Source organism: Akebia trifoliata, chromosome 5 (assembly GCF_017979445.1).
Source record: "Akebia trifoliata isolate Shusen 1 chromosome 5, ASM1797944v1, whole genome shotgun sequence".
NCBI lineage: Eukaryota > Viridiplantae > Streptophyta > Magnoliopsida > Ranunculales > Lardizabalaceae > Akebia > Akebia trifoliata.
The window spans coordinates 20205938-20350116 of record NC_141379.1 but is presented as its reverse complement, the minus strand read 5'-3'; the positions used below and the strand labels follow the sequence as shown (position 1 = coordinate 20350116).

Sequence of the window (144179 nt, the reverse complement as noted above, 5' to 3'; positions counted from 1 at the left end):
ATACCTTGTTGCTTGCGACCTAGGCCCATATCAAGGAAAAATCTCATTTTTTTTAACATATTGGCTTCGATACTGTTTACAATCCCACAATCTTGGCATCTCTATGGAGAGTAATTACTAGTCCATCTTTGATAAATTTAACTTTCTGATGTAGTGTGGAAGGTATGACTTTGATCTGGTGTAATCATGGTCTCCCTAACAGTAAATTGAAAGATGAATGGATATCAATAACTTGAAATTCCATAAGAAATTTAGCTATGCCTGTGAACAATCGAAGGTGCAAAATTTCCAATACATCCCTCTTGGTGTTATCATAGGCCCTAACACCTTGATTAGTGGGCTTGAGATCTTCAACCTTAAATCCAAGGTAGGTAGCCGTCTTTAAAGGGCAAACATTCAGTGCACTCCCATTATCAATCAAAACCAAAGGTACCCTTATCCCGTTACAATCGATTGTGATTTACAAAGACTTAGTGTGGCTTGCTCCTTCTTTTGGGAGATCTGAGTCCGAGAAGGATAGGATATTTTCTACGTAAGTTGCCCCTACTATATTAGCCAGCTGATCTGGAGAAGTACCAAGGAAGACTTGGGCTGTACTTAATGCTTTAAGAACGGCTTCTCTGTGAGCAGTGGAAGCCATGAGTAAACCCCAAACTGAGATGTTGACTCCTGATTTCTTCAACTGCTAGATCACGAAGTTATCTTCTTCAATATTTTCTTTGATAGGATTTTCTTTTTCTTTTCTTGTCAAGGCCGCAGGGTTATCAACACAGAGCTCTTGTGGCTTAAAAACTCTATCCCCTCGAATCATATGTCTAACTTCATCACAAGAGAGGGAGAAATGCTCATCTTCTTCAGTCAACGAGTATAGATCTTCATCTGTCAAGGAGACAAGACTCTCTGGGTTCATTTGAGCCAAAAGATAACTGGTGAATGTGGGGCTACTATAATGAGGTGGGGATAGATAGTACGTATCATCCGGGGTTAGATCAAATGGTTCATAGTTTGTGGTGAAAACCTCATCAATAAAAGTTATCCCAGCAATGGGGTAACTAGGCGATTTGACTTAAATTGGACAAATGAGAGAGACGGGATCAAATAGTAATTGGGTGTGGGAAACCATGCTCAGGATTGGTGGAGGTTGATAGGTTGGTAGTGGATTAGTGGTGACAATTGACGATGTTGAGCTGGGGATTATGACCTTTTTGTTGTCAATAAGATTTTGAATGGTATGACGAAGAGTGATACATCGATCAGTGTAATGGCCAGAGTTTTGATGAAACTCGTAGAACAAATTAGGGTTGTGTCCAGCTGGTAGGGGATTTGGTAAAGGTCGAGGTTGAATCGGGGTAAGCAATCATTTTTCAATAATTTTTGCAAAACTACGGTAAGGGTCATCCCTAAATTAGTAAATTGGCACGGAGTTCGGGGTTGACTTGGGTGGCCTTGATTATTGGTCCGGGCTAGTAGTTGAACTGAAGTGTTGGCTATGTAAGCATGGTTGATGCTGGATTTGGGAACATAAGGTTTCTTGGACTTGTTATCTGAGGGGTTAGAAAGAACCTCAGAGGCAAATGCATCCTCGAGTTGGCTTCCGACTTGTAATAGGGATTTAAAGGTAGGAAGATATTGAGCAACCAAGTGCTGAGTATATCCTTGTGTAAGTTTTTTTAGGATAATGGCTACTTGTTCATTTTTCGATGGCTTATCCCACATTTGGGCTGCTTTGGCCCTCCAACGACCAATGAAGTCAGTAAAAGTTTCTCCATTTTTCTGCTTAGTTGACTCCAGATCCCTTCTTGAAGTCTCAATCTCAATACTGTACTTATATTGATGCCAGAAAGCCTATGACATGCTCTCCCAGGTACCCACAATAACTGGATCTTAAGACATCAGCCAACGTAATGCTGATCCTGATAGAGTTCTCTGAAACAATAACATTATATGTTCGTCGTTGAACCCCATAATGCGCATGTTAGTAACATACACCTTAATATGTGTCTTTGCACACCCTATCCCACTGAATTTGTCCATTTCAGGCATCACGAACTTTTCTGGCAAATGAATTCTAGGGATACGGTTCAGAGCTTCAATGCCTGTTACAATTTCATCGATTCCCTTTATACTTTTCAAAGCTGATTCCAACTGAGACATCATATTGGCTAATACCGGGTTTTCATCGGTATATTATTCATCTCCGTCGAGTTCAAAAACTTCAGGTGGACGTTTCTCTTATATCTTTTTTTCCCTTTGGGTTGTCGAAAGTATTGCCCGTTGATTCCGAGATCTGTTCTAACACTTCCACTTTGCCTTTTATACTGTTGATATAATTGGCAAAGGTTTCCAAAATCTTACGGATCTCTGTAAGCTCAAACTATGAAGCCATTTCTGCCTATTGACCTGGTATTGACGTTCGTTCTATCCGACTAGACTTACGACTCCAACTAGGAGGTGGACGCTTGAGTTTGGGCGTAATGATAATCCTATATGACCCCATCACAGATAGATTTAATCAATTTCAATATTACCCCCTTGATAATATTTTAATGAGTCATTTTATTGAAGTTTGTGCACCAATCCATTAAATAATCCATTCACGCAATGATCATTCAAAAGGGAAATATATGTTTATTCAAAAGAAAAATAGCTTTATTGAAAATGATTGACAAATAAATATTCTCCTTAACATCTTTTAACAAATCTGATTTAAACTATTCTTTACATGGACGCTTGACTTTGTCTTGGTGGTCATCAGGATTGCTACCAGGCTTGATCCTTTTAGCTCTAACAACTAGCTCTTTGAATTCTGCTAGTCCGGCTGGATATCCTAAGGTGCGTTTGTTCCAAGCCTTCTCAATGAGATGCACTAACTTTTCAGTCAATGGCTCGGGAAGGAAGAACGCTTTGTGTTGAGGTAAAGATAATTCTATGGGTACGTCGTACTGTTCTGGGATCAATGCAGGTTGGTAGAAAGACGTTTCTTCTAAACCGATCAGGTGGACATAGTAGGATCTTTTGGTTCCTAGAACAAAGGGATCAATCATCCACCAAGGACATCTTAAACCGATATGACGAGCAAGGAGAGAGTCTAACCATTCGTTCCAAGCCTTGACTGAGTTTTGATGTACTAACAGATTTCTTTTGGAAAAGTGTTCTGGCCCATACTCGAGATTTAACGGAACATCTACAATTTTGAGACGATTACATAGCCACATATAAAGTAAGTGGGGACTTCCTTTGAAGTTTTCCCGCTCACTATTCTTTATGGCATTTAGACCCGAGAAAGTTTCTGCTAGGATAAGAGGTACATGGTTGGCTTTCATTGAGAGTTGAGAGGCTATATCTATGAAGGACTCAGGGATAGTTTGGCCATCACTTTTGGAGGTCAACATGTATTGGGTTAGGACTCCTAGGCACAATCGATAGTCTCTAGTGGCTCGTCAGGCTTCAAGTTTTACATTAACGAGATGACTGTGGGAGCGGTACGGGCCTAGTAAAAGTATTAAATCCAATCTCCCGTTATGGATTAGGGCCTTGGCTTCTTCTTTGGAAATGTTCAGCCCTGTGGCGAGGTCACCAGAATATCCTGTCTTCAATGAGGGTCTGACTAGAGGTCCTGAAGTGGATATCCCCATAATTTCACAATAATCCTCATGAGTGGGGCACAAGTGCATATACCTAATATGGAATATGTGAATGTAGGGGTTCCAACGCTTAGCCATAGTGCGTAAGAGATTCTAGTCTATTTCAAACTTGTGGAAGTAAAGAGCACTTCTCAACATGAATCTCCCAAAATTGATCTTATCTACAGGGTGCATCCCTGTAGACACCCCAATTTGCACTAACCCATTAGGAAAATCCAAATTTCCTTGAATGGATTCCGAGTTAGACTTAAGCTTCTCAATGCACCCGCATTGCCACTTGGCATCATTATTCATGCATACATGCATACTTATTGCATCTCATATCATTGCATGCCCATACCTTGTCCCTAATCCACCATATCCACCACTCATACCCTATCCCAAACCCAAAACCAAGTCCATGTCTTAACCCAAACCCAAGTTCATATCTTAACCCAAACCCAAGCCCACTCCAAGTCCATTCTCTCACCCCCTTCAAAAGATGACACATGTTGATCTCTCATAAGCCTTCAATACCCAATGCATTATCTAATTGGAGGGTCAACTCGCCCTTTGTGAAAATTCAAGAATGTCCTTCCCAAAAAGGTTGGTCAAACCAAAAAGGTTCTTGGGTCTTTGGTAATAATTTATAAAGTTAAGAGAACTTCCAATCATACCCTCAAAAGGTGAAAATCTTTAAGTACATACAAGGAGTTCTCCCATTAGTCCATTTCAAAATTATACTTCCACCCTTGCTTTATTTGTTATTTACAAATGAACCAAGATCTACTTTTTACCTACCACTCCACCTTTATACATGTCATTCTCCTACTCACCCTCCTAAAAGTACTTGTGTTCTCCCATTGGTCCATTTCAAAAATATACTTCCACCCTTGCTTTATTTGTTATTTACAAATGAACCAAGATCTACTTTTTACCTACCACTCCACCTTTACACATGTCACTCCCTTATTCACCCTCCCAAAAGTATTTTTGTTCTCTCACCTCTATTTACCAAAAAACCAAAGATCAAATAATACTTTTAGGGTTTTTTCACAAATGTCATCTTTACCCTCAAACAAATGGAAAATCCCAAAGAAACAACCTAAATCTCATGTCCATTTTCTTTATTTTTAGGGTTGGACCACTTTATCCCCAAAAGTCCTCCAAAAACTCTATAAATACCCTCATTTTCTAAGAACAATTCATGCTCTCAAGCCCCCATCTTTCAACCTAAAACTCTACTCAAATTTCTACTCACTCTCTCATCTTCTAAACTTCAACTCAACCCTCAACCATCTCATTCATCTCTCAAGCCTACTCTTCAAGGTTCAAGTTCACTAAGGGACAAGGGTGGGGTTAAGATGTAGTTATTTATTTTAAAGCTTGCATCTTCTTATTCTAATCCTCTACTTTATTTTCTCTTTTAGAAATCTTTTAGGATGTAATGCACACCCTCTCCAATCCCCGGTAGATTGGACCAAGGTTCGATCGAAAGGATGGGAGTTGAAACCCTTTTAACCTTAGTTTCATGCATCATATTGTACACAATACACCCACCCACTCATACATGGCAATGATGGAGAAATGTGTCACCCTCTTAATGGGGTGAAACACAAAGTTTCTAGCCATGCATACATGCATCAAGGTTGTGACTTCAAGGGAACTCCATTATAGAGTCTCTCTAAGAGTTCAAACCAACATTTATTTCATAAATTTAATGTGATTATATGGGTCATTCTCTTCCATAGAATGCCCTTAATGTCACTTTGAAATCAAAACCCTTTTGAAAAAGGGGACATTTCACTTTAATGCACACATCACCATTGTCATACATTCTCATGCATCTCTAATATTTGTTTTCTCAAGTTTTACAAAATAAAATGGCCAAGCAAAGTAACCACCATTCGTGGAGAGGATGGGGTGCCTAACACCTTCCCCATCCTCTAACCGGACCTCCTTACTTAGATCTTAGGTAGACCCTGCCTTTCCAACATATGAGAGTCACTACAATGTCATAAAAAATGGTTTTCAAAAAATCGATCCGGGTATCCATTCACACCCATTTCCAAAAAAGAATGGTGGCGACTCCAAACAATGTAGCATTGAGGTTCATTGTGAATATTTCATGTCTACAATCCCTATGACGGTTGTTTTGACTAACTGGTCGATCGGGTTATTGCCTGTGGCTAGCATCCTGGTTTGACACAAAAGGGTATTTTAATACACTTCCAAGATCCATGTAAAATATCAATTACTTTTTCTTTTGAAAAATCTTGTTCTTATGAAAAATATTTTCTTGAAAACACTTTTTCTTGGAAAACATTTGTTTTGAAAAATACTTTCTTTTTATAAATAATTTTTCTTTTTTGAAAATAAATTGAAACCCGAATTTAGAAAAGAATTTGATTTCCTTTTTAATTTAAATGGTCCGACCCATCATGATTGTTGGGTCGAGATGGACTGGGTCATTATGAATTATTGCAACAAATGGATTCTTTATTGGGTCGGTGCACCCATTTTAATCAGGTAAAAAAAACTTTAATCTTTAAGGACAATCATACGTTCTGATCTCATCATTCACATACATTTTGATCTCATCATTCACATACATTCATCAATCACAAGGTCTTATTCAATAAACAACTCGGGAACACCCACGATAAGTTCGAGTCGTGACCTACAGAGGAGATTTCTAGACTCTAAGCTTACTACGTGCAATGCATTTTTATCTGGCCACCCTTGCCCAAGTACACCTATATACCTCTCGAGCGTACTCAATCAGACGGTACGTGGTGACTTGGTTTGATATACCGTATAGGTGATAGGTGATAAGCCAAAAACAACTAGTTTAATCTTCGGATCAGAGGTGGCACGCGATGCTTGAGAAAGGGCACTCTTAAATCACCTCTTTTCTAGAATAGACGTAGTCTATCCTCCTAGTACCGTAGTACATCGGAGCAGGATCTCGCTTAGGCACTGGTTTTAACCAAGAAGTGCAATTGGTGTACTTGGATCATTTTTAATATACCTATGGGTACGGGTCAAGAGTTGTAGCTTTCATAAATGGTTTGGCATCCCACGAGGGGACCGATCACGTACTAGTACTACGTTCGCAAACGGGACATGTGACTGTGTGGCTTACAATAGGTCAAAGGCTCAGGTCGCTCCAGCTTGGGTGCATCGATATACCTTTCAGAGTCACCTGATCAAACGGTATTGATGCCCCAGTTTTATATACCCTAAGGTACGTGACTGAAGTTGTGATTTTCATGAATAACGTCGCATCTCCAAAGAGATCGGACCACGCACTAGTGCCACGTTGGCTATATGGGACGTGCAAGCGTGCAAAACAGTAAACGTGCATGTGATGCGTGCAAAACAGGGTGGGGTGTGCCCGGGGCCTTTTTCAAACAAATAGGCCCATGGGTCCAATTAAACCATACAAGCAAAGGTATACATTGATCAAGAAAGATTATAACGTATCCATATGGTTCAATTTAAAATTAAAGTATGCAAATCTCAGGCATATATCAATGGTAAATTAATCAATGAATATAACATGGAATAATTGATCCAAACCAATATTAAAACAAGCACACAATTTTTTTTATTTTTACTTTTATTTTATTATTATTTTTTTTATCCAAATCAAATGGATTTCTTTTTTTCCTATAGTCCAATCAAAGGTTATTTTGGGGTGACCCTAACAAAATTGATATTTCTAAAGATATTGAGATAAATATAGAATGATAATTGTTGGAACAAGAGGCTATGATCATCTTAGAGAAAAAAAAATTTTTAAAGAATTGATTTTTGTTTTTGCTAAGTAAAAAAAAACTTTCTTTTTCATGTTACTGCATAGGTTTCCTTTAAAAATAATCCACGTAACTTAATAAAATAAAAAAACTGCACCCATCCGATGTTATGTAAGCAACCATTGGTGTGGCACTAATAGTTCTCACAAAAGAAAGATCAGAAATTGTTCTCTCCTTACTATCAGTGCAAAAGGCTGCCCATGACCCCCAGAACATATCTGATTTCTTTATATATGGGTTTGCAAAGCTTCCAACCCATGGCGCGATTGTTTGTCACAAAAATTTGATTTATTCAAGAGTTTTTTTTAGAAACCTTCTGATTTCATTTTCCTTTTTTTTTTTAAAAAAGAAAAAACTCCTTGATCACCCTGGAAAAGATTTCAATAATTAAAAACCATTTAATTTTCGTGGATTCAATCACACCAAACCCTCCTCACGATTCTCCAACGCATCTTCCCAATTAATCATCCTCTTCGTTTGTTTACCCAAACTTTGGTCTTTCCAAAATAACAGAAGATTATCAAAGAAGAGATTGTTTTAGATTCGTCTCCCTCCAAGAAACGCAACACTGAAACAAAGAAACACATGGTTCAAAAAAAAATCTAGTTGAGATTTCACCCTCTCACTTCAAATCAAAGTTTCTCCATCGATCAAAAACCTCAGAAGTTCTTTGACAAACGAAAAAGAAAGAAAAAAAAACAATCTGAATAAATCGTCAACCTCGAACTGGTTAACGATTTCTAGCTTCCAAACAAAGAATCAGCCATTCTCTTTGGGGGAGTAAGATCGTAAAACGATTACGATGAAGGGTTTAAGACGATCGACTTTGAGAGACCAAACCGATCAGTCTTCCATTTAAATCAGCTGATCCCAGTTGGAGACGACAGAATCGATTGAGAGAGAAGAAGTAATCAAATAAAATTTGATTTAAAAACACAAGCGTTTGAAAATTAAAAAACCATTTTTACTTGGCACACACCACCCTAACAATTAAAGGCGATGGGTGGTTCCTCACAGAACCTCAAAAAAATTATTATTATTTTTTACTTTTTTCTTTGTTGTCAATGGACAGCATGACTTGCCAAAAACAAAAAATTAAAAATATATATATCAACCAACAAATCAAACGCACACCAAAATAAAAAACAAAAAAAACAAAAAAAAATTATCGTCCAACTATCATTATCCCCTCCACAATAAAACCATCCATCTTGAAATATCGCATTATTTAGGGTCATTCCGAATGATCTTAAATTTAACCATAAAAAGTGGGCCAAACAAAAGATTCAACATAACGATCAATAATAGAGTCAAAAGAAGGATAAGCCATAAAAATAACTAGATAAACTAAAGTAATAAATAATAAAATAAAAAGGTCTCTACTGGCAACGCTTCCCATACTTGGGATTTTTCAAGTCTGATCCTCAAAGTCCCTAGTGGAGTCGTCACTGAAAGCGCCCTCGATCCGCGGGGTGTGCAAATCCGCTTTTGACCTTTGAGGTTTGGGAGTCGCCACCTAGTTATTGTAGTCTAGGAATCGAACATCGACTCTAAATGGATAAAAATAATTAATCTACTTAAAAAATAACTGAGTTCGGGGATCACATTACGGGGTTGGAAGGTGTTAGGCACCAACCCCGCCCGGCAAACGTCGATCTCTACTAATTCCCAAATAGAACTACATTGCTAAAAAGACCTAATCAATAAAAAAAATTAATCTTTACCTTTACGAAGACAACGGTCATGTTTCCTCAGATCTAGTAAATAGTTCTTCGTACAGCACTCCTCGCTTCATTCTATCACCGGGTTCGTTTCGAATCTCCAAAATAAAGTATCTCCTTCTAAATTTTTCTAATTTTTTATGGATTTCTGGGGTGTTTTAGAAGGGTTTCTAGGTGTTGTTTTGAGCTAAAATTGGGGTATGGATGTTAGGTAAGGAGTTGGGACTTCAAAATCAAGGTTTATGGGAGGTTAGGGAAACTTTTTGACCTACTTTTTCTAGGGTTTATTTTTTGATACGAAAATAGGTTGTAAGGACCCCTATTTATAGATTTTTTTAAGTGTTTATTTAGATAGAGTTAGTGTTTAATTATAATTCTTTTAGAAAGAGTTTTTGTTTAATTATAATTGTTTTAGGTAGAGTTATATTTTAATTAGAATTGTTTTAAATAGAATTATTATTTAATTAGAATTCTATTAAGGTTTTGAATTTTAGTCTCACTTGATTGACTTTAAGATTTTGTCTTTAGTCTTACTTGATTGACTTTAAAATCTTGACTTTAGTCTTACTTGATTAACTTTAAGATCTTGACTTTAGTCTTACTTGATTGACTTTAGTCTTACTTGATTGACTTTAAGATTTTGACTTTAGTCCTACTTGATTAACTTTAATTTTAATTAGGATTTCACTTTACATTAATTAATGTTTTAATTATTAATTTCAAAATTTTTAATTATTAAAATTGTAAAATTATCGTTTTGCCCTCGGAGATGACTTTTTACGTTTTAAGTCGATTTTTGATGTTTTAGGATGTTTTGGAATCGATTTTTCGTAAGGAATTCAAGGGAAATATTGGTTTGTGTCATTTATGAAAAAAAAATTGTGCAAAATGGTCGTGAACCTTATGAAGGGCATTTTCATAATTTTATCAAAAATTGACGAATTATTTATTTGGTTTCGACTTGTTGTTTTATGTATTTGAAAGGATTTTCCTAAGCATAATGTAAGCTCTAGAGATGTTTTGATGTTAGGGGTATTTTGGTAATTTGATAATTTTTTAGTGATTTTTACCATGAAGCTTCTTTTTGTCTGTAAGATGATAATTTCTATGTTTTTGGAGTTATATTTTCCTAGTGTAGCGTGATTTCTAAGGTTTTGTTAGTTTGAGATACCTCATCTGAATTTCTGAAACATATCTAGTAACAAAATAAAGCATTAGAATAATCATCCATCATTGGGAACCGTTGCAATCGAGTTAACGAGTTGATTAATCAGGCAAGTGCAAAAATGGGGTGTCTACAAATAGGCATGACAATGAGGGCATTGGGGTTATTTTTAATTTTGATTTATAAAAGAAGACCAAAGTTAAGGGACAAATCATTAGTTTGGAATAATAAGAGGGTAACTCAAGTAAATGTAGAAGGGCATGTCATTATGTTGAAAAGATAAAAGAGACAAGTGTCAACTAAATCGGTGGGTTCCTTCAAAATTTTAAAAGCATAGCAGCTTCAAAGTTAGATTTGTGTTACACATTATAATTTACAAGTTTACACTTAACAACATACAACACGCTACAATTATGTTTTTTTTATCAAATTTTATTTTAAAAAATCGTAAAAATATGTCTTATTTTTTTATTATTATTTAAATATGCAAATTACTCGAAATAATTCAATAATCCGGATGAAAAATACTTACTTTGAAATGAAAAAAAAAATCACCAATTTTTTACAATTAAAGAGGAGATTGCTTATAAGGCTCTACACAAGGGATTTCAATCATCTTTGATGAATAGGCTGTCATCTTTGACAGTGTTTGATGATGAGGTGTGAGAAGGGAACAAGTTTTTCTAAAATTTTAGCCATTTCTTGTCCTCAATTAAAGCAATAAACTTAAATCTGACTTTCATCCCCAAATCCAAATACATTTCAATCCTAAAAATCAACCTCACTCTTTCTAACATTGCAACTTGCACATAGTCTTCAAATTCCTCTAATTTTTCAATATTGATCGACCAAAGGATTGAGTAGAATTAGCATTTAGGGAGAAAGATAAAAAAGTAAAGAGAAAAACAAAAGAGACCATAGGAGGGGGAAGTGTGTGTGAGAGAGAGATAAAGTAGGGGCTGCAATATTTTTTGTTTTGCTAAGCTGTAGGGCTGCAACTTGGGCGGGCTGAGCCAAGCTCTACCTGACTAATGGATGAACTTGGGCTGAACTGTGTAGGACATGAATCAAATCTGGGTTAGAATAATTCAACCCTATTTTAATTCTGGCTGAGGGTTCAGGCAACTCAGCTAGGCCCAAATTTGAGGCTATTTAATAATATATAATATTTGTATATTAATTATATATATTTAATTATTTTTTATTTATATTAATTGTATGAACCGTGCTACTGGCGCCCACCATATACCCTCTCCGTTCCACTTAAGTAGAATCTTTAAAAAGAAAAAACAGATAAAAGGATAAATTACACATATACCCTTATCAAATTGCTCTTGGCATCAACCATCATCTCCATCTATTCTATTGGACATCCATTTTCTCCTTCTCCATCATTCACCTCTCTCTCTTCTTCTTCTTCTTCTTCTTCTTCTTCTTCTCACCTAAAAAAGATTGAACAAGAGTTTAAGTTTCAATAAGAACGAGACTTTTAAGTTTCAATGAGGGTGTTCTCCTTTAGTGATCTTACATTTTATTTTTATTTTAACACCTCAAAAATCAATCAACACAAAGTCATTCATATAAGAAAATTTTTCTGTGAAATCTCTGGTTCAGTAAATCAGTACTGAATCATTATTGCAAGGTTCGTTAGGTATCTATTGTTCCTATAGACAAATATTCTACTCTAGCATACCCAAGAAGATATTTACACGAGAAAATTATGTTTAGTAAGTACTTGTTGAATATGTTTTGTAATGACCAACCAATAGGTACCTACCGAAGAAAACTATCTCATGAAAATCTGTGTTTGCCAATACATACCCAATTCGTTTTGTAATGTTTAGTAGATACCTACTGAAACAGCTAAAGCAAATTCAATTTGAACCTATAGATGCTTGTTCAATGACTTTTAAGAATTTTAGACATAAATAGTATTATGAAAAATTACGTGGACACGAGTAGCACGGCTCTAATTCTATTTCTTTTTTATTGATTATATTAATTGTATTTCTTATTTAAGATATAAATTCATTTTGCCGATCAAAACAAAATTAGACTTGTTCAAGGAGTTGAATCCACACAACTTCTTAACTCGGGCTAACCCAAGCTCCTCAAACTTGTTTAGAAGCTCAAGCTTGGGTGGATAAGCTCGGACTCAATGCCCACTTAGGTTATGTTCAGCTCAGGTTCAATGCTCTGATTGAGGTATCAGAGCATAGGTCTACGCTCCTTGCACGCCTAGTAGGAAGGTGGAGAGCATAACCAAGGGAGCAGGGAGAGATATGCCTTGGGTGAATAAATTATCAAATTTTCCCCTTCTAATGACATGGTCACTGAACTCTTAATTGGCACACCCTCAATCGATGATAAAGGGCTAAAGTAGAAACTCGCTACCACGAATAATTGTGAAAATACCTAATTCTGTCGTCCCAAACAATCAGTTGCAACGTACAACTGCAAATGGGCCTGGGATTTTTTAAAAATTTTGAATGGTATCAAAAACATGTACCTAGCTATATATGCCAAGTCAAATTCAGCTTAAAACCTCTCGTGTTGAAAAGTAGAAATAGAAAACAAGGTTGCTCACTCCAGGGGATAATTACATTGAAGCATATATTTCGATGAGAAATAATAATAGGGATGCATGCATTAATAAAAGTTATTGAAAACCCATTGGGCAGAGGCTTTGCATTGTCGATTAATAATGTTTGGTCGAGTTGTTATACTGCCGTCATCAAAGCTCTGGTTAACATGTTTTAAAAAAAATATATATATATATTAAGGGAAGCAGGTTTATGAGATTTGGAATGTGGATCCTGGTTAACATGTTTAGCAAATTAAGGTGAAATTCATCACCAAAACCATTTTCCAATTGAAGTATCCTAGGATAAATACTAAAACTAAAAGCATTTGATATCTTCCCTAAATATGTAAAAACAAACAGAAAAAGTACCTACAATCAAGGATTAATCAAATTAAGGAAAATGGAAAAATGGAGACATAAGTCTTCCACTTTGTTTTCTTTCCATTTCTAGAACCCAAAACCAAAGATAATTGCTCAGCAATTGCAACGAGATGGCCTCCAGCCTTACCAAATTACTCTTGAATCAAACCCTCTACACCATACACATCAGGAGAAACAATGATGACTTCAAAATAAACCTACACCCACCAACTGTGCCACAAACCAAGGGTTTGTAATGAGATAAACCAAACTGTGAAGCCAGAGCTGATTTGATCAAGGATGAGAGAGACAAAAAGATATATGATCAAAGAAATTGCTGAAGGTGGAGAGAGTTCAAGTGGGGACTGTTGGAAAAATACTACAGATTGGTTAAAAAACTTCCTCTCTTATACATGTATTTTATTACTTTGTCATTTATGAAAACTTCAAGTGATAATTAAAAAACAAGCACATTCGATATCTTTTGAAAGCCCAACATATACCAAACCAACTTTCAATAAACACGTCATATTTGAATAAACTAACTAGAGATGAGATGCATGGAAACTTGGGGCAAGAAAAGTGCCCCTCCCCCACAAAGTCAGTCAGAGACAATGCCCAAGTATCATCGTAACATTTACATGATTCTCCAAAGCTAGTGTTACCTGAAACTGTTAAAACCATATGGAGATGGGATGTGGAAAATCCACTAACATTTGTTCGCCCATGAAACATTAATCTTCAACCTAATTATGATAATTTAGTTTACACATGCTGTAAGTTCTCGTAGTACATCTAGCTTTACCTCCGCAAGCCCCCCAAGGATCATCCATTTCAACAATGGAATTGAATTTTGAAATATTTTCATAAAACATAGGGTAAATTACGCTTTCACCCCCTGTGGTTTTATACAATTATATGCCGACCCCTTAATATTTTGACAATTGCACTTACCTCCCATATAACTTTCTAATGGGCTTACTTAGCCCCTTCTATCTACTTGGGATCGATCAAATAGTTGAAACAAGATTTTTTTTTTTTACCTGTTATAAAGAACATTTTACCCATTTGAAAATGTTTTTCTTTTCTATGAACAAAAATATATATATATATTCCTGTGAAAAAATGGATTCACCCATAATAGTAAATTCTTAGATAGGAACATTTTTACCATTTAAAACTTTTTTTTTTTTTAAATAAAATGAGAAGTTAAAATAGTAAAAGAACATCTGAACTTTAACACCATCTATGAAAGAGGAGGTAAATGTAATGGTCAAAATGTTAGGGGGTCAACATGGAATTATGTCAAACCATAGGGGGACAAAGTGTAATTTACCCTAAAACATATAAGAAAAATATTTTTCATTCCACGGAGATCAATGTGAAACAATACTAACATTTTTCATTTACATAATTGTTTAAATTTTTATCCAGTTTCTTTTTCTTGGGAACAAAGGTATCCAGGCCTCTTATAGAACCCAACTAATCCTCGGGGCATGTGCAGTCCCCTTCCCCCACACGCAGCAGCTAATTTCTAGGATAAATCCTTGAGGGTGGCCCCTAAGGTGGGATTCAAAATCAAGAACTCCACTTCCTGAGGCATGGCCTTGGCCATCTCACCCACCCTTAGATGGTTAAACTTTTACAAAGTTCCATAAAAATTATAGAAAATAATATACTAATAGTAAATAAGAAGCAATGCCAAACCTATTACATATAAATTATACAAAGATTACTTCAAATGAACTCCAAGGAGCTAACCGCATATATTATATGTTCTTTATAATTATCGGCATAGTTCCATTTTGCTCAAATATGATGTTGAAGGAATGAGTTACCATAGATTATGTTTTCAAACATTGAGTGAATTAAGTATATATCTGACCTTGTTTCTTGCAAAAAGGATCTTGTAAACAGAAAGATTCAATTTGACAATTGTTGAAAGGTTCATATGTGACTAAAATCTCAGAGCTGCAAAACATGCCTAGTTTTCATATAAATTAAACACTTGGCAAGAATGGGCGAAGAGGTTTTCCTAAACAAGATTGAAAGAAAAGTGCTATATATTTCATTATATACTTTGACATTTTGAACAACCTGCATATATGTATATTATGTATGTATGTACTTTAATAATATCAAAATTTCAAGAATTACCTTGACAATGATTTACATTTTTCTCCACAAGTTGATGAAGCCATCTGCAAAGGACCTCAAATTTCCCCATACAGTTGATCTCTTTGACAATTGGTGATCTTTGTTCTCCTTTCTAGAGATGTCTTTGTTCTCCTTTCTAGGAATGTCTTATATTAGCAATTTTTCTGAACATTGGCTATTGTAATAAAAATAAAGAAAAAGAAGTTTACCTTTCAAACATATCTAAATCAGGGGCTTCTTGACCAGTTGCCTGCACAAGTTCTCGAGTTCCACCATTAATATCCAGAGAAACTTCACAAGTAGCTTCCACTTTTTCACTTCCCTCTGGTGTTTCACTATGTGGATGTCGTAATACTTCCTTGCTTTCTAGTTTCATCTGATGACTATTTTTTTCAATGGAATTAGAAAGATCCCCCTGTAATATCTGTTAGGAGTAATAAGTTATTATTAGTAGGGGTGGTATTGTCTTTTTCTTCCTTTTGTTATTTGGTTATGACATATAAATTGTGCAGCTAGGGTTAGAGTCAATTTCTACTCTTCCCAAGTTTCTCCAATCTCTTCTACTCTCCTTCTCAAACTCTTAATCAACATAAATGGTAACCCAAATGAGAAAAATGAGCAAACCCTGCCCACTCAAATTTATATATATATGGGGTAGTTCAAGGGACAATAATTGTGACAAAATCTATCACAATGATATTTTGTAAACCACTTTTGATGGAGTTAGAAGTTCTGGAATGGGCTGATTTTTGGTGAGGATGATCTCTATAGTGTGGAGATCACCCTCCCCAAAAGTCAGCCCATTTCGAAACTTCTATCCCCAATTTACAATTTGAAAAATCATGGACCGTCAATTTTTTGGTAAACCACTTTTGGTGGGGTTAGAAGTTTCGGAATGAGCTGATTTTTGGAGAGGATGATCTCTATGGTGAGGAGATCATCCTCACCAAAAATCAGCCCATTCCAAAACTTGCAACCCATATAAGACAAAAACCATTACCCTAGATTTTGTCACAATTATTGTCCCATGAATCGTCCCCTATATTATACATGGATATTCTAAATAGAGATTATCATCACAAAAAGTCAGCTCAATCCAAAACTTCTAACCTATATTTTGAAAAATGATTGCTTTTACTTATGTCCCTTGAACGCTCCCCATATATATAAATAAAAAAGAATAGAATCGAATTCCAGTTGGACTACGAACTAAATGGAATAGCGATACTTGTGTCAGAAAAGAAAAGTGGGAAGAAATTACCCTAACTGTCTATGCTACACATGCAGCACATATACAAGAGGGTTTTAGGATACAACAATTTTTAGAGGGTCCCACAAAGAAGAGACCTCTGCAAATAAAACCCATTGTAGAATCTTAGCCCTCCATGGATGTGCACCACATCTAAGTTTCCCATCCTTCCAGCTCAATTTGAGTATTCTTTCTTAATGAAAATTATATCTAGATGAAGTAATAATATAAAAGACTCGTGCATGTTTCAGGCTTACTGTTGCTGTGTGTCTGGGCACGTAAGAAGTCAAATGCACTGTTTTGCTTAGCTTGAGACCTCTTTAATAACTTTGGCCGAAGATTGACATTCTTCGTTAGGTACTTCCAATAGAGTGGCATCTGTCTTGCTTGTAGAGGATATTTTGGATCTGTAAACTAGTTCCTGAAGGATCTGCCTAACAACATAGTAAGAGCCCCCCACTTGTTTCCGAGCTGCAGACGGCGTAGGAAACTTTCCAGCATTTGAGGCCTTGTATCTGCAAAGAGACTACACCAATTATTTAATTAAAAAAACTTAATATACACTTACCACAAACTCCCAAATGGAAAGAAATTATACTAGCCAGTCTACTCTAACAACTCCAAATAAAATGAATTACCTCTTGTATTATGTCTTTCCATCATTTTTTTTTTAATTCAATCCATGCTTGAAAAACTATATCATACTCAGAGACCTTGATAAAGGAAAGCTCAATCAATTTACTCGACCAAGTTTGGGCCTTTGTTAAGTGCTACTTGAGTTTTAAACCATTAAACACAAACACCACTGATAAAAAATGGACTTAAAAGGAGGTAAGAAAGCAAATAATCAGCCAACATACAGTCAGAAGAACTTGGTATATGGGGATGAGTGGGATTAAATTGCTAACTAGGGAATTTTTTTTTTTTTTTTTGCATCTAAAATATAACTTCGTATGTTTTCAACACTAAACAAAGAAGTCATCTCTTACATTTGCGTTGGCAAGTGACCAACACATGTTAGATCAATATAGACGGACCGTTCAAGCTATACTGAACAAAACTTTTTCTGGACTGAAATATAATAGGTCAGGGTCAATCCTCAAATTTCCAATTGTATCCTAATAAAATTCAAGATTAGAAGAATATTGAGAGATCAAATCATACAGACTGCTAACAAGTAGTCAATTGTGCCCCATCAATATTTTGAAACTCTTTCACCAATTGTTCATGTTCACGAAACAAAAATGCCTTGGATATTGACTTTCTATAATATCTTAGACACACAATTCCCCAAAAGGGGTTAAGGACCAAATACGCAAAGTTAGTTCCCTGGCTACTTCATTCAAGAAGGTAGAGAAAAAAAATACTTGTCAACAAATGATTCCAAAATAGCCCTTCGTTCATCTTTTGATATCATTTTCTGGCCTTTCTGGGGTTTAGATGAGTCGGAAGGAACCGATGCAGCAAAAGAGCTCCCACGCCACTGTATATTTGATCCATGTACTGCATTTGAGATGTCCCCAAACACTGTTAAAATATAAAGATCAGGCAAGATTGTATGGCTTCACTCCAAAAAGTAAATGAAATAAATTCTTAGAATATAGAAAGAGAAATGGAAACAAATTCAAAAAAAAATTAAGTCAAACGCAAGATAAAAATAAAAATAAAAAATCAAATTGAAAATCTAAAATAAGAAATAGTTGAAAAATATCTTCTAAACCAGTACACGTCCAGATCCAGACAACATAAACCCCAAATATCTCCCTCAGCATTTAAATCAGATGTGAGTGGGTGATCTATTTGTCAGCCGTGTGATAACTCCCGAGGCTAATATATTCCTTCTCCTTCTTTCTTCAATACTCTAGTGAGTAATTTATTTCCCAGTCAAGTCCAATATATACTATTAGGTTAGAAGGCCAATATACTCTTTATAAGTGGATTATTATTGTACACTATTCTTACACAAGGGAAACTAAAGAAATTATCATTTAATTGCAATTATGGTTTTAAAAGTCAATTTAGGTCACCGTGATCAATCTAACTCAATTCCACTTACTAGACAAAGTGAAGTTTACTCTGAATTAAACAAAATATATAAAAATTGGTAGAACTCGTCAATTTGAATCCCCAAAATTTAGTAAAATTCACAGAACTTCAATATTATACAAAATATTTGACTTTTCAACATAAAGTATCAAAAATTCCAATGAAGGTTTGGAATAATTTTGCAATACATTGAGTGATGTTCAGAATCCGTGAACCATGGATACCCTGAGTGTAAATCCTGAAAATCCTGAAGCACCTTGTAATTCATCTAATAACTTGAATATAATCAGAATTGGAGAGCTGTGCTTCACGATTATTTTATTGAGAGCTCGATAATCATGCATATCCTTGATGATCTATCCTTGCGTACAAATAAAACTGGAGAAGAACAAGGACTCATAATAGTTTGTGCAATGCCAACTTCAAGCATCTCACGAACCAAACACTCGATTTCATGTTCTTGAAAATAAGTGAAGGGATAAGGTTGAACATTTGGTTGGTACATTCTCTAGTAAAAGAAATCCAATGGTCATGTTCACGGTGTGGAGGAAGCCCCTTGGGTTCATTAAACACATAAGAAAATCATTAAAGTAAATCTTCAATGGCTAATGGTAAAGAAAATACATTTAGCGATCCCAAAGAAGCCAACAATTGCACAAGAAAACTTGACAGGCCTGCAATACAAATTTATGATTCCCAACATGATCAGCTGTAGTAATCATAGCGAAGCCATTCTTCACCATCGCATCTCTTCCCATCAATACTAAATTACGTTGCTAGTTCAGCAAAGTCCCTAGTGATTCCACCTAAAGAGTGGAGCCATTGAACTCCCAAGACAATATCACAACCTTTAATAGGTAGAAGAAAAATATTGTAGAGAATAAACATCGTTGATGATTTAACGAAACACTGGATCATTTATCATGAAATTGTAAAAATCTTAATCTCCCATTAGCAATCATAACCCAAAAAGAATCAGTCTCTTGAGTTGGACAAACACCATGCTCGGCAAGAAAAGGATGGGGAAGTTATGTGTCGACCTAGAATCCATGAAAATAGTGACGAATTGCATTTGAAAGGAGACCCGTCATACGATTAGCCAAGCGTTCAAACTGCATTTGAAACTGTGCTAATTTTTCAAAGCTTGGAAAAAGCGCCTTCTGGATAAACATATTCATATGAATCGAAACACGTAACAACGGAGAGACAAAATTGAAGCCAACTCACGATTCCAGTAGATCGGGTCATCCAACAATAAATGGTGTCTCCTGTGAGATGAATGAAAGTCAATCTGAAAGACCTCTATCCTCCTGGATCCTCGTCCTCAAACTTCAAAAAGTCAATCCAAAGAGGACATCGTTGTACGACTAGCCCACCATATATGCAACATTTGGAAACGTCTTAGTGGGTTGATTTTGAGGTGTAGCACAGTCGAATGAGAGGAAGTAGTGTGTCCATTCATCGATGCTTGCAACAATTATATTGCCTCTAAGAGTTCACGCATTTCCTCACCCAACTTGTTAATCCATTCTAGTTGAGGAATGATCAAAACCATATGAACTCCTTGACTATCACCATGGCTCTGATACTAGTTGATAGAATTTTGTGATTCTAATGATGTTGGATTCACTCCAAGGGGACTCATTCCTCTAAACAAAACATAATTTTATTGATCAATCCTCTTTTATGTTCCATACATCCCTTATTTAATAGCAACCAGACTCTTAGAATTTGACAACTCTTTCTAACCAGATTCCAAATCAAAATCATCATCTAACACAAAATAATAAGGAAATCCTATCTAAATACCACGTGGCATATACGTGACAAGGGTCCTAACAAAAGGTCTATTAATAAGAGGTGAGATCGTAATGGTGGATTATACATCTCTGGAAAGGATGAAGAAAAACTAAAAAGTACTATATTAAAACAAAAAAGAGAAAAGTAATGCAGAAAACTTGAAATATCTGAGGTATTGAAAATGAAAGAGGGTTTAATTTACCCCATTTTGAATGGGAAATTCAAACAGCAGTAGATATTTTAGACGGGTAAGTGATTCCTCTTACAAACCGCATAACGGGAAGAAGATCTATAGATGGAAAATCAAAACTCAATCCATCGATCGTAAGATAGAGAACAGCAGAGCAGCAGTGCAACGAATCTCAGATCATGATCTTTAGGTGTTTAACTCCTTCGAAATGTTAGGGTTTAGATTGTACATTCGATTTAGAGGGGTTTTAGAGTAATGGTCTACGCAGATCGTATTCGTTTATTTCGGACTTCGAACTGGTGAACGAGTTCTTCAACGAAACCTTTCAAGACTACGGCATAAAATGGATCGGATTTTATCCGAAAATTGAATGATTCGAATCCGAATTAAGCGGGTTTGGTTCCTTTGCGTATATCCTAAAAACAAAAATGGATCAGATAGGGGTTGATGTTCCTTGACCCAAGTTAGATCCGGGTCGGATATGGATCCATCTATGGTTTTAAAACTCGTTTTCACATCTCCTCCATGGACGAGACCAAGTCATCTCGAACGAGTTTTTTGATACATTTGAATCATCTTATTCAACAATGAGACAAACGAACCATGGTTTTAAATCTCATCTAATATGTTTGACTTGTCTATTCGTCTCATTGTAAGACAATGCCAAGACATATCAGACAAGTCATCTTGATCTCGGAGGAGATTTAAAATCATGGATCCATCCTATATCCACCTAAATTTGAATGATATATTACTTTGAAAATTATATTTTATATATTTCATGATAAAAAAATTTCAACCAACGAGGATTTTCCTTACAAAAATTACCCAGTACGTGTGAGGGGTTTGAAATTATCCAACCCAATCCACCCGAATCAATTAATTTGGTTGGGTCGGCTTCAGATACGATTAGCTAATAAGATCTAAGTTAGATTCGAAACCAGATCTTTATCTGGATTTAAAAAATCAGATATATAATAAGTTCCTAAATGTTCACTTTTATTCATGTATTTTGTAAGTATCTATCTATTTTTTATCTGCATAACTTAAGGTTGTATATGAAAAATTATGTTTGAGCTCAATTATGTACAAATTATTTTGTAGGTGTCTTAAAGCAAATTCAATCCATCTAGAGACCCAACACAACAAATTAGGAACACCATTACACTCAATGCATTATAAGAGATCAACCATCTGACGATAAGCAAAAACCAAGGCTAAAGCACCTTGTTATGGCCTTGTTTCTAGGTGGCGCGGCTGGTAAATCAAGTTAGGTCATGTTGCTTCCCATGATTGCTTCCTACGTGTTGATGATCAAACCGAATGAGCTCACCTGTGTACAAGTCTCAAATGTTCTACAAAAGCTTATAAATAAACCCTTTGGACCTCAGTTTCAAAGATCTCACACTTGTAACTATTTTGTACATTAGAGTAGGATAGATTAGGTCTTCTTCTTCCCCAATTCTCTGTAATTAGTTGTAACTCTTGGGAGAGAATAGTGTACTTGATGTTGCAACATCAATGAATAGCCCTTTCTTTATTGTCTTTATTTGCTTAACTTTTTTATCTTGCTATGGCAAATAGCTAGTTCCTTCCATTAGAGAGGTTGTTAAAGTCATGAGCAAGAATGCTTATATAGTTTAATTTCAATTTACTTCAATTCCTTTTTATGGTTTTAAATTAATGTTTTTCTTTTGTTTACTTGATCTTTCCTTAATAGTTATGTTTAACCTAAATGGATTAATCTTAGATAAGTTCAAGTTAATCCATGTTTAACCTAGTTATCTAGTTATCTAGTTATTGAGAATTAAGTGATCTAAGGGAGAATTCATGGCTTTTGTTCTTCTTTAGTTGTTCCTCAATGATCTATCTCTTTGATCCATGTGCATTTGCTTGTTAATTTGATTGAAATAAGAGAGGAATTGGAGTGAATTGGGGTTAACTACTTAGATTCAATAGTTCTTGGTTGATTTATCTTCTCTAATTTTTTAAACCTTGTTTTTCCAATTCATTTAAATTCTGTGTTTTCTTGTTTGAAACCTCAAATCAAATTTTTAATTCATTAGAAACTATTCTCTGATCACTCTTGCACTTTTAGAGTTTTACACACCGTCTATGTGGATTTGACCCCTTACTTGCAAGCACGTAAGGTAACTTTTATTTGTTATTCCTTTCTAATCCATCAACATCAACTATCACTGGCATTGTTGCCAAGGATGGTGTCTTAAAGCTCAAATTGAAGGAATTTTCAATTTCTAGTTTCTGTTATGTTTTTTGAAATCTATAGTACATTATACTCTAGAGGTTCACGAAAACCTTAGGAGAAAAGTTGAGGTTTATTGTTCACTGACAGACAGCCCCACCACTATTTATGCCAATGGCACAACTGATGTCATCACTCAAAAATTAATATGATGTTTATAACTTTCCTTAACTTGTGGGGCAAGTAAGGGATCGAACCTAAAAGAAAGGGAGTTATTACCAGGTTAAGGTAAAATGAAGTTAATCTAAGTCACTATTTAAAAATATGTTTTTGTGTTTTGTGTAACAAAAAAGAAATTAAATGTTATTGAAAAGTAAAGCAATAGAAATGAAGATAAAACTAAAAAGCAAGAGAAGAATACCATTAGTGATCGTGACGCTTCGGATGCTGAAAGTGTGATGACTAATCAAACTTCCCGAATCCACATTTTGGAGGAACGCCTTGACTCCTTTTTTATTTATTATCATGATGTTTGACAGGCTGCGTGTTGTATTCCAATTTTTTTTGTATTTTCTTAACATTATTTGAATGTATGCAAGAATGCTAAAAGACTTAATGCATAGAAAATAGGTTTTGTACTTACTTGGCCTCGAGTGTATATATTGTTCTTGAAAACGCAAAGTTTTGTTTAATAAGTCCTAAATTTGTCATCATTGGCCAAAATAGTAGTTTTTATTTGAAATTTTATAAAATGTCTTTATCAAATGAGTACGACGGATTCAAAGTTTGTAAAATCTTAGTCGTGACGATCTTGGTGGTTTTGCCAACTACAAGGGATCTAAAAATCAATTATTCTTTTGATTCCTTTAGAGTCATCCCCAGTGCCCTGGTATTGGAAGACTATTTTTTGGTCTAGCCTCAAGATTTTTTGGAAAGATTTTGTCGTTCACAGTTTATGCTCTTGTGGGCCAGGAGTTCTCTTTTTTTGTTATCTTTCCTTTATTGCCCTTGGTGCCAGTTACGATTTTCACCAGACCCGATTTTCATATTTTGCACATCAACATCATTTTGGGATTTTCATCGTGCCGGTGGTTTTGATCTTGTCATAGTCTAATTCTTTTACTTATAACGCATTTTTGGGCTTTTACTATACCCTTTCAGATTATGCTTGTATTTTTTTTTTTTTTGGTTTTTATATTATAATTCTTATTCAGAGTCTCTGTGTCTTTGTGGCTTGGTGACCCAAGTTGAGCTGCGAGATCGGCAACTCTACTCTTATAGTGGCGCTCTTTCTTGAGTGATTGATCAAGATTCTCATCTCGAGTTTTTTGACGACTTATCGCGTCTGAATACTCAAGTTGAGTCGCGATATCAGCTATTGTACGCTTCGAGATACTTTTTTTTCAAATATCCGACCTGGATTCTCCTCTCGAGTCTTCCAACGACTAACAAGACTTTGAGATCTAGATCAAGTCGCAAGATCGTTGGTGCTGCCATCGTCATTGTGTTGCCCTAAAACATTTCCTCATCCGAAAGGACTTTTAGTGGGATGAAACATTGGCTTAGGTTAAGGATAGTGGAAAGATACAAAAAGGTCAAGGTTTTGGTCTATCTAAAGTGGGCTAGTCAAAGGGTTCGTCTATTTTTGTTTTGAAAATGCGATCTATGTCTCCTCCCAGCTTCTCTCGAACTTATTTAAGCTGGAGATTTAGGTCAAGCTCAAGATCAAGTGTCCGAGTTTTTTTATTTTTTTGATTTTTTTTGTATTTCTAGCCATTCACAATTTATCCTCATGCGGACAAGGAGTAGTTTGATGAATTCTTTTGATTGTTTGATTTTTTTTCTTTCTTATTTATTTCTTCTTGTAATTGTTGACTTGCCCCAATCTTAGGTTAATAAATGAACGTGATGGCTTAAAATGATTGACCAGTGTTGATAGTTAGTTTAGGATAACAAAGATGGTCTTTTGTCATCTCAGGATTAGTTTTTAAGTGTAGTATTTCTTGACAGTGTCAGCATTGATCGGTTGATGGAAGATTTGTCTGTCCATTTCTATAAGGATTAAAGCTCCTCATGTTATTATCTTCTGCACGATAAATGATTTTCATAGTTTAGTTGAAACTTTCCTCAAGTGTCTTTTTGGATTAGCATGATTTTCTTCAAGACAAGATCTTTTGGTGAGAAATCTCTAAGTTTGATTTTTTTTTTGTAAATAGGAGCTATTTATTGCTAATAGATATGTCCATGGCAAATGGCTGCATAACGTTTTTCTTCAACCAGATTTAATTGATCGAACCGAGCTTGAATCCATTCAGTTTCATCCAACTCTACTTCTTTCAAGATTTGGAGGGAGGGAATCTGACTTTTATGGGCAAGACTACTTCCATTCCATATACTAGTGAGTAACGCGTTACCCCGGTCGAAGTCCTAAACGAGGTTTGATAGGCGTGAAGCATAAAAGGTAACATGTCGTGCCAATCTTTGTATGTAACAGCCATTTTTTTGATAATTCTCTTAATATTCTTGTTGGCCACCTCAATGGCTCTGTTCATCTTGGGTCTGTAGGGTACCGAATTGTGATGAGTGATCTGGAAGTCTTCGCACATCTTGTTCATATCCTTGTTCTTGAAGTTCTTTGCATTGTTAGTTACTAATCTGTTGGGAAGCCCTTACCGACAAATGATGTTCTTCTTGACAAACTTCAAGACGTTTTTCGTGACATTGGCATAGGATGCTACTTCTACCCACTTAGTAAAGTAATCGATAGCAACTAAGATAAAGCAGTGTCCGTTTGCCATTTTCGACAAGATCTGCCTGATGACATCGATGCCCCAGAATGATAAGGGCCAAGGGGTGGTCATATTATGTAATTCTAAGGTGGAGCATTGATCTTATTGGCGTCAATCTAATATATATGGCATTTGAGGACATGCTGATAGCAGTCACTTTCCATTATCAATCAATAATATCATATCAGCATTATCTTCTTGGCCAGCATATGATCGTTCATGTGAGGTCCGTAGACTTTACCGTGTACAGTCTCAATCAATCATCTTGTTTCTACTTCTACCACGCATCGAAGCAGGACCTCGTGATGTGATTTCTTGTACAGAATATCATTGCTTAGGAAGAATTGGCTTGCTAATTTCTGAATGGTCCTTTGATCATTTGGCATCGCATCTGATAGAAGGGTTCGATCTTCGAGGTATGCCTTAATATCCAAGTACCATGCTTATCTTCGAGTTCTTCTACTTCAATGGGTAGACAATAGACCAGCTCATCTTGAATTTTGATCTTAATGAGATCGATGACTAAGTCTTCTGAAATACTAATCATGGAAATGAGTGTTGTTAATGCATCTGCAAATTGATTCTTAGCTCTCGGCATATACGTGAATGAAATCCTGTCGAAATTTGAGTTTAATTCTTCGAGATACTCGTGGTAAGGGATCAATTTCTGTTATCGAGTCTTTCTTTCTCTAGTCATCTGATAAACCACTAGGCTTGAATCTCTGAATACGTCATTTTCATCTACTTCGAGATCTTAAGCTACTTTCAACCTTACTATGCATGCTTCGTATTCCGCCCCGTTGTAAGAACATTGAAACTTCAATCTAATGGAAATTGGCATGTGGGACCCATGCAGTTTGATCAAGATTGCCCCTATTCCATTTTCTTTTTGATTAGATGCTTCGTCAAATTACATTTTCCAACCTGGTTCTTCGTTATCGTTCTCAATCTCAGTAAGTAATATAGCTTCGTCAGGAAAGTTCATTTTTAATGGCTTGTAGTCAGGCAACGGGTGCCCGGCTAAGTGATTGGAGATGACTTGCCCTTTGATGGCTTTTGAGTGACATAGGTGATGTCGAACTCAAATGACAATAGTTGTCATTTCGCAGTGCGGCCTGTTAGCGTTGGTTTCTCGAAGAGGTATTTCAGGGGGTCCATTTTGGCATGAGCATAGTTGAGTAATTGAGTAGATAATGGCGAAGCCTCTGAGATGCCCATACTAATGCACAACAAATCTTCTCAAGTGTTGAATATTTTGCTTCATACTCGATAACTTTCTTGTTGAGATAGTAGATGGTTTGTTCTTTTCACCATGATTCATCATGTTGTCCTAGTACACACCCCATTGATGTCTCTTTCACCGAGATATAAATCAACAGAGGTCACCCTAAAGTAGGATGGACCAAGACTAGTGGGTTGAACAGATACTGCTTAATTTTATTAAAGGCTTCTTGACAATCCTTGTTCCACTTCTTCGACGTATCTTTTCTAAGTAACTTGAAGACTGGATCACAGATAGGCGTGGGTTAAGCAATAAACTGGTTAATATACTGTATTCTTCCCAAAAATGCCCGAACATCTCGATGATATATTTGATTTTTGTTAGATATATCTCGATGCCTCTTCTACTGACAATGAACCCAAGTAGCTTGCCCAATGTTGTCATGAATACACATTTTGCCAGGTTGAGCCTCAAACTATATTTCCTTAGTCGGTCGAACAACTTCTAAAGATTTACCATATGGTTTTCTTCTATGTCCAACTTATTGATCATGTCGTCTACGTAAACCTCCATTTTCATATGAATCATGTCAAAGAATAAAACGGTCATTGCCCGTTAATAAGTTGCCCCTGCATTTTTAACTCGAATGGCATGACTTTGTAATTGAAAGTACCCTAGGGTGTGATAAATACAGTCTTTTCCTGGTCTTCTTCTGTCATTTTTATCTAGTTATAGCCTGAGAACCCATCCATGAAAGAGAACATGCCATGCCCTGTTGTACTGTTGACTAGAGTGTCGATGCGTGGTAGTGGAAAATTATCCTTAGGATTAGCTTTGTTCAGGTTTTGATAATCAACACACATGCATACTTTTCCATCTTTTTTGGGTACTGGGATGACGTTAGCTAGCCACTTGGGGTACGTTGAGACTGCAAAGAATCTTGCTTGGAATTGCTTCATGACCTTATCTTTGACCTTGAGGGTCCATTCTGACTTTAACATTCTCAATTTATGCTTGATCGACTTGCTTCCGAGAGCAATTGGTAGTTTGTGGACGACAAGATCTATGTTTAACCCAAGCATATCTCTATATGATCATACAAAGACATCTTGATAATCATGTAAGAATTCAATCATTTCTTCCTTTTGTTGTTGTGTCAATAAGACTCTGATCTTGACGATTCATGGGTCTTCTTCGGTATCAAGATTGATTGAATATGTATCTTCAATGTTTGGTTGAACACCTTTCTCATGACATTCTACTAAGTCTTTGATTTCTTTGGGTGGGTATTCCATTTCATCCACAGACTCTTCTTTGATCCCCATGAGGTCAAAGTCGAGTTCAAGATCAAAATCATACTCGTCCTTTTCAAACTCTGTTCTATCTGGGTACTCATTTGATCGAGACAAATCCCTTGAAAACTCTTTTTTACAATTTTGAAAGGTTTTTTTTTTATTTTTTTGACTTTTGAGATGTTTTTTATTTTTTTGATTTTTGAGACATATTTGATTTTTTGTTGCTTTTTGGATATTTGAAATAAGAAAAATAATCATGCAAATTCATTAGTAAAAATAAAAAACCCTCAAAACAATCTTTGCCCAAGGACGAGGGCTCGTTATGGTCTTTGGGCAAATTAGATTTGTCTAACGGCATTTTTTTAGGTCTTAGTAACCTCAAGAGTTAATGGGAATTCCTCCCAATTGTCCAAGACCTTCCCTTCTTTGGCGGGACGGATAAGGTGAGAAGGTGGTTCCGTTGGAGGTTCGGAGATGACCATTATCTTTGGCTAATTGTTGTCGGAGTTGGGCATAGTCCCTCCCAAGCTTGGTGGGATGATGATTGATGCCCAATCGATGCTGATGGGGAAAGGCGATTCATTCTTTCTACTTAAAGTGGATTCGATGCTTGCATGTTCTCCCGTTGTTTCTTGTAGACTTTTGTTGGAATCCCCATTGAACAGGATGTTAATGCCTTCCAAGAGGGATAGTTGGGACTCAACAGTTGAGTTTTCTTGAATGTGCTGGGGTTTGAAACTTATCGTTCTCGACTTTCTAGCTGGTTTTGTTGGCAATTGTTCTGATAAGTTGTCGGGTCTAACTTGTGATTTTGGAAAGTTGACACTAATGTGTGAAACCTTACCCAAATTCCAAACGTTTGGTTCACGATTTTGCTTTCTTGCTAGTCGAAGTTCTCTCTTTTTGTCGTTCATATCTGATATATCATTTTTTGTAGGTCTGAACCCCAAACCGAAATAAGGAGTGTGTTTCTTCACTTCGACTAGCATGACTTTTCCTTTTCTTCCCGGCCTTAATCCAAGTATGGGTCGAAACAAGGAGTGTGTTTCATCAGATTTGCCCTTAATAGTTCAACTTTTACCTTCTCTTTTCTCTTTTCTCTTTTCTCTTTTCTCTTTTCGACATGATTAACGGTAACAAATTGGTAGGAATGGTACAGTTCATTGTCCTTCGTCATTTCTATGTCTATGAAAGGAACGTTCGGAGCTCTCCTAGTCAAGATCAGATTTTCTGCTAAGATAGATATCATCCTCTGTCCCTTGATAAACTTGACTTTTTAGTACACAGATGAAGGTACTGCCCTAGTAATATGGATCCATGGCTTGCCCAGTAGCAAATTGAATGTCGTCGGTATTTTCATGACCTCAAACGTTACCTCAAATGTACAAAGGCCTATTATTATTGGTAAATACACCTCTCCCAGGGAGTCCTTTCTTGAACTATCAAAACCTTGGACAACTTTATTGTTGGGTTTGACATGCGACCAGTCAGCATTGAGTTTTCAAAAGATTTTGAAATGTCGAGCATTGAAGGCTGAGTCATTATCGATTAACACCCTGACAACTATCATGCCATTACACATGACCATGATATTTAATGGCTCGACATGTCCTTGCCCCTTTGGCACAAATTCACTCTCTATGAAGATAATGGGATTGGGGGCCATGATTTGACCCACTATTGGTTTCAACTATGCCGGCGAAGTAGTTGTAGGTACATGCGATTTTCCTAGAACCTTCAGTAGTATTTATTGGTGTTTCTCTAATTTTTGTAGGAGGCCCAAAATACTGATCTGACCCAATTGTTTGTTCAGTTGGTCCACTATATTATGCTCAATCCTGCAAATAAGCTTAATGAAGTCTGTCGGCTTCTTTATCCGATATTTTCACCTTTTCCTCGTTGTTATCTTTTTCGTCTACTTTGTTTTTTCTTTTTGTTTTCCTCTTCTCATCATCCACTGTCTACGTTGTTGTTTCTTTCTCTTCGATTTTTATTCCTTTCACTAGCACCCTTTGGCATCTCCCTACATTCGTCATGTAACCAATGTCAACCACCATTGCCTTTTTCATTATATCGACCCCTATCGATGTGATAATGGTTGTCGCGTAGTTCCATAAGACTGTTTGGTTAAAGCTATATGGAAATGATTTAGGTGAGCGTATGGTTATTGGAGGTGGATCGAGTTTTACATTGAGGATAAGGGGTGGTAGTTACAATTTGGATGTTGTGGTGGTGGGAGGAGCTACTTGAGGAGTTGATGGAGTACAAAGAATGACAAATGGTGGTCGTGAGGATGAAGTGTGAGGTATATGAAGGGGAGTCAAGTCATATTTCGAGGATTTGGTGATGTATAGGGTATAATGAGAGGTGGTCGGGTAGCAGTGTTGGGGATTTGGTGAGTAAGATGGATAGTGAAATCAACAATTCTGAGTAGTAGTTGCGAGTTTTGAGATGCGTTCGTTGTATATTGGAAAATAACGTTAACTATTGATATTTTTGCTTCCTTTGTTAGGTGGACCCTAATCTTTGATCCAATAGGGGCTATTATGATTGATGGACTAACTTCCAATTCTTATCCTAGAATGATGTTTACCGCTCGACCATTTCTTCATCTGTTGTGGGTGGGTAGGGGGTTTTGGTTAATGTTCTGTTACTGATCCAGATTCGTTGATCTGTCTAGTATGAAAGCCTTTTTGTCTACCAGGTTCTGTACTTGATGTTTAAGCTACCAGTACTAATCTATAGAGTGCCTCGGTGCACCCATATGGAATTCACAAAATAAGTTATGATTGTACCCTCGTCCTTTCGCAGCTTCTGGATTTGGTAGTCGTTTCGTGAGATACTCTCCCCTGAGTAAGATAGAGAGTAATCCTGATAGTGTTATGGGCAACCTAGTGAACACCATGTTTACCCAGTTGGGTTGTGCTTGTTGGTTCTGCTCATATTGTGGTGCCTGTTGTGCGACTAGTGGAAGGTTTGCTTGGAATGGGTTCGAGGTGCGGGGGTCCAGGTTGGTGGAGGCGTCAGAGCCCATGAGGTTGATGGAGCTTATGGTCTCAGTACTGGTGTCGGGATGAAGAGGGGTCGATTTGGTTGTACATTGTTAACTTGTGTTTCTTCCTTCTTCCTTCCAAATGGTACCGACTTTTTCTGTGGAAGTATCTCTACTACTGCCCCTAGGCTTGTAAAATCAAATATCAGACCGGTTCGGATCCCATCCTCGACCAGATTTGAGAAGGTGCCTGCAGTATGTCCTACTAGACGAGTATAAAAAACGTATCCTGGTGTTGAGATAAACGTGGTGTTCATTTCTTATTCAATTATCGCAGGCCTCACTTGTGAAGCAGACTTTCGCCAATTTTGGGCGTACTCTTTCATTGTTACCCTTTGCTTTCGTGTCATCTTAGACATGTCATTCCGATCCAAACCCACATCCGTATTAAATCGATAATTGTGCTAGAACATCTCAGCTAGGTCCTGTCAATTATTGATAAGTGTATGGTTCAGTCTTAAGAACCATTTGAAGGTCGGCTCTGTTAGGCTTCTCTGGAACAACTGCACTAGCAATCTATCATCCTCACCGTATTGACACATTGACCTACAATACAACTTCAGGTGTGACAGAGGATACCCTACCCCATTGTACTTCTTGAACTTCGGATACTTGAACTTGGCCGGCAGTTGTGCGTTAGGATAAAAGTAGAGGACCTTAAATAGAGTTTCATTCATGGTATTGAGGCCTTTGATTCTCCTCATTCCCTCATGAAGAGACTCGATTTGTTAGGCCATTTTTTTCGTTTGTCATGTTTTTGGCCTATGTGACCCTATACTCATACTTGTCATCAAGAATAACCACAGGGGGTGGTCGATTCTACGGAATGTAAAGCGGGAGCCCCTAGTATCTCAACATTGTGGGTTGCAGGGTGGTCTATGGCCCTTGTGAAGGTTGTTTGGCTAGATCCTAGTTTGACCCTAATGCATAGTGTTGTACTGTTTAGGCCTGTATAAAGTTGGCATTGGTTGATATGACGCTTAACATCTTTTCTTACCACTCAGTAGTTTTCAATTATGTGATCCTTGCATCAATATCTAGCGTTTCGGTCGCTACGGGCTATGATGCTTTGAAGGTACTCATAGTGGTGGTTAAGGATTTGAGGAAATATGGAGGCTCCCCTGACTATTTATATTTCTTTTGTTTGGCCACCTGTGGGTACAAAAAACTAAGCGTTACTATCTTATTTACAAAAAAGAAAATGCATAATATTTTATTAGGTTAAGTAAAGTTATTTATTTTTAAAGTAAGTGAATTTTTTAAAGAAAAAGGTTTTTCAGCACGGGGCTGACATCAACATGGAGTTGAAATAATTTTGAAAAAGAGGATTACATCAACACGGAATTGGCATCGAAACAGAGTTGGTAAAATATTTTTAAAAAAAAGATTACATCAGCACGGAGTTGGTATCATTTGAGAAAACAGAATTACATCAGTACAGAATTGGCATCAACACGGAATTGGTACAATTTTTGAAAAATAGGATGACATCAGCACGGACCTTACATTGACACAGAGTTGGTATAATATTTTGAAAAAGAAGATTACATCAGCACAGAGCTGGCATCGACATAGAGTCGGTATAATTTTTGAAAAAAAAGATTACATCAGCACGGAGTTGGATCGACTCGGAGTCGATATAATATTTTGAAAAAGAAGATTACATCCACACAAAGTTAGCATCGACGCGAAGTCGGTATCATTTTAGAAAAAAAAAAATTACATCAGCTCGGAGCTAGCATCAACACAGAGTTGCATTAACATTTTATAAAATCAGATTTTTGCGAGCAAATCAAGTTGGAATAACCCATATTTTTTGTTTTATTTTATTAACTTCCAATTTAGTTCTTTGAACTCAAGATCAACCAGTCAGATCCCCTAGGAAAAATATGGCACACAATGTTTTAGTAAAAGCACTCTTAAATCACCTCATTTCCTTGAATAGACGTAGTCTATTCCCCTCGTTCTTAGGCATCGACTTTGATTAAGAAATGCAATTGACGCCTTTAAAATTTTTTTTTGAAAACATATTTTATTGAAAAAAGATTGAATTCATTTGAGTTAATCGATCGGTTGTCGACTTTGTAGGAACACATGTGGATCATGAACTCGGTTTAGGTCAAAATTGGATTGTGGACCTGGTCTGAAGTGGATACAGGTCAAAGACCCAATCTGTATTGTATATGGGTCAAGGATCTGATTCGAAATGGATATAAGTCACAAATCCGATTCGAAATGGATATGGGTTGGGAACCCATATTCGAAGTGGATATGGGTCGTAGATCCGACCGGATTGGATAGGGGTCGTGGACCCTATTTAATGGATACTGGTCGTGAACCCGGTTTGAGATGGACACGGGTCATGTATCTAATTTGGATGGATAAGGGTCGTGGATACGGTTTGGACAAATACGGGTCGTGGACCTAGTTGGAGTGGATATGGGTTGTAGACCCGGTTTAGATGGATACGGGTCGTGGACCCAGTTTAGATGGATATTGGTTATAAACCATTTGAGATGGATATGGGTAGGACTACAAGGTCGGTTTGATTTTGACAAATTCCACATTTTATTTTTTTTGAAAATAGTTGGTAGGAGTCTTGAGGGTATTAAATCGCACTTGTCCTCGGATCTCGGGGCCAACTTGATTGGTCAAATAACCCCTCATGGTTGCACAAGGTGCCATGGACCCGCCCAAGGTCTTAAATTTGTTTTGATTAGGCTCATTGAAGAAAATCCCCTTTGCTTAGCTTTCTAAAATTTGGGATATTTTTTTTTTGAAGGTGGTATGATGTTTAAACAACAATTAGGAGTTCCCATGAATCTAGTCCATGCTCATTCCACGTTCAGAATTTATGCTGGTCCATGTTTGGAGCACGGATAGAATTATCATTGTTTTATCCGTGTCTTAAGCACGGATGAGACGTTCACTGTTCTATCCATGCTTCAAACACGGATGAGACACATTTTTGTTTATCCGTGTTATGGGCACGGATGAGACATTCCTATTTTATCTGTGTTTCAAGCACAAATGAGACATATTTTTGTCTATCCGTGTTATGAATACGGACCAGAAAGAAATCTACTATAATTCACAGAAACTAATTTTTTGGCCCCTATTTTCAATGTCCCACACTGTTTTTTGGTTGTTTTGAACGAAATGCAGCAAGCATATCTTCCCCTTTTACCTAAAGGGGAAAAGCAAATAAACGCAAAAAAAAAAAATCATAATCTATACAAGGTTGCCTTCGTGGGTTTACAACTTGGACTTCAAGGCCCGAATGTACTAAACAAATACAACATTGTTTCGGGGGTCAATATAAACTTGAGAACTCGTGTCCTAACTCATCTAATCGGGTACATGTATGCGGCTAATAGGTAGGTTTATGGTTATCCAATCTTCAAACCTCGATGCATACTGGAGTACGCACGTCATTGGTTGGTGATCAGATTTGATGTGTTAATTCCTAATACTTGAAATAACGATCTCAAACCGTAAAACTACTAGGTATCGGGGCTACATATATTGAGGGTAGATGGCTTGTGCAATGGGCTATGCTCACAAGTGCTTGTGCATACTTTTCATTCATTTTTTCAACCCCCTTACAAGTATGTAATGAAAGAAGGTAAGTAAATATTGTAACATGTCATACGTAAAATAAAAAGAAATAACATAAACAACAAACACAACAAATAATGGTAGCAAACCAATAATTTTTTTTTCTTTTTTTACAACAATGATCGAGTTGACATGAGGGTTGAATACTTCTCCCCAGTAAAGTCGCCAGCTGTAGACGCATGATTTTCAATTATGAATACCACTTCTACGAAGGATTGGAGTCGCCATCATTTATTTTGGAAAAGAGTGTGAATGGTCACCCGATGTACATTTTTAGAAAAAATGTCATTTTGACATTTAATGACTCTCGTTTGGATAAGATACCAATCAATTTGAGATTAGGGTAAGCGGTTCGATTGGAGAAAAAAGAAGGTGTTAGACACCCTTTTTTCCCCCACCATGTGGTGGCAACCTCAAAATAACTCGATCATTTTGAATGCAAACATAAATGAAGTAAAAGTGCCACGTGTCATCAACTTGTACTCTAAGTAAGGAATTATTTTTGGCTCGATTAGAGGATCATCCCATTAAAGGAGATGATCCTTATAAACACTTAACCTTGGGAACTACATGAGTTTTTGAAAAATATTGGCTATGATTATGGGTCCATTCTCATGGGTTGAGAAAAATTCGAATACAGGTTGTCACAAAACTATTTGAAGAATTAAAATAATTTTATTTTGAAAGTTATTACAACCCTTATACTTTCAACCGAATTGAAGTCCGATTTACCAAGCTTTCTAATAATAGAGTTAAAGAGAAGAAGAGGATAGTAGAATAGGGATATGGAGAGGGTAGAGAGATAGAGGGGGTGTGTTCCTTTTGACCCACCTTGAAGCTTTAATTTTGTTCTTCTTTCCTTCATTCTTCTTCTTCTATATTTTCTTCTTTGAGTCCTCAATGAATTTGATAGTGTAATTCTTTAGAATAAATAAAATGAGGGAGTATAGAAGAGATGAGTAGAGAGTTGAGTTGAATGTAGATTTTTTAGTGTAAGACTTGATACCCATTTTGTACGGGAAATGGGTATTTATAGGTGTTTGAAGGTAACTTTAGGGATATAATGGGGTGAAGTAATGGAAGAGTAGAAAATGACATGGGTTTTGAATACGGGGGGTAAGAAATTTAGAGTTAAGATAAGGGTAATTGTGTAATGAAGGTAAATGAATAATTTTTTTATCCAAATAGTTTTGATCCTGCCTAATCCATTTGGGTGGAGTATTTGGTAAGATGAGATGATGGTGTTTGGTTTAAGAAAATGAGGGTGTAAGGGAGTGATTTGTTAATGAAGTGTTAGGTAGGTTGAAGGGAAATTGTGTTTAGGTTATGAGAATAGGTTGTGTAAGGGATTAGTTGATTGAGTTTTGGAAATGTTAAGGATATGATGATATGTGTCAAAAAAGGATGGGGAGGTGAGGTGGCTAGATGAGTTGATTGGAGAGAAGGAGTATTTGATTGAAAAAGAGGGGTATGGGTTTGATTTGTGGAGATGGATTTATAAGTGATGATGAGGGTAGGTTAGAGAAGGGTATGGGTTGAGATGATTTTTAGAGAAGGGTGATGTGGATAGGTTAGGGAAGGGTATGGGTTGAGATGATTTTTAGAAAGATGTGATGTGGGTAGATGGTTTGTTAGAGAAATGTGACGGGGGTAAGTCGTTAGATGAGAGAGGTGAGTTGGGATGATAACATGTGTTCCCTTTGATGATCAACGAGTGATTGGTTGATGTCGATAGTGATTTGTAGGTTAGAGTTATGGGTGTGGATGTGGATTTGATATGGATAATGATTTGTGGGCTTTGCTATATTGGGTTTGGGTTTTTTGAACATTATAGCTAATTTGGGATTGGGTAGGGTTTATTTTAGGATGGGACTTAATGGTTGGTAGTTTTTAGGGTTTGGATAATATGAAATTAGGCTTAGGTTAGGTTGGATAAGGTGAGAAATGAAAATTTTCATGAGTTGAGGGTTCGTGGGCTTTAATCGGGTTTGGGGTAATTCGATTTCGATGGTAGAGCGATGAAAGGTAGGGAAGGTGGTGGGTATCCCAAATCTTATTCTAAATTCATTAATTTTTTTGGGGGTCTTAGGAATCCTCGGATTGATCAAAATGTCATGTTTTGGTGAATTGGGTTTTTTAGGCCCCATTGACGAATTTTATTGAAAATATGATATTTTTGGGCCCTTTTCGAGTAGGGGCCCGTTCAAATTGAGGTGTTTACGTCCACCGTCCGGATGTTCTCCAAGTATGGGGACTTATTTTGCTCAACTTTCTCTCACTGTAATTGTTATTGTTGAGTTTTTTCCTTGAGGAGCTCCTCCTTACCCAATGTGCACACCTGGGCTATCACCTGATCTCCTTTGATGTCCCATATCTCCTACAATGTCGGGAACCTCAGAACTTGGTAGCACATTGATGGTACAATTCTCATCTCGTGCATCCACCATCTGCCTAAAATGACATTGTAAGGGGAACTTGCTTCAACGACCATGAATCTAATCATCAAAGTCATGGGTGCTGCTTGCACGGGAAATACTATTTCCCACCAACGCTGACTCGTCCTCCCATCAAATCTGATTAGATGAACTATTGTCTACGTCAGCATGCTCCTGTTGAAGCCCATCTTCAGAAAAGACGAAGCATATAGGATGTCGACTGAATTGCCACTGTCAATCAACATCCTTTTGAAAGTGAAGGTGCCCACCTGGAGGGTTACCACCAATATGTCATAGTGTGGCCTCACCACTCCTTCTAGGTCTTTCTCTGTAAAAGCCACATTCTGCTCTCCGTAAGATTCCATCTGCTCTATGAGCCCATTCCGTAGGTCAAAATGTTCTGCTCAATGTCTCTTGACTCTCTCATCGGTCTTGTCCTAGCCTGACCTCTTTGGTTATTATTTTAGGATAACGTGAATCACTGTTGCCCATCCATCATATCCTTCAACAGGCGGATGCTCTTGCTTTTGATTCTTATCTCGAGGAGGATCTCACCTTCCTCTCTTCAACAAGTCCTTTAACAGACCTTGCTCTGATAGCCTCTACAAAAATCTTCTCAGGGCCTGACACCTGTTGGTCGTATAGACCTATACCTTATCATATGTGCAGTATCGCTCATCCTACTTTATATGATCTCGAGGAAGCGATGCTGACCACTCAAAATAAGGCTCATTCATGATGATGGACAGGATTTCACTAGGGGGTATAAGGAAATATGTCCTTCTTTTCTCTGTTCTTTGTGTCACTCGGGTAGCCTTTTCCTATTCTTCTGTTGTGGTTGCAACTGTTTGATGGGCTTTGCCATAGTGTGTACCACCTTGCTCTTTCTGACTGAATTCCGAGGATCATCCTCTAGTCGAATACATTTCTCTACTCTTTTAAATAGTTTACTTAATGTTTCTGGTCTTCTTTTCACTAAAGACTTGTACAGTCTTGAGCCAGATGGCAAAGAGTTCCTGAACACTATTATTATTGTTATCTCATCGCAGCTTTCAAGGGCCATTGCCTCTTTCTTGAATCTCCTTGTGAACTCTCTGAGACTCTCCCTTTACAGCATCCTCATATTGAGTAGAGCGTCCACATTTTCGCCAACTTTCTTATTGTCGATGTAGCGCGTCACAAAGGCAGTGCAGAGCTCCTCAAAAGAAGCTATCAACCCACTTGGCAACTTGTCAAACCAAGTCAGTGTGATTCCCTACACACTAAAAAGGAAATGTTTACACATCAAGCCCCATTTCCTTCCCACAGTATAAGCATCTATCAGAAGTAGAACAAATACTTGATTGGGTCATTCGTCCCAGAATAAAGGGTAAATCGTGGTGGTACAAATTTCTTCGAAATCTCCTCAGTCAGGATCTCCATTGTGAAGGGTGATCTTTGAATGCCTCTGACGGCATGTGCCACCACGGTGCCTATATATATTTTCTTCATGGTTTCCTTCTCCTTCCAAATCATTTTCTCTTATCTCCTCTTGGGTTAAACCCATAATAGGCTCAACTCAAGATGTTGTAGCAGTAGTTTTAATTTCTTCATTCTCAATTGAATTTTGCAATTCAGTGTTACCTTCGACATTTGAAGTGCAATTGTTTCCTACAGGAGGCAAAGGATCTGGCTATGGGAGATTTTCCATTTCTTTCTGTTGATTCTCTATACGCTGACTTAAATCTCAGTTCTGTTCAACCAAGTTAGCCATCTTCTTCTACATTTCCTCTTATTGTTTTCTCATTTCCTCTAACATTGTCATGAGATTAACGTCCGCGGTTGGTGCAATATGTGGAGGAGCATTGATTTAGGTTGTTCTAGTGGATCTCTTCAATTGAAATCAATCTACTATGACGGATCCCACAAATAACACCAAATATGTATAGGCGGAATCCGATGATGCCTTGATGGACTCTGCCCTACTGATCCAAAGTCGTACCTTCCACATCCCTGTAAGCACCGGTGTGGTGCCAAACAAAATTCTTCGACCCTTAAATTAGAGTTGTAAAAGAATAATAGTAATAATCGATAGGACTATGTTTTTCTCAATCGGCCAAAAGATCATTTAGTCTCTGTCAATGAAAGCGCCCTCGATCCGCGGGGTGCGCGGATCCGCTTTTGACCCTTGAGGTTTGGGAGTCGCCACCTAGTTATTGTGGTCTAGGAACCAAAATGACTCTAAAATGGATAAAAACTAATCTACTATAGAAATCTGAATCTGGGGATCATGTTACGGGGTTGGAAGGTGTTAGGCACCAACCCCGCCCGGCCAATGCCGATCTCTACTTATCCCATATAAATCTACATCGCTAATGACAAACCTAGATTAAAAAATAATATAAAAAAACTTACCTTTGATCTGCAAAAGTGCTATTCCCTCAGATCTGGTGAAAATGACTCATTGTATCGTATTCCTTACTTCGTTCTATCTCCGGATCTGATTTCTGATCTCCGAGGTAAGGTATCTCCTTCTTGGATCTGGGTGCTTCAAATTTATTGTGGATTTTTGGGATATTTTTGAGAGGTTTTTGGGTGTTTTTTAGGCTAAAATCGGAGTAGGAGTGTTAGGGAAGGAGTTGGGGCTCCAAAATTAGGGTTTTGGGGAGGTTATGGAGGCTTCTTCACCTACTTTTTCTAAGGTTTTTTCTTTGATACGAAAATAGGGTGTGGAGGGTCCTATTTATAAAAAATTTAGAAGCATTAGGGTTTGATTAGGTTTCTTTTTAGGGTTTCAATTAGGGTTTAGACTTTGGTCTCATGAGATGGACTTAGTCATTAGGGTTTTGACTTAGGGTTTTGACTTTAGTCTTATGAGATTGACTTGATTAGATTAGGGTTTTGATTTAGGATTTGACTTTAGTCTTATGAGATTGACTTGATTAGTTGAGATTAAGGTTTTGATTTAGGGTTTTGACTTTAGTCTTATGAGATTGACTTTAATACTTGACTTTTAGTCTTACTTAATTAACTTTAATTTTGACTTTAGTCTTATTTGATTGACTTTAATATCTTGACTTTAGTCTTGCTTGATTGACTTAAAATTTTTGGAGAACCCCTCTCTATTATATCTTTAATTCTTTGGACCCCCAAATGGAAAGGTCCTTAAAGAAATATCTTACGAACCCTCAACAATTTTGCCTGAAAGTCTGATTGATCGATTTTTTTGTTCATATTTTAAAATTAATTTTATTAATGTTTCACTTTAATTATTTAATGTTTTATTTATTAATTTCGAATTTTTTAATTATGAAAATTATGAAATTACTGTTTTACCCCCGGAGAGGACTTTTCACGTTTTAAGTCGGTTTTTAATGTTTTAGGATGTTTTAGAATCGATTTTTCGTAAGAAATTCAATGGAAATATTAGTTTGTGTCATTTATGAAATTTTTTGTGTGAAATGGTTGTGAATTTTATGAGGGTTATTTTCGTAATTTTGTCGAATTCAGTGAAAATTGGCTAAACAATTTATTTGGTTTCGATTTATTATTTTATGTGTTTGAATGGATTTTCCTAAGCATAATGTAGGCTATAGGGTTGTTTTGATGTTAGGGGTATTTTGGTAATTTGATAGTTTTTTAGTGATTTTTATCGTGAAGCTACTTTTTGTCTGAAAAATGATGATTTCTATGTTTCTGGAGTCGTATTTTCCTAGCGTGGCGTGGTTTCTAAGGTTTTGTTAGTTTGAGATACTTCATCCGGATTTCTGAAACACATCTGGTAACAAAATAAAGCAACGGAATACACATCCATCATTGGGAATCATTGCGATCGGGTTGACGAGTTGATTAATCAGGCGGATACAAAAATGGGGTGTCTACAGATGCCCCCTCTTTGGTAGAGGGTTGAAGCAAACTAGATAGCAAATCTATTTTGGTAGATAGTGCGATATCCGAATGCCAAAGCTAGTGACAGTTCATTTTGCAGCCTGATTTAGCAATTCGTCAGGGTGTTCGGATCCTTAAGCGTAAAACTCTCCCCGAACTAAAAGGTTGTCAGGTCCTCAAGCGTGAGCTTTCATTGACAGTGTCAGATCCTTGAATTTTAAAGAATTCTCATTGACTAAAAAGTGCAAGTATGAGTGTGTGTACTGTGTGAAACTGAGTAAAAATGTGTCAGGTCCCAGAGATCTTCTCTCACTGACAATAATGGTTCAAAATTGAAATGTATTTATGCAACGAAAGCAATCATGGCAAGGTTGAACAATAAAGTAATTGGAGTCATAACAATGTAGGAACTTCGTTAAATCATATTTGAAATTCTTTTTTTAGAGCACGAAAAGGTATGAGTCTCGTTTATAGGACTTGAACCTATTGTAGCCACGCTAACAATCCTGTTAATTCAATATGATTCAAACAAAGCTGGAGTCTCGTTTCTCGGACTCTAGATAAGGTTTACGGGAACTTAAACAATCCTATTAAATATGGAGTCTCGTTTCTCGGACTCGAGCTAAGGTTTGCAGGCACTTCAAAAAGCCTATGATTCAAAACGTTGGAGTCTCGTTTCTCAGACTCGAACTTAGGTTTATAGGCACTTCAAAAAACCTATATATTATTCAAAAAGTTGGAGTCTCGTTTCTCGGACTCGAACTTAGATTTATAGGCACTTCAAAAAGCCTATTCATTCTATGATTCAAAACGTTGGAGTCTCGTTTCTCAGACTCAAACTTAGGTTTGTAGGCACTTCAAAAAGCCTATTCATTCTATGATTCAAAAAGTTGGAGTCTCGTTTCTCGGACTCGAACTTAGGTTTGTAGGCACTTCAAAAAGCCTATTCATTCTATGATTCAACAAGTTGGAGTCTCGTTTCTCGGACTCGAACTTAGGTTTGTAGGCACTTCAAAAAGCCTATTCATTCTATGATTCAAAAAGTTAGAATCTCGCTTCTCAGACTCGAACTTACTAAGCCACGTTTCTCGAGCTTAGATTTATAGGAACTTAAACAATCCTATTAATTCATTCTATGATTCAAAATCGAGCTCAAAATTTGAAAGATCAGGCCTTTATTGGCTTATCATGTTTCTGGATTCGTAATTATCATTGGGCTTCGCCGGACTTTTAAACTTTTGTATGATTTTCTTTTTATCATGTGATTAAGAACAAAAACTTTGGAATTAAATGACCTTCAAAAATGCCCCTAGTTTCAAGGTTGACTTTAACTGGGACTTGACTACGACTGATGGAATGGATTACGCTTGAAAAATATGGACTCTGATGTATGATAGATAGAAGAACTGACATTCTCTTAAATTTAAAACTCTTAAGATTATTATATGTGCAATAAAGAATTGATCATTTTCTTTCGAATTTCTTTTGAAAAATGCTTGAGCTGGACTTAAAAAATCTTGATAAATATTAGAATAAAGATCTTCCTCTTCAAAGTGGTTGATTTCCTACATCTTCCATTAGCGAACACTTGAACAAGTAAACATACTTTTGAAGATCCTACAATGTTTAAGATGACTTCTGATTTTTTTGACTTCAATATTGTCTTTGTCGGATGTGAGCTCTTGGCTAAAAGACAAATATCGTGACTTGAATGGTTCTGCAGTTTCTGCACAAGCTTCCTTCTGAATTTTTCTTCTTGACGGGACATTTCCTCCCATTTGATGATGCCCTAATTTTTGCCTAGATCACCTCTTTAGGTTTTCAATCTAGCGGGCTTTGTTTTTCTTTTTCTGATGATGCCTTGATTTTTGCCTACGTCGCCTTTTAAGGTTTTCAACCTAGCAGGCTTTCTTTTTTATGGTTATGCCTTAAATTTTGCCTAAGCCGCCTTTTTAGGTTTTCGACTTAGCGGGCTTCTCTTTATTTTCTTGATGATCTTGTATAACCAACTCGACAACTTCTCAGTTCCCTGCACCTTAACCGAGTCAATTAGCCTTCAGGAGGACTTAATAGGTGGGCTTAGGATATGGTTTAGAAAGAAAAGATATAAGGCTCAACTTCCCAAAATGCCCCTAGTTTGATATTCTCTCTTTCCTATCAATTATTTTGATTTTTTTTCTAAATGCCCCTAGTTTGGCATTCTTTTCTTTTTATCAATTCTTTTGATTCTTTTTTCTAATGCCCTTAGTTTGGCATTCTTTTCTTTTGAACATTTCAATAGTAGATTTTTCTTTTGGATGACACTTTCCTTAAGAGAATACATTTTTCTTTTAATGACCGGGCCTGAAGTAACTTCTCAGGTTGCCTACGTACCCCAAATATTTCTTTTTTTCCTTTTGAGATCAGGTCAAAACGTAGTTCATACTAAGATTCCTTCCCAAGGTTAGTCGGCGTGGTTTAGAAAGAAAAGGTTATTGATTTTTTTTTTTTTTTTTTAAAAAAAAAAAACTACGAGGGGCTAAAGAAGGTTATATATATATATTTTTTTGGGTAAGATAGGAAAATGATTTGACCAAAGGAGGCCTCCTTTTGTGAATGCTGCTTAACTCGGTCAAAGTTTTAGGAATTCGATATCTGGATTACTCTGTCAACTAAGATTTCCTTTTGGAGAAAGAGTAATCTTCAGTCTTCTTCTGAGAAAGAGTAATCTTCAATCTTCTTCTACGGAGTTGAGTGAGACTGAGTTCTTTGTATTTGACATTGACTCGTTCAACTATTTCCAAACTTCAAAAGAAATCTCATATTCTTTTGTGAATGAGAACTTTCTTCACTTGAGTGAAAAACATGGTAGATCCACTTGTAAGTCTTAGCATCTTTGTTGATGTTTTTAGCTATATCATCTTTGACCGATAATCTTTTACTTTGAAATCACTCTTGACTTGATCTATGTTTTTGTGTAATTCATCCATATATCCTTATGAGATCATGCAAGAAATATTGTTGAATTTCTCAAGTAAGTTTACTATTCTCTCATGTTCTCTTGAGGATAATGTATCACCAATTTGCACTTCTTGAGTGTACTCTTTAATTCCAATATTTATTAAGTTCAGTTAGTGAGCTTTAAGTCATTTCTCATTTTAGATTTTATGTTCACATCATTATTGCACACAAGATAATCAAAAGCTTCTTTATTTATTGGAATTGAAAAGAACATAGACTGACAAACCTTACTAAAATCCAAAAATAAAGATGACTAAGTGAATTCAAAGACTGACGCAACTAAAGCTAAAAAAAACTAAAATGACATCATTATGAATGGAGGGACACAATTCTAGAGTCTATGCCACTTCAGTTATCTTCGATAGATGACTTGAATTTGCCTGTTTTTACTATCTCTTCATATTCTTGTCATATGCGGGACAACCCATTGCTTCAATAATTTCTCTATTCTTCAGTCATGTCACTGCCTTAGGGTAGTTGAGTTAATTCTGGCATGGAGCGAATGCACTGTTTAGACCGATTGGGTGAATGAAGGAAACTGGGTCAACTGATTTGGATTTGATTATTGATATTAGGTTCAGAGTAGGAGGGGGTTGATTTTGAAAGATAGGCAAAGGGTTAGTCTTAACATTGGGAGTAGTAGAAGTGAGTATGGTGACTTTTCCTTGCTCAATAAGGTCTTGGATAGCATGTCGGAGAGTAATACACCTGTCAAGAATATGACCAGGCATCTGATGGAATTCACAGAATTGCCCATTATCCATGTTTGGGGGAAGAGGATTAGGTAAAGGCTCAGGTTGTAAAGGTGCCAGCAATCCCCTTTTCATCAATTTTTGATAAGCAATACTAAGAGACATTCCAAGATTGGCAAACTGTCTCCTAGGCTTAGCTTGTGAAGGTTGAGTAGCTTGTAGAGATAGTGCGAAGGAGGTGTTGGCTACTTGTAAGGAATTGACATTAGGTTTGAAATGTTTGGGTTTTGACTCAGACGAGTTACCAAAAAGTCCCGAAGAGTAAGCATCTTCAACTTGATTTCCAGCCTCAAGGAGGGATTGAAAAGTAGGCAAGTATTGAGGCATCAAGTACTTGGCATAATTTGGAGTGAGATTCCTGAGGATAATCTTGACTTGTTCCTTCTCTTGAGGTCGGTCCCACAGTTGAGCGGCTTTAGCTCTCCATCGAGCAATGAACTCAGTGAAAGTTTCTCCGGGTTTCTGTTTAGTAGTTTCTAGGTCTCTTCTTGTAAGTTCAATATCTGTGTTGAATGAGTACCGACCAATAAACTCCTTCATCAATTCATGCCATGTTCTTACCCGAGATGAGTCCAATGACATTAACCAGCGTAGTGCAGGACCTATCAGGGTTCTTTGAAAAAGTTGAGCCATCTGTTCTTCACTTAAACCCTGAGATTGCATTATGCCGACATATACTTTTAAGTGAGTCCTAGGGCATCCAATACCGTCAAACTTCTCCATATCAGGCATTGTGAACTTTTCTAGTAGACGGACCGTGGGAAACAAGGTCATTGACCCTAATCCAAGAGTAAGATTATCAGGGTCTTTGATGTTCTTCAAAGTAGTTTCAACTTGAGTTATTCGATGAGCTAGGACAGGGTCGACGTGTAACTGATCATCTTCTTGGTTTTCAACGAGGTCAAACACATCCTGAGGTTCTATAGCTTTATCTTTTCCCTTTTCAATTTTCAGGGATTCAATCAATTTTCAGGGATTCAATTTGTGTTTCGACAGAGGCAATAATCTGGGCTTGAAAAGATTCTAAAATCGGACGGAGCGCAGCTTCATCCATGGTACTCGTTTCTTCTTGTGGCAATGACTCACTACTTGGCAATGGTACTCTAGAAAGACGACTCTTTTCACGGATCCAAAATGGTACAGATGGAGGTTTAGAACGTTTAGGACCAATTATCACCTGATTGGAAGTAAACCAAGGTTAGCCATTGACTCTAAAGGTTTGACTCTTAACCACATGATTAAAGTTTTGACATAAAATAGTACAAGTCTGACGAAAAATCGAATCCAAATGCACCATAAGTCTATAGTGACCAAGAAAGTGAGAAATGTTAGATGCGGGTCTACCCCTGATTGGGATTGAACCTTTGATCAGATAAATTAATTTGATCTTAAGATCGAATCTTTCTAGATAAAGTGGTCTGGATCTTTAAAAGTGAAACCAATTAGTCCAACTGATTTGGTATCGATCAGTTTGATCCATTTGTCCATTGGGTCAACTGGTTTAAGTGGTTCAAATTAATCGGTACATTTCACCGATTGGGTCGGACCGATGTTGTGGGTTTTGTTTGATTATTCTGGATCAGTTTGCCCACCTACCTATTGGTTGGATTGAATAAAGCAACCCGGGAACACCCATAGTCAGTTCGGGTCGTGACCTATAGGAAGGCTTTTAGACTCTAGGTTTACTACGTGCAATGCATTTTTATCTAGCCACTCTTGCCCAAGCACACCTATATACCTCTCGATACATGGTGACTTGGTTTGATATACCGTATAGGTGATAATCTAAAACCTCAATTCACTTCTCTGAAGCCAAAAACAGCCAGTTTGATCTCCAGTTGAGAGGTGGCGCACAATGCTGAGCAAGGGCCCACTTAAATACCTCTCGTCTAGAATAGACGTAGTCATCCCCCTCGTACAGTAGGGTACAGCGGGGCAAGATCTTGCTTAGACACCGGTTTTATATACCTATGGGTACGAGTCAAGAGTTGTAGTTTTCATAAATGGTTTGGCATCCCACGAGGGGACCGACCACGTACTAGTACTACGTTGGCAATCGGGACATGTGACTGTGTGGCTCACAATAGGTAAAAGGCTTAGGTCGCTCCAGCCTGGGTGCATCAATATATCTTTCAGAATCACCTGATCAGACGGTATTGATGCCCCCAGTTTGATATACCCTAAGGTACGTGACTGGAGTTGTGGGTTTCATGAATGACGTCGCATCTCCGAAGAGACCGGGCCACGCACTAGTGCCACGTTGGCTAAATGGGACGTGTAAGTGAGTAAAACAGCAAACGTGCATGTGGTGTGTGCAAAACAGGGTGGGGTGTGCCCGGGACCTTTTTCAAACAAATGGGCCCATGGATCCAATCAAACCAATCATACATTTAATCAAAATCAAAATCATTCAAATCATATGAATATTCAATTAAGATCACATTATTCCCATCACATAAGCACATTAACATTACGATCAACATCAATCATGTATTTCAAGCAAGATCATGGTAAATTAATCAATAAATATGGCATATGATAATGATCAAACAAACATTGCAATAGGCATAATTTTTATAATTTTTAAGGTCCAATCAATGATCACTTTTGGGTGATCCAAAATAAATCGAGATTCCAATAGGTGTTACATTGATGATAGAATGACAATGGTTGAGATGAGCTCACTCTCAAGAACATTAATTGTGCCAACATTAGATAAATTCAGATTTTCTGTGAATTAGGAAAATACAATCTGAACTTGCATCGATGATATCTAAGGCTCCTGATAACGAAATCGAGTGAACTCAAGTTCTAAATTAATCTACTCGATGAGATCTACATTTTATTAATAGGTGTCCAGACTTAGTTCTCACCAGAATGTTCTGTAAAAACGTTTTAACGTTGCTGTCCCAACTTTCATTCAGAAATTATTCCAGATTTACAGATTGAACTTGCATCGATGATATCTAAGGCTTCCGATAACGAAATTGAGTGAACTCAAGTTCTAAATTAATCTATTCGATGAGATCTATGTTTTATTAAAGGTTTCCAGACTTAATTCTCACTAGAATGTTCTGTAAAAAAGTTTTAACATTGCTGTCCCAACTTTCATTCAGAAATAATTCCAGATTTACAGATTAAACTTGCATCGATGATATCTAAGGCTTCCGATAACGAAATTGAGTGAACTCAGATTCTAAATTAATCTACTCGACGAGATCTATATTTTATTAATAGGCTCCCAAACTTAATTCTCACTAGAATATTCTCTAAAAAAGTTTTAACATTGCTGTCCCAACTTTCATTCAGAAATAATTCCAGATTTACATATTGAACTTGCATCGATGATATCTTAGGCTTCCGATAACGAAATTGAGTGAATTCAGATTCTAAATTAATCTACTCGACAAGATCTATGTTTTATTAATAGGCTCTCAGACTTAATTCTCACTAGAATATTTTCTAAAAACGTTTTAATATTTCTGTCCAACCTTCATCATTCCATCATTATCATAGGTCAATTTGAATCTTTCACTATTTAGGGGTCATCAAAAAGTGATCCTTAATTGGAAAAAAAAATGTAATACCCAAAATCATCTACAATCAAGATAAAAAAATAAATAAACAGAAAAAATAAATAAAATAAATCCAACTAAATAATAATAAAAAAAACTAGGTCATCTTGGCAATGCTCCCATACTTGGGGTTTTTCAAGTTTGATCCTCAATAGTCCCCAGTGGAGTCGCCACTGAAAGCGCCCTCGATCCGCGGATCCGCTTTTGACCCTTGAGGTTTGGGAGTCGCCACCTAGTTATTGTGGTCTAGGAACCAAAATGACTCTAAAATGGATAAAAACTAATCTACTATAGAAATCTGAATCCGGGGATCATGTTACTGGGTTGGAAGGTGTTAGGCACCAACCCCGCCCGGCCAATGCCGGTCTCTACTTATCCCAAATAAATCTACATCGCTAATGACAAACCTAGATTAAAAAATAATATAAAAAAACTTACCTTTGATCTGCAAAAGTGCTATTCCCTCAGATCTGGTGAAAATGACTCCTTGTATCGTATTCCTTACTTCGTTCTATCTCCGGATCTGATTTCTGATCTCCGAGGTAAGGTATCTCCTTCTTGGATCTGGGTGCTTCAAATTTATTGTGGATTTTTGGGATATTTTTGAGAGGTTTTTGGGTGTTTTTTAGGCTAAAATCGGAGTAGGGGTGTTAGGGAAGGAGTTGGGGCTCCAAAATTAGGGTTTTGGGGAGGTTATTGAGGTTTCTTCACCTATTTTTTCTAAGGTTTTTTCTTTGATACGAAAATAGGGTGTGGAGGGTCCTATTTATAAAAAATTTAGAAGCATTAGGGTTTGATTAGGTTTCTTTTTAGGGTTTCAATTAGGGTTTAGACTTTGGTCTCATGAGATGGACTTAGTCATTAGGGTTTTGACTTAGGGTTTTGACTTTAGTCTTATGAGATTGACTTGATTAGATTAGGGTTTTGATTTAGGATTTGACTTTAGTCTTATGAGATTGACTTGATTAGTTGAGATTAAGGTTTTGATTTAGGGTTTTGACTTTAGTCTTATGAGATTGACTTTAATACTTGACTTTTAGTCTTACTTAATTAACTTTAATTTTGAATTTAGTCTTATTTGATTGACTTTAATATCTTGACTTTAGTCTTGCTTGATTGACTTTAAATTTTTGGAGAACCCCTCTCTATTATATCTTTAATTCTTTGGACCCCCAGATGGAAAGGTCCTTAAAGAAATATCTTACGAACCCTCAACAATTTTGCCTGAAAGTCTGATTGATCGATTTTTTTGTTCATATTTTAAAATTAATTTTATTAATGTTTCACTTTAATTATTTAATGTTTTATTTATTAATTTCGAATTTTTTAATTATGAAAATTATGAAATTACTGTTTTGCCCCTGGAGAGGACTTTTCACGTTTTAAGTCGGTTTTTAATGTTTTAGGATGTTTTAGAATCGATTTTTCGTAAGAAATTCAATGGAAATATTAGTTTGTGTCATTTATGAAATTTTTTGTATGAAATGGTTGTGAATTTTATGAGGGGCATTTTCGTAATTTTGTCGAATTCTGTGAAAATTGGATAAACGATTTATTTGGTTTCGATTTATTATTTTATGTGTTTGAATGGATTTTCCTAAGCGTAATGTAGGCTCTAGGGTTGTTTTGATGTTAGGGGTATTTTGGTAATTTGATAGTTTTTTAGTGATTTTTATCGTGAAGCTTCTTTTTGTCTGAAAAATGATGATTTCTATGTTTCTGGAGTCGTATTTTCCTAGCGTAGCGTGGTTTCTAAGGTTTTGTTAGTTTGAGATACCTCATCCGGATTTCTGAAACACATCTGGTAACAAAATAAAACAACGGAATACACATCCATCATTGGGAATCATTGCGATCGGGTTGACGAGTTGATTAATCAGGCGGATACAAAAATGGGGTGTCTACAGTTAATTTCTCTATTTACAGATCATTCATCATGGTTCCCCCTCTAACAGGATATGATCCTGGAGAATCCCATAACTACCAGGATCCTAAATAGAATTGGGATATTTAGGATCATGCCCATGATTCCAGGGAGATTACCTCCGAGATCTCTAAACTTGACACACGTAAGTCAGGACTGTGAACTTCTCAGACTAGACCTACCCTACCAGGCAGATCAGGCCTATGCTAATACTATCTTGCCCTACCTGCTAGGTTGGATACCTTCTACCTTGGTTTATCCTGCTGCTAAGTAGTGCTGGGAATGCTGACTTGCACATGGTACCACTTAACCGGCGTGGACACATGTACGGTTTGGATAATCATGCAATTACTACCCTCTATAATGACATTTCTTGATGTAAGTGCCAAGATCAAAGCATTGGAGTTAATTTCCAAATTAACGAAGAAAGTCATGCATGTGTTTTTATGGGCATGACAAAATGAACTTTAAGAAAAATGAATAATGAAACGCTTAAACTGAGACAGATAATGATTGAACATTGCTAAGTGTGGTCTCATTCATAAGATTCTTTTGCTTGAATAAGGAATATTTTTATGAATTGTTTGACATTTTAATTGGAAGGATTTACTATTTTACTTGAATAAAGAACATTGTTTCATTTATTTTTAGTCAATTTGACATTTAATGGGTTGTTTTATTTAATTGGCAAGGTTTACTATTTTTTTTTTAAAAGACTTCCTTGAGTACGAGTTATGTGATTAGACCTACAGGTCAGTTGGTTGACATATTATAATGCAACATTGAAGTCATCAAATCTAGACAAATTTACATTATTTATCAAATTTTTTTCTAACAACCAATTCCAAATTGACTGTTAAAATGCCAAAGTTGGAGTTGTGTACAATTCCTTAATTGAATTCCCACGGACAACCAAACGTTGAAGTTTATTTTAGGAATGGCAACAAATTCTACCAATTCCAACTCCAACTCCAACTCCCACCAACTGCCTCTTCCAAACACACCCTTACACAAAAAATTTCATGTTTTCATATACATTATGTATTCTAATTTAAAATGTCTCTTTCATATAAAGTTAATTATAGTATAAAAGATGGATTTTAGCTTTTGAAAAAAAAAATTATATATTTGTGTGAACGATTTGTTATTTTGCCATTAATACTTTTATAGATAATGTGTTGCTGCATTCATTTTCCTCTTGTCTACAATATATTGTCTTTTTTAGTGTACTATGATGCCAAAAATTTCAAGGCTCAACACCAATAATTGGAATTGGTATCTCATCGAAAATTTCTATATTTTCAAGAAATATGAAAAATATCGATAAATCCTTAATGATAATACCTTGAAATCCTTATTTTTTTTTTTTAAATGTTAGTTTAGGTCATACTTCTCATCCTTAAACCCCTCTTTACATTCATTTTCTTCCATTCAATTTTGTATCTCCTTTGTTAATTAAATAAATGATTAGAGTATTGGATGATAACAAATTCATTAAATTGAAATGAGAGGGATACAATCCATATATATATATATATATATATATATATATATATATATATATATATATATATATTAAATGAATGCAAACACCACATATGGATGCAGTCCAATGTTGGATCTTATTTCATTTTTAATCTGTGTCAAATGTACACTTTTGGTACGGGCTTTACAATGTCGGATTTGAGTCCTTAACATGACTTTAAAGCATGTGGGATATCCACTCTTAACACAATGCATAAAAATTAGGCACAATTTGTGTCAGATGTGCATTCTTGACATATGCTTTACAATGTCAAGTGTGAATAATTGACATAATATTCGCCATTACAATCTCTAATCTCTAAAAGAAATTACTTACTACTATGAATGATTTCTATAAGAATTTGATGGATATCTTCACTATGAATGAAACTTTGTAATCTCTGCACCCAAATGAAGAACCTGTGAGTAAAAACATCAAGATTCTTACAACTTTTTAAAATCTATTTGATAAAATGTGTAGATATCTTTGGAGAGAAATAATGGAGGTATAATGCTAGATTACTCTCCTAGTAGCGAAAGAAAAAGACATATTTTTCTCTCATAGTAATAGTGGGCGGGTCTCATGAGATCTATGCCGGCCGTCGGAATCAAACGAAGGTCGAAGGACCATTCGATTAATTAAGGGGCATAGATCTAGGCCTATTTGTTCGGTCAATCACCAAAGGCGGGGGGAACCACTATGGATGAGACCCCCCGGCCTCGATTCTTTTGCATAGTCCAGGAGCTGATCGTAAGAGAGTAGTAGGGCATAGCAGTGCCCTCACTTGACGCCAATCCCAAACCTAGCATAAGACGAATGGGCGGGGCAGTAATTCAAATATCGGACCAAACTCTTCTTTGTTTGAGTTGCTCCCACACAGGTAAACCTTGATGAGGGTTTCGAAAATCATTAAGAACACGACAAATTTGATACTAATTGAAATCGTCAGATTCAATGGAGTTGGAGTCGTAAGAATCATTAGAACTATTTCAAATCAGAAGATAACTACAGTTCAGAGTTATAATTTTAAAAGTAAGAAAGGTGCCCTTAAAAATAGAGTGTCCTAATTTTTTCTTCTTCTAATTTTTAGAAGTGCCCCCCAAAATTGGAGGGCCCTTACCATGTTTGTTTCCTTTGCTATTATATTCAATAGACGGTGTAAGATATACTATTCATATATTTTGCATTTGTTATCATACATAATTTCTATTCAAGTATTTTAGTGGATCCCACCCATGAATAACATAGCCAACAAAACCCGAAAAATGGAATTCTAGCAAAAAATTAAGATTCCTCTCTCACGTGAGCATTACCTCTTCAACTCTAGAGAAACACTTTCCTTACCAAATTAGTAAGATTTTAAATCTTATTAAGGGTCGTTGGGCCCATATGGTTTACAACATTAGCAATCCAACGCCACATCCTTCCAAATTTCATGGAAAGACTAAAATTCCAAAAAAATAAATATATGTTTTGAGTATCATCGAAGAACTTGAAAAATTGATGACTATCGATCTCCCAAATTTAAAAATAAAATTCAATGGTGAAATATATATCTATTTTGCATTTTTTTTTAAAGTTCTTAAATTTTCTTCCTTTACGTCTGAATGGCATCATATCAAGTTTTTGGATGCCACGACGTGAGCTCAAGACTCTTAGGAATTAAAATCTTTACTAAGTTAGTCATCTTAGTTTAACTCTTTACTCTACTAAGTAAAAAGATTATGCTCACCCAACTGTTTTCGTGGAACTCATGATCTCAACGTACTTTATCTATTTATCTATATCAAAGAATACTATCAAGAATCCAATATATAAAAATTCTTCAACAACATATATCTCCTTGTAGACACCCCATTTTTGCATTTGCCTAATTCGACAATTTGTCACTCAGTTACCGTGAATTCCTAATGATGAGCGTAAAGAACTTAAAGGCTTGTGAGTAATGTTTATGACTTTTCCCATTTCCAATCCTTCCACTCCCTTCTACTCGTTGCAACTCGACATAGAAATTTACGCACGCTTAGGATCGCTACACGTTACACCTGATTTAGCAAGCACATATGATTTAGGTTCGCTACACAGTTCGATAACTTAGAAACCTCGCTACACTAAGAAAACATGACTTCGAAACTTAGAAATAATCACGTTGGGACTAAAAGATACCTCACATAAAAATATACAAAATTCGACAAAATGACAAAAATATCCCTCATGAATTTCGGGCCTAAAAAAATCTCGAAAGTACCTCCATTGCAATCAGAATGTGATTTCGAATCTAACGAGACTCAAATCGATGAAAACAGAGAAATTTAGGAAAAATCTTAAAAATGATCGAAATACCCTTCAACATCCAAATTCGACTTAGAAACCCCGATCCCTACAAAAACATAATAAAAAATCAAATCAAAATCTAGTTAAAAATCCAATCTAAAAAATCAAACTCAAATTAAAAAAAATTAAACAATTAAAATTTAAAATCTAATAAAAATCAAAGTAAAAAACCAAACAATTAAAATAAAAAAATCAAACAATTAAAATAAAAAATCAAACAATCAAAATTAAAATCGAACAATTAAAATCAAGCAATCGAATTTAATCAAAAAACAAATTAAAAATTATTTAACTGATCAAATTAAAATCAAAACACAATCAACAAATTAAATCCGATCAAATTTTTTTTTTAAAATCAATCAACCAAAATAAAAATTTTAATTAATCAACCATTAAAATTAAACTCAAATTCTAACGAAACCTAATCAACAAATTTAAAATTCAAAATCGAACCCATTCCAAAATCAAATTAAAACTCAACTAATGGAAGCAAAATTAAATTGACCAATCACAGATCATTGGCGGGGAACTATCGTACTATGAGTAGCGTAGGATCCCCCACTTTCATTCTACTAAAAGGAAACCAAAGAAAAAGAATACGTGTAAAAGAGAAGGAAAAAATAAATAAAATATTCAAAAAGGAAAATTTAAAATAGAAAGTTGGTTTCCATTAAAGAGAAGGATATCTTCTTCTTGCTCTCTCTTGGCTCAAACACGTCTATCTCCCTACACTAATCTCTCTTTTTGTTATCTTCATCTCCCTGCACTTACTTCTCTCTTTGTTGCCTCCCTCTTCTCACATTCCTCTCTCTAACGACCTCCTTTCTCTTTGCTCCCCTCACGTTTTGCAAAACAACCAACCCCTTGCTACTCCAACGTGAGAATGGGCTTCTTCTCTTAAAAAATGTGGCTCTTCTCCACTTTTCAGCTAAGCTCGACTTCATTTCCCTCATCTCTCTCCTATCTCCATTACAACATCTCAATAAAACAAAGAGAGAAAGAGAAGAAAAAAGAAGAGAGAAGGATGCCTTGCTGCCCAGCCTCCTGTTCGACTCGTTGCTACAATACCCAACGCCCCAACCCTCCTCTGTCTCTACTCCTTGTTGCCCAACACCTAACAGCTTCTCTCTATTTTTCTCTACAAGAAGAACGTCACTATCCTCCTCACCTGCAATAGCCCTCTTCATCTTCTCCACTTCACTGCAACACCTTCTTCTTCCTCCCCATTAAACCTACAACGTCCTCTTGCTGCCCAACATTCAGTACAACCATCTTCCTTTACCCCAACTCTCCATTTCACTGCAACACTTTCTTCTTCCTCCTCATTAAATCTGCAATGCCTAGACTTGCTGCCCAGCCTCTCCATTTCACTGCAATGCCTCTTCCAGCCTTTGTCTCTAATCAATGTCCTAGTAGCCGTCTCTCTTAGTCATTGTCTTCTTGGCACATAAGACCGTCGCTTCTCGGCTCAGACTTTTCGTGTTATTGCCACAACATTAGTATAGTGCATATCAAGTTGTCCATCTCACTGTCCTTGTTCTTGTCAGTATTCATAGGTTTTTGAGTCCTACCGAAGGAATCAACCCACTATTCCCGATTCAATAGGTAAGTTTACTTTTATTTTATATTTATTCTTGCATATTGCATAAGATCTGATAGTTTTTATTTTATTTTATGTGTTTTTATATTTTTTATAGCGGTAGGACTAGGAGGGTTTTTTTTATTTTATTTTATATAGGTTCTTACATTTTTTTTTTATATTGATAGGGTTAGGATAATTTTTGGGTATAATTTTATTTATGTTTTATTCATTTTTTATGTTATTATTTTTTTTGCATATCGATAGGGTTAGGAGAATATACATATATTTTAAGTTTTTTTTTTTTATGTTTTATTCATTCTTGTATATTAATAGGATTAAGGATTTCTTTATATTTAGTTTTGTATATTGATAGGGTTAGGAGAATATTTTTAAACATCTTGTTTTTTTTATTATTTTGTTTTGTTTTTTATTTTAGTTTATTTTATTTTTGCATGATAATAGTATTAGGAGATTTATTTTAAATATTACGATCATTGCGTTCGGATTGAATTTACATGATTTATGACGATATTCAAGCTCTTCGTGTTCTTTTAAGATTATTCCATGGGGTTAACACATTCCCTAAGTTGATGGACATGTATGTCATTAAATGATAATTGTTTTAGAAAAGTTGACAATTATGTATGCATGCCTGTTCGGGTCGATTAAGGAACTATATGAATTTATTTGACTTGAAAATTTTGTATGCATTGGTATTGGTTGATCTCCAATTTGGCAAGTACGATGATGCAGAGTTTTTCATTGTTATTGTGTTAATTTCTAATTTGATGATTCGTCATAAATTTATAGTTTTCTAATTCATAAACTCCTATTCATGATATTGTTTTGGAAAATCGATATTTAGAATGTTCTAATCTGAGAATTGCATGATTTTCTATTTTGGAAAAACACATATTTATAAGTTTCTATTTTAGAAATTTCACGTTCTGACAGTTTCTTAATTTGGAAGATTTTGTTCTTTTCCATTCAAAAGTTCATGTTCATAGATTTGAAAATTTTATATTTTGGAGAATTCAGTTTGTAAATTTATAATTTGAGGGTTTATCACATATTTTTTGAATTCTAATTTAAGAAACTTCGAATTCCTAATTTAGAAACTTCATAAGTCCCAATTTAACAATTTTCTATTCGTAATCTTCCTATTTAGAAGATTCTTATGAGTTCTTATTTTGGACATTGGGAAAATATTTCATTTGAAAATTTTAATTGATTTTTGAATCATGATGCTAAATTAAAGTTTTTTCAGTCCTTCCATTTTGAGTGAAATAAAAGAAATCATGTAATAATTGGAGAATCTTAGCCATATGATTCATTTGGCAAACTCGATATAAATTGATGATGATGATCGAACCATAGTCTTGATCATAGTCTTCCCTGTTGACCATAGGATAATTTTGGATTGTAGTAGAGACTGATCGTTTTGATCGGACGGGTTCGGTGCCTAACACCTTCCGAAACCTGTAACCTGACTCCTTACCCATCTCTTTGATCCGTGGACCGACCCGTATCCAATTGGAGTTAATTTTGGTTCCTAAACCTAAATTAGGTGGCAACTCCCATTTTTCAAAAATCCTCATTTACCAATCGGACCCCAATCCACTATTTAGTGGAGAAGGGTCGAGGCGATTTCACTTCTGCTCATCAAAAATCAGACATGAGCAAATTAAGATATAGATCAATCAAAAATCATATTTTTTAAGATATTTATTATCTTTTAAATTATTAAAAAATATTTATTATGACAATGAAATTTGATATTGAAAAATTATTATAATTAGATACTTATTATTTTTAATTCGTATTTAAGATTTTGCTTTAAGATTGCATTTTGTAATTCATATCGAAAAAGATGTAGGCTGACCCTCTGTCGAGATAAATGTCAAACAAATAGTATGAAGGTTAATCTGACTAAGGGTTTCCTTCAGAAGATGAAGGAAAATCCAATTTAGAACATGTAAAACAATATTTATTGCCGCCAAGCAGACCCTAACAATAAAATTTCCCTTCTAAATATCCGATACTTATAATCTGATTCTATTAATCTGGAATCATTTAACAATCCAAAACAAACGCCCCCTCTGTTTCTGAAAACAAACAGTTTCTCCAATTGTGAAATGTGGAAAGAATAAGAGAGAACTTCTCAGATTTATAATTCGGGTTTCAGAATTCAGAGAGAGAGAGAGATGTCGAGGAACTTCAGTCCTTCTCGAAGCCCTGGAAGTGCGAGATGGCAGTTCGGTGGGGCTTCACAAAGGCTGAGATCTTCGTCTTTCAAGAAACCACCTGAACCGCTTCGAAAGGCCGTGACCGATTGTCTCTCATCTTCTTCTCAACATGGAAACACTTCCACAATTGCTTCTGAGGCTGGAAGGACTCTCCGGGTCTGTAAATTTCATCCTTTTTTTTTTTTTTTTTTGTATTTTTTGGTCCCTGGGGTTCCTCTAATCATGTTATTTGAGCTCATTTGTTTCTTATGATGATTTGATTTTAGTTTAGTGGGCTGATTTGTTTTGCATTAATTGGCAGACTTGATTTTGGATTCTGTGATAAAATTTGGGATTCTCTTTTCATCTATTTTCCGTTTTTTGGGTTCTATTTTGAAAACCAGTCCTAATATATGGCTTTTGTTTATTTTAATTTTTGGGATTTAGTTGTAAAAAACAAATCAATTTTTTATTTTTATTTTTGGACTTAAAAAAAAAATGTGTTTTTTAGTCTTAGATAGGGCATTGCAAGTAGTTTTCCTAATTAGCTTCTTAACTTTCGTGTTTTGATGTATAAAGTATGTTTTTCAATTATAAAATATTTGTACTTCTGCATTTACAAGGGGTGCCATCTGATTGATGACTCGTGTTGGCTATTTGGAGCTTGATTTATAAAGAAGCCTGCAATAAATCCTTTGTTACGTTGGGCTGCTTTTCCAATTTTGGTCTGGAAAAATGGGTTAGAAACATGAACATCAATGACAACTCCAGAATCTCTTTGACGATCTCGTATGGTTTATGGAAAGTGATGCAATATGCATTTTCAGTGTCTGTGATTGGTCAAAAACAACTCATTTCCTTAGTTTATCTAAAGCATGTAGTTACTCTTTTGGGGAATTTAAGTAGCCAGGCAACACTGAGGTGAACTTCTCTGACATCATTAGGTCCGCTCCTACCCAATGTTGCCAAATGCAGTCGCATATGCTATTTTAAAACTAAATCTCGCTTATGTTACCATCGCATATTCAAAAATATGCTACCTAACATATGATTTCCTTGGGTATTAGCTTGAAAGTGTGCACCACCACCCATTTTTCCTTGTTACCCATCAAGTGCGAAACCACTTGGACTTGATGGAATTTTTTGGCAAACCACTTTAACACCCACCATGGTTTCCCCTTTTTTATGTTTGCATAAGCATGGTTTGAAATATCGCAATGAATCAGTCGATACGCATCGGTATCGGTCAAGACCGATACAAAGCATTGATCCCGAAACATTGAATGTTTTGGGAATGGTGTCGATTATTTCATCAACCAAAACATTCAATTGATACAATATTTTAAACCATGTGCCATAATCTCCTGTTACACTTGAACTTGTATAATTATGAATGCTAACCTAGTTTTTCTCTAGGTGGATAAAACTCACTATATACTTTACTGGCAGGACTATTTGGCAGCCCCTTCAACAACTGACCTTGCTTACTGCTTGATTATAGAACACACACTTTCAGAGGCTGAACGAAGGTATTTGAATAGTTTTTTTTGGAGATCATGTATGCTTGGTGAATCTCAGTTTGCTCTGACCTTTCTTACTTCATGCAAACTATTCTCATCTCCCTTGCATTAGAATTTCTTGCTTTCATGCTTCTTGTTTCTTTCCTGATCATTTGTTGGTAATAAATTTCATATGTGAAAGTTGAGGAATGGGGAGGACCACAAAACATAAAGTGCATGTATGATCTCATTTAGATATGTAAATTGGATCCTTTATCTGTTACTTATCTCCGAGATCTAACAAGCACAAACGTTGCTAAACTATAATCAGAAACCGTATAAATCAATTTTGTATAAGCTAATCACTTGAGTTAATTAATTTAAAGTTCCAATCCCAGCGTTGGGTTGAGAAGCTAAATTAGTAACTCAGATATTTTATAATTTTTTAACCCAAAAGCCATTTAGTCCCAGATAATTTAAAATTTAGTATTCTCCTACTTACCATATATTCTCCCAGATTAAACCATTTAATGTACTTTTTTATAGTAGTTTTCACTAAATCTTTTGGCTAATATGATGATGCTGATCACCATCATGATCAAAGCTCTATCCCAAAGATATCTTCTAGATTGCAAGTCCTTTTCCCCTAAATGTTGGTATTAATAAGGTCTCTTCTTATGAAAGAATAACGAAATACAAAAAAGGAAAAGTGAACTGTGGAGGAAAAAAAATAAAATGAAGAAAGTTGGATGGGAAAAATACTAAAATGGTGACAGGATAAAGGAAAGAAGGAAATGGTTTTGATCAAATATTTTAAATAACGAAAATAATAGGTATAACAAATTTATAGTTTGATTATTCATTGTTTAAACAATTATAAGAGCCATTCAAATGTTTTCTTTCAATCTTTTGCTACTTTTGGTTGATTTATGCCTAGATAAAAGTCTTTATATTTTAGAAAAATAATGAAATAGTGTTAAAAACTAACAAAATGGTTATTTTATTTATTTACTGTGGGACATTGTATCCATACCATAGACCATTCATAAAGGTTATCAGTTTGAGTTGTTGGATCATTTTTTGATTCATTGCTCTTTGTTTGATGGTGTGTTCCAAACCTATTGAGTTTTCCCTAGTCAGTTTTGTCTCTCTTTCAAAGCTGGTTTTAAAATGTCTTCATTCAAAGAAAGAGAATCGTATTTATCTTATTACCTTTTGCGGTTTGCTGGTGTGGAACTGAACGGAAATAAACAAGATTTTTTCAAGGGAAGGAGCAAGCACATTAGGAGATGGTCATGGATTTCTTAGGTCTGTTGCAAGTTGTTGGTTGAGTTTAAAGGTGTTTTTTTTGAGGAGTTTGTTTTCAAGTGAGATGTCATGTGTTTGGTGTATACATTGTTGATTTCTTTTCTGGTAATCTAGCAGGTCTTCTTGACCTCCAGCTATTGTTCAAATAAAATTTTTACTTATTGAAAAAATCAATAACTAGTTCCATTGTGGACCTTTAAACTTCCATGTCCTAAAGAAAAAAATATTTGCTTTATCTTCTATAAAAGTTATTTCCTTCAAACAGATTAGACTTTGCCTAGTAATGAATGTACACAGCAGTATTCTTGTATCAATCCTTGGTGGTTTTCATGTCCAAGTTGCAGTACCTATATACTTATTTTTTGATAGGTAAATGCAAATTATATTAATAGTGGCTGAGATGACCAACAAGAAAACCAAATCCCCAACATTACATAGGAGCAATTCTACACGCTTAATCCCATCGATCCATGAAATATAAGAGAAATACATCCATGAAGGCATTAGTTCATTTAGAGTTGTAATTGATGTAGGATGGTTATGCCTGCTAAAATGATGAGTTTGAGACCCAGATTAAATTAATTAAACAATTCAAACTTAAATCTCAGTTCAATCAACCACATATGATAAAAGAACTCCAACAGGCAATTGACATCCTAATCCTAAAAGCAATCACAATCCCACAATGAAAATCCCTTAAAGTATTAAAATGAAGGGATGCCAATGGAAGATTGAACTTCCACTAGCTTAGGGCTGCAATCCAATATTCTATGGGACTCTTTATTTTAGGTTCTAAAAGGGCTAGAACTAGGGTAGGTTATAGTAAAGTTTTGGATTGGGTTTAAAGGGATTTTTAGGTCTCAAAAGAGGGTTTGATTAGCACTATAGGTGCTGTATTTTATGGGCAGCAGATATAGTTTGAGATTTAAGAAAGGTATGATGGGTTTTTGAGTAGGAATTGATGGTTCGGTGGTGTTGTATTTTAAATGGCAACATGGTATGATGTTAAGATAAACAAAATAAATAGAGAAAAGAGAAGAAGGAGATGAGATAGTGAGATGAGATAGGTGATCTCTTGCATTGGAATCACATTGAAGATTGTTGATCGAGTTCTTAGCATCATGCCAAGGCAATCATGGCTTCACACCATGAACTCCATTCACAAGAGCTTTAGAATCTGTAATTCACTTATTAAGGGAAAACTACAGCACCAAATATCCATTTATGAAGTTTTCTAAATCCTAAATTTAATCTCAACCATCCAAATAACATAAATAGATCTTATGGTTGTAAATACAATTTAAAAGAACTTAAATATAACAAAACTAAAATACCATCTCTTTCCCAATCCTGTAACTTTATTTTACTTGAATTTTCAGCCTATGAAAACTCACTGAATAGGCATGATAAAGTTATCAAATTGCACCTAAAATGACCATGGACTAAGAAAATATAAAAATAAGTCTAAATACTAATTCTAATCACTAAAATAGACCCTCTTAAATATAAAACTAAACAAAAATAAAATCTAACTAATGGCCTAATGAAAAAGAAAGGCCCATGATCCCAGTTGTCCTCATCAATGCTTTTTCTTATTAAGCTATTATTGTTTCATGTTTTATTATGGTACAAAAATTTTGTCGCTGCTTATATGAACATGCATTGCCATGTTTTCCCTATCAATACTTGCCATACGTACAGCAACACTTTGATTTCCTCTCTCTCTCTCTCTTTGTCCATCCCTTTTTGTTTTTCTAATTCTAACACCTACTTTCATCAGCCCGGCAGTAGTTGCAAAGTGTGTGGCCCTTTTGAAGCGATATCTTTTACGGTACGTTCTTTCTGCGGCAATTTGTTTCATTTTTATCAATTACATATGTTTGTTGTCTTCTGTGTGTGTGTATTGTCATGTTTGTCGTTTCCTTTTTCCGTAATAGTTAGGAGTCTACCTCCTTTGTTTTATTTTCTTAATAAATTTATACCCATAAAAAAATAAGATAAGTTCCAGAAATCAATGCATAATACTGTCCCATGTGTGGTCATACCTATTGTGTTACCCTTATCAATTCTTGAAAACTAGACAAGCACTAATGGCTGGTTCTGATTGTATGTACAAGCTATTGGATGTTCAGAAAATGCTTTGGGAAATGGTTTGCACAAGCAGTCCTTTGATCATGCATTTAATTTTACTAGTGAAAATTTGGCCACTAATACATCCAGGACGTGACCACTTGACTGCAAGGTCAGGTTGATGGGCATGACACTAGTTGGACAATGCACATTTACGTTTGCAACCAGTTTGGGGTATAATTTAAGAATAATATATCATTCATTACTAGAACCAAAATGAAACAAAATTCTAATAAATATTGATGGCGACATCAAAGATCACAGGTTGTTATTTGGTAGGATTGTAGTCCATTACAGATTTTAGAGATATAAGAATCTTCTTTTTATTGTTTTAGGTTATTTTAGGAATTTGATTTTAGTCTGGGTACTATTGACAGCTTATTTATACCTTATTTTGAGGGTTCCAAATTTATCGTATTAGGTTGATTTTGTGCCATTTGGAATGTTATTCGGTTACCTATTCAACAAGCTCAAGATTTTGTGATTCCTGTGAGTTTTGAGAAAGTTATAGTTAAAATACTGATAGGAGCTTTATATAGTATTGACTTCTCATGATCAAAAGTGTTAATGTTCAAGTCATATTAAGATTAACCCCAAGGGGTTGGCCTAGTGGCAAGTTGAGCTTTGATAAGCTCCTTAGGAAGGGTTGGTCAAGTGTTCGAAACCCCATGAAGCCATGAATTCCTTGGGGCCACCCTCCAGGGTCCAGTTGACCCTCGACTCAACCAGTTGCATGTAGGACTTTCCGAGGGGGCTGTGCGTGCGATTGTGGGATTAGTCTCACCCGAAGGGTGAGGATACACCATGATAAGCAAAAAAAAAGAAAGAAAGAAAACAGAAAAAAAGAAGTCATATCAAGATTAGGGTTTAAAGTCGAAAACAATGAGAGTCTATATATATTGCTATTGTAATTGATTTCACATGGAATAAAGAATATTTTTATTGAAGTTTATGTTTATCTTGTCTAAATGTCGGTGCATTCAACTTGGTGGTGCCATGAAAATCATTGAGTGATTCCAAGGTAAATCTATCATTTTTTCTCTTTAATCTTCTTCTTTAGTCCATCTTTTTCTACATTTTTTTGTTGAATCATGAATGATCAACCCATCCAAATCCTTCTTGGTCCACAAGAAACTACCCAAACCTACTACCGTAACCCTATTGTAGCCCAAGTCCTTAATCCAATCCCAAACCAGTTCACCTACTCCGTATTTCATCTTCTTCCCTCCACTCTTGCATCAAATATATCACAGATGGCCTTGCTATGCCTGGATGCGGTTGAAACTTGATGTTGTGTGAAACAAATAATATGGTACTAAAACAAACTGAATGAAGTGATTCTAGAATATTCTTTAAATTAAAACATCAAATTGATGGAGGCATGTATACAATGTGCTCTTTATTGGACAGGATCAAGTGACGCAAGACATTGATTATCTTTTCAGAATAGTTAGGCATTATAGAAGCACCAAATGTACTCGTATTTCATGATAGTGCTGGCTGTATGACCTATATAAATGTGGAAAAGAGAGAGGGATACTCACTCGAAGATGAAAGAAACCATCTTCACTGAAGTGCATACATGTGGAAAATGTATGAGGGTTAGGACCCACCGTGTTTTGGATCCCATCTTTGATATCATTTCAGCATGATTCTAACCATTTCTTTGGATGATCAGAGAACAAAATGGTTGGTTCAGAAATAAGTCTACAGATCAGATGATAAGTTCTGATGGGTTCAAACTTTAAATTATCTTCTGTGGGCTCACACCCCTGTTGTTGTGTGCCACACATGTAGTAGAGTCAAGAAACTTTGTCCTGTCCTGACATGGAATTCCATGAAGAAAGAGCTGTTATTGATATTAATATTAAATCATGGTTTGGATTCTTCTCAGTGTGTCTACCCGTGCCCTTTATTTCTTGATTTTTCATCCGCCTCTTTTCTTTTTTCTCGTCTGCAGATATGTTCCCAGTGAGCAGACGTTACTGCAGATAGATTTATTTTGTGCAAATTCAATTTCTGAGAGTGGTTCGAGCACAAGTGGAAGAGTATCATTAGGCCAACAGTCTGGAGCATCAATTGCATCTTCAAATACTCTTCCTTCCTCTTTCCTACCAGCTTCTAGTGTTGCATCTGGAGCACTTGTGAAGTCATTAAATTATGTTCGTTCCTTAGTCGCTCGACATATCCCGAAACGGTCATTCCAACCAGCAGCTTTTCCTGGGGCCTCCACTTCTTCCTCAAGACAGTCACTCCCAACATTGTCGTCTTTATTGAGTAGATCTTTCAACTCCCAATTACGCCCTGGGGCTGTCATTAGCAGGGAATCTCCTGAAAGGATTGAGGCTTCTGGTCTGTCTATCTCAGACTCATCAATTGTTGAGAGAGTTGAAGGGATAGAAGGCACCGATTACATTTCCATTGATGCCCTTAACTGGCGGTGGCTGGGGCAACAACAGTCTCCATTACTTAGCACTGAAAGGTAATCACTACAACACTTCTATCTGATTTTGTTTGTTTATGTCTCCTGAAGTTCGAAATTTAATTGGATTGGTGATGGTTTTCATTAGGGGTGCAACTTGGTCCGGTTCAAACTGAGAACCGAAACAAACTGATAGCTTTGGGCTGTTTTGGTTAAGAAAATAGGGAACCGATCAATTTGGTTCGGTTCTCAGTTCAATGCTTGTAAGAACCCAACCAAACAGAGAACCAAAATACCTCATGTAATAAATAAAGAGAGTTGCTATTGCCACACCAACCTTAACTAATGCCACACCAACTGTGTGCAATTGTTTAATGATTTATATAGGAATTGGTGTGACAATAGTAGCTCTCTAAATATATATATATATAAATTTATTGTGAACTATTTTAGGAGGTAACACTTAGATTAATGACTTATTTTTTGTGGATAATTTAATGACTTTTTTTTTGGATAGGTTAATAATTTATTATAGGAAAATTTTATGTTTGTTATATATTTGTTTTTTTTCCGATTAAAAATATGTTACTTCCAAGAAAGTTTATTGAAAATTGGCAACCAATAGAGCCAAACTAAACCAAACTGACCTTTGTTTGGTTTGGGTTTGTTCTAGTGGTTCTGGTTCTTATTTACTGGAACCGACCTATGTTGGTTTGGTTCTAATTTTTCCCAAAACCGAACCAAACTGAACCAAGTTGCACCCCTAGTTTTCATAGTCCTTCTATTGCTTAAAGGCCTAACTTGATCTATTCCATAATCCAGTGATAGTGCTATGAGGCCTCATGATATCAGTACCCATAGTTTCTTGGAAGTAGGAGCTGCTGCCCTTCTTGTAGGAGATATGGAGGTTAAGATGAGAGGCCAATCTTGGAAATATTCTGACACTTCAGATATACCTCATCTTGATCAACTGTTGCAGCCTTCGACTGTCACAACTGCTGATTTTGCCTCTGCTCACTCACACTTGAGAGTGATAACTGCATCTAAGCGCACAAAATCTGGCCCTCATCAAATTTGGTATGGTACTTTTGTGTCGCATGTCTACCTTTGATTGAACTTTCCTTGTGTTTCTCAACAGAAAACTGTAGCACTTATTTCTTTTAAAAATATATCAATTTATGTAGGCTAGAGGTTGATCATATAGCATTATTGGCATAAATAACATCTCATCATATCAAGGAGTATTTGTTGTTTACTATACTTGATTATATGTCACTTGGCTGCACTCCTATTCAGACAAATCTTATTTTGTCAAATGTCTTGTTCTTTTAAGTTTTAAGCTAATCATTTCAATTTACATTAGCTCATCTGAACACTTGGTTTCTATATTGTTTTATTGGATGAAATGAAAACATTTCAAAACATCATTTTCAGAGGCATTGGCTTATGCTTTGAGGCTCTCCTCAGGCCGATGCTCACGTAAAATGCTTTGATCTTTCAAGCAAATTCCTTTGTTTTTTTCCTTCAGTCTTATGCTTTATTCAAAGAGGCAAGGAAAAAGTTAACTCCTTTCTGACGCTTTTTGACCAAGGCACACGCCAAATGGGGATATGATATATATTTTTTCCCGTGTTTAGTGTCATTACATAATAGTCCTTGTAATTATAAATTTTCCCATGTTATAACATTTCATTTGCATAATGTTTTTAACTATATTATATATTAACTGATGCCTATAGAAAAAAACTATATATTAACCGATAAAAAAAAATAAAATAAAATGTTACAGCTATTTTTTGGCTCTTTCTTTTTTGCATTAACTTTTTGTTTCTTTCCTACTTATATTTTCTCTCTGTACTGAACCTACATTTTATTCTTTAGGTGGTGTTCTGTTTTTGTAGTTAAGAGTGGTGTTATTTTTATTTGAGGGATTAAATCTTAGAAAGTTGGTAGTATGAAACTATAGGGGTATTTTACAATTATAATTTGATTAGTCCAGAATTTGGCTATTAAAAATCAAAATACACCTATGCCTCAAGACTTTGGCTAGTGAAAGTGTGAAATGCCTTACTTTTATGCCAGAGTGTGAAAGCACTGCTTCAAACTATAAGTCTTAATATATGGAATCAACTGTGGATGGGTTGACTCTTGCCTTCGTTGTGATCTATGTGTTTGAGATTATGTATCAATGTCTAACATTGACCTATGTTTCTGTCTGTAAGTTACATGACCTTGAAGCAGTTTGATACACCAAAAGTTTGATTGCAAGAAAGCTGCTTTATTTTTAATATAATACGGGTCTTTTCAGGGAGGATTCACCAGTTAGTACATTTCGTCCGCGGGCTCGGCAACTTTTTCAGTATCGCCCCTACAGGTACTGCATGGGAACTACCTTGCTAATCATGATTCCAAAGCTTTTCTTCATCTGTGGACTTGAGAGTACTAAAATATTGGGTCCCATAGTGTATATACACAATAGAAATTGATGTTTCATATTTCTTCTTTTGCTATTAGTGTGGAGTCTGGACTGTATTACTCTAAAAAACGTTTGTGTTTTTTGTGAAGTAGCAATAGTTTTCTACTTAATCCTAGCAGATTGATTTTTCTGTTTGTCCTTGCAAGTTCTTGCTCCCCTCCCCTTCCTTTTTTTGATAGGTATACTGGAATTGAACTAGGGGCGGAGCCAGGATTTTCTTGTAGTGGGGGCAAACTATAGTTGCCCGATAAGGTTGAAGAACATGAAGATGAGTGATTTTGAGGAAAAAGTTCCAAGGTTTTTTTGTTAGAGGTTGTAGAAAAGGGCATTTAGGTCATTTCTTATTAGTCTACGAGAGAAGACCTAAGTCAAAGGGCAATGTCATCAGCGGAGGGGGGGGGGGGCAACTGCCAAATATTAAAGAAATAGAAGGGTTTCTAATAAATCCAAAAACTGGAGTAGGGTGGGGGAAACTGCCAAAAGTTTGTGGGAGGCAAAGTCAAAATATATCAAATTATCAAGAGGTTTATGTAATTTTTTTTTTTAAAATTATGCGGGGGCAAGTGCCCCCAGCGCCCCCACTGTAAATCTGCCCATGAATTGAACCATGACCTCAAAGTTGCTTTGCAATGTGTCAAACTAATTGAGCTATGGGTCTCGCCCTTGTTATCATCATTATTAATCAATACATCTTTATTTTCTTTTCTTGTAATTTTCTCCATTCTTTTATCTATTCTTTGGAGTAATTTTGGATTCAAATTGTAGTAGAGGCCCAATTAAATCACGTACATTCTTGCCATATTGTGTACTTCACATATTTACTCAAGACACCATGCATTAAAGGAGGGTGGCTGTGCCTTGGCAGGTAGAAGTATTGTAAATAATGTGAGAAGGATTTTTCCCCTTTTTTCTTCAAGGAGGCTAACAGAGTCGCAGACCACCTTGCTAGTTTTCTTAGGTCTGCAGGCATTATTGACATAAAAACTAGTAGGTTGAGTCCTGTGATGATGAAATTCATCTGGAAGATAGAGAGGACAAGGTGGTCCTTAGGATGTACTTTTGTTGTTTTTGGTAGGGGTCTGCCTAACCCTAGATTACCTATTCGGCTATTCCAAAAAAATAATAATAATTGAAAAACGCCTCAGTTTATCGGGTCTGTGCTTGACACTATGCATACCTGTTAGATATCAACATGTGTATCGTCCATTGTTGACTGAATTCTTTCAAAATGGAACTTTACTCCAACACTGTATCTTTGAAGAGTCCAAGGGGGTCTTTTTCAAGGATTTTATGGGGATATTGGATTGGGTTTGTCAAATCTCTATGTAATTGGGGATTGGTCTTGGTTTGTACTGGTTTGGTCTGTTATTGTGTGTTGTTCCCATATGTCGGGTTGGTTATCTTGACCAATTTCCTCTTCCTTAAAAATAAATAGATAAAAAGAAAGTCCACTCCATCAACACCTTTTATTGCATATGCTGAATTCCAATTACAAAAAAAGATCTCTCCCTTTTTCTTAATTACATTGTTTTTTCTAGGTTGGTTGTTTAGGTCTTCTTGTTTGGTTTTGGCCTTCTAATGATCAACGCTGTTTTTTTTCCAAGTGCCAACTTAGCTAAATTGGAAAGACTTGTGGAGTGCTGTCCCCACGTCCTAGGTTCAGATTGGTTGAACCCAAGTTCACCTTGCTAATTACCCTTTAGCTATCAAAAAAAGAAAAAGAAAAAAATATTCAAGGTCACCTTTTGATATGGAAGCCAGTGTATTGGGTTTAGAACTCTCATTCAATGAGCATATAGCTAGGGAGAAAGCTGGTATTGTTGTTTCCTTATTAGTTCATGCTATTTGTTACATGAAGGATATAATACTAATGCATATATTCTTAATAGGATAATTTCTCTTTGTTTATATTCATGTTCTGACATTCAGTTTGCATACTTAAGATCTATATCTTTCTCTAATAAAATGTTTCGATGTGAACCAGTGAACAGTTGCCTTTGCAATTGAATCCTGCTGAAGTACACGAAGTTATATCTGCATTCTGCTCAGAGACATCTTTTTTACCAAAGTCAAATCTTATGACGGTTTCATCCAGATTAAGTAATAACAGTGGAAAACCTTCAATGGATGTTGCGGCCAGCGTCCTTATCAAACTTGTTATTGACATGTATGTTCTCCAGATGTTATGGTTTAAAATATATCCATCCATTCTTTTAATTACTTGGATATTGTACGTATTTTCCACCATTTGTATATGTTATCCAGATGCTATGGTTTAAAGCTATAACACCTCCGTTGTTGTTATTACTTGGACACTATATATATATATATATATATAATAATAATAATAATAATAATAATAATAAAACACAGTGGTGGGGCCCACTTGTGGGAGGATAAACGTCCCCTCAGCTACAGTCTTTTTTTTTTTGGGGGGGGGGGGGGGGGTACAAACATCCCATCCAGCTACACCTTTCCTCTTCACCCCCTTCAACTTATTGTCTTTCCTCTCATTCCCCTCCCTTTTTGAATAATATCCCTCCAATTTTACAAACTTTCCTCTTTTACCCCTTTAACCCACTTTATTGTCTTTCCTCATGTTCCCCTTTCTTAATAATACCCATCCAATTATATTATTTTTCCTCCTTTGCCCCTTCACCTCAAAGATTTTTAGTAATACCCCTCCAACTTTATTATTTTCCCGCTTTTATCCACTTTACCCCAGAGAGGATGCCCGTGCCTACAACACAGGCGAACTCTAGTTTATATATACTCCCCCTTTGTTAATTATCTAGACACATCCTCATACACAGCTTCATTATATTTTACGTATCTTTTCTGGTTTGACATGCTTGTTTGATATATCATTTATGCTCAATTGCATAAGTTAGAGCTGATTTCAGTTAGCCACTTGGGTAATGGGTACTCCTGAAAGAGCAATTAAATGAGCTAGCTTTTTGGAGCCGAATGTTGGGCAATCAAGAAACAAAATATTCATGGAATAAGTGTAGAAGAAATGAAGATGTTTGAGATGGATGAACGGAAAACTAGGAACTACAAATACGAAATGGAAATATTTGAGGCTGCTTCAAAAAGGATCCTATGGGCTATAACCCCCATTTACAATGTGTGGGGGCAGCTAGAAGGAGAGGAATTCCTGCATTTTTGAATAGCTCGAACAACCATTCAAGAGAATGTTATTTCTGTTTTGGGCTACCTATTTTTTTGTTGCATAATTTTCAAGAACATCGAAGGGGTGTTGTTTGAAGATTTCTTTTTTAGATGGGAGCGTGTTTGTAACATTAGGGACTCCTATTGTGCTTGGTGTATACTTTGTCAGCTGCATTATGGGCTGTTAGTGTAGCACTTCCTCTTTTTTTTTTTTTTTTCGTTTCTTCCTTGTTTGCTGTTTTGGGGTGGTAATCTCAAACACCTCTTTTCTTATTCTTTAATGAATTTTTCACTTATAAAAGAAAGAGCACATTTTAGGGAATCTAGGAATAGCCCCAACAGGATATAAATTGAAGGAAATATGATTGAGATGGTTTGGATGTATACAGTGAAGATTAATACAACATCAGTAAAGATTAATGCAACATCAGTGAGGAGTATCCGGTAAAAGTTGAGGGTTTTGAAAGGGCAAGAGGAAGGCCGATATAGCTTTAGATAAATTGGAGTGGTAAATGAAATTCGTTATTTCGACTCTTAATAGATGGATAAGGCATAGAGCTCTGATTATGTTTGTCGTTACTATGAATTTGGATTTAGGTTTTTGATGTTATTACTCCCAATTCTCTGCAATATAATTGTTTCAATGCTTCATCTTTTTTCTCTTCCTAATAGTATGTTAAGTGAACTGGAGATGATAGAATGAAAATCCAAATTTCCTTTTGTAGGTACGTGTTGGATTCTCGGACTGCCGCTCCTCTCACTCTTTCTATGCTGGAGGTGCTGCATCAATTGCATTATGATTTTTCATCAAGGGGAAGTTAGTTGAATTTTTTTTTTTCATTGTTATGTACTTCACTTTCAGGAAATGCTTGGTTCTCCAAGATTAGAATCTAGGGTTCGTGCATTCGATTTAATTCTGAACCTGGGGATTCATGCTCATTTACTGGAGCCTATGTTAGCTGATGGTCCTCCCTCTATTGAGGAAGAGTGTTCTCAAGAACCATATCTTAACAACGAAGGACAGCTTATGACACCAGTGAAGGGAAACACGGGTTCCTGCAAGCAAAGTGGAATTGCTTCAGCTATTGACGAGTTTGAGTGTTGGCTTTTGAGTATTCTGTATGAGATTCTTCTTCTTCTTGTCCAGGTACACATTGATCTATTGAACTTCTAGTAATTTATACTGCATCGAACCCAAAACATCTCTTATGTTTTTAAAAAATAAACAAATGTTACTTCGGATGCATGTGAAACAAATTTATTTTGTACAAAGGAGATTGGTTGCCTGTGGAAGGATGAGATGCTCAAGTCTATTTCTCCCTGTACATACTGTTTAGAAGCTATGGAGGCATGAATGTATGGAGATGAGATGCGTATATGGATGCTATGCCTCTCTTTATAAATGCACACACACACACACACACATATATTGGCAGCCAAAGTTTTGTCCTATATGGCTAAAAGTTTCGGAATGGGCTGATTCTTTTTTTGTGAGGATTATCTCCATGGTGAGGAGATCATCCTCATAAAAAAATCAGCCCATTCCGGAACTTCTAACCCCATCAAAAGTGGTTTACAAATTAATGGTCCATGATTCTTCAACTTGTAAACTGGGGTTAGAAGTTTCAGAATTGGCTGAAACAAACCACTTTTGCTATGTTATTGGCTCTGAAACCCGGCGCTATATATATAATTTATTTAATAGAGAAGGCTAGGAGAAATACTATATTTCCAATTGTTGCAATTTATACATTTTTATTTGAGATTACTATAAGGTTTGGTTGAGCATCTAAGTTCAATATTTCTCAGTTGTTTTACCTTTCTGAACAATTTGGTTAAACACGTAGGTTTACACTCTTGGATTTTTAAGTTTGCCATAGTCAGGTGACCTCCCTCTTTTGTTTTCCTCTATTGCAAGATGACTGTATTGATCAGAAAAATTGTGAAAGAGAAATTGTCAAGTCTCATAATGAGAGTTTGGCAGATATTTATATAAACGAATGTGTGAATGGATATAAATGCCTTTACATAGAAATAATAGAAAATTAAAAAATTACATTATTTTTAATACTCTCCCTCAAGTTGGGGAAAATATATCAGCTAAGCCTAACTTGACAAGATGAGAGTTAGTGACAGAAGGACCAACAGACTATGTAAGCATGTTGGCAAGCTGATTTGAAGAAGATACACATATCGTTTGAAGGGTTCCAGATCGAATTTTCTCCCTAAAAAAGTGAATAACCTCTATATGTTTGGTTCTTTCGTGAAGACTAGAGTTAGAAGCAAACATGCTATCAGACTTGTTGTCACAAAACAAAAAGGGGGAAATAGAGACTGGAAATTCCAGTTCCATCAGCAAGGATCGAAGCCAAATAAGATCACATGTGCCAAGGGCCATAGCACGATACTCAGCTTTGGTAGAAGAATGGGAAATCACACTTTGTTTCTTACTTTTTCATGAGATCAAGTTACCACCATGAAAAGTACAGAGACCAGAGGTAGATCCCCTATCTGTAATAGAACCAACATAATCATCGTTAGTAAAACATGACAAATGAGGTTGAGTAGTGGACGAATAGAACAACCCAAGACCAGGACGCAACTTCAAGTTGTGAAGAATACGATAAACAACGTAAAGATGAGAAGTGCTCGGAGCTTGCATGAACTGATTGACCACACAAACCGCAAAAGTCAAATTTGGTATAGTGTTAGTCAGATAAATCAGATGGCCGACAAGTCTCTGATAAGAAGAAGGGTCAGATAATAGATCACCAGATTTGGCATGAAGACGATAATTTTGATCCATAGGAGAGGAAGCAGGACGACAACCAAGCATACCAGTGTCCTGAAGAAGATCCAATGTGTTTTTGCATTGAGATAGTGAAATATCACGGCGAGAGCCACTTCTACTCACAAAAAGTATTGGAGGGGACAAAAATCCTTAACCTTAAAAGTGAGACCCAATATCATCTTTACCTTGTCAATCTACTGGACATCATCTCTAATTACCACCATGCATAGGAGAGGAAGCAAGACGAGAGCCACTTCTACCCACAAAAAGTATTGGAGGGGACCAAAATCCTTAACCTCAAAAGTAAGACTCAATATCATCTTTACCCTATCAATCCACTGGACATCATCTCCAATTAGGATAATATCATTCATATAAACCATAACAATGATGCAACGACCATCCAATCCTTGACAAAGAAGACAAGTATGATCTGAGTGGCATTTGAAAAACTCCATAGATAAAATCACCTTAGAAAAACGCTAAAATCACGCTCGTGGAGATTATTTCAAACCATACAGAGATTTGAGAAGGCGACATACCTTCCTAGAATACTTCTCCTGAAGACGAAATCCAGGACGGGGGTCCATATAGATAACCTCAGTCAGATCACCATTCAAGAAATACATTCTTCATATTGAGTTGTTGAAGAGGCCACAAGTGATATGCAACTAGAGAGATAAGGAGGTGAACAGTGAAAAGTTTAGCGACAAGGGAAAATGTACACCAAAATCATTTTCAGGAGTCTGTGTAAATCCCTCAGTAACTAGACGTGCCTTGTATCGATCAATTGTGCCATCCGCGAGATATTTGACAGTGAAAAACCCATTTCAACTGTTCATTCCCCAGAGGGAAGGGGAACAAATTCCCAGGTGTGATTCTATTGCAAAGCATCCATCCCGGCAGCCATGACTTTAATCCACTGAGGATCTCGCAAAGCCTCTGATACAAACCGAGGAACTCGAATAGAATTAATGGCAGCAAGGTAGGTCTGGTAAGAAGGAGAGAGTCCTTGATAGAAAATAAATTGGGCAATAGGATGATCAGTAACACACCCTTTCTTACCTTTACGAAGTGCAATAGGCAAGTGAAAGTTCGATGCAAAAGGGATACGAGCATGTGTAAGAGAGAATATACTTGAGTCCAAGGAGGAGGTTGGCAAGGGGGGAGATGGGCGAGGGTGATGAGAGTAAAACTCAAGTGTTGGCGAAGATGGAGAGAGGACTGGAGAAGGCAACACTATAGGAGAAGGATCCTGCAAAGTAGATGTGACACGAAAATAGGGAACATTCAGGAGAATGTATGACACGATGAAAAACGAGATCATAGCACCAATGCCCCTTTGACATAAAGGAATACCCCAAGAAAACATACCGAATGATCTTGTTGTCTAATTTCGTGCAACGAAGGGTCCTGTCCTGAACAAAACAAGTGCACCCAAAGACTCTGGGTGTAATGGGGAAGATGGTGCTATCAGGATAAAAAACATGAAGAGGAACTTGATTCCCTAAAGTTTGACTCGGAACACGGTTAAGAAGGAAAGCCGCAGTGAGGATTGCCATATTCTAGTATAACTTGGGAACATGCATTCCTCGATTAAGGCAACATACACTATTTATTAGGTGGTGATTCTTGCGTTCCGCCACCCCGTTCTGCTTGGGAGTGTAGGAACAAGTCAATTGGTGAAGCATACCATGCTCATGAATATGAGAATGAATCCCATCAGAAATATATTCAGACCTAAGAGATTTAACAATATATTGTATTGGGTCTGAATCATTTTAAGAAAACAAATAATAAGAAGCATCTCAAAGAGTGAACACATCAGATAAACCTAAGTACAATGAGAATAATTATTTATTAATGTAACATAATATCGGTGAGTAGTAAAAGTAGTAACAAGCAAGACCCCTCCATATCCGAGTGAACTAAAACAAACATTGTATTAAACCGATGCATGCAAGGAATATATGAAGTACGTGTGTGTTTAGAAAGTTTACACACAAAGCATTGAAATTTGTATCCACTACAAGAATTTTTTAAAGTAAGAAATAAAGAACATTAGTGCTGAAAATTAACAAGTCCTAAGTGAGCATGCCACAAATCTAAAGATTGAGAAGAAAAAAGTATGGCTCCTAGAGAGTGAAAGCACAAAAGCAAGAGCAGCAGTAGGTTGAGATCCAAATAAGTACAACCCATCCCATTCATATCCTTTGCCAAAAATTCTCCACAAGTTAGGTCTTGAAAAATACAGTGAGTAGGAAAAAAATGTTACTAAGTAATTTAGAGATTTCGTAATACTACTTACAAACAAAAGGTTAAGAGATAGGTGAGGAACATGAAGCACAAAATTAAGGAAAAAATCAGAGGATAAAGGGATGGTACCGTTGTTATTTGTGGGTGTAAGAGACCTATCAACAAGACGAACCTCCCTATGAATAGTAGGAAAAGTAGAAAAAGTAAAATGGTTAGACTCACCAGTCATGTGATTAGAAGCACCAAAATCAATACCAGACTGAATAACATGAAATGCAGAGGATGTACCTGGAGGTGTGATAACTGAGGCTATAGTCGAAGATTAGTGAGTATGAGCATGGATATGATCCTATACAATAGTGGCAATCTGGGTTTACAGCTGTTGCAAATCAATAGTGCAAAGGGAAACAGTAGGATCAGTGGGAGGAACTGGTGATGACTTTACAATGGCAGCACGGAGAGTAGAAGGTCCTAAAAGAGTGGCATGAGATCGCAATAGATGGGGATAGAGTTGAAAACATTGGGCATTTTCATGGCTAGCTTTCCCACAGTGACTTCAAATAGGACCACTCCCTCGACCATGACCACGACCACGACCACGACCACGACTACGACCATGGCCTCGACTCCCAGATCCAAGAGCATGAGAGTTAGAAAAACCTGAATTGGTTGCTAGAGCCATCTGATCTATCGTTGAAGCAGGGAGAATACTCGTAGTCTGATTTTGAGATGGGACTATACGACGACGATGCTCATCACTATCAATAGTCGCAAAAGTCTCAAATAAAACCACTCCCTCGATCATGGTCTCGACTCCCAGATCAAGGAACACAAGAGTCAGAAAAACTTGAATTGGCTGCTAGAGCCATCTGATTTGTTATTGAAGCAGAGATAATACTCGAAGTCTAATTCTAAGATGTGATTATACGACGACGATGCTCATCACTATCAATAGTCGCAAAAATCTCAAATAAGGAGGGCAAAAGAGATGTGTTAAGAATCAGTGTCCTCAGTACCTCAAACTAAGGATGAAAGCCCATGAGAAACTGGTATGTTTGATGTTGAGCAATCCTCTTACCCACATACTCGGCAGCTTCAATAGATAGCTTAGCCATAGATTCATAATGAGAAAACTCTTCCCATTGAGACTGAAGAACCCTGAGTAGCCTGGGCAATGTCTTGGTAGAGCTCATAAATCCGTGAATCATTCCTAGCATGCCCATATGTTTGTGTAAGAGTTGATTACAAAGATGAGATAGTCTTGTGGTACGTAAACACAGTATAGATACGTTACTCCATGGAATTAGACAACCATCCAAGGATGGTACAGTTGTCGATCTCCCATTGTTTAAATTTGGGATTAGTTGGTGGCTTATTAAACGTGCCCAATAGCCAACCAGATTTGCCTCTACTTCCCAAATAGTCTTACGGACCGAGACCGAGATCAAGACTGAAAATTTTGACCATCCAATAGGGTACTAGTAATACGTTGGGCTGAGGATTTGTGCCTAAAAGTAATATTTGATTCTTTGTTCTCTTGGTTCGATGTCATCTCACTTATTAGTGTAGGATCAAATTAACAAACACTTAGGGTGTGATAAGCAATAATGAGTGCAGAATTCTCGAAGAAAAAGAAGATAAGGCTTTGGCTTGAAGGGAAGTCTGTCGCAATTCCAAACATAATATGTGATCTCCAAAGGGGCTAAGAGAAAGCAGCCCTACCCCAAGAACATAGCACTATTGCAGAATAACACTATCTCAAAGAAAAATTAATCACAACACAGTAACCTAGCAGCACTGTCATATACCCAACACAACAGCCTAAATCGCAAAACAGCAGCGTAACTCGCAACACAACAACCACCACCAGCTCTATCGCAGGAGCAATATAGCAGCACCAGCCCTATTGCAACATGCGAAAAAGGAAACCCCCAAAGGGGATACCCTCTAACGAAGGCAGCTCCTAGGTCGTTTGATCTTCAAAGATCCAAAGGAATGAAGAGAAAGGAAAGGGTGGCTGGTGGTGAGGTTGAAGGGTTCAAAACCGAGGAGAAAGAACCCAAAGAGGGTTGTCGATGGGTCGTCTAGGGCTTTGATACCAAGAAAAATTGTGAAAGAGAAATTGTTAAGTCTTAGAATGAGAGCTTGGCAGATATTTATATAAACTAATGTGTGAATGGACATAAATGGCCTTACATAGAAATAATAGAAAATTAATAATATAAAACTAGTAAACTACATTACTTCCAATATGATCATCTATTCGACATTATTCAAGGCAAGGATGCAAGAGTACCTAATCGAGTAAAGTGGAGAGACAAAACCAATGCCCAAGTGATTTTAAGTTTATTTCTTCTATGTTACCTGGATACTTAAGATAGATACTGTATCCATCTCAGATAAATTGTTTCCTAACTGTAACTGCTGTTGTTCATGATGTACCCAAGGCTGTCTTTGCTATATATCTAGGTAAAAGGTGTGTTCTTCTAGTGTGCCATGATTTTATCCTTATGATGTTTGACACTCATTCAGCATGTTTTTTGACTTTCTGTTCATTCAGCATTCATTAAAATGTTGTCTGCTATTGTTCGTGTTAAATGATACTTCTACGTTCTATGGTTTGGATTTTAGGAGGTTTGAATCCATGCTGTCTCCATTTCAGTTATTACCCTTTACATTTTTGCAGATAGAAGAAAAGGAAGAAACTATCTGGGCATCTGCTCTAAGTTGTTTACTTTACTTTGTCTGCGACAGGGGAAAAATCTGTAGGAACAGATTGGAGGGTCTTGACATAAGGGTGAGTTATCTTTTTATTTTTATTAATACTTATTTTATCTTGGTGCAATGGAAATGCAATAATGGGGTACAATCTTCACCACTCAGACATAATAAGGAATATTCTACCCGAATGTTGGTCTGCATGGACACAATTCTACATGATCAATAAAAAAATATACTCATTGGTAAGTTCAATCTATTAACTTGAGACTTACCACAATTTTAACTTTAATAGCACTTTGGGAACATTGACGAGCATGAATGGGATCCGCTCTTAGATCTGGATTTGTCAATCAGATTGTGGAGTTAACATGTTTAGACCCTGCTTGGTACACCGTAAAACGTTGTAAAAAACAAGATATTGCATTTACCGTGTTTTGCAATTGCGGGTATTTAAGATGTTTTACTGATTGATTGCTTGGTAAAATATTTAAAAAGTGGTCACAAATTTTTGCAGGTAGGCGATTAACAAAGAAAATGCAAAAAAACTGCAAAGATCTTTTGCGTGGTTCTTCTCTAACAAAAAGATCAGAGAAGCAAAAGCCCTATTGATCTTTTTATTTCAGATTGGAGAGTTTGAGGAATTTGGAGCTAGGTATATTTTTCTTGGCGGAGTCGGAGGAGAGATGATTTGGGGCAGTTGTCATAAATGAGGGAAAGTTTTCTAGAGGAAACATAATGGTGGAAAGGTTGCGTGAGAGATGCAGAATGGTGAGGGAAGAAGGTGAAAGAATGACGGGGGGTAGGGTACTCTGTTTGGGATTTGGGTTAAGGAATTAGGATTTGGGTTACAATGGATTAGCTTAAAAGTTTAGGGTAAACTCCAAGAGTTTGGTTGCAGGGTTTAATTGCAACATTTTGCAATTACGATTAGAGGTTTGGGTTTATAAGGTAAAGGAAAGGGTTAAAAGTTAAGGTTTGTATGTTAAGGCTTAATGGTTAAAAAAAGCTCAAGACAATCAAGAAACCAAGAATTAAGAATCAAGAATTCAAGATTTCCTCAAAATCAATAATTTGAAAAATATAAGAAAATAATCAAGAGAGAAATAAGATTAGAAAAGGAAAAAAAGGATAGAAGAATCGAACCTTGGATTAACACCAAGAGTTTCTTTGAATCATACCAAGAATGATGGAAAATGCACTAAATTGAAAGAAATATTTTTTATTCATAAAATCTCTTTATTAAAAAATCCTAATACAATCCATAAATAAATAAAATCTATAAGAATCCTAATAAAACTAAAATACTAATTAAAGAAATTAATAAAACTCTAATTTTCGTAATTAAATCTCTTCTAAATTTTTGACCCTTATAAACTTAAAAATAAAAAGCATACTAAAGTTACCAAACTACCCCAAGTATTATACTAGGACCATTGGCTAATAAAATATGAAAATAAGCCCAAAAAACATAAAAACAAAAGTCCAAAATAAACATAAAATCTACTCTTCTGTCTTTGATGTCTAATAATTCTCCCCAGCTAGGAAAATTTCGCTACTGATGAAATAAAATTGTTGTAATTCCCCAGCAAAGGAAGTCTCGATAGTTCTCGTGCAGTATAACTCTACTCTGCTCCATAACACAAACCAATGCATCCAAGGGTAGGGTCTTTCACTTAAATTTATCCTGGAGTTGAGTATTCACTTCGATCTCTTCCAGATGTAGAAATCATCAAACTAAATTGCTAATTGTTGAACTCTCATTTTCAAACAAGAACGAAAGCTGACAATATGAAATTCTCTATGTATGGTATAAGTTATGCCGTGTAACACATTGGTTTATCCAAAATATTATCTACCTTTTCTTTTTCATCGGATAAAATCAATGTAAGAAATAAATGTAGTGGCTCAACAATTCCCTGTGCTAGTTGTTCAGATTCTTCAAACGTAGATTCTTCTTCAAGAACTAATAATGATGCTTCACATTCGACAGTCTTACTCGCTTAAATCAGGCTCATAGATTTTTTCTTCGATTTCTTCATTACTTATCTTGAGTTTAGGCTCATGGATTTTGGCCACATAAGCTTCATTATCCCAGTTATAGCACTTCGATTTATAGTATCCAAGACGATTACACTTAGTTGTCTGAGCTCTTCATATCATTGTTCACGTAGTTGTTTATGCTCTTCACTTTCCTTTATAATATGGTTTCGAGCAAAGCAAAAATATGCCCGAGAGATGCGTTCAACGTAAGTGTGACAACATATTTGTCAGTTACTCTAAGAACATGCTTGTTGAGTTCATCTCCCCTCAACGCGATGTGCTAATTTGTGTTGCCTGAACCTAAGCTCTGATACCAATTTGATGCAAGACAGTAAAGGAAGGAGAAAAATCGGGGGTAGGAAACTTGGTTTGAGATTTCGATTAAGGAATTATGACTGGATTAAGGATTTGAGTTATACAGTAAGGTCACCTTATAAGTTTAGGGCAAACCCCAAAGATTTGGTTGCGGGGTTTAATTACTATATTTTGAAATTACGATTAGGGGTTTAGGTTTATATGATAAAGGAAAGAGTTAAAAGTTGAGGTTTGTATGTTAGGGCTTAGTGGTTATAAGCTCAAGACAATCGAGAAATCAAGAATCAAGAATTCAAGATTTCTTCAAAATCAAGAATTTGAAAAATAAAAGAAAATCAAGAAAGAGATGAGATTAGAAAAGAGAAAAAGGGATAGAAGGATAGAACCTTAGAATCACACCAAGAGTTTCTTGAAATCAAACTAAGAATGACGAACTCACTCCATTGAAAGAAATATTCTTTATTCATAAACTCTCTTTATTTAGGTAGGTTCGACACTGAGCGAACTAGCCTTTGGAGAGAAGTTATAGCATCGAATTTTGGTGAGGGGAGTTTTGGTTGGGTTAGTGGTTCTTCTCGGATGGCTTTTGGTTGTGGTGTTTTGAAAGGAATTTTAAAAATCCTCCCTTTGTTCCAAGAAAAGATTAGTTTTAAAGTTGGAAACAAGCTATTGGTGAGGTTTTGGGAGGATCAGTGGTGTGACTCAAGCCCCTTTAAGGATCAATTTCTGGATCTGTTTGCCTTGTCGTTGAAAAGAGTGGATAACGTATCACCCTTCTTGAGTCATTCGGGCACTAGTATAACTTGGGATTTTGGTTTCAAACGAGTTTTCAATGATTGGGGAGTGGATTGTGTGGGTAGACTCATTGCAGGTGTAGATTTAGTGGTCTTAAGCTTTTCGGATGTGGATAAACGTATTTGGGATCTAGGTTAGAATGACTTATTTACGGTCAAATCCTTCTATGGCAATTTGGTGGGGATGCTTGCTCGATCTTTTCCTGTTGTGGAGGGGTGGGGCCCTAAAGTTCTTTTAAAGTTGCCTTCTTTGTTTGGGTAGCATTCTTAGTCAAAATCTTGATTGTGGATAACATCATTAAAGGAGGTGTTATCTCGGTCAACTTTTGTGGGTGATGCAATGAGAGATCACTTACTCATTCATTGCAAGGTGGCCTCAGAGATTTTGTCATATTTTCTAAGGCGTTTCGGGGTAATGTGGTGTGTTTCGAGGTCTTTCGGAATTTAGTGGAAGGTTGGCTAGCCATTGGGTGGAGCTTCTTAGCGTTTAAGAGAAAGCTTTGGAGTATTACTTCTTTTGCAATTTGCTGGGAAATTTGGAAGGAAAGAAATCATAGAACTTTTGAAGGGAAGGAATCCTCGGTTCGAGGCATTATTCTTTCTATATTGGGGTCTATCTTTTTATGGAGCAAGTATTTTGATGAGTCAAAGGGGGTCTACTTCGAAGACTTCATAGCCAAGTGGGATTGGGTGCCTTGTTCTCTTTGTACTTTGCTTCACGGTCTCCTCGACCATGCTATTAATAAAGATCTGTGATTTATTAAAAAAAAAATCCTAAATACAATATATAAATAAAGAACATCTCTAAGAATCCTAATAAAATTAAAATACCAAATAAAGAATTTCATACTCCAAAATCCTAACACGGATCCCCATGATTAAGTGTTAGAATCTCGAGGTGTAAGATATTTCCCATACAATGATAAACACATTTGACTCAACAATTTCAGACAATGATATTATATATTATAGCAGAAGCATAACTAAATACGATACATAAACAAAAACAATATATCTCACAATTTTTATTTATACATAACATAAAGAAATATTGGCACCTACTGCCAATAATATACTAACTTGCTCTCTCAACATAAACCAACTACTTTATCTACTACCGCTGACAACACACAAACCTACTTATCTGGAAACATCAACAATCCTAAAGCTAATCATTGATCATCGAAACTTCCTGAAACTAAGATGATTGATATCGCGAGTAATCGGAGAGTTACCTAATAGAAAACATACATTTCTAAATCATAGTCTTAATGTGCAAATTAATCACACAAATTCATTTGTAAATAATGTAGGTTTATTGAAACATAAATCCGTCTAAAAGATTTCAATAACTGTGAAATAAAACAGAATAAAACATTGCCATAAGCCTGAAATACCAAACATAAAACATCAATAGATAATATAACATACAATGACAAAGTACTATAATAGACAGTTGAGGGTTAAACTGCTGTGAACATGTCAGTCAAGCATACAATTGATCCAATACTTCACCGGTGTGGAACCCATCGTTTGTCCTGATTATATGACCAACCTTTGCAATACTTGGGTGATTGATTTTTTGGCTCAGGTTGGCCGTTGATTAAAGTCCTAAGAAATAAGCCAATCAAGTGAGTCATTCTTTCTCGACTACTATAGACTATTAATGATCATTGGCTAGTCATTTTCGTCTATGCCAATCTAGCGTGCATGTGATCCTTAGTAAAACTCTATCATTTTTACAACTATCTTTACATCTTGTTCTTTATTAAAAATAGAAATGAATTTCCCGTATTTCTATTGTGATGTTGCATTCTTATGCATCCCATACTACATAAGAAATTAAACATCGCAATAGTTAGCCTAGAATAACGTCACTCAGTACGTGATACAACAAATTATTCTTTGCATGCTTTCACAATCTCTTTAATAAATCACTAAATTTATAAATAAATAAACGTTTTTTTTAGAACATGAAAATTCTCTTTTTCGAAATATAAAACTTCCATTTTTTTAAAATCAAGAAACAAAAAATAACAGACAAGTATGTGAGTTGAATACCTAGTCTATCACTCACCATAGTATACCTGTTTTTTTTTTTTTCATTTTATTCATTTAATTTCTTTTCTTGTCTTACACGGTCCTTAGATCGAAGCATGTCTCACATCTTTATCTTTCGTGACTTATACGACATACGCCGAAGTATCTCACTGTTGGGTATTCACTCCACATGATTGACTCAAAAACTATCCCATTAGAACCTTGATTAATAATAATATTTTTTATAAAATTTATTTCTCGATATACGTACTAAAATTTCTAGGACATTACACATAAACTAATAGAACTCTAATTTTTGTAATTAAATCTCCTAAAATTCCAACTCTTATAAATTTAACTAAAAAACATGTTAAAGTTACCAGACTACCCTCAAACGTTATACTAGGACTATGAGTTAATAAAACATGAAAACAAACCTAAAAAACATAAAAATAAAAGTCCAAAATAAAAAACTAAATAAACATAAAATCTACTCTTTAATCTTTGATGTCCTCATCAGAGAGTGACCTTATGAGGGTGAGTGCGGTCTTCAGGTGAATTTTTTTCAAGGGTGAGGATGAGGAAGAGGAATTCTTGTGTTCTAAGAGTTGAGATTTCTGGTGTTTGGATTTTGATTTTATCCATTGCTAAAGTGCATTTACAATTTTTGTTTTTCAAACTGTTTTTGAGCTAGCCCTAGATGTTGTTGATGGAGGAAGAGGAAGAGAAAGTCTAATCACAGGTCTTCCCATCCTTATTAGATCAAGAAGTAAAGAACCCACTTCAACCAAAGAGCTCACAATACAAAAATCCAGTCCCATATAGCAAATTTTCTCTTGGGATTTTTTGGTTGGAGGTTCAACTATTTTTAGGATTGAGATAGAAGAGAAGCAAGAGGGAGGGAGAAAACTTGGTGTAAAAGATGCTAAGAGGAGTTCGAACAATGTCTATCTTATTTTTTATGATGTTTTGCAAGCCATTTTTTCCCTAAAAAAATCCTTCAAACCCCACACCGGCAATTAATCCTCGCTTTCCTCCAAAAGCTATAATATTCAACATCAAACTGCCATAACCATTTGCCTAATAAAGCAGAGTTCTTGAACCTAAACTTTCGAAAGCCTAATCCTTCACTATTTTTTGAGGGACATGATCTTCCAAATGATTAGGTGGAACTTCCAATTAGATCCTTACCATTTGCGAGCGAGATTTGTCAACTGGCAAAACAGAGAAAGTAGAATTCGGGATTGTATACCCTATTACCAAAGCCACATGCTCCTCGGTAAGATATTATTATGAATTTTGAGCTTGTGCTTTCCAAGACTATTAGACAACATGATTTCATCTGTGAAAGTAGGCTGCTTTTCTAAAATGGCCTATTTCATACCTTGTTCCGAAACATCTGATGCCTCCAGGATTGCCAAAATTTTCTTTTTGAGGTGGTTCTCTTACATGGATTGTGAAAATTATAGGTCGAGACATAAGGCTCATGAGTTACTTTTGGAAGATACTTTGGCACATGATGGGCACCAAGCTCCAGTTTTCCTTGGCATACCTCTTGAGGAAGGATGGTCAGATTGAAGTCGTCAGTTGAAGCCTAGGAAATTTGTTGAGGTGTGTTATAGGTGATCATGTTAAGTCACGAGATTCCATAATGTTCAGAGCGGAGTTTGCATACAATAGTTCAGTCAATAGGACCAGAGGCATGAGTCCATTTGAGATAGTTCATGGTTACAAGCCTGGGAATCCTATAGACCCGATCCCAGTGGCAGCATCCCTTATAGGCCATCTGAGTCATCCGTGTCATTTGCATGTCACACTAATGATTTGCATTCTGTGATCAAGAAGAAAATGACTCTTAATAACAAAAAATATAAATGGCAATTGATTCACACCATAGGTTTAAGAAATTTCTGGTGTGTGGTTATGTAATGACTCGTATTAGGGCAAAACAGTTCCCACAAGGAGTCTTGAAAATGTTACAGGACTGCAATTCTTCACCCTTTAAAATATTGAGACGAGTTGGTAACAATGTATATATTTTGGAAAATCCACCTGACTGAAGTATTAGTCTGATGTTTCAATGTTGAGGATGTTGTCCCCTTCCAAGGTTCAACAGTATTACCTTATGACCCACCACATAATCATACACTTGATCTTACTGGACATACACTTGATCCAGCCCATGACCAAGCCTATATCTACAGCCATAGCTCATGTTATTTTCTCATTCTGCTTTCCACTTTCTTTGCCTCCTTCAGCAACTTTGCCTCCAAAAGAAAGAAATAAAATATATCTTGGATCAATAAACAGTTTCCACCAAACATGGAGGATATCAGAAATATCTCATCAAGTGGAAGAATAGACTAGCTACAAATTGTTCATTGATTAAGAGACAGATTACTAGATTGTTACCACAGTTTTATTTCTCCAGAGGACATCATTTCTTCTAATCATAGAGTTTACTAGAGTAGGATGATGACATAGGCCCATCTACAACTTTCCTTTGCTTTGATGTCGTTATTGTTAACCAACCAACTATTCCCAAATACCGATCTGTTGGAGAAGGGGAGAACTATGAATATAAGAGGGTCACGAGGTTAACTGGGGTATGACACCAGAGGGTGGAGGAAAATATAAACTCAACACTCCCCTCACTCATAAGGTGGAAAGAATCAAACTCATGACCTCTGCGAACCTAGCGCTTTGATACCATGTTAATCAACCAACTACTCCAAAAGACTGATCTGTTGGAGAAGGGGAGAACTATGAATATAAGAGGGTCATGGGGCTTAACTAGGGTATGACACTCCCGAGAGTGGAGGAAAATATACACTCAATAGTTACATGGGCTTAGTTCGAGATCTACACTCAAATTAGAGGCCGAAGGCCCCACATGCATGATTCCTACCCACATTGAATACCTCACATTGGGGAAATGCATGGCGGACCATGTATTGGAGCTTGGAGAGCTCACTATGTCTTATTTCGCCAAAGGTGAGCTTTTCTTAGTCGGGAGAACATCAGGCCTTTGGGCTCGTTTTAGGATATTTGGTTTTTAAATTTATTTTTATTTTTATTTAGTTAGTAGAAGTGGACCACCTTTAAGTTAGTGGTGTGTTTTAACTTTTTTTTTGTTGGCCCATTATTAGATGGTCCACGATTTAAGTAGGGTGGTAGTTCAATTTCTTTATTTTAGTCGGTTCTGTGATTGGGTTATAGAGTCTCCCACGATGGATTTTAGTTTTTGGATGTTTAGTTTGTTTCTATTTTTGGTTGTTAGGGTGTAGTAGAGTCTTGATTGAAGTAGGAAACCATATATATATATATATATAACACAACTGAATTGCTACAATTTTGTATTTTTTGCGTTGGGGATAATGTTCCGTCAGCTACAATTTTATGGGTGGAATTACACAATATTCCTTCAAACCCGTCTTCCCATATTTTAGGGATTAGCCTTGTAGGACTGTACTTAACATAATCTCTTTCTGAATTATTTATTAGATTTTTTCAAAAATTTATGGTGAAATTAACTTGTTTTATGTTCTTTCTTGTTCTTGGTAATTTATTTTGATCTTAGATTCATGATTCTAGGTTAGTTGCATCATCCTGCATCATTCAACTGCCTACCTTATTGCTTTTCTTTGTGTGGGGAATTCCTAGTCACTTGACAAGAATGAGAGAGTGGCACATGCACTAGAATGGTTGGTGTTCATCCAGTTCTTTTCCTTTTCTCTTTCAACTTGCCTCTTTTAATTTGGTTGACCCAATATCTTTTTTTGACTAGTAGTATGTGGGAGCTCGGATTCCATCCAACATTGTTTACTTTGCACGGACAAGCTTGGATCAGATTTTATTAGTAAATCATTCCCGATAAAAACGATTATTTTTATTTTGTGCCATTTGCGAGGCTAGTGGGGAGGCTATTATCCATTTACTTATTAATTGTTGTGTGGAAAGAGAGGCATGGTGTAGTACTTATCTCAATTTGGGGTGTCTTGGACTAGTCTATGAGTAATGTGGAAGTAGTAGTACTTTAGGAGCGTATCATCTCACTTTTAATTTGATGGAAGGAGGGCAGCTAGAAATTGTTTTGAAGATTAAAAGCCTCTCCTATTTCATTGGTTCTCTCGTTTTCTACAATGCAAAAAGAGGCCATCATGGGGTGCTCCAAACAATTCATGAATTAATGGGCTCAAAGAATTTCTTATGTGTCAAGATTTAGTCTGAAATATGTGGGACATATCTTTGACCAATACCTCAGTTTTCCTTTTGTAAATTTAATAATTTACATGCCATAGGAAGTTCTCAAACTCCTTGGCATCCCGGGCAACTCCATGTGGCATGGGTTTTGAACCCTCACCTGGGGCAACTTCCCCAATTGCTATAGACCCAGTGGTTGTTTCCCTATAAGACCACCACCTTGACCATGATCACATCTAGTTGGGTAGCCAATGCCTCAATCATTTTTGTGTCAATATAATGGTGACGTGTTTCTTAGATAACATGCTTTACTAACTTACTCTCAATATTCATACCTTAGTGACAAAAATCGCCAGTTTTTTTTTTTGAAAAAAATTGCTATTAATTTATTGACTCTTTGAACCTATGATGTGATCTTGATTTATGTGCAAAGTTTCGAAAAAGTACATTTTTATATTATGTTTAAAATGAAAAAAACACTTTTATAATATAATATTTTGTTTATTATTATGTTTAATACATGAAATGTACATTTTTATATTTTCTATAGTTAATAATATATACTTATTTTAAAAAAAATTCCCAACTTCGCCAGCTTTTACTGGTTTTCTGAGAAAATTTCCCTCATCGAATTTTTCCTGAACCCTGACGTTATCACCTTGATTTGTTTAGTTCATTGATTGCTCAAATTTTGAATATACATGCTATTTTTTTAAAATGACCTTGGCAATCTTTCTCTGTCTGGATTACTGTCTCATATGGTGCTATGATCTCAATTCAGCTATCAAAATGTCCTATTCAACTCTACTTATGTTGCATGCTTTATTTGAACATATCTTCCATCAATGCAGGTAATTAAGGTGCTTTTGGAGATTAGCAGGGAGAATTCTTGGGCCGAATTAGTTCATTGCAAGCTTGTTTGCATGTTAACAAACATGTTATACAGAGTTCACGATGAGCTTGTGAAAGTGGTTTCGCATACTCCTATATTTCTTGTTGAGCAGGTTGATCTGCTTGGAGGAATCGACTTTATTTGCCTTGAGGTATGCATCAAACGATATGAATGCAGAACTTTTATTAAAATACTGGAAAATATAAAAAATACTATTATTTCTAGATTATATATTTTAGTGATGTTAATTCTATTCCTCTCTATCTACACAAAGGAGCAATAACTTGGCCAGGTCAAAGTAGACTCTGGTTCAGTCACCAAGCTCAAAAACTTTTAAAAATTGTGTATGAGCAATTTAAAACCTGTCTGACTTGCCTGTTACTTTCATTAATTGGTCTAAAAGGATGGTTTGACTCGGCATGTTATGATTGAGTGTGCTAAAACATTATTCTTTTTGTGGTTAATGGTTCACATGCTGATATGGTTATTCATGACAAAATACAGCAAACACAGAATAGGACAAAAATTCAGGATGGAGTTGGGTTTGTCATGCAAAAATTCAGCAAAACTTAGAAACTAAAAACAATTAAAAAAAATAAAATAGGTGGAATGCAGTTGTGCACTTTCCACTTAAGTAATGGGATTGCTCTTTTTTGATGTCTAATATCATTATTCTTAATAATGAGAGTGTTTAGATAAAAGTAACATAAATTTTATTAAAAGGGTAAATGGGTAGATAACATAACTATATTGCTTTTTGTGTGCATTATTAGTTGTAAAGATTAAGTTTGTAATGGCATAATATGAAAAATGTAACTATTTTATATTTGAATAAAATATTCAATATGGGTGTTATTGTGAAAATCTTGCCAAGAATTCTCTATGTTATGCCGAAAATTTCTGTTTGTTTTTTGTGTGTGTGTGTTTTTTTTTTTTTTTTTGGGGGGGGGGGGGGGGGGGTGGGCGTGTTTGGCTTCTTTGTTTCAAAGGTTGCCAAGTACTGGACATGAACCGGAAATTTATTAGCAAGACACTGGATGCACTAGAATTGATTTACTCTTGAATGAGGGAGATTCTTTGTAATCTTCTTTTTTGTTGTATTTGGTGTAATAATCCTCCTCTAACTCGATTTATGGGGAAGTTCTAATTTGCCATATGTAATTGTCATCAAAGCCTTATTCCAGATTTGGGACGAGGCTTTCTTAACCATGCAAATATTTGGAGGACGTGGAAAATTAGGTCTTATATTTCATACACTACATCATCCATCCATTTGGCTACCTAGTTCATATAAAACCATTAACATTATAAACTCCCATTATTTTTTATGCGCAGTACTCAAGAGCAAACTCAAGGGAAGAAAAGAGAAATCTATTTCTGGTCCTTCTTGACTATGTTTTGCATCAAATAAATGAAGCACGTGTAGCTGCTGGAGATTCTGAGTACATGTTTGATGAGATTCAACCCCTCGCTACGGTACTTGCTCTTGCAGATGCGCCTGAAGCATTCTACATTTCTGTTAAGCATGGAGTAGAAGGCATTGGAGAGATAATGAGAGAATCAATCTCTGCAGCTTTGTCGAGATGTCCTGACAGTGAACGACTAAATATGGTAATGCTTGATACATATATTTTATGCTAATCTTATATTGAATTCAATTGACATCTATTTATATTTATTATTCCTGCCTCCTGAAGTGCATTTCCTTTTGTAGCTCTTGGAGAAAATTACAAGGAAACTTGATACTATTATAAGCTCATTTAGTCGTTTAGATGACGAGTTCTCAGAGATGATACGGATAACAAAATCTTACACGGCTTTGGAAAGTATCAGGGATGGAACTCTAGAAAATGGTATTGGAATGGACGTGAGACTCTCATGGACAACTTTGCATTCTCTTCTTCACTCTGAAAGATCTGCTTATCGCCAAAACGGGTATATCTGGTTGGTCGAATTGCTTCTTGCCGAAATTAGTGAGGAAAGGGGCAAAAGTATATGGTCATGTATTGAAAAGTTTCAACGACAAATTGAACTTGCTGGTGGTCAAGATTATTCAGTTGGTTCAGAAGTTCCTTTACCCATTTGGATCTTGTGTGGGCTCCTAAAGTCAAAACACAATTTTATCAGATGGGGTTTCCTTTTTGTCCTTGAGAAGCTCCTCATGCGGTGCAAACTGTTATTAGATCAGAGCGAGTTGGAGCATTCAAGCAGCGGTAAAGTTGTTGGGTATGATCGTGGGAATAGCCGTCTGGAGAAAGCCAATGCGATGATAGACATAATGAGCAGTGCATTATCCTTGGTAGCTCAAATAAATGAAACAGATCGGCTCAATATTCTGAAGGTATTTTTTTTTGTTTTGTGAAAACTTAAAGAGCCTATTGGTTTGACCTTAAAGGACCGTTTGACACTGTTTGGATATACATGATCTCCTAGTCCAAGGAAACTGCCTATGAATCTATGATCCTAACCGTCTGATCTTTGCACTTTTTGCATGCTAACGACAGACTCTGGACCAAAAAAAAAGTAGATGAATAGGATGATTAGGATCATCCCACTGTTTTCAATTTTGACCTAGTAGATCTTCTAAGTGGCCAAATTGGTCTTACCTCCTCCATTAGAAAGTTCCTTAAGTTATAGCCTCCTGGTACAATATATTTCTTCTTCTTGTTATTTTATTTTTTTGCAAAATGCTCACTCAATGAAAAAATACTCAAGATTGTTTAGGGCCATGTTCTTGAAAAAAGAGGATGATGACCAATACAAGGTTAGAGTATGGTATTCACTTGAGCAACGATAAGATTCCCAGTTGTTTTTGACTCTGTCATTTTTTATGACTATTATGTGGTGATTGAAATCTACAAGTTCCTGAAACCTTTTTATACTACTCTTGAAAAGAATCACATATTGAAAAATTTCTTAATGATTTTAGTGTATCACCCAGAAGGTTGTACCAAAAAGTAAGCGTTAGTATACCGGAGAAGAAATAATGATGAATGAACAATTATCGCTCACTCCACTCTTTCATTGGTCTCTTAGTTAAGAACGATCTTTTCCTTATCCAAAACATTCCAATATTACAAACCAAATGTTGGTCTGAACTCTCTTTGCAGTCTATCAAATGGTTTCCTTATATTTATGATAAACCCTTTTCTGTGCTCTGACATGACTTTCCTGACTTGTTACCCCTCTTTGAACAGTTATGTGACATGCTATTCTCTCAGTTATGCTTGAGACTTGTCTCTGCTACTGCAATGCCTCTTGGTGATCTAGCATGCCTTGGTAAAGTCTTTGGTTGCACAGAAGAGAGGGGAAAGAATGATGGAAATCCATGCATTTCTCAGCAAGAAATGAACCACAGCACATCTGTGTTTCCTGGAGAAATGGATAGCAGAACCACCTCTGATCATGATTTTTCTTTTATTTGCAAGAGTGCATCCTTGGCTGCATTGCTTCTTCGAGGACAGGCCATTGTTCCTATGCAACTTGTCGCACGTGTTCCCACTGCTTTGCTCTACTGGCCTCTGATTCAACTTGCTGGGGCAGTAGCTGATGATATTGCACTAGGTGTGGCTGTGGGTAGCAAAGGAAGGGGAAACCTACCTGGCGCCACGTCAGACATCCGGGCTGCCCTTCTTTTACTTTTGATTGGTAAATGCAATTCAGATCCGTTTGCTTTAAAAGAAGTAGGAGGAGAAGAATTCTTTAGGTATGTATGGATTTCCCCAAACTCCAAGAATTAACTTTGATTTCATGTCTAATGCCTATGAGTTTTGGGTCTTTGGCAGGAGACTTTTAGATGATTCGGACTCAAGGGTGGCGTTTTTTTCTTCAGCTTTTCTCTTGAAGGCATGCCGACTGTCCTTTTCCTCTGGTCAATGGCTTCAGATTCATTTCCTTATTCCTTTCATTTCTTTGAGCTTTTATTGATTCTAGTTTGGGTTTTACAGAGAATGATGACAGAGGAACCTGAAAAGTACCAGCGTATGCTTCAGAGTCTCATTTTTCGAGCACAGCAGGTGGGCCTGGTTCATTCACTCTCCTTTGGTTCAGACATTCATTTCAGATTTATCAATGCAGACACTATTCGAACAATTATAATTTTTCTTGTTTCAGTTATTATTTATGTAATTCTAATGCATTTCTACGCATCTTTCTTTTGAAGGTATACTAATTGAAATTCATAAATATATTATTTAACCATACTGAGTTTTATGTCAATCCTAAAAGATTTATGATTTGAATTCTATGACCCAATTCAAATCTTAATATACATTTTGAATCTTATATCTGATTCCTTCAGATAAAAGTCTTGTGAATTTTGTGAATCATTGATTTCAAGTATGCTTCACGATCTTATGGTTCCACTTCTTTCAAATCGTATGATTTAAATAAAAAGTGGGGCACATTGAAAACAACGATCCATGTTTGTTTTTCAAATCTTTTTCCTTAATTTTAAATTAGTAGGTGGCATGTGCAAACACACATATTACAAAAATTAAGATTTATGCATGATTAAAATAGTTTATAGTTGCTTTAATAAACTATTTCCAAATTTTTTGAAGTAAGATGATTTTGAAGATAATATAACAAACGGATATTTTTATTTTTTAAGAAAACTGACTTAATTGTAGGAATTTATGTTTATATTATTAGGGCCATTTGAAATTTAAAATATTAAATAAGGGTATTGTGAATATAACATTATAAAATGCTACTTTTGTAATTTTAGAAAAGTAACGCGAGCCTAGGAGTTGGGGGGGGGGGGGGGGGGGGGCATTTTTCGTCTTCCAAATTTGAGTGTCGAACCACTTTACATCTCCTCATCATAGTAGTAAAGATGATACCAAAGGAAAATTTGTGGTTGTTTTTATCTTTTACATAACATCATCTGACACAATGATGAGAAATGCATGTTCGTGCACGCATTTTGAAAGATTGAAAATTGGGACTGTTGATGAGAGAAAGGCTTAATAATTGACAATGAAGTGTTATCCATGATTTTATTTTTTGTTTATGAGAAAAGATCTTTTATTTATATAATCATGAGTTTATAACTGTTACTTTATAGTGCATTTTTGGGGATGACAGATAAACTGTTTGTCACTTGTTTATAACAATGATAAAATTTTGTTTTTAATCTTCTTCCTCTTCTTCTTTATTCTTTTCTCATCTTATTTTGTTTCTTTGTTACTGTTGGCCTGCCCAACAATTTAGAGCATTTAGAAATAGATTTGAATATAAAATAGTAATATATGCACAGAAAGTTCAATTTATTTTGTTCATAAATAATTTTTTTGTTGTATTTAGTGCTGTACAGTTGTTTGATTGGTTGGAAATATTTGGTTGTTTCCATAATATTCTCTTTTAATATTAATTAATTATATATAGTTAAAATTTCATGTGCGCCCACCACCTGAGTGCCTTCCCTTGCACCACCTGAGCATCTAAAAATGTTGATACATTTTGTTAACTTTTTTGAAACTACGTATCTGTAATAAAAGGCTTTTTGGATATTAGTTTATATTTTTAACTCAAGGAAAATTATCTATGCATCTTATGGTTCAACGATTAATATCCCAATTTGTTTTGAATCCTATACATTATATTGAGCATCTGAAAATGTTGATATATTTTGTTTACTTTTTGGAAATCACTTATCTATAAGAAAAAAGGATTTTTGGATATTACTTCATATTTTTAACTAAAGAAAAATTATCTATCCATCTTATGGTTCAAGGATTAATATCCCAATTTGATTTGAATCCCATTCATTATGTTCTTATAATGCATTTTGATTATGATAAACTATGCTGATAAACATGTCAAGTTATCAGGTTTTCTGGTGTCAGCGTGTCCAACAGTTGCTGCTTCTGCTAATGTTTGTGTTTCATTTATATCAGTTTTTCTGGTAGTATGTCAACTAACATATGTTTTTGCTAATCAGAGTAACAATGAAAAGCTGTTGGAGAATCCATATCTGCAGATCCGAGGCATACTTCAGCTGTCAAATGACCTTGGAACTGGTTTATAAACGTAACTTTGGCTCAGTTGCCTCTAGTTAGGTTTTACATATGACTTAAGGAAAGAGCCATTCTTGGAATACCAAGTGTTTGATGTTTGCTGCACCTGATGCTAATGATGTTCAAAATTCCAGCATTGTTGAATATCTGGCTCAAGTATAACAGACCTAGAAAGAACTAGAGAAGGGATTTATCTTTAATACTACATAACATGGTTTGGATTTTGGAATGGAGTTCCTACCAACATCCTTCAACCAGAGCCAAATTATCATGGAAATTGGGTCTAGGTGGATGATCTATCTACTGGGGTGCCCGTGTAATATTGTATCCAGATTCTTGGAAAACGCAATACCTCCCATGTGTTCAGATTGTATATAACCATCATGCATTGATTTGGGATTTTGGCCTGATGAAATCTGCGGAACCAGATGTTTGCTTGAAACCTTTAATGTAAAGTTCTACCATAGTTTATGGTCCGACATGTACAAGAACTACTTTGAGTAACTTAATAATTCTTTGATTGATTAAACTTGTGTTCTTCTGCCAAATGTGGCCATGTCTGGGGATTGAGGCTTTTCATTTTATCTTCAGGTATTAAAATACATCCCGTATTCTCTTTGTACAAATTACCATCCTTTGTTTATCATCGTTATCGTAGCAAAGTAACAATTTTTTTTCCATGTAAAGCAGTTCTTGGCTTGCATTACAGAAGAGACCCTGTTATCATGGAGTGAAGATGGCTACAAGATTGGATCTCTTATTAGCCATTTGGTTTTTGCTGTCATATCTCCACAGGCCGAGGTTAATGCAGAATTTTTATGAGGCATCCTCGGTTAATAAAAATCTTTCGAGGATTGTAATTTTTATTGAATAGGAGAAAAAAGGAGCCAAGGAAAGATTGGAACTCCAAACACATGGTCAGGAGCATCAACAAATTGTGCTTGGTAAATTTTTTTTTTGTTCACTGTTCAATATTTCACTTGGTGACTATGCACACTTTATTGTATCTTGCTTCTGTTTTCTCAGGTTGTTTGTTTTTTTCATTTCTAACCTTTTGTCCTGATGAATGGTTGTAAAATGGCTGTTGAAAATTTTGTCATGTTTTTTAAAGTATTTGTGAATCAGATAGATATGCTTTGTTATTCAACCTCCTAAATTTTATTCAATACAAGTGAATTTCTGCTGATAATTGATTCAAATAACTCAAGAACTTACTTTATTACATTCACTGCTTTGCATTGTGTGGTTCACAATCCATAAAACACAGATCTGATACTAGTCATTGTGGAGTCCACAGTGGCTTACCCAATGTTACCTGGTTTGTTGGTTCGCCCAGTTTGAAATTCAGGTTCATGGTTTACTATTCTACAATGAACCTGGTTTGTAGAGGTTAGTTTAGTAGAGAGCATTTTTAGGTCATTTAGATTAGTCTTATTAGAGAAGAGGACCTAGGTCTAGGTCAAGAGAAGGGGGAGAGGGGATCATCAGATAAAAATGTGGAGGGGGGCATCTCTAATATTGGCGTGAACAGGGTGTGTATAAGACCGGGATCATTGTTTTGTGTAAACAAACAGAAGTGTGGTGGCTGTAAGCATTTGGACTGGGGTTGGTTCAGAGGCCCAAAAGCTCTAGGGGTGTTCTGTTTATAGAAAAAAAAAAAAAAACACGTACTGAAATTATGTTTGTCTTGCTTAGTAGGAGGTGGACCCCTGACATTGAATTTTGAGATTTCAGATTTCTTTGATTTTTTTTTACCAACAACTTTTCAGATTTCAGAAAATGTAGTAATATCATCTTATATTGTTTTATTGAGTGTTGACTCTTTACTCTTAGGGCTTGTTTGGTAATAATAGGTGTTGGAGTTACAACTCCCACCTTTGATTTCTAATTGGTTGTTTCAATTCCATGGAGTTACAACTCCAACAAGGTCCTCAACTCCCATTTTTAAAGGAGTTACAACTCCCACCTATATGCAACTCTAGAAAAATAAAAAAAATCTTTAATCCCAAAAATTGAGTTGACTCACCTGAGTCATCTAATATATAAATTAGGGTTGTCAATGGATCGGGTTTTAAATGCGTCGGGCCTTTTTAGGCTAAAAAATCATGCTGTAACCCAACCCATCTAATTATCGGCCTGGGCCTGACTTAATAAATAAAACCTTAGTCCAAGTCTGGTCCACTAAGACTGTCAATGGCTCAGGTCCGGACTGGATCAAGTTTGATTTGATATCTCGATCCGGTAAGGATCAGATCAGGCCAAATTCAATTTTATATGCAAAATCTATATCAACTTCACACATCTTAATAAATATATAATATAATTTATATACTTTCTAACATGTTAGCAGATGAGGTCCTTACCGAATTGAGACAAGGTTGATTCCGATCTTATCCAATAAGATATCGGATCTTTATTGGAATCCAAAACATCGATCCAGACCCGAAGTTCTCAAATTGGAATGGATTGGGTTTCAGGTTTGATCCAATCCATTGATAATCCTATGGTCCATTTCCACCAACATTTGGGCCAAACACATTTTCAAAGACATTACGTAGGCAAGGGGATTATTATTAATTTATAATGGGATTATTATATATTATATTTACTATAGTATAGTGGGCTGGGCCACCCACCGGGCCTACATTCAAAACCCAAATCTAATCCTATTATTAAAAGGCTTAAATTGGCCCGGCCCGATAGTTAAATGAACATTGTAATTGAGCCCAAACCTTTTCAATAGCAGGCTGGGCTGGATCGGACCAAAACCTGACCCATTGACTGCTCTAATATAAATCATTCAACCCACTTTACATTATTCATAATCTAGATTTCTATTTAAATAATTATTATTTTTAAAAGAAATAAGGTGATTAGAATAAGTCATAAAATGGGTTGAATTTTATCTGAAATTCGAGTGATCCGAATTTAGAGGGTTTGGACTCTTGGAGTAGATTCGAAGAAAAATATGGATTGGATATGGGTTGATGTCCCTTAATCTGAGTAGGATCCAGGTCAAATATAGATCCGTTCTTATATCCGAATGATATATTGCTTTGAAAAAGGATAGCTATTAAAGTCTTAAATTTAAAATTAAAAGTTAATGGTGGAAAATAACTTTTTTTTTTCTTCAAAATTTATAGAATTATGTCCTCTAAATCCATGTAGTATCAGATCATGTTTTTCGATGCTATAAAGTGATCTCAACAATCTTTAGTAAGAATGGAAATCTTGCTAAGTTAGTAAGGTTAGACTTAGTCTAAATCTTAATATACTATTTTATCCCAAAAATCGAATTGATTCGCTCAGTCATCATGTATATTAATTGTTTAACTCACTTTCATTGCTTATTAAATAAATTTATATCTAAATAGTTATAATTTATAATGAAATAAAGTGATAAGAAAATATTTAATCACAAAATCACATTTATTTAATATAATAAATATTTAAATTAATAATTGCATTCAATTATTTATAACAAAAAATACATAAAACCAAATTAACTAAACTGAGTCAAAGTCGATCTTAGAAAAATACAAGGGTTGAGGTTTTTATTTATTTATAACTCCTAAGCAGAATTCCTAGATAAACCAAACATTAGAGTTTATTTGAAGAGTTATAACGAACTCCATCAATTCCAACTCCAACTCCGATTAACTCTTGCTTCCAAACGTACTCTTAATATTTTCTATAGCTGCTTATTCCAGCAGGATGTTGAGATCCAAGCCATCTTGATAGAGGCCTTACATGAGAGTAGAAGTGGAGTAATTTGCCGTAAGAATTAGGGTGATTCTCTAAAGCGCTCATGAATATTTTGGATTATTGAGTCAAAATGGGCACAATTATAAAAATTCAAAAATGATAGGAAACGTTTTCTATGGTTCATTGTCTGTGTAAATAAAAAATGTTAAACAGTTTAAGTTGCTAATTTGCTAAAAGAAAATTAGTATTCCTGGATGGAGTTATACTTTGATAAAAGTTCAAGTCGTGAGATGTCTTTTACTCATCCAAGACTTTTCAATTGTACAACAAGAGTCCGTTTGCATAAAAAGTAGAAATTAGTTAGAAATTTTTTTTTTTTTTGGGGAGAAATAACTTTAAAACAATATAAAGTAATTTTCTTTTATTTAAAAAAAAATTAAGATATTTACTTTTTAAAAGTAATTTTTTAAAATGAATCCAAACAAATTTTTTAATTTTTAAAATTAAAAAAATATTACTTTTTTATATGTATCCAAATGAGCTCCAAGTCTGAAGAATTAGGCTCTTCAAGAGGATGTGAATTTCATAATAGAAAGTGACAATTGCAATTACTTTCGGGTATGGAGGACAGAGGGAAGAGACATTCGACTAACAGCGGGTGAAGAACTCACCGACTGAAACAAAAAGGATGAAATTCAGTTTTGACAGGGCGGTTTCAATTTAGTTTTTTATGGTAAGTAGATATAGGGTAGCGATCCATGGCCAACAGTTTGGCAAACATTTTGGCAAACACATTTTTCAAAACATGGGTTAGAGGTCTTGGAATGGGCTGATTTTTGGTGAGGATGATCTCTACGGTGAGGAGATCATCCTCACCAAAAATCAGCTCATTCCAAAACTTCTAACCTCATCAAAAATGGTTTACAAAAAATGGACGGTTCACGATTTTTCAACTTGTAAAATGGGGCTAGAAGTTTTGGAATGAGCTGATTTTTGGTGAGGATGATCTCCTCACTGTAGAGATCATCCTCACCAAAAATCAGCCCATTCCAAGACCTCTAACCCATGTTTTGAAAAAGTGTTTGCCAAAATGTTTGCCAAACTGTTGGCCACGGATAGGGACCCGTAGATATATCTGTATCCAATTTTGCTCGGTTGTTGGACATATTTGAGAAAAATCCAATTGCTTCATATGTTCTATAAGTGATATGACGTTTAAGTATTCAAGGTGTGTGTTATAGGCACCCCACGAATTGATAAGGGCGCCCAGTTGCTCCCATCTATGGTCAGCCTCTCTCTCTTTAAACATGTTCCTTTTCTTTTTCTCTTTTTCTAACTATCTCCATTGTCTTCGCCTTCCACTGCCCCCACCCTTCTGGAAAAGAAACATAGTAAGAAAAAGAGGAAGAAGAAGGGTTTCTAGAAAAAAAAGAGGAAAGGGGGTGTAGGAAGAAGAAGAAGAAGAATGTGAATAAATCAAGGATGAGGAGGGAGAAGAGGAAAAGGAAGAGAGAGAGAGAGATGAGGGTGGAGGGGCGGCAGCAGTAGTGGTGCTCCGAGGAGAGAGAGAGAGAGAGAGAGAGAGAGACGTGATTTCTGGTTCTTCTAAGCAATTCTGAAACTACAACAACGGTTACTTCAAGGGTAACCAGCCTCCTAAAGATAGATTTTGGATAATGATTTCTTATACCTTCATTGAAAGCAGAACCAGTTGTTAAATACAACATTACCAATTAAAACTTCCTAAAACTACCACCCACTATGCTAACTTCCTCCTATAACTGAAGGAAACTACAACACTAAACTAACACTTCACACATAATAAACTGGAAGGAACTAAAATAGATCATGGGGAAGATCATGGAGAAAATCAGGGAGTAGAGGAAATGGACTGCATCAAGCCATCCATTTTCATGTCCCCTTAGCATGAACTTCGGTTGCAACATGATTTCCTCTCTCCACAATCCGACAGTCCAAATTTTTTCGAGGTTTTTGTTCGATAATATCATCATCATATGCAGATGGGAGGGTTGTCTGAATTTGGATCTTATTACCAAATTGCTTCATCAAGCATGAAACATGAAACACTGGATGTATTTTTGCATTCTCCGGCAACTTGAAAGGATATGCCACCATCCCAATCTTTTCTAGAATTTGAAGGCCATGGTATTTTTGGAGCTAACTTGAATGTCTTCCTTACAATGATAGATTCACTACAACATTTTTGGTCTACAACGGCGGATTTTTTCCGCCGCTATATTGTAATATTTCCGCCGGTACAAGATATTGCGGCGATGAGCAGCAGAAACAAGATCCGACGCTGTTGCCTCGGTCGCTAAGTATAGCAGCGGAAACAAGTATCAGCTGTTAAATGTACTATCTTTAGCGGCGGATATACATATCCGCTGCAATAGATCAATTTTTCAAATTAATAGAATATTCAACATATAGCGGCGGTTCCTCATATCCGCTGCAATAAGTAAATTTTTAATTAATAAAAATATATAGCACATAGCGGCGGATTTTAAGTTCCGCTGCAATAGGTAAATTTTTAATTAAAAAAATATACAGAATATAGCGGCGGATTTTAGGATCCGCTGCAATAGGTCATTTTTAAATTAAAAAAAAAATTATTTTTTGTCCTGAATTTAAACAAAGATCTGTATTTTTTTTTTTTTCCTTTAGCAATAGACCTAGTAAGTAATATAATCCACAATAAAAACACCCAATTAGACCACCAAACTTCACCTAATAATTCTGCTACTTGCAAAGAAAACATGGCAGTTAAGACTACAATCAAAGACTAATCTTCCCATTCCATTCTGATCAAACACCCCAATAAGTTCAAAAGAAGTAACTGAAAGCAAAAGATCAGAAAAAATATGAAATCTAACTTACCTTCCCATTCCATTCTGACCAAACACCCCAATGAGGAAACATGCCAATTTGGTGAAGGCCACCTATGTACACCAACCAAGATTTACACTACAAGTGAAGAGGAAAAACCTTAGTACAACTCCTAGTTGAACCACCCAGAAGTTTGCTCTGAATATCTCTAGAACGTTGTTGTTGACAAGCTTGAATAGATTTCTCCTGCTGTTGCAAGTACTCCGAGGTGCATGTTGTGATTAGATATGACTGAAGATGGAACATTACTCTGCTGTCTCATAGCACGTTGTACCCCAACACGAAGTTCTCCATTTTCACCTTTGAAAGCCATAAATTGCAGAGATGAATGAGAATTTGAACCCAAGTAAACTGAAGACTAGAGAAAAAAAAATCAACCTGAGAAAAATAAATGCATCCCCTGCAACAAGCCTTTTAGAGCTAACGAAAACACTCCAACCACTTTGAAGCAGATGCCTCCGTGGTTGACCTGGAATCTCAAAACAATTAAAAATAAATGAAAAAGGAAAAGAAGAAACTCGAGTAGATAAGAACTCGTTTTCTTTGTAATATATCTAGACTAACTAATGAAGATTATGACAGAGGCAACTAAGGCATTGTCACAAAACAAATTCATATGTATGAAGTCCATGGATCCACTGGTCAACATACATACCATTCAAGTTAACTTTTGGCACAAAAAGTTTAGAAGGCAGCAACCATCAATTAGTGGGCCCATCACCTCCCTATTTGTACTATATGAAATAGTAGAACCGAGTAGTATGTTCCATCCACCCATTCCAAGTAGAGTCCTTTAATCAGATTCAGTTGACAAGAAATCTTGAAGATACCTGTAGACGGACGGGGATGAATTTGAATGTAACAAAATCACACATGGGCCAGTACAAAAGACCATTCTTAAATGTGGGAAGCAAGTCCCACATTAGAGCAAGAAGACATGGTAGTATTGAAGACATTAGAGCAAGGAAACATGGTAAAGAGAGATTTCCCATACCAAGTACTAGCTCACATAGATCTTCATGCAAATTAAAAACTGCTACAACACAAACTCGGAAATAGGCCTCCGAAACAACAGAACCTAGAATCATTTTGAAAAGTGAAGACTTTGCTAGAATTTTCTCAAGGTAACATTGAAGCTTGGAGTAGCATTTAGCGTGCATTGTGTATCCTATGTTTGACTTTTTCATTTCCCATATTTTGTATTAAGTATAGTTAATTAGGGGGAGGAATCGTGTCAATCTCGGTTTTGTAAAGAGGCTTATATATATGGCCATGTATCTCTCCCATTTGCAAGTTAAATCAGTGAAATTTCAGCCCATTAATACTATCACTTAGCCTCATTTGCCTCATTTTCCTCTAAGGTTCTTTTATTATTGGCATCTCTCCCATGTGGTTATTGAACGTAGCTCTACTTGAGCTCTATCAACTTTCAAAGTACTTCTCCAGAAGTCTAATTTATGAGATGTCAATTTCCATAGATTACAAAATCCTTTTTATGTGTTAATGTATAACCAAATTTCATACATAACTACAAAATGAACTTTAAAATTTATTAACTTTTCACCCATTCTTCCCTTCCCCAATGACAACAGGATTTCTATTTTACTCCAGGTGCTACGTTTTAATAGAATACAAATGGTTGTATATGTAACATGAAGGAGCTAAAAAGTTGGTATAGATTTAAAAATGAAACATGAAGGAGCGAAAAAGTTGGTATAGATTTAGTTATCCAAATTTATCTAAATACTAAGTATATGCATCCATACAAAATGTGCACAACCACATACATGCATACCCTAAGTCACATACCCAAAATGTTTTTTTTCCTAGATGATGTTGTTGAGATGTTAGTATCAGAATAACAAAGAAATGACTCTTAGGCAACATTTCTATGAGAAGATATCTCATAGCATAGGAAATTTGAACAACAACCCATACAGTGGGAAATTTGGCTAGAAAGATCTAAAAGAAGTATCCAGAGTGATATACGAATTAGAAATAACAGAAATATATCCCAATTGAGTACAATCTGCAGGCCCGACACACATTCAAACTCGATCTTTAATTAGGAAATATATCCCAATTGAGTACAATCTGCAGGCCCAAATTTTAGTCATTTCCACAACACTTCTACCATTTCCATGACAATTGTATCAACTTCCACACTAGTCAAAATAATTTTGTAGGAAATGTTTCTCTCTAGGATGATCAAAATAGACACCAAAATCCTAATTAGCACACTCCTACCCACTCTCTTTGGACACCCAAATTTTCTGTCAATTGATTTTAAAAACCTTTTACTATAAAAATTTGAGAAAAAAAGAGAAACTTATAAGAACTGTGCTTACCGAACTATGCGTTCATCTTCTGTATCAGAAACTTTCTTAAATAAAGAATCTATCATCTCAACCTTCGGTGATTGTGTCTTCACCGATGCTCCATAATGAGAAATCAGTGGCCAATTCCTTGAGCTGACGACCTAAGAATTTTTTCACAAATTGAATCTAGATTTTGTTTTTAACATAGTAATGAATGTCAAGATAAGGGTAGATATACCTAGGGTGTGGAGAACCCTTGCTTGGCTCCTACCCATACTTTCTCCATAAATTCTCATCAGACAGGATATCTGAAATCTTGTCACTAATTGCAGGCACTTTGATGGTTCTTTTCACCCTCTTACAAACCATAAATCAGAGAACACTAGTAAGAAAAACTTCAAATACTCGCCTTCCAATTCAAAGACACAGGTGGCACCTACTACTGCCCTGGTGCAACAGTCTATTGGGATAGTAGCACCTGCTCTAGCACCTAAAGCATCATCTCCTAGTAGCAACAAAAGGTTGTCAAGAAGGTTGGTTCGTCCCAATTTCAGTGTAGTTTTTGTACTTTTTAATGCTAGATTTTTGTCTCATTCAATTTAGATGTTTGTTTACTAGTCTTATGCATTGCCTTCAAGTTTATTTCTGATTATATAGTGTTCTAAAAGCTATAATCCACGTAAAGAATATACCAGTTCTTCGGGTTAGTTGGCTATGTTGAAGAAGCCCATTTATTCGAACAAGATATCTGAAGGTCAACACATAAAAAGCATACGGTCAACTAAACATTGTCCATAATGTCAAAACGAAAGTATAATAGCAATCCAAACCCTCTATGGCCCCCCTTTACTGACCTCAAATCCTTGTAGTTGGGATGCAAATTTGTTTTTATTTTCCTTGTGAATGGTAGGTAATATAGCAGATCAAGAGATCCAATGCGAATGGGGCTGTTGATAAATTTGTGAAAGGCCTGATGTTGTAACATCACTTAAGGTCTAATTCAACTAGGCTTTTGCAGCAAGTGGCAATCGTCAATAACCCCATTCTAGTGATTCTCAGCAAATTGATAGACTGAAAAGTTCATATGTAATACCTGTACCACCTGCAATCTTATGGTAGATGTTCAACCTCTCATGGCCTCCTCAATGTATTTGTTAATCCACTAAAATAGAAATTCCTAACAGTTTCCCAATGAAACGGAAAACAATTTCTGGAAGGTGAGGAAAAGAAGTTTGCATGACAGACAGCATTTACTAATGAAAAAAAAAATGTTACATAATAGACAAGAATTCAAAACTAGAGGCATTGTTTTGTTCCTTCTTTTTATTTCTCATTTAGATACTTTAAAATATATCTTACCCTAGATCAATATATAATGACAAAAACATTGTTGACAATTGACAATGATTATATAAAGTAAGACAGAAATTTTGAGTATTTCAAGAAGCACAACTATAAAGTATCAAAACAATGGGCAAGTAAACTAACCACATTCAACTTCTTTGCTAGTTGAGGAATGCCACATCGTTCAGAAAGACTATGATATACCTGTAATAGATAAATTATTAAAATTAGTTTGGTAACCTTTTATCACTAGTAGTCTAATAAATAGTGTTGGCCATCATTTGGTGAACTAGTGGTTCAAGACCTACATGTCAACTCAGACACCCTTTCCAGCAAGTTGGATGTTTTCTTTCGAAAAAGTAGAGAGATCCTAAAGGATTTTCTAGGTAAGACAGTGATTTCCACAAAGAAAACAAAAGATTTAACTGCACCCAAGCCTTGCCTGTAGCACAATCGATTTACATACTGAAATTGCAACTATGAGATCATAATTTCAAAATCTTAGCTTACTAATCCTATAAAGAAAAGTCAAAAAGAAAAGAAAGTATGATTTGAAAAAGAAAACCAAGAAATTTAGTACTCATCAGTACAAAGAACCAATAACACTGTCTAATCCTCTGATCAAAGGAGTGTTAACTGAACTTCTTTTTTGGGGGGGAGGTGGGATCGGTGAGTCTGCTTTTAATGAGATCAGTAACTCGATGATGGTGGGAATGGAACCCAGGTTTACACCTTCAAAACTGAACATACCTGGGAGGCCTATAAAAGGATTTTCTGTTTTTTGTTTTTTTATTGCCTTTTATTCCTATCTTGTTGGATTTATGTGTGTATTCTCACGTAAATTGATCCTTTACACAGGCCCTACCCCATCAACATGAGCCTAGAACTGATTTTTGGTGAAGATGATCTCCTTACTACAGGAGATCATTTTCTGGAAATATCAGTTCAATCTAAAGCTTGTAACACAACAAAAACTGGAGTATAATGTTAATGGTAAAATGGATGGCCCAATTCTTTTTTGTCATGCACTTACGCATATGTATAGAGCAATCATGTCTGCTAAAATCATGAAGAGCAATCAGCCATCTTAATTAGTTAAACATCCACCTATTATCAAGGGAATGTAGTTTTGAAAACTTAGCAAAGCTAAAGAAACTGGATTTATTTCCAAAAGATATAAACCAATTGATCTGAAAGGTTTAATGCAAAAATATAGTATCACCATTTTTGCTATTTTGTTTCATATGTTCAATATGACTGGGAAAAAAAAAGCTCATCCTAAATTGGTACTCACCAAACATGAATGGCGAGGATCTAGAATTATGAATTGTAGAAGTAGTCATCGTTTCACTTGCCAAACATGCCCATTGTAGATCATAAAAGAAACCAAAATGTAGAATACAACATGGATGCCAAAGCAAGCAACTTCAAAAACCATTCACTCTCTCCCTCTCTCTCTCTCTAATCTATAGCATCACATTAGTACCCAAAACACCACATCAAATTTGCTTCCTTTTCTTTTCATGTTCCCTTATTTTTCAATTAGTATTTGATTGCCTTTTTTCTTCATAAAACTTCAATTCATTGATTTTAGACAGTTTTGGACCCATAGCTTAGTTGATTTACAGATTGCAATGGCACTTTGAGGTCTTGGGTTCAAATCTAGGCTTACCGACTAAAAAAATAGAATTTGAAAAATGCACCTGATAAAAAAAAAAGAAAAAAAAAACTTAACACAAGAAAAATAGCAATGCATAAACAATTTAATTTTCAGTTTTATCGTCTGCTTTTGTTCCTTTTATATTTTTATGGGGTGGTTTTTTTTAGCTTTTTCCAGAAATGTCCAAAATCAGGAGAGTAACAAAAATGAGTTGAAATTACAATTTCTTCATAGACATAGAAGCAAAGAACAAGGATACAACTTCTAGCAAAAGTGCATACAAAAATTGCCTCCTGGTGAATGGCCATAACAAATCAGTCCATGATGAAATGTCAAAACTACAAGACTTAAGATTTGGGAATGAAACGATAAATCAATAATAATTGAGATGATAGAACTTTAATTTAAGTCTTGTTTTTCAGTTTGCTAGAAATTGCATCCATCTAAATACAAGAAAAGATATATATATAATTGGATTCCAACATCAAAATCTCTAAATCTGCCACATTTTTACCTTTGCCACCACCCATTATCAGGTGGATTGATAATATACCATTAGGTGGGTGCTAGGCTATAAGCAAAGAAATATTGTATATTGATCTGACAGTCTGTTTATTGTAAAAGCAGCATAGTATGTAGAAAAAACAGGGTTGAGAGCATTAAAGATTGGCACCAAAACCACCATGTTTTTACTTTCAAGTTTCAAATATGTTTTTACTTTCAAATTTCAAACATGGAAGATCTATTGAATGAAGTTACTTTCTATTTACATGCAATGGCAACATTTCAGATTTTTACTGCAACTAAATGTGCAATGGTAAAGGTTCAAACCCAATATCTCAAAATTGTAGAAAGAACTTCAAGAACATAAATAGTTAAGCAGATAAGAAGGCTCACCTTGAGAATGTGTTTTGCAGACTTAACAACAATTTCGACAACACAAAGATCCCAAATATAAGGTAAATGCCTAGTCATATCAGCTATCTGGAGAACATGATTCGGACTCATCAGAAAGAAAAAGTAGCGATTAGATTAAAAAAGAAAAAAGAAAGAAATATAACAAATCTTCAAATTGGAATTAAGAAAGGCTTATTTTCCTAATTTCTACAGCTTAAGAGAAAATGCATGGAAAAGGCAGTTAAAGAAAGCATCTCGACCATCACAAAGAAAGCATTACAAAGAAAGCATCTCGACCATCACCTATTTCTTATTATGCTCTTTTTCGAAAAAGAACTCATTATGATACCCACCTTTTGCAGATTTCTTCCAACCTTTTCCCTTGCCAAAATTTCTCAAATCACAACTTCGTCACTATGGATGCAAGATATTATGGAAATCACCAACATTCTTAAAAAATCCCATTAGTATATCACAAACTTGGGTACATCTCTAAAGTATACACCAAAAGTGGCCTACCAAATGAGAAATAACATAGTGCAACCACATAATTACTCTCCTTAGAATCTCTTCAGATCCAAATTTGGTCTAAGAAAACTAGAAATTATTTTCACAATGCAATTGAGTTCTAAGAGTGGATTTGTTTTTGCCAATTGAGCCGCCAGATGTGGTGCTGGCTGCCAATCACACTCAACAAAATTAATGCCAAAGATCTCAATTGCCATTGCTCAGCAACAACAATTTTCCAGAGAGTGTTCCCAAACGCAGCCTAAATGTATATTTGAGTAAGGAAATCACAATATAAAATCATGAAAGTCTGCACTTAATGCCCTAAAATTCAAGTCCTAAATACACAACCATCGGAATATCAGATAGACACAAATCTTACTTCTTTAGCATTTCAAGTTCTTGGAAAAAAAATTGAAACATAAACGTGAAAAACAGAGAAAAAAGAGAAAACCTGAAAAATCAATCTGGAGAGAAGAAGCTTCCTTTTCTCGAAAAGAATACGGATTTCTATCAATATTTCCATGCAAATTATCTTCCATAGCTACTAGATAGAACATTATTAAGAGACTAATAAAAAAATGCACAAAAGAACACAATAAAACAGAATCCAAAAGAGGAGAAAGTAAAAAAATAAATGCTCAAACGAAACCTTCGAAGCTTCGCGACCAATGTAAAGTGTCATCTCTGATTCTAGTAAAGAGTCATCTAATTTTCAAAATCTCATACGAAACTCATCAAAATCTCCAAATAAAAACTTCTTCGCATCAAAATGGAATCCCCTAACATTCTTGATATCTCGTCTCCACCGTTAAATAACAAAAAAAAAAAAGAAAAAGATACTCAAATGGCTCTCTTTCGGCAAAACGATCAACAACCAAATGGATCTACAAGTGAGTAAACTCTTGAGCTGAAATCATAACTTAAAGAGTGAGGACAACCCTAGCAGAAACTCTACTTCCAATCTAAGAGAGATCGGAAACTTGAAATCTAATAGCATCTGAGAGAGATCAAAACCCTAGAGAGTCGAAATCCATTGCGTCTCAGAGAGATCAAACCCCTAGAGGTTGATTCCATGGATGTTGAAGGGTCGGATAGAAATCGATGGGTTGCAAAGAGTGAGAAGGAGATGTGAGAGGGAGAGTGAGAGCTTACCAGATTTTAGAACTCGTCCTTGTCGAAGAGATCTCACAAGCACAAGCACCAATAGACGAGAGAACGAGAGAGAGAGCGACAGACGAAGGAAAGAGAGGGAAAATGAGAGGGAATGGGGAAGAGGAAAAGTATTTCGCGCCTTTAGCCTCTTCGTTTAGAAAGTTTTACAGCGGACTCTATTTTCCGCTGCAACACATCTCGATCAATGGTTGTATATGGCTCCTATAGCAGCGGACTTGTCTATCCGCTACAAAAAAAGCTTGGTTATATGCCACCTATAACAGCGGCAACATTCATCCGCTACAACAAAACGCCTTACTGCAGCTGAAATCAAAATCCGCTGCTACTGTAACTAGAGTGGAAATGTTATACTAACAGCTGCGGATAATAAATTCCGCAGCTATATTAATTTTAAAAGAAATAAATCAATTTTTACTGGCGGATTTATTAATCCGTTGCTATTTTTAAATTAAAAAAAAATTGATAAAGACAAGAATTTACTGAACATAATTTTTATTTTATTTTTTAGTGGCGGATATACCTATCCGCAGCTATATTCAACTTAAAAAATTTTAAATTAATTTTTTTTGTGGCGGATATACTAATCCGCTGTTCTATTCAATTAAAAAACAATTTGCAAAAAAGAGAAGAACTCACTGAATGGAATTTTTTATAAAAAAAAATTGGTTTTATAGTGGCGGACATAAAAATCCGCTGCTATATTCAATTTAAAAAAACTTAATTAAAAAATTTTATTTTTAGTGGCGGAATTACGAATCCGCTGTTATATTCAATAAATAAAATTTTGATAAAGAGAATTCATTAAATAGAATTTTATATATTAAAAGGTTGTTTTTTTAGTGGCGGATCTATTAATCCGCTGCTAGATTCAATTTATATAAAATTAGATAAAAAGAACAACCTGAATAGAACTTTATATATTAATTTTATTTTTCATTTTTTAGTGGCGGATATAGTTATCCGCTGCTATATTCACTCAATACGCACTTGCCACTAAGCACGGGTTCTTATAGCGGCAGATAAAGTAATCCGCTGCACAAGATATATCTATAGAGGCGGATAATATAATCCGTTGCAAAAAATTGTATTTATAGCGGCGGATAAAAGTATCCGCTGCTATAAACCGTCGCTGTAGACCAAAAATGTTGTAGTGATTGTTGACGATAAGGTTGCAAATGGAGGAAAACCATATCACCTTCTTCAAATGATCTTTCAGTGTAGTGCTTGTCTACCATGGACTTCATTCTTTAGTGAGCCACTTGAATATTCTCTTTGAGAATTTGAAAGACATGGTTTCTTTTCTTTATGACCAGCTCCACAGCTTCTACCTTGGTGGTACCCTTGACATAGGACATCAATCGAGTGGGGCTACAACATAAACAACCTCATATGGGGTAAGGCATGTGGCAGTATGATTATTGGCATTATCAAAACTCAGGTACTCGTATCATACTACAAAAAGCCTTTGAGGCCCACAATCACCTACCCATACGATTGTTGTATTATGATTGTGGGCCTCAAAGGCTTTTTGTAGTATGATACGAGTACCTGAGTTTTGATAATGCCAATAATCATACTGCCACATGCCTTACCCCATATGAGGTTGTTTATGTTGTAGCCCCACTCGATTGATGTCCTATGTCAAGGGTACCACCAAGGTAGAAGCTGTGGAGCTGGTCATAAAGAAAAGAAACCATGTCTTTCAAATTCTCAAAGAGAATATTCAAGTGGCTCACTAAAGAATGAAGTCCATGGCAGACAAGCACTACACTGAAAGATCATTTGAAGAAGGTGATATGGTTTTCCTCCATTTGCAACCTTATCGTCAACAATCTATCAACAATAATAATACAACAATAAAGAAGGTAGACTATGCATCCGCAGTCATCCCTTGAAATCTATAAAAAAAAAAAGCTCAGCATCCAGGACAGCGTCCAGTTTTGTAGTCCCAGCAAGATCAGCACCCGGGATGGACAAGCCGACAGAGGGAAAAGCCTGAAAAGAAAGACAAAACACGTTAAAAGTATAAGCTGATATACATGTAGGATATGAATATAAATGACTGAAATGAAATTCCTTACCCAAGGAGGTGTCGGAGGACGGGCAGAGGTCCTCGCTCCATCCCGGCATCGATGATAATCCTGAAAAGATCACAAGAAAACCAATCAAAAGTAGGAGAAAAATAAGGTACGATCTACACAAGAATGAAAGAGAAAATAACATACCATCTCAGCCTAAAGACGGGACTCCTGCAAAGCCATCTCCAGCTCCAACTCTTAGATACGAGTTGCTTACTCCTCAATGCGAACTGCCTGCTCGTCCACCTCAGCCCGAGAGGCTTTCCACCGGTTCTCCATCTCTATGACCCTCGCTGCCTATGCCTCAATAACATCGTAACCTTCTCGAAGGCGATGAAGATCATCAGCCTGAAATCAAAAATACAAAACATATGAGAACAACCAAAAGAAAGAAAATGAGAAATAAACAAGATCCATACCGTAACAACGTGCTCTTGGATCAGGACCCTTCCGATCTCAATAATCTTGGCATAGGCAGTGACTATATGCATAATGCATCCAATGGACTCCTCTCTGAACTAGGCATGAAAGTCACCAACCCTCACCAAGCTAGTAGCATCTACGCCCCTCGCCTAGGCCAGATACTAATCTGCCATCATAGACCCAGAGATAGGTCCAAATGGAATGAAAGGGATGTTAAGGCTTTCGTTGTGTTGGCAATACAGACGCTCTCCTAGATAGAATGTATAGCGTTGGTCGCCAATAAAATAAGGGTAGTACTATCATCGGGTATAATACCGATAGGAGTTCCGCACTTTTTGCCACCCGTTGATAGTGCGTGGAAGATTTCAAAGTGTGACGAAGAAGATCTACAAAAGAAGAAGATCAGACAACGAGCACAGATAACCTCAAGTTAAAAAAAAAATAGGGATAAAAGGTCAAAAACACTCACATCTCAAAGACAACATCGATCAATGTGGGCCCGAGTACTCAGATGACTGCTCTTGATCACCTTGGCATCCCGGGTAGCACAAAAGGGATAACCCTCATCAGGGTGACGTCATGTAGGCAGATAGAAGGGAAGTAGACATGGACAAAAATTTGAAAATGGGTAAAGTGTTAGGCAAGGAATATGAAACTAAAAAACAAGCAAACAAAGAACAAAACTGAGATATATTTTTCTCAATAAATTGCCAGAAGAAACGAGTAGAAATCCCAGTTCCACGGGGTGTAGTGATCCCCTCTGCCACCTGATCTAGGCCCACCAGAATGATGCCATAGATCAAGCTCCCCCAATCAAAGTCTCCAATATGGTCGATGTCTCGCATCACCGAAAAGATAGTGGTGAAGATTAAGGAATCATCTTTGAGGAAAAAACAATTCATGATGAAGAAAAGGAAGCAGATGTGGAAATCAATATCGAAATCTCTATCACCGAAGTAGGTTGTTCTCTCTCTGTAAGTGTGAGGAGCCTCATCCTCTCCTTCGACTAGCAACAAACCCATCAAAATCTCTATACTAAGCCAACCCATCTTCCCTACGATGGAGGCAGGGACTCTAGCAATACCCAACAACTTGCCCACCTCCTGTACGATCCACATAGATAAGGGCAAGGGCTCTCCGTCCATTACAATGCCAGTGATCGCCACAAAATCTGAAGGCCTGATGCCTATCTTCACCTCTAACATATGAAAAAAATGTATCATTGGAAACCATCGCTCGACCATAGCTAAGAAGAGCGGACGATCAGCCCTAAGAACAGGGATCTGCAAAAAGGCACCAAAACCCACCGTTGAAAATTGTGTCCTGATGTCATCTGAGAACAAAGCAATCGTAGACAAGAATGGCCTTCACCTCCCCCTAAAGCTAGCTGACGGATATGGGGTAGGGATACCTAATCGAACCAGCATTGACACATGTCTCCCCAATCCACGCAAGAATAGGTATCCGGAATCCTCTCACTCTCCTCATGGATCTCAACCTTGGGAGCCTCTCGACCAACTCTACCTGTTCCAACGGCCCTATCTGCATGGCCTTTACCCCTGGTAGCCCTGCTACCTCGTCTACCACTAGCTCGGCTACTCTTACCACCAATCTGGTCCTTAGTTGGACTGCTAGGTGAAGTACTTGTGTCGTCAATTCGGTTCCCAGAAGAAGACCTAGCTGTTGAAAAAGAATTGGGTCTCCACAAAGACTGACCTGGCCTGCTCGACTCAGTTGCCACGCCAAACCCCAAAGCAAAATGAGTCCTAGTCCTGGGTCTAGCCTCCTCCTCCTCATCAAATGAATGTCACACTACTCAAATCCGTCACTCTCTCCCCATCTACAAACTACCAATGTGTCAGATCAACTGTGAAAAACCCTATGATCGCCTATCCTAAAACGACCTATTGAAAACTTAACCTACCTTACTCATCTATCCAAACCTATTTGTATCGAGCTGTGTTGACCAATTTGCCAAACCATAGAGAACCAACTTCAAACCCGACTATAAACCCATCTACCCCACCCACTTAGTCCACCTAGTCAAAAACCAAACCAACGCCAACCCATGAGTTCCAATCAAAACCCCACACGAGCCCAACACACTATGAGTCCGACACCAACATTCACCATTATCTCGTCTACACCTACCAAACTCAAAATCAAGACCCAGTTCAACCTACCTCAAACTCACTTTGTCTCATACATCCCCAACTAACCAACAATGATTCATTTATCTAAACCCCCAGTTTCCCTACATAAACCAAACCATAAGTTCCTAACAATAGAATAAGAGACGTGGAAAAGAAAAAAAGATAGGATTCAAAAAGAAAAAACATGGTCGAAGATATTGCCAAATTAAAAGCATGCCACCAAAAACCCCGACTCCATTACCAACTTCATTAGTCCCACCCAAGAACCCCCCGTCATGCCATTACTCGACCTTGCAAGTCCATCGTATCCCATCTTAAACCCCTAAACATCCGACTCGTTCCATGTTCAATACAAACCCCCAAAACTCTCAAAACTTTCCCCAAACTCACCATACCATTTTCAAACCATTCCACCTAAACCATCCAAACATGTTACCCACCTTTCAAATACACCCAACAAACATTCACCCTCATCATCCTCTCCCATGGCTCAATTCCTTGAGAATTCCCGACCAAACCTTTAATCAAGGTGCCCATATCCACGCCATCTACCCAAAACCCAAACTAACCAATCATCCATCACAATCATACCAAAATATCACTCAAAGAAAAGAACAAAAAAATGTGTGTCTGAAATAATATTCACTCTCATATCATAACGCAAACAAGCAAAGAAAAGGAAAAATCAAAAAGGAAACATGAAGAGGGAACATGGATAGGTTTCAAAAGAAAAAAAGTAATAAACAATATTTCCAAATAAAAAACATGTTAGAAAAAAACAAATGCAAAACAAAAAAAAAGTCGACTCGCATAAACCCCTCCATTCTAATCCAATCTCAAAACCCTCCCTCCAAAATAATTTTGAAAATCATCTCCCTCAGTCCTAAACACCCTCAAAATAGTCCCAAGATCATCCCAAACCACCTCGATGGAATTCTTACCCCAAAATAGTCCCTGAATCTCAAACCAATCAAACAACCCATCCACTCAACCCAGTCGACACTTCCCTAAACAGTCGACACTTCCCTAAATAGTCTATCCAAACCACCACAAATTCTTGACCCAAAATAGTCCCCAACTCGCTTGCAACAGTCCCCAAATCGTTCTCATTTGTAATCGTCTCAATGCCAATACTAATCTTATCAATCATATAGCATCACACATCAAAGTAAAAGGCAATTCCCAATCGGGTGCAGCAATAACAAGAGAAGATATCAATTTCACTTTAAAAGTTTCAAAAGCATCTAAACATTCTTTGAAAAAATCAAAAACTGCATCTTTTACCAACAATTAACAAAGAAGTTTAGCAATTTTAGAAAAATCTTTAATAAATCTCCTGTAAAATCCTGCATGTTCAAGAAAACTTCTAACTCCCTTAACATTGATAGGCGGTGGAAGCTTCTCAATTACATCAATTTTTGCTCGGTCCACCTCAATTCCTTTAACAGAAATTTGATGTCCCAACACAATTCCTTCTTTTACCATAAAATGACATTTTTCCCAATTCAAGACCAAGTTTGTGTCAACACATCGTTGCAAAACCAAAGAGAGATTAGAAAGATAATTATCAAAAGAAGAACCAAAAATAGAAAAATCATCCATGAATACTTCAATGTATTTTTCAACCATATCGGAAAAAATTGACATCATGCAACGTTGAAAAGTAGCAGGGGCATTGTACAATCCGAATGTCATTTTTTTATAAGCAAAGGTTCCATATGGACATGTAAAAATGGTCTTCTCTTGATCCTCTGGTGCTATTGGAATTTGATTATAGCCCGAATATCCATCTAAGAAACAATAATAGTCATGCCCGGAAAGTCTCTCCACCATTTGGTCAATGAAGGGCAAAGAAAAGTGATCCTTTCTTGTGGCATCATTGAGTTTCCGGTAATCTATACAAACTCTTCATTCGGTCACCGTTCTTGTAGGTATAAGCTCATTGTTGTCATTCTTCACTACGGTCATACCACCTTTCTTAGGAACCACTTGGATCGGACTTACCCATGAACTATCTGAGATTGGATAAATTATACCTGCATCCATAAGCTTCACAGCCTCCTTTTTCACCACTTCTTGCATGGAAGGATTTAATCTTCTTTGAGGTTGCACCAATGGCTTGTAGCTCTCTTCCATCAAAATCTTGTGCATACAAATAGATGGGCTAATTCCCTTGATATCATCAATAGTCCATCCAATAGCTTTCCTATGCTCCCTTAAAATCCTCAATAACTTTTCCTCCTCCAAATCATTCAAAAAAGAGTTAATAATAACAGGATAATAACAAGACTCTTCTAAGAAAGCATACCTAAGATGTGATGGCAATTGTTTAAGTTCAAGTTTAGGAGGTTCCTTTTTAGATGATGGTTCATTAACATGCACAACTCCAAACTCTTTAAATTTAAGTCTTTTTGGAAACTCACAAAGTGGCAAAGTATCAAGATTATTCACACATTCAATTATATCTTCATCATCACTTAGAGTTCCTAAAATTCTACCATTTAATATGCAAATTTTCAAAGGTAAGGGAGGAAAAAATTCATTAAAATTTTCAGCTACTACCTATCCAAAATACTTATTGCAAAACATGTATTAACATCGGAAGGAAATTTCATAGCCTCAAAAACATTAAAAGTTACTTGTTCATCTTGAACCTTTAAAATCAACTTACCTTGATGAACATCTATGAGAGTTCTACCTGTAGCGAGGAAAGGTCTTCCCAATATGAGTGGAACATCCTTGTCTTCTTCCATATCCAAAACGATAAAATTAGCAGGAAATATGAATTTATCCACTTTTACCAAAGCATCCTTAATAATGCCTCTAGGATGCTTGATAGATCTATCTGCAAGCTGTAAGGATACCGTAGTAGGCTTTACTTCTCCTAAATTGAGTTTCCTGAAAATAGAGAGAGGCATCAAATTAATACTTGCACCAAGATCACATAAAACTCTATCAAAATTAAAATCACTAATAATGCAAGGAATAGTGAAACTCCCTAGATCTTTTAACTTTTGTGGAAGCTTTCTTTGAAGAATAGCACTACATTCTTCCGTGAGCATAACCTTCTCATTATCTATCAATTTCCTTTTGTTTGATAGAATCTCCTTAAAGAACTTAGCATATTTCGGCATTTGCTCCAGCATATCTACAAAAGGAAGATTAAAATGTAAGTTTTTAAAAATATCAATAAATTTAAAAAATTGTTTATCTAAATTTTACTTTCGCAATCTTTGAGGAAAATGAATGGGATTAGAAAATGGTTGTGGAATAGGTTGTTGAATAGGAGCGGTAGCATCTTGATCTTTAGGAAGAGCAGTTTCACCCTCATTTGCTTGCTTGCTACCCCCCTTTGATTGTTCTAACTCCTTCCCACTTCTAAGACTTATAGCTTTCCCATGCTCCTTGGGATTCTTCTCAGTATTACTTGGGAGTGCTCCTTGAGCTCTTTCCGTCAATAGCTTGAAAAACTCCCCAACTTGATGTTCAAGGTTGCGAATACTTGCACCTTGATTTCTGAAATTGGCTTGGGTATCATCAATGAATGCATTGGTCTTTTGCATGAATTAGGTAAAGACCTCTTCCATGGTTGGTTTCTTCTCTTGAGATTGAAAAGAAGGAGGCGATTTTTACATATTCGCATTGTTGCTCCATGAGAAGTTAGGATGGCTCCTCCACCCTTGATTGTAGTAATTGGAGTTAGGATTGTATTGTCTTTGATTGTTGGCCACATAATTCACTTATTCGGAAGAATTTGCTTCATATGGGCCTTGACACTCCAAAGTAGGATGATTCCCTGCACAATTATCACAAACTACATTAGAAATTGCAACAACATTCATTTTTTTAAAATTATTATTTAAAATAGCAACTTGAGCAGTCAAATTAGTAAAAGCATCATGTCATGAACTCTGGCTGTCCTTTTCTGTGCATTCCTATCAGATTTCAGGAAGTTGTTACTAGCCATGACTTCAATAAGTTCATATCTTTCCTCCGGTGTCTTGTTGAAGAATACTCATCCACTTGCTGCATCCACCATGGTTTGAGTGTTTGAGAGCAAACCGTTATAAAACGTTTGCACTTGCATCCATAACGGTAGTCCATGGTGCGGGCACTTCCTTAAGAGATCTTTAAACCTCTCCCAAGCTTCATAGAGAGATTCTTGATCTTGCTGCAAAAAATTGGTTATATCGTTCCTCATTTTCGCAGATTTCGATGGTGGAAAGTACTTAGTCAGAAAGGCATTAACCAGCCCATCCCATGTAGTAATGGTTCCTGAAGGTAGCGAGGACAACCATGCCTTAGCCTTGTTGTTCAATGAGAACGGAAACAAACGCAGTCTTATGGCATCATCAGTCACCCCATTGTACTTGAATGTATCACAAATTTCCAAAAAATTTGCAATATGCAAATTTGGATCATCATTAGCCAACCCCCCAAACTGAATCGAAGATTGTATCATCTGAATGATGGCAGGCTTGATCTCAAAATTGTTTGCTTGAATAGGTGGCTTTCGAATGCTAGAGACACCCACATTAGGAATAGAGTAATCCTTTAGTGCTCTATTCGGGACTGCATCTCCACCACCACCATTATTCTCTTCTTTCGCCATTGCTAAAACTCCTTGTTTAGCTCTTTGCTTGCGCTCCCTATTTAGCCTTCTAAGTGTCTTATTGATATCAAAGTTGATTGGCACTAAATCCAAGCTACTTGTCCGTCTCATACACTAAGAAAAACCTGAAAAGAGAAAAATGAATAAAATAAGAATAAATAAAAATCAAATTAGCAATAAAAACAATTGGTATTAATATTAGTAATCTTTAATCCCAGGCAGCGGCGTCAAAAACTTGATGCGTGTGATTTATGCTAGCAAGTGCACTAATCGTTTCAAGTAATAATATAAGATATCGTTCCCATGAGGATTAAGTTACTAAGTACCAAAAATAATCACTTAAATTGCTATTTGATGAATCGAGAATTGTAGAATTACAAATTGAAATAACAATGAAATAAGAAAGAATAGATTCTTTTGGATTAAAAACCTAAGGCTTTCGACTTCACTACAGATACTCCTACGTAATTGATTATTCAAAATAATTCCTGCTTTGCCTTATTTGGAAGTTTAATTCCCTAAACCAACTAGTGTTTTCTCTCGAAATACGCTAGATTACTCCTTTAAATATTAACTCAGCACATCTCTATGTGAATTTAAATACCAAAGAGTCATAAAATCTGTGGAATTATTGTAAATTGAATTACTAACCTCTTAGAACATGCTAAAGTACCTCTACCGTTCATTCATTCCAACGTGATCTATTTTATTGATCTAACTTAGATTCTAATTCTCATTATAAACCTAGATCAATAAATCAATCAAAACTTTGGCCTTTAGAATTGATAGCATTAAACTCAAAATAGACACACAAATAAGTAATTGTAAAACAAGGAATTGAATTTGTATAAAAAAATTACGAAATTCTATCTGAGTTACATCTCAACCCTAGAAACGAAATTTAGTTCATAATGAAATACGAAACAAACATCTTGAAATTAAACATAGAAGAAAGGAAGAATAAACCAGTAAAATTCGAGATTGCTGTAGCAATCACTTGATCTCCTTTCCCTCTTCTTCTCTAGCCTCCAAGATATCCATATTTTCTAAAAAATCAACTACTTATAGCCTCCATACGTTCTGAATACAATTAGGGTTAAATCCCTTTTAAATCGGATCTAAACGATATGATAACAACACGAGGCGAAGTGCAGAAAAGGAATCGCGCCACGCGCCGCGGCAGGCATGTACCCACCGCTACGGCGGCTAGCTTCTGTCTTGGGGCCTTTGTTGATTTAAATACGAGTGCCGCGGAGGACTTGTATCCACTGCTGCGGCGGCCTCTGCCTCTTGTACTCCATTCTCCGAAACTTCATCTTTTCTTCCGATTTCACCCCGAATTGCTTCCTTTTCGTATTCTTGACCATTTATTACCTAAAACAATAAAAAGAACGATTACTAAATAAAATCACTCTCAAGTTAGCAATATGTCAGGTAAAATTACATAGAATAAGTCGTTACAAACCGACTTATCAGTAACACACATGCTCCAGACTTTATGGAAGAACAAGGAAGGAAAAAGAAATCGTAAGAGTCAAAGAGAGAAATGGAAGAAGAAGATAAATTAGAAGGCACGCAAATTTTAACATTTAAAATTTCTTTCTGGTCCGTGCTACCAGTACGGATGAGAAAGGATATATTTCGTCAATACTCCATGCATGGACAAAACAAACAAAGCGTCATCCGTCTTTATAGTACGGATAAGCATTATTCTAATTCCATCTGTGCTCCATACACATATTGGTCGATAAAATAAAATCAAAACAATTAAAAAGTAAAAAAAAATGGAAAAATTCCTTTCAAAATGCATCCAATTTTTATTTGTCAAAACACGATCAAAGAAATGCCTGAATTTCAAAATTCAACAAATTTCCATCAAATCCAATATCTCAAACGAGCTCCGTGCCATTGAGATTAACGAATTAATAAGGAAAAATCCTATCAGACCCCGTGCTTAGGTAGCCATTTTTTTTTACAGAAATCATCAATTCACTCGATCTTTTGAAATCACGTTTTAATAAAAAAATTTGTCCTGGACAAATAGGGGTTCAGTCTATTCTTTGCAGTTCTTTATACGTAATTCCTGCAGAGAAGGGCCACTATAGACACCCCAATTTAAACAAGCGCCCACTTGAAAGGACCCAAAAATATCAATTTTCTAATAAAATTTGCCAACGGGCTTAAAAAACCTAAATCTTCGAAACGTGAAATTTTGATCAATTCGAAAGCTTTTAAGACCCTTAAAAATCCAATGGACCCATAATAAGACTTGGCGTACCCCCTACCTTTCACATATCTGACTACTCCGCTCTCGAAACCAAAAATACACCAAGCCCGCTTAAAGCCCACCAATCTTCAATTCTCCAAAAATCATTACTCATATCACCCAATTTAGCCTAATCCTAACCCCAAACAAACCAAACCCTAAAATTTTCTCACCTTCAAAATCCCATCCTAAAATAAACCTTAACCAATCCCATATCCTAAACCCAACACATCAAAGTCCAAATCCATATCCACAATCCTAATCAACAAACCATTACCCACATCAACCAATCAACTTTTGATTACTAAATGAACACTTGTTCGTACCACAACTCACCTCCCAAAAACTCATTCTACCCAACTAAACCCATCACTTTTCTCCAACAAAACTAGCTCCTACACTCCATGTCATAAACATAACCATCACCTTTCTTTAACATAACTACCAACCCACACCTCCCTTCATCATTCGCCTTCAACCCATTCTCACAAGCCATCCCCACACCATTTCCTCTAATCAACTTACTTAAACACTTCATCTCCATACCCTTTTTACTTTTGTCACAATTCCCTTCACCTTCCCAAAATCTAAATACCTAACTCCTTACATGGCCCATTCTTTTAATCAAATAACACACCTTCTTATCCCAACTAACATTCAATCTCATTCTTTCAATCAAACACCCTATCATTTCACCACACCAAACACTCAATCCAAATGGATTGGGGATGATCCAAATCATTTGGATAAAAAAATCATCCATTTACCTCCCTTCTACAAATACCCTCATCTCTACTTAAAATTTCACATCCTTCATCCTCAAATTCCATGTCATTATCTACTTTTCTACCTTTTCACCCCATCTTATCCTCAAAAGTAATCCTAAACACCTATACATACTCCCTCCCCTCACCTTCTAAAATGGGTACTAAGTCTAAGTTTAAAAAAGAAAATTATTTCTCTAAACTCTCTACTCTACTCACTCATCTACTATAAAAAAGTTTTTACTCTCACAATTCTATTAAGGACCTAAGAAGAAGAAAATGAAGGTTCAACCTTCAAGGTAGGGTGAACACAAGCATTACATACCCCCCCTTCCCTCTTCTACTTTCCCCCCACATCTTTAATTTTTTTTTTAGAAAGACTTAAGATGTGATGCTCCTCCTCCCTTATCTCTGGTAGATCGAACTTCAGTTTGGTTGAAAGTATGCGGGTTGTAATCACATTCAAAATAAAATTATTTTAAATCCTTCAACTTGTTTTGAGGCAATCGGTATTCGGGTCCTTCTCAACCCATAAGAATGGACCCATAACTATTAGCAAACAGTTTTCAAAAATAGATGTTGTTTCCAAGATTAATTGTCTATAAGGATCATCTCCTTCAAAGAAATGATCCTATAATCCAAGTTGAAAGCAAATCCCTTCTTAGGGTACAAGTCGTTAAACACATGACAATTTTATTTTATTTCATTTCCATCCGAAAATGACCAAGGTACTTTTGAGGTTACCATCATTTGATAGAAAAAGAGGGGTGCCTAACACCTTCTCATATCTTTAATCGAACTGCTTACCTAGATCTTAGATGGATCAGTGTTTTATCCATACGAGAGTTATTAAACGCCAAAAATGATACTTTTCCTAAAAATGTATATCGAGTAACCATTTTCACCCTTTTAAAAAAATGAATGGTGGGGACTCCAAACCTTCATAAAAATGATCTTAAAAATCAAAAATTACACATCTACACTATACTTCTAGAGTTGGCACGCGGAGCGACTCATTCAGTATAGGGATTAAGAGTGTTGGAAACTACATGAGTCTTAAAGCGACTCGTTCAGTCGGGTCGTCAACTGGCCCGGGCCGTATACTGTTGTTATATACGTCGTTGATGAAACACCGTATCGTAGACGACTTTCTCTTGATATACGTTGACGAAACCACCGTCATTTTTGTCATCAGGCAGATCTTATCGAAGAGAGAGAAGATCTGTCCAACTTTCTTTTTCTACGAAACCCCCGAGTTTTTGGGCATCGCATCAGTGGGCACGTTACCCGGGGGTGATGAAACGAGTTCCGTATACTTGGTGCTGGCACCTAGACGACACGAGACGATAAATCAACCAAACACATATGAAAAAGAGCGAGTGAGCTAGGTTCTACGAGAAACTAGAGGCGAGTACGGTTCATCGCATGATTCAATCCTGAAATGTTAGTATCAGCTCATATTACATTGACCCTCTGAATAAGACCATGTCTCCAAAGGCCGGTTCCCTCCGGTGATTCCTCTGTAAAAATATGGTCTGTGACTTTTCGAATCGATAATAAATGGTATCCGTGCGCCCAACCACGCACTGAACAATTCTACCGCATGAGAGACAGAGTAAGCTAATGGATTCTGTGCTTGGTTGGGCCAATGCACGGAAAGAGAAGGGCAACAACCCAAGACTAAACTAAACTAAACGACCAACCGGTTGGACTTCGTCCGTCCTATCTTCGTACATAAGCCAAGATGGCAGCGTACACTTTCTCCTCGCAGGGATTTGAACCCCACTCGGAACAAGGTACCTACCCCTCTTCAATAGAAGGAAGGGTCCAGGCTACTGAGAATTTGCGACCCCACAGGTTCTCCATAAACAGCGAAGCTGCATAGGGAAAGAGTCTGTGGCGGACCTTAGATCCAGACTGAATCGAAAAGCCTCTCAGCCGGTTTCAACTGGTCAAAAGTTCCATCCATCGGTATTAAACAGAGCGTATCCATCAGCCAATCATGTACTGGCCTAAGGAGCGCCTGTTTAACACTCTTGGACATCGCAAACACCCGAGCCTTACCATTTCAGGCCCAAGCGGCCCAGACTGTGATCACACTGGTAAGGAGAGACCATCAGCTGTAGGTATGAAAGCAGTGACGAGTCAGGCAAGAGAGTACTGTGGAAATGAGAATCACACAGTATCTAATCTCCTGTTTACTAATTCTTTCAAAAAGAAATCCGTCAACACAAAGACCACCATACTAGTAAAACGAAGCATAGTCTTTATATATATTTGAGACTAGCATCAGTTTAGGAGTTCTTAAGGGCCTTCAGGTCACCCTGACGTATCAATTTTTGATGAAATGTTAGAATGATTCTTGAGAACCCATTTCGAGTTAAGGATACGGATACTGGCAAAGTCACATGCTAATTACATACCTCATTTTCCTCGTATGAAATAAAAAACACAAGTTTTTAGGTACGTACAAGGAGGTAAACATAAACCCGTATACTCTTACGACACAATGCTCCTGACCCACAAACTAAGGTACTTATTTTATTCAGTAACCAGCTTAAAAATCCGAAGACACACAAAGTCCCTTTAAATATAGATAGACAGAAAAAACAAATATGTGCAACTCGGGTCGTATTTTATATCAAAGCAGACCATCTTCTATCATACTCGAAATCTAATCTATAGTTGGGATATAAAAGTTTTCCAACCATGGGCTAATGTCCTCTGGATCTTGGATCTGCAATAAATAGAAATCCCATATATGAGTTAACCATAACTCAACCCAAAGTCAAATCACAGTCGATTCATGCGCATTGTGCAAGTCTTCATTCATCCATTCAGGTCACTTCTCAAGTGGAGAAAGACTCTAGAAGGGCTCCAAATCTACTATAAACTACCTAATCCTCCAAGTTATTAGATACAAATTCAGATAGCCTAACCAAATCCAATACGAAGAAGAAAAGAAAAACTACCTATTGGCTTGGTGACCTCTAAATAACTGCATGATGAAACCATCTCCCGGGCTAAGTACACCAGGATAGCACCCAATAACCCATACCTAGTACGCAAAAGGTCTAAGACCACTGTACAGGACGGTACTCCTAAACCCAGGAAGGTAGTAAAGTAATGAAAACGACACAAACACTGATCGAATAGACTGATCTCCAATATAACTAAGGTCCACATTCCCTTTGTCAACCATAACTTAACCATCTCAAATGTGCCTGTATAGGAGACCAAGGAATTATCCCAGGCAATCTTGACTCCTAACGCGCACATTAGGGAACACAATTCTTTCACCGTTGAAGATACCCCAATTTGCACGAACCCATTATGAATTTTCAAAAATCTCAAGTTGATTTTGATTAAAAGAACAAAAACCCATAAACCAATCCCTTATCCATTTCCTAACCCAATACCAAGCCCATTTCAAACCTAGCCCAAATATCCAAATCCAAGTCCATGCCAAGCTCATTCTCTAAAAGATGACACATGTTGGTCTCTTAGAAGCCCCCAATGCTCAATGCTCCAACCTAATTGGAGAATCAACTCCACTTAAGAAAATCCAAGAATACCCTCATCAAAAAGTAAGGTCAAACAAAAAAGGTGCCTTGGTCTTTGGTAGAAAACTTAAAAGTTAAGAGAATTTTCAATCATTCCCCTAAAAGGTGGGAATCTTCAAATAAATACATAGAGTTCTCCCATTAGTCCATTTCAAAAATATACATTCACCTTTGCTTTATGAGTTATTTACAAATAAACCAAGGTCAACTTTTTACCTACCACTTCACCTTTACACATGTCACTTTCCTACTCACCTTACAAAAAGTATTTTTGTTCTTTCATCTCAATTTATTAAAATCCAAAGATCAAAAATACTTTTAGGGTTTCATTTCACAAATTCCACCTTTACCCTCATAAAAATAAAAAATCCAAAAAAAAATTACCTATGCCTCATGTCCATTATCTTTATTTTTAGTGTTAGACCACTTTATCCCCAAAAGTTCTGAAAAAACTCTATAAATAACTCCATTTCCTAAGAGCAATTCATGATCTCAAGCCCCCATCTATAAACCTAAAACTCTACCAAAATCCCTACTCCATATCTCTAATTTTTTCTCAACTCAACCTTCAACTCAAAAACACCCACCCATTTTTCAACCTTCAACTAATAACTCCCATCCTCTCTAGTCATCTACCCTTAACTAAGGTACTCAACCCTTAAGTTCACCCCTCAATACTCAAGGTCATTCAAGAACATTAAGGGATAAAAAAGGTTAAATTAGGTTTTCATTTTCAAGCACTTGTATGGAAAGAATATAAAAATGCCCTCGATCCATGGGATGCGCGGATCCATTTTTGACCTTTGAGGTTTGGGAGTCGCCACCTAGTTATTACGGTCTAGGAACCGAACATTGACTCGAAACGGATAAAACAACTAATCTACAAAAGATACTAAGTCCGGGGATCACGTTACGGGGTTGGAAGGTATTAGGCACTAATTCCCAAATAAACTATATTGCTAAAAGACCTAAGTAATAATAAAAAAAATAAAAAATTTGTATACCTTTCTGAAGACAACGGTCTTATTCCCTCAGATCTGATAGAGTAACTCTTTGTACAGTACTCATCGCTTCGTTCTGTCTCCGGATCTGATTTTTGATCTATGAGGTAAAGTATTTCTTTCTTAGATCTGGATCCTTCAAATTTGTTTATGGATTTCTGGGTGATTTTGAAGGGCTTCTAGGTATTTTTCGAGCTAAAATTGAGGTATGGGTATTAGGTAAGAAGTTAGGGCTTCAAAATTAGGATTTATGGGGATGTTAGGGAAGCTTTTTAACCTACTTCTCTTAGGGTTTATTCTTAGATACGAAAATAGCTTGTAAAGACCCCTATTTATAGATTCTTTAAGTGTTTATTTAGATAGAATTAATGTTTAATTATAATTCTTTTATTTAGAGTTATATTTTAATTAGAATTATTTTAGGTAGAGTTATATTTTAGTTAGAATTCTATTAAATAGAGTTATTATTTAAGTATGATTGTTAAATAGAATTATTATTTAATTAGAACTCTATTAGGATTTTGACTTTTGGTCTTATTTGATTGACTTTAAGATTTTGACTTAGTCTTACTTGATTGACTTTAATATCTTGACTTTAGTCTTACTTGATTGACTTTAATTTTTTGGAGAACCCCCCCTCTATTATATCTTTAATTCTTTGGACCCCCAAATGGAGGGGTCCTTGAATAAATATCTTGGCAATCATCAACAATTTTGCTTGAGAGCCTGATTGTTCAATTTTTTTTGTTCAAAATTTTAAATTAATTTTATTAATGTTTCACTTTTATTATTTAATATTTTATTTATTAATTTCAAAAAATTTAATTATAAAAATTATAAAATTATCGTTTTGCCCTCGGAGATGACTTTTTGTGTTTCAAGTCGGTTTTTGATGTTCTAGGATGCTTTAGAATCAATTTTTTGTAAGGAATTCAATGAAAATATTGGTTTGTATCATTTATGAAATTTTTTGTGTGGAATGGTCATGAACTTTGTGAGGGGCATTTTCATAATTTTGTCAAATTTTGTAAAAATTGACGAAATGATTTATTTGATTTCGATTTGTTATTTTATGTGTTTGAATGAGTTTTCCTAAGCGTAATGTAGGCTCTAAGGATATTTTAAGATTAGGGTTATTTTAGTAATTTAATTATTTTTTAGTGATTTTTATCGAGAAACTTCTTTTTGTTTGAAAAATGATGATTTCTATGTTTCTGGGATCATATTTTCCTAGCATAGCGTGATTTCTATAGTTTTGTTAGTTCGAGATACTTCATCCGGATTTCTGAAACATATCTAGTAACAAATAAAGCATTGGAATAAACATCCATTATTGGGAACCGTTGCAATAGGGTTGACGAGTTGGTTAATCAGGTGAATGCAAAAATGGGGTGTCTACAAATGCCCTTCTTTGGCAGAGGGTTGAAGCAAGCTAGATAGCAAATCTATTTTGGTAGATAGTACAATATCTGAATGCCAAAGCCAGTGACAATTCATTTTACAGATAGATTTAGCAATCGTTAGGATGTTCGAATCCTTGAGGGTAAAACTTTCCCCGAACTAAAAAGTTTTCAGGTCCTTGAGCGAGAGCTCTCACTGACAGTGTCAGATCTTTGAATTTTAAAGAATTATCCTTGACTAAAAAGTACAAGTGTGAGTGTGTGTATTGTGTGAAACTGAGTAAAAATTGAGAAAAAATTGAGCATAAACTAAGCATAATCTGAGTAAAATCTAAGCATAATATGAGCATAATCTGAGCAAAAGTGAGCGTAATCTGAGTAAAATTTGAATGTCTTACTTTACCTACCCTGGGTGAAAGAGTAATGAATTTTTTTTGAGTCCTACTCTACCTACTCGAGGTGAAAGAGTAATAAACTAATTTTTTTTTTGGAAGTTCTACTCTACCTACTCGGAGTGAAAGAGTAATGAACTAAGCTTTTTGAGAGTCCTACTCTACCTGCCCAGGGTGAAAGAGTAATGAACTAATATTTTTTGGAAAGTTCTACTCTACTTGCTCGAGGTGAAAGAGTAATGAACTAATTTTTTTTGAAAAGTTTTACTCTACCTGCTCGGGGTGAAAGAGTAATGAACTAATTTTTTTTTGGAAAGTTCTACTCTACCTACTCGGAGTAAAAGAGTAATGAACTATTTTTCTGGAAGTCCTACTCTACTTAATCTGGGTGAAAGAGTAATGAACTATCTGGGTAAAATCTAAGCAAAATCGGTGGTATCTGGCTGAGCATAATCCGAGAAAGCCCTCGATGGCAACTGGCTGAGTAAAATCCAAGTTAACCCTTGGCGGCAACTGAGCAAAATCCAATATAACCCTTGGCAGCATCTGAGCAAAATCCAAGATAACCCTTGACGGTAACTGAGCAAAATCCAAAATAACCTTTGGCGGCAACTAAGAAAAATTCAAGATAATCCTTGACGGCATCTGAGCAAAATCCAAGTTAACCCTAGGCGACATCTGAGCAAAACTGACAGAGGAATGAATGAATTTTGGGAAAGAATGAATAAATCTGGAGAAGAATGATTCAAATGAATTTGGATGAGATTGAAAATGAATCTGAAAAATAATGATTGAATCGAGGAACGAATGAATAAATCTGAAAGATAATGAATCTAGAAGAGAATGATCGAATCCAAGAATGAATGGATCTGGAAAAGAATATGAGAACGAAAGAATGCCATATCTCCTACTCTAGGTAAATGAGTTATTATTTAATCTCTGGGCACAATCAAATGTGAGATCTGAAGTGCTTTTATTTGAACCTCAAGGTTTTATCTAAAAGTTTTATGAATTAAAACCTGAGTTTTTATTTCTTTTGAACTTCAAGGATTTTTCGAAAAACTATTATCAAGAGGGTAACCTTATGTTTGGGGGTTCCCACTAATTTTTAGGATTTACATTGCTCAAAAACAAATGCCCCTGGTTTGATAACAAATATGACATTGGAGATAATTGAATACATCATGCAAAATTAAAAAAAAATGCCCCTAGTATAAGGGGAAAACTACATATTTAAAGGAAAAATAAAATGCCCCTTGTATGAAGGTTTGAAATATTTGATTACCACAAGTGCAATAAAGATCCAACTTTTAATTTTGATTAATTTTATAGAAGATTTTGAGTCAGGCACAAGAAAATAAAATATTTCATTTTGAGACTCAGCATAGAATTCACCCTTCTCTCCCTTGGTTCACTTGGGGAAGTAAAAATTTTCAGATCGATCATAGACAAGATACTTGTGGCTTCTGAGTCTATGCCTGGTTTAAGTTAAGTATTGAACTTGATTATTCAGACTTCTGATGTTTCAGCTTGGACCGTTCTTAACTTTTCTTCTATTTTGCTTTGTTGCTCTAATTTTTGCCTAGATCGCCTTTTCAGGTTTTCAATTTAGCGAACTTGCTCTAACTTTTGCCTAAATCGCCTTTTTAGATTTTCAATCTAGCGAGCTTTCTTTTTTCTTTACTCTGATTGTTGCCAAAGTTGTCCTTTCGGATTTTCAACCTTGCGAGCTTGCCTTAATTTTTGCCTAAGTCGCCCTTTTCGAGTTTTCAACTTAGCAGGCTTTTTTTTTTTTTTTTTAATCTTTTCTTTATGAACTTCTGGAGTTACTGTCTGATCATGCTTTACTACCTTCCTTGACTTTTTCACACAGTACTTAGGAGGACTTTCATAGTTAGGCTTAGGACTGGGCATAAAAGAAAGGAAATTTTGAGGCTCAAAAATCCAAATGCCATTTGTGTAGCATTTCCTTTTAAATTGTTTTCTTTTTCCTTGAATTTTCTTTCCCATTTTGGATGATATTTCTTTTTTTTTGTTGAATTTTTTTGTTGTTATTTTTTTTTTTGGATTTTTTGTATGGGGAAAATAGATTTTTTATTTTGATGTGGTCGGGCCTGAAGTAATTTCTCAGGTTGCCTACGTACCCCAGAATTTTGAGATCAGACCAAAACGTAGTTCGAATTCTTCCCTCCCTTAGGTTAGGTAATCAGGTTGAGACATAAAAAGGTATAATTTTTTTCTTTTTGAAAAGACTGCAAAGGGGTTAAGAAAAGATATATTAAACTGGGTAATAGGAGAATTAATTCGACCAAAGATGGCTTCCTTAAATGTAGTACTGCTTGATTTAGTCAAAGTTGGTTGGTTTTGGTAATTCGATTCCATCATGATCTTGAAGCCTGACAGCTTTTCTAGGTAATATTTTTTGATGATGAATAGATTTCCCCAATTAGGTTTGAACTTCCCTCTGGGGTCAAAAATAAGTGTCCGATTCTCTTTGAGTACCAAATCTCCGACTTGTAAGTGATGGGCCTTAATCTTTTTGTCAAACGCACGGATGACTCTTTTTTGATAAGTCTGCACATGGTACAAAGCTTTTAGGTTGTTTTCTTCAGTCAAGTTCAGTTCTTTGTACTGATGTCGGACTCAGTTTGTTTCTAACAATTGACTTTCCAACAAGACCCTGAGAAACAAGATTTTCATTTTAACTGGCAAGACTACTTCCATATCATATGTCAGAGAGTATTGAACAACTCCCATAAAGGACTGAGTCGAAGAGTGTAAGAGATAATTTCTTATGCCAATCTTGGTGTAACTGACACATTTTCCCGAGGATTGTCTTGAGCTTTTTTCTTTTTCTTTTTTCTGTACTTCAACCTCTTCATTAGTCTGAGAACGTAGGGAGATGATTGGTGATGTTGGATATTGAACATAGTGTAATGACCTAAGCTTTGATATGTGACTCGTTATCAGATATCAATTCCAAAGGTATCCTTTATCGATGTATGATAAATGTAGTGAAAACAACATTGATACATTTTGTAGCATCTTCTCTGATCTCATTGATATTTTTATTTCATCGAGCAAATATCTGTTCCATGTCGGACAACACCTAAGCTTGCACTTAACATATCCTCATCAGACCACGTGAAAAAGTCTTTTGAAATTTCTGAGCAAATTCATTATCTCCTCGTGTTCCTCTAGGGATAGGATAGTTTCTATATGAATTTCTTGAGAATTTTTTTTGTTCCGAAATCAATGACCTTTACTTTTTGATTGAAAGTTGTTGAGCCCGATCCTTATCTTCTTGTTCAAGAAAAAAATATATCCTTGAAGCCAAATTATTAGTTAATTCGTTAATGCGCTCGAGGTATTCAAAAATTTTCTTTATCCAATCAAATTTAGAAGGGACGACAGACACCTCTATGACTCGACAAACTAACTCGACTCAACAGAAAAAAGAGTCGACTCGAAAAGAAGACATGACCTTGCTGAAAAAAAGGGACTCAAGCTAACCCAAATGACTCATGAAAACCCAAGACTACCGACAACGGTCTTGATTAGGACTGAGGACTGAGACATTGCTTACAACTAGTAGGACTGAGACACTATGATCTTTAGGGAACAACTGGGTGATATTGAGAAATTTTGAGGTCATTTCTGACTGTTAACTTGATATTAACGTTTGTTCTTACTGGTTTTGACCAAGAAGTGCAATTGATGTACTTGGATTATCTTTTATATACTTACGGGTACGAGTCAAGAGTCGTAGTTTTCATAAATGGTTAGGCATCCCACGAGGGGACCGACCACGTACTAGTACTACGTTGGCAAACGGGACATGTGACTGTGTGACTTACAATAGGTCGAAGCCTCAGGTCACTCCAGCCTGGGTGCATCGATATATCTTTCAGAGTCATCTGATCAAACGGTACTTATGCCCAAGTTTTATATACCCTAAGGTATATGACTGGAGTTGTGATTTTCATGAATGACATCACATCTCCGAAGAGATCGGACCACACACTAGTGCCATATTGGCTATATTGCGACATGCAGGCGTGCAAAACAGTAAACGTGCATGTGGTGTGTGCAAAACAGGATGGGGTGTGCCCGGGGCCTTTTCAAACAAATGGGCCCATGGGCCTGATCATACCATCATATATTGATACCATATGAATATTAGCCAAAATAAATACCAATCTAATAACATCATTTAGATCACCAATAAGCATATCAACTATATATCTGATCAAGATCAATGGCAAATCAATTAATGAGCATGGCATAGAATAATTGATCAAACCCAAACATTGCAATAGGCATAATTTTTATAATTTTTAAGGTCCAATCAATGATCACTTTTGAGTGATCCAAAATAAATCGAGATTCTAACGAATATTGCCTCGATGATAGAATGGTAATTGTTGAGGTAAGGAGTGATGAGTGCATTTTTTTTTGTTTTGTTATTTTTTTTGAAAACATGCATGACAAATCTTTTGAGAACATAGGCTAGCGTGACCAACTCATAAGGTTTCAAATTTTACTAAGGGTCCTTAGGCCCGTGGTTCATCACATCTACAACCTTTTGATTTTATGGGAAAAAACTCGAATTCAACAAAGAAATTCAATTTTAGAACTAATAAACTTAGATCCAAGGTTTTTAAAAAAAATAGGTGGCTATGAAATTCCATCAAAATCTTAATTTTAGAATCAAAATTCTATGATGAAATACACAAACGTAAAGGAAAAATTTTATGAATTTTGAAAAAATGATTACTTTTCACCGTTGGATTTCAATTTTCAAATTAGGACACCATAGCCATCCACTTTCAACATCGAAGATTAAAGTCAATTTTGTTTTTAAAATCTGAATTTTTCCACAAAAACTTGAAGGCTGCGATGTCATGTTTTTAATTTGATGTTCCAAGTGAACCCAATGACACCAAGTGGGATTCAAATCTTACTATGTGAGTCACGATAGCATGACTCATAAAGTGAATCCCAACTCAACACAACACCCAACCATTCTTCCCTTCCTATATCTTGCTGCCAGCAACTCAAGTTTTTCACTGTGGCTGTTGCTAATAGCACACAGCCGTTCTTTCCTCCATATATGTTGCTGCCAGCAACATATGACCCTCATACACAACACTTCACAACCCATTATTTTCTTCTTTATGTTGCTACCAGCAACACCAACAACCACCCTCTTTTACTCAAAGTGATTCTTGAAAATAGAGGGTTCTTGATTCTCCCATGAGATCTTCGATGAAAAGAAAGGAACGAGAACATCCTTTGAGTCGACATCATCCGAGCAGGTGAGTTTAACCCGTTGGTTCAAGTTGAAAACCCAAATTCGATCCCCTTTTTCAAAAAACAACTTAGAGACTTTGACTTTTATTATCAATTTTCTTTTCAAAACAGATTTTTTTTATATTGAGAAGTAAGCCTTCCATTTTGAATCAATGATTCCCACCGATCAAAACTCTACGATTTTTTCGGCAAACAACAACATATTGATCGAATTTCGACATCAATTTTTTGCTTCTTTAGATAAGAAAAAAAAAACGAAAATCTTCTTGAACCATTAATGGTTTTAAGCCGATTAGAGCGGATGATTTAAACCAACCGGTTGGAAAGATTAACCAATCGGTTTTCTATTTGAAAATGATGGAGATGGGAATATTTGATTCACAAATAAGCTTCCGTTGTGACTGAGTAGAGAGAGAGAGAGAAAACAAGAAAAACGTCCTCTGTTTGCTGTTTTTCAACATATGGAGAAGAAGATAAAAAATAGTAAAAACTGTTTTCTACTAACGATACACCACACGAAAAAAAAAAATTTTGTTTTTTATTTTTTTATTGGAACCCTCTCTTCATTACAAACAACATTAAAAAAATAATTATTTTATTTCTTACCACATCACTCACAAATAATTTATTTTCACAACTCGCCGCCTATGCCTAGTAACGTGTTAAAGAAAATTCATCCAATTTTCTTTTTAAAAAAAAAATTTCATAACTCACATCCCAACCACCATCATTCCATCATCAATTTATGTCAATTTGAATATTTCATTATTTAGGGTCATCCCAAAATGAACCTAGATTGAATCATAAAAAGTGATACTCCAAAATGACATCCTCAAAATCAATCCAAATAATGTCAAAAAAAGATAATACAATCCAAAAATATAAAATAAACCAAATAATGAGAATGGTTCAACAACCATTTTTTCACACTATTATCCTCTTGACATCCTGCATTATTTAGGGTCATTCCGAATGATCCTAGATTGAACCATAAAAATGTGTCAAAACAAAGAATTCGGAATCCAAACAAATGACCAATAATTAAACAAAAAAGAATGATAAAAAAATAAAATAAACAGATAAACAAATAATTAAAAAACTAGGTCTTACTGGCAATACTTCCCATACTTGGGGTTTTTCAAGTCTGATCCTCAAATGTCACCAGCGGAGTCACCACTGAAAGCGCGGATCCGCTTTTGACCTTTGAGGTTTGGGAGTCGCCACCTAGTTATTATGGTCTAGGAACCGAACATTGACTCAAAATGGATAAAACAACAAATCTACAAAAGATACTAAGTCTGGGGATCACATTACGGGATTGGAAGGTATTAGGCACCAACCCCGCCTGACAAACGCCAGTCTCTACTAATTTTCAAATAAACTACATTGCTAAAATACCTAAGTAATAATAAAAAAAAATCAGAAATTTGTATACCTTTCTGAAGACAACGGTTTTATTCCCTCAGATCTGATAAAGTAACTCTTTATACAGTACTCTTCGCTTCGTTCTGTCTCCGGATCTGATTTCTGATCTCCGAGGTAAAGTATTTCTTTCTTAGATCTAGATCCTTTGAATTTTTTTATGGATTTCTAGGTGTTTTTGAAGGGCTTCTAGGTATTTTTCAATCTGAAATTGAGGTATGGGTGTTAGGTAAGGAGTTAGGACTTCAAAATTAGGATTTATGGGAGGCTAGGGAAGTTTTTTGACCTACTTTTCTTAGGGTTTATTCTTGGATACGAAAATAGCTTGTAAGGACCCTTATTTATAGATTCTTTAAGTGTTTGTTTAGATATAATTAGTGTTTAATTATAATTCTTTTAGTTAGAGTTATATTTTAATTAAAATTATTTTAGGTAAAGTTATATTTTAGTTAGAATTTTATTAAATAGAGTTATTATTTAATTAGGATTGTTAAATAGAATTATTATTTAATTAGAACTCTATTAGGATTTTGACTTTTGATTGACTTTAGTCTTACTTGATTGACTTTAATATCTTAACTTTAGTCTTACTTGATTGACTTTAATTTTTTGGAGAACCCCCCCTCTATTATATCTTTAATTTTTTGGACCCCCAAATCGAGTGGTCCTTGAATAAATATCTTGGCAACTATCAACAATTTTGCTTGAGAGCCTAATTGATCGATTTTTTTTGTTCAAAATTTTAAATTAATTTTATTAATATTTCACTTTAATTATTTAATGTTTTATTTATTAATTTTGAAAAAGTTAATTATAAAAATTGTAAAATTATCGTTTTACCCTCGGAGATGACTTTTTATGTTTCAAGTCGGTTTTTGATGTTTTATGATGTTTTAGAATAGATTTTTCGTAAGGAATTCAATGGAAATATTGATTTGTGTCATTTATGAAATTTTTTGTGTGGAATGATCGTGAATTTTATGAGGGGTATTTTGATAATTTTGTCAAATTTTGTGAAAATTGGATAAATAATTTATTTGATTTCGATTTGTCATTTTATGTGTTTGAATGAGTTTTCCTAAGCGTAACGTAGGCTCTAGGGATGTTTTAAGGTTAGGGGTATTTTGGTAACTTAATTATTTTTTAGTGATTTTTATCGTGAAGTTTCTTTTTGTCTGAAAAATGATGATTTCTATGTTTCTGGGGTCATATTTTCTTAGCGTAGTATGGTTTCTATAGTTTTGTCAGTTCGAGATACCTCATCCAGATTTCTGAAACATATCTAGTAACAAATAAAGCATTGGAATAAATATCCATCATTGGGAACCATTGCAATCGGGTTGACGAGTTGGTCAATCAGGCGAATGCAAAAATGGGGTGTTTATAGAATAGAGGTTGAAGTACTTTTTTAACCTATTTATCTCTCATGCATCATAATGTACACTATGCATACACACCACACATTCTTGGCTATGATGAAGAAATGTATAAGTTTCTCAATAAGGTTAAAACACTAAGTTTCTAGCCAAGCATGCATGTATCAAGGTTATGGGTCCATGAGAACTCTATCAATAGAATCTCTTTAAAATCCTAATCTAATATCCCAACTCACGTAAAATGTGATGACTCCATCTTCCATAGGATATTCCCATGACAACACTAACATTAAATCTTCTTTCAAAGAGGTACATATCCACCATGTGCACACACCCACTTCATGGATCTCATGCATTTGTGTTTTTTTTGTTAACTATTCAAAATGACCAAGTTTGAAAAAATAACCACCCTAGGCGAAGAGAATGGGGTGCCTAACACCTTCCCCACTCTCTAACCAAATCCCTTTACCTAGATCTTAGGTAGATCATACCTTTTCCATTAATGAGAATCACTAAAATGCTATGAAACTAACGTTTCTAAAAAATTGATTTGGGTGCCCATTGACACCCATTTCTAAAAAAAAATGGTGGCGATTTTAACCGTAGCATTGAGGTTAAAAAATGAACATCTCATGTCTACAGCCATCTTATCATCAACGATGCACACATCATTACCTAGAAGAGCATAATCAAAGAAACCAAAGGTCCCATACGCCCGTTGTGCGCAAAACTGAATCACCAAATGGTGACAAAGCGCAAAAGCGGGCCAAGACCCAAGTGACCCTAACGGTTGACCCATCATATAAAAGACAGTAGGCCGCGCATAACCATCGCTGGTCTTTCTGCACCCCCGTGGTATGGGATAACACCCAACCATGTTACCGTCCACCGGACTAAGACTAGTCTCCTCTGCGACTAGTTTTCTGGCCGATACCTATGAAAATGGGTATATCCATCTGGCTGGCCCTAAGTGGATTTTGCGGATAAGATCCGGGGCGGGACCTTAGCCGGGTACCAGAGCTCTGGGGGTACCAATCTGAGATAGGAAATAGATGGTGAAGGTGACCAGAGCTATTTTGAGCGTGTTGACCAGTTGAGTGGAGTACATGAACGTTCCGTGATGTTTAGTCAAGTCCCGTACTGTAATGTATTGTGCCATTCAGCTTACCAGTCCTATTTGGTACAGAAATGGAGTTGGGTAATGGGAGGTATTTGGGTAGGGTAGCTGTTCAACTACCTCAATGGTCGAGGGATAGATATGGTGGGGGGTGCCCAGTCATCATAGGTGCCTGAATAAGATCTATATCGAAAACTCACCGGGAGGTTTACCTGCAGGTTTAAGTAACTAACCAGATGGGGGAATCTCTTTATTGGAGGATATCTTCATCCTTTCATTTTGTATGTTAAGCGATCCAAACCTATCTGGCCACTGTTTGTGTATGCGAAAACGGCATAAAATAACGGAATGATTGAAGCGAAACATGCAGTCAAGTGTAGTTCCGTAAACTACACTTGACCCTAGCTGTCGAAAACACATAACCCCCACGGTACTATCTTTCAGCGCTTCGGCCCCCCTTTTTGGGGGGCCTACTGATATCTAGTGTAGTACCGTCAGGTGTAGTGTAGTCAGGGCCTACTGAATATCTGTAGTACTGAACTTAAGTTCATTCAGTTCCATCTGGGTCAAAGAGAAAGTGTAGTTAGTTAAGCGGCTACTAGCTAACTACGGGTTATTGACTAGACTATTGATATCAGGTGGAGTGTAGTCATGTTATGTTGCTTGGTGGTGGCCTGGTTTTTTTTGTAAGGCTTATCGGACCACCATTCCGATCTGGCCCAATAGTTACCCTTAAAAAGCACAAGTTCCCAAAAATCGACTCAAGTCAGCTTATCCTTATATTCTAGACGGGCTCGTAAACAACGTTCAACTTGCATGCATTAAGCATATAGAAGATATTTTGGTGTACTACAGCTACAAGATTGGAATTGAGCTACCCAACTTACTGGATACAACTTTGAACCTGAAACGCTATCTTCAACCACCAGACTTCCTAACAAGCAACAAAATGTACTATATCATGGGTTGTTTAAAGCTGTTAAGAGCTTTCATCCATTATTAAAGAAGTAAGCCCCCATTGACTATAACTAGAAAGAAGTAGAGTACGACTTCAAAGCAGTAATGCCTCACTAGCAAACAATGGAAAAGCAACTTTCACGAGTTTAAAGGTGAAGGGTCAATGTAATATGAGCTGAAGAAACCAGAGCCCCTTGATCCTAACCCTTAGAAGTTATAAAGGCTCAATCGACAAGCCCTTGATCCTAACCTCAGACGTCAACAGGAGTTATCAACTGAAAAGAGAGTGAGGGAAGCGCAAGTTCCTAGAATGAATAAGAGTAAAATGAATTCCTCTTCTTGCCATTTAAAGACCCTAGAAACTCAAAAGCCAGAAACCTAACGAAGACATATACACCGGAACTAAACTACACTATCAAGGAGGAGGCTTAAAAGCAGCCGTAGCGCGCCAGCCAGTAGCAAGGCCCCTTACTCCACCCGCCCAAAATAGATGAATTACCAAGCAAGCAAGGGTCAATGTAATATGAGTGTACCTTCCGAGATTTTGTCTTCAACTAGCGGCTTTGACTCTCTGATCCGATACGCTTTCCCTGAGCTGCTTGAGCTTGAACGAGAACATGATCCCCACCTCGAGGACCAAGCCAAAGAAAGGGACCTAGCTCTGAGACACGGAGTTCTTGATCGGCTATTAAAGACAGATATAGATTTGCCGAATCCATTGTGTTTGAGAATTTGCATATTCTATCATATATGGCTTATGAACTATGCCTGAGAAGAAAGATAAAAATAGATATTGGTTTTTGGACTGAGCTTGAGTTTGAGATTGAAAAGACAAACATATCTATTTAATTTGAATAGATTGAGCTTGAGATCCCCTGAACATAGGATAGAAAGCCAAGTATAGGGGAAAGGCATAGATTGAGTTGGGGAATCCATACATAAAGATGGCACGTGAACAAAAAAATAGTGAATTCTATTATATAAAAGTGGTCTCTAACGAGCCTTGAAGATGTCATACATCCAACGAGTAGGACGAATCAAGTAAAAAAGGAATGATCACGAGGCAAGGGGAAGTGGGGGGAAATAGAATCCACAAACCAAAAGTGAAGAGCAAGATTCAGAGGAATTCAGACCGGTATAAGAGCAATAGAGTTGGCAAATCCACTGCCCGAGAAGACAGAAAGAGGTCTTTATTTTGAAAAGACAGAGACAGAAAAGAGGAAAGTTCCAGGGACAGAGAAGCCAATAAAAGACATTGATCTTGCCACTGGACTATAAGTGTATCAAACCAAAGACAAGATGCGCAAGCAAGTCTATCAGAACGAGATACCGATACAAATACCGTCGGGGTAAGTCAATGGGATACCAAAGGGTGGTCGTAGATCAGATAGAGAGATGCCGTTCTTTTGTGCCCTAGCGTAGAGCTCCTGTTACTCGAGTCACAGAACCCGAGGGTCAATGTAATATGAGGGTGGGCTGGCTTAAAAGAAGCCCCCAATTGCAGTAGGAGTAGCTACCGACCGACTTCAGATCCTGAATCTCCTGGGTATGACTGGTTAAGCCCAGGTTTTGAAATATCTAACCCGGCATGCTCCCTCAAAGACTAGACTAGATAGTATACTCAGCTCGGAAACTGCTAACATCTCTTAACCGGTCCCTACTAAGCTTGTGAACTCCCCGCCCTATAGTCAAAGAAGGGTCAATGTAGTTAAGGCTAACTTCCTTCCCTATAACACCTCTACTTGATACTATCATAGGATAAGAGTGAGTACCTTTCATTCCTCACTTGACTAACAGGCCTATACAATACTAACTGGTAAATGCCTAGACCAAAATAAAAGCAGGAACGGATAGGATTTATTACTTCCACGGCTAAGACGGATCGGAACGGTACTGACCCGATCCTTTTGGTTTCCCTCAGTTACAGTTTTGATCGCTCTCGCCCTATTCTCTTAAGCTTACTTGATAGGGTCCAGGTCCAGCCCTTCGCTCCCGCTTCGTTAACCCCCTTTCTTGAGTGAGCTTGCATATCTCTTTCTTACCTAGGGCTAGAACTGGCGGCTAGTCTCTATCTTCACGATTTCTTCACTTGACTTTTCGTGAACATTTCTTTCTTCATTCAAACTGAACCATAAAAACTTCATCAATCGGTAATGGAAATGACATTAGTAGGAATAGTTGCTGAAACATCTCAAGCGTCTCCACTGCCCCACCCAGCTGAGAATTGAGCTTAACTACTCTATCCAAGATACTAGAAAATAAAACACATCTCAAGGACTTCCATCTTCATAATAGAAGAGACATTTGGCGAGTTGTTTGTGCTTGTTTGGAGAGATCATCATAAATCATCAACGTCTGCTTGATACGTTAAATACTTGGCTAAAGCCATTGCTACTATTACTAAATATAAAAAAAAAAGATAAAAATCACTGGGGATATTATGTAATTATTTGGTATCCGAAATATACAATTCAAGTGGGCGAGTCGATAAAGAGATGGTTGAATCAAAATAATTCCTTTTTAAGTTCTATTTCTGTCAGAGGGCAAGATGAATGTTCTACCATGTTCCATCAACACACTAAAAGGGTTATACGATATATCCGGTGTGGAAGTAGGCCAACATTTCTATTGGCAAATAGGAGGTTTCCAAATCCATGCCCAAGTACTTATAACTTCTTGGGTCGTAATTGCTATCTTATTAGGCTCAGTCACTATAGCTGTTCAGAATCCACAAACCATTCCGACCAACGGTCAGAATTTCTTCGAATATGTTCTTGAATTCATTCGAGACTTGAGCAAAACTCAGATTGGAGAAGAATATGGTCCTTGGGTTTCCTTTATTGGAACTCTGTTCGAGCTATATGGCATGACCGATCGATAGAAATACTTCACCTTTGTCACGTCATATATTCCATACATCACACTAGATAGATATCATATTCATGGTATACAATTCACTTTCAAAAGGCCTTGATGGTGAGATGGTAGACACGCAAGACTCAAAATCTTGTACTAAAAAACATAGAGGTTCGAGTCCTTTTCAAGGCATAATATTGACTCACATGTATGGATTGAAATCACTATGGATTCATGGAAGGGTTGCTCACATCTCATGGTAGTGGTGGGCCATCTCTCAAAGTACGCACATTTCATTCTATTTTCTCACCCTTATAGAACTGCAACAGTGGCTAGATTATTTATGGACAACGTGTTTACGTTGCACAGAATGCCCCAGTCCATCATCAATGATTCGGACCCAACCTTCACCAACAATTTTTGGAGAGAATTTTTCAAAATACAAGATACTAATCTCAATCACAACTCTACATATCAACCTAAAATAGACGGGCAATTGAAAATCGTCAACAAGTGCCTGGGTGTGAAAGCCATGCACTATGACACCTAGAGTTGGTGTAGCTCGCCCTGGAGTCACCCAAGGGCACCCATGTAATTCTATGTAAGGCTCACATATGAAGCCATATTAACCTCATGCCAGGGCATATCTATTAGCTTAGTGGCATTTCTATAATAAAATAGGAAAGAGTATGACATGCATCTGATTTTGATGTTTCCTTTTGGAAACCTAGGAAAGACTTAGTGTACTCTTTGTGGAAAGATTGTCTTTGGTCCCAATCCTTGACCTACACCCACGTTGACTTTGAGCCCTTACCCAAGCTAAGTGTCGTCCCGCATGTCATAGATCACTAGTTGCTTGTAACACACTTACTTGGTTTTGTAACGTGTTACTCCGTGTAATTGCATACTATATCAACAAAGTTGCCTCCGAACTTTGCCTCGTGTTGCCCATGTTATCTTGTGTTGCTAGTTATATGTGTGTGTGTGTGTGTCATACCATCCAAAATTTCATCAGAACAGGTACCTCCTCTTGGGTCAGATGATATACCCTATCCTGGGGTCTAGGAATAACCCATGTTTATGGGTACGATGAAGGAAAATCTTTCCTAAAATGTCTCACCTGACTACGAGTGAAACACATCAACGATCTCGTCTTCATAGGTCTCTATAAAGCGAATAGTTGGTAACCTGGAGCCTATAGTCTCTAAATTTACCTTGTTGGTTCTCTTGGTCCTATTGGCATCACTAGAGCCCCAATTGCCCTATAAGTCGGTGGTGGAGGAACTCGGTACTATAGATATGCTGACCTAGAGGTACTCGGCCTCGACTACGTCGACCTCTTGGTTGGGTCTATTATGGAAGGAAAAGAAGTCTGGGGTTGACTGATCTGTCCTTAGAAGTCTGTAACTCCCTCTCTTTTCGCTCAATCATTTGAGCTCAATTCACCGTATCTTTGTAATTGGTGATTTCAATAACCAATATCCTGGCCCTTAGGTAGGGCTGTAGTTATCTAAAGAATCTACGGGCTTTCTATAGATTTATCGGGATAAGTTTAAGCGCATAACGTGGCAACCGAGTAAACTTCAGCCCATAGTATGTAACCAATAGGTTGCCCTTCACCAATCCCAAAAACTCCTAGTGATTAATCTCTTGAGCCGTCTGAGATATAAATCTGTTGAGAAACATCCTCTTGAAGTTGACCCGCTCAAATGGTTCATCCATTTCCCAACACATTCCTTTCGGAACGCCACCAATGATTGGCATCCCTATCTAACTGAAATGTAGCCACCATCACCTATTGATATCTCGGGCACTACATGACGCTTAGAATTTATTAGGCTTTCAAAATCCATTCCTCAACCTCAATCGAATCGGAAGAACCACTAAATCTTAGAGGATGTAGCCGCTAGAAATTCTGTAACCACTTCATCGAATTTACTTGTCTTTTGGGCTAGGGAATTCTCTCATTCCCAAAGGCACGACATGTAGAAGTGGTCCATATGGCGGAACCTGGGGTGGGAATAGTATCTGCCCCGTATGAAACAATCTGACACTCATTTAACTCAACTACCTCCTCGGCTATCTTGGCCTATGACATGATCATCTCCTTTCTGAACTTCGCTTGAGACTTAGCCATTTGTCCTATGAATGACATTAACTGTGCTATTGGGTCAATGGTCTGATCTGGAGCTTGTCCCGTCTTTACTGCGGCTCGATTTCTCCCTCGTCCTATGTTTCGTCCACTCATCTTGTTTCCATTTATCAGCAACAAGGCACTTATCAGAATAAGGTCAAAAATTGCTATTAGGATTTAGCAATGAACACCCTTTCTATTTCTAATAGAATGAACCTAGAATCTTATCATAAGTCTACTATGCTCTACAAACTTCTAGACATAGAAGAGCTCGTCATCCAATTACGGAACTACTAATAAGCTCGGATATTGGATTCATAATATAACTCTAATATCTATGGTATCAGTCAACTCTTCAAAACATAGCAGATTTGTATCCCATACGGATCTATTGTTATGCTCTAATCCCATCTGTGGGGCCCCTAGAACTCTAACACAAAGTCATATGTCAAATCTCAAGGTAGAGAAAGCACCTCAAAATTTTGGCATGGTTTCCTCTATTTATGTTAGCATCCAAGACACTCAAATATCGATTTCACCTGATAAACAATATACACAATATCCTGTATATACATACAAAATATAATAATAACGGAAGCCTATATACATTTAATGACGTATGATAGATCAGAGTGTAGAAGGATAAACA

General features: G+C 36.2%; 1 protein-coding gene, 2 long non-coding RNA genes and 1 other non-coding gene across 4 annotated transcripts; 2 read left to right on the top strand and 2 right to left on the bottom strand.

Annotated features, from left to right (window-relative positions):
• Positions 1-57966: 57966 nt before the first annotated feature.
• LOC147401619 (uncharacterized) lies at positions 57967-96372 on the top strand. Its single transcript, XM_086442946.1, has 18 exons — positions 57967-58288; positions 59561-59640; positions 62699-62749; positions 65009-65530; positions 66293-66547; positions 67779-67844; positions 69931-70113; positions 71843-71894; positions 71980-72264; positions 78851-78961; positions 89129-89320; positions 90505-90780; positions 90884-91510; positions 92367-92875; positions 92955-93015; positions 93117-93185; positions 95114-95780; positions 95880-96372. Exons 1-17 carry the CDS (start codon positions 58091-58093, stop codon positions 95198-95200), a joined length of 3624 nt encoding a protein of 1207 aa, XP_086299072.1. The 5' UTR covers positions 57967-58090; the 3' UTR covers positions 95201-95780; positions 95880-96372.
• A 5216-nt stretch (positions 96373-101588) lies between these two features.
• LOC147401618 (uncharacterized) lies at positions 101589-102870 on the bottom strand. The gene is made up of 3 exons (XR_015178220.1): positions 102457-102870; positions 102180-102270; positions 101589-102101 (listed from the first exon to the last, which is right to left on the bottom strand). It is a non-coding gene; the product is annotated as an uncharacterized LOC147401618 (long non-coding RNA).
• Positions 102871-104083: 1213 nt separating this feature from the next.
• On the bottom strand, positions 104084-106172 carry LOC147401617 (uncharacterized). The gene is made up of 3 exons (XR_015178618.1): positions 104974-106172; positions 104812-104867; positions 104084-104624 (listed from the first exon to the last, which is right to left on the bottom strand). It is a non-coding gene; the product is annotated as an uncharacterized LOC147401617 (long non-coding RNA).
• A 12282-nt stretch (positions 106173-118454) lies between these two features.
• LOC147401616 (small nucleolar RNA R71) lies at positions 118455-118561 on the top strand. The gene has a single exon (XR_015178975.1). It is a non-coding gene; the product is annotated as a small nucleolar RNA R71 (small nucleolar RNA).
• The last annotated feature ends 25618 nt before the right edge of the window (positions 118562-144179 follow it).

What these genes read in the sequence shown, in the direction of transcription:
- LOC147401619 (XM_086442946.1), top strand. Translation starts at nt 58,091, where the DNA reads ATGTCGAGGAACTTCAGTCCTTCTCGAAGCCCTGGAAGTGCGAGATGG. An exon ending in CCATTACTTAGCACTGAAAG is followed by an intron (nt 65,531 to 66,292) that starts GTAATCACTACA and finishes TCCATAATCCAG; the next exon opens with TGATAGTGCTATGAGGCCTC. An exon ending in TCTGGCCCTCATCAAATTTG is followed by an intron (nt 66,548 to 67,778) that starts GTATGGTACTTT and finishes GGGTCTTTTCAG; the next exon opens with GGAGGATTCACCAGTTAGTA.